The sequence below is a fragment of the Primulina eburnea genome, chromosome 15, assembly GCF_022965805.1.
Source record: "Primulina eburnea isolate SZY01 chromosome 15, ASM2296580v1, whole genome shotgun sequence".
Taxonomy (NCBI): domain Eukaryota; kingdom Viridiplantae; phylum Streptophyta; class Magnoliopsida; order Lamiales; family Gesneriaceae; genus Primulina; species Primulina eburnea.
This window is the reverse complement of record NC_133115.1, coordinates 31,367,067-31,509,622: the sequence shown is the minus strand read 5'-3', so window position 1 is coordinate 31,509,622 and position 142,556 is coordinate 31,367,067. Positions and strand designations below refer to the sequence as shown.

Below are 142,556 nucleotides of genomic sequence, written 5' to 3'. Positions count from 1 at the left end.
TGAATATGTTATATATGTAAAATAATTGTTGGTTCAAAGAAATTAATAAAAAAAATAAAATGTTATAATTAAGTATAAAATTCTAAAAAAAATCACAAAAGTCTATAAAAATCTTGCAAAAAAATCTAAATAAATCCACATAAATCTTTTTATAAATCTGTAAGATTCTGTAAAAATCAATAAAAATTTATCAAATGTGTAAAATCTATCATTTGAAAAACTCATTAAAAATCATCAAAACTCTAAATTGAATACACATCACTTTACTTTCATTTTTTCTGCAACATATATTTAGTTTTTTTGCTTTTTGAAAACAATAAAAAAGCATATTTATTTGTGTAATGATATAAATATAAATATAAATATAAACAAGAAAAATACACCTCTACGAGAATCTCAACGGCCCGTATCCTCGAAAAATTCATTAGATTTGCACTCGAAGTTATGATTAATTATTAGAAGAAATCAATAATAAATTATTTTATCTTAAGTCTTGGTGATTTGATTAAACTAATAGGATTGATCTTAAAATTATCATGAAAACTTGTAAATTAATTTTGTGAGATATATTTCCAATCAGACTTGACCTATTATAAAAATATAATTTTTATATTAAAACTATTATTTTTCTCTACAAATATAAATTAGATCGACTAAACATACTCTTCTTCAATCAGACATGTGACAGAAAAACTAAGGTTAGCTGTTATGTGAAAAATATGATATTTCACAAAAACCCAAAATTAAATCATGGGTTTTGGGTTTTGCTAATTAAAAACAACACTCTTTGGGGAATTTGGATAGCGCATATACTTTTTCAGAAATTGTGGTTAAACTTAACTTTGTCACAAAATTGGTTATTAGTAAAAATTTCTCAAATATTTGCATCTCTATTAGTTAAAGGCAAAAACTTTTTTGAGACGATCTCACTGATCGTATTTTGTGAGACGAATATCTTATTTAAATCATCCATGAAAAAGTATTACTTTTTATGTTAAGAATATTACTTTTTATTGTAAATATCGATAATGTTAATCCGTCTCACAAATAAATATTCGTGAGACGTCTTACAAAAGACCTACTCATAGCTAAATTTCCTCCTAAGTGAATATATCTAATCAACTATTTTCAAGACAGCCATAATAGAACCTCGTAAAAAAGCGCTTGAACACCATATACAGGCTCTAATTCACAAGAAAAGTAGCACCACAAAAAAAAATTTAAATCATAAAACTTAGGGTGAAACTTGCCAAAGTCTGATCGATTCTTGATTCGAGGGACGTAAAACAGGGAAATACCCGTTAACTGGATTACAAAATAAGACCATTTATATCATCTTCATCTTCATCTTCTTCCCAAAGGAAGGGATTATTCGGGCCTTGTTGAATCCCACGTAATAGATTCTCCAGTAGACCTATTCGCTCCCACAGCATCTCTTCTTCAAAGCGTCGCATATTAGGGATTTCGTCGCTTGGTGAGGCTTGCAGAACCGAGCTAAGATTTTCGGGGTAATGCTTCAATAAGAACTTCCTGTCTGGTTCAACAAGCTCTATGTCGAATGCAGGAAAAAGGGGGCGGCCCAGAACTCGTACATAACATATGCTGCAAACATGCAAATGATTTCAGAGTGAGCTGCATAAATAAGGCGTAGGTTGGATACAAAAGTATTAACTTAGGAAAGGCATCAACGCTATATTAAGAGCGACTTCTTTATAAAACAGAAACAAATTCATTTTTGGATATAATAATAGAGACAATATATGGTTACTTATATTTTAAAACGAAAAAAAAATGAAATACAAGGCCTAAAAGCGACAATTTCCAACTTCTCGATTTCCATTTTTCTAAGTAATAACTCGACCGAACATCGCTTTTTCTTAAAAATAACTTTCTAAAATTAGATTATTTTAAACAACTAATCAATCTAAACAAATTCAAAACAGATGTGCTTCAGTGCTTGTCTCGTACTATACTGATAAACTTACCATATATAGAATAATCCATCCATTTCTTGTGTTTGAACCCTACCCAATAGCTCGATCTGTAAATATCCACCAATACAAAGAACAGGTTCTGGTAGCTTAAATGTTTGCAAGCTATTTTCCTGTTCAGGTAGAAGTGAAACAGGTCATGAATCTTGATAGAACCACTTTTTACTGAAGTGAGAAGGAACTGGTCATAGATAAGACGAACAATTTGGAGGCTGGTCTTTGGATTAGCCACGAAAATCATGATTTTACCCATAAAGGACATTAAAGATGTAACCGAAGACTTAAAAAATCGAACATGTGAAAAACTTCAACCTGCATCATTGGAAACCGTGGAGAAGTGTAACTCCATAAAAACTTGTCGTCGGCAGATTTGTGGGAGGCATCCCTTTCAATCTCATTTGGGTTTTTAGAATAACCGATGCGAAATCTAACAAATTGCGCAGAGTATATAGGTTTTCCAGCCTGGAAAAAAGCTGAAGATCCAACAAAATATTATTATACATGCAATTGAATTAGAAATATCAAACAAGTTAAAATTGAACAAAGAAACAAATACGAGAAAGTTAAGCTTAATTACCTTCAAAAGGTTGGATATCAATTTCAGTAATAACCCAAATACCGTCCCGCAGTTTATATATTAATGACTCCGGGGCAGCAGGATTACTTTGTCCTTTACTTGACCAGTATGACGCTCGCCGGATAAATCTGTCCCTCGGATTCAAAGTATTAACAACACTTTCATCGGGATAATTATCAGTGCTGGACGCGCTAATAGCATTTGATATGCAATCCTTAGGAGAAACATTTGATTTTGTTAGAGCCTGGTGTAGAGAAGCATAAGCCTGGTGATCACGTAGAAGAATCTTCCATGCCATGGCATCATTCATCTCTTCCTCAACCGAATCTATTGATTCTCCACGCTCTTTAATGACACCAACAATGTTGGCGAGTTGTGGGAAATATTTCAAGCATAATTTTTTCGCAAGTCCATTTGTAACTACTGGAAAAACAAATAGTCATTGTGAAAAATGAGGACGCCACATGCTAAACAAGTTATTGAAATGGTAATAACTCAAAGGAAAAAATTAATTAACATTACTAAAAGATTTATACATAATTCCTCATTAAAAATGAGTGATTCTTTTATTTGTATTCTCACAAGATGAATCGTAGGCTGCAGAGTTCAAATATTTGTGTTGACTTCTTGTAAAACAATATGGCTTCTTCACGCTTTCAATTTCACCCAATTCATTTATTACTTGGAGACCTTAAACCGTTAATGGTTCCTTGGATCCATGGCCACTAAAACGGAAGAATGGTGTTTGTAGTCAGAGATACCACCTAGAGAAGTAGGTGGTGGTTTTATTCAAAACAAGTGACAATGACTTGGTTCTCAGACATTTTGATTATCGTATACGGAAGTATGATTCATGATCGAACCATGTAAATCATGTCCAATAATCATTTCTCTCTTCCCTATTCATACAATCCAGCATTTAACATTTGTCATGATATGAAACATTAATATCAGCTGCGAAAATGAGACAGAAAGATATCTCGTTTAAAGACATAATGCTCATTCGTAAACATGCATGCGTGTTTTGTAACCGTATGGGTGCATTCGGTACGCCAACAAAACAATCAGTGAAACATCGTGCATCATACTCATATTATAAGCAAGGACTGCAACCACAAGAAAAGAAACACATACAAAGCCAACCATTATAACAGAAATTCAGATTATTAACTTGTACTGCTCACCGAAATGGCGCCAAAAGTGTGAGGTAGCACTTGCACGAACTATATCCACAGGATCGTCCAAGAAGCTCATGATATGTAAGGACATGTCGGTCTCAAGGCATTGCAAGAAATCTATTTTAATCTCCACCTTTTCACGATCCATCACTTTACTGAAATTTTGAAAAGCTGAATCATCAACTCAGCGTATCATTTTCATATGTTAGAAAATTGACAAAACCAGAGTAATAGAGAGAGTGAGAACAGTCCATCCAAAGTATCATAAATTTTTTAAACCCATTTTTGCTTCAAATGTAAATAATACGTGAATAATCAGCGAAGCATTGCAAATTGTAGACTAATTTTCCCGCCACCTAAAAAGAAAAAAATCCCCAAGTTATATGGTTACTCTGGCTCCAATAAAAACCAATCAAGCTAGAGTCATCACGCCAGGGCTTCAATGATTGAACAAAATTTCCAAAGAAATCAAGAAATTTTCCATTTCGCCTACAAAGCTTCAATCTTTTCCCATAAAAAGAAGCCAAATCCAATGTGAACTGATCCAGAGTCAGAATAACACAATTTTAATTTTTTTAAAAAAAAATCGATCGAATTCGTCGAATCGCCCAACAAGAACAAAGACCCACCGAATCCCATGAAGCCAAAAACGAATTACAAGATTCACACATACAGCAACCCCGATACAATTATTCAAAATTCATTCCAATAATCACATAGCCGGTCGACACCCAGACAAACCCCGAAAAACGCATAAAAGATAAGCGGAAAAACACCTTCTCTAGATAACTCGTGGGCTTAAGTACAAAATCAAACGCTTATCGACGGAGAGAAAAGGGGATTGAGTAAAGATGGAACTCGAGCGTTTTGGGTCCAATAAATTATTGCATTAGGTTTACAAGTTCAGTCGGGACATTTGAAGGCAAAGATCATGATTCTCTTTCACTTGGTTGGAGGCCAGATTCCATGTTATCTAATTATTCATATCCAATTTTATAATATAATTTAAATTACAATATTTGCTAAATCAGTCCTCGAATAAATCATATTATACAAACTCAATACAACAGATTCCATCGAAAAAAATTTAATTTAGAAATTAAACTCGTTATATTTTGATTATACATTTACTTACTCGACCAACTCAGACGACGATGAGATAAATTATTTCTAATTAATAGATATATTTAAATTTCTTTCCTGTTAAAAATTTATTGAATAAACAAATATGTTTTCCAGTCCCGACTTTCCCCTTTTTGGCTTCCTATATGTTATTTATTTTCCCATGTCATCATGGAAGTTTAATCACCTTTCGACCATTTAGAATAAATAATGTACAAAAATATTACCGCATGAATTAGGGACGTCATTGAATTGGATCGAGTTGGATTTTTTTTTTTTTTGACAAAACTTGTAATTTTATTGATTCAAATCATCCATTACAAGTTTAACCAACCAAGAAGGAAAATCACCATTCAACCAAACAAAGGATGAAAGGGAATTGATATATCGGATCATTGAACCGGATTAAAATACATTGAGATCAATATTTAGATATTTTTCCGATTCTACAATAAATGGTTTACGAGATTAGCAATCTGAATATTGCAATGCTCAAAAGGGATGTTTGCAAATTAAGTCGAGGCAAGAGATATCATTTTATCGAATTTTCTCTAGACTTGATACTTATCAGATATATGACAACCGTCTCCCAAGATATAATGACTTCTAATTTGTGAGAGTAAATTTACAATAAAATGATATAAACTCTCTTTTATCTAGAAGAATAAGACTCTCAATATGAATACAAATGTTTTTAGAGAGTACTTTTCCACAAATTAAATTCAAATGATATAAGTATCTCTCTTTAATGTTATTATTCTGAAGGGAGATGTTTTTTTTCCATTCATATGAGTGTCTCTTAGTCCATAAGACACTATTAGGATGAATAGATTTATGGGAAACTCAAAACTGAACATTCATATTCGTGAACCAATGCGCCTAGCGCTGGGCAGCTTTTTTTGCCATTCCAACGTGCACCTTTTTGCTTGGAAAATTCCAAGCATACTTAGGGACGCTAGGCAACTTAAATGGCCGGCCCAACACACCCCTTACCTCTTGGAATTTTCTAGGCAGCTCTTGGGGTGCTGGGGCACCCTTTTTTGGGCCGTCCAGCGTCTCTAATGCGTGCTCGGAGCTCTACTTTTCTTTTGGTACTATCGTTTCGAGTTTTCCTTTCATTTTCTTGCTTGATTTCCATTCATTAAGACAACTAAATTCCAACAATCTCCCACATGAATAGAATTAATGTATGATGCACGTGATATAGAAAATAGAGTGTATACGAAAAATTATCGCATCGGGAGATGTAGCTTTTGACTTTGAACATTCTTTAGAAATACTATCGGATTTACTAAATCACGAAGTGAATACGATATCTTGAATTTCTTTACAGTTTTTGTAAAATCAGGTAACAGTACGTACACCATAAATTCTCTATTACTTTATTTTGGTATTCTGATTGTGTCTGTTTTGGTCATCAAACACATCTTAGTTTCATAAGTATTTCATTTAGACGTGTCATCCTCACACTTACATAGATTGTATCTTTTTAAGAGTATCCTACAAATTCTGTCTTTTATAAGCAAGGAACCATTAAAAGTACAACTTATCCTCATTACTTTTGTAAGAAGCAACATTTTCCGTCCTAGGAATGAGAATGGAGTATTTCCCAAGTGCTAGCACGAGTTCTCAAATTTAGTTGTCTCATTGAACCAATATCTTGAGATTTCTTGGTTGTTGCTATGATTTTATCATATAGATTTTAAGCTCCTTCTTCTTGACAAACTATATACTTTATCTCCATCCAAAGCTTTTTACAACGGATCCGTTAAGCTATTTTATGATTTTACTTAATAAAAAACGATAACAGGACTGAAGATCAAGTTTAACATGGTATTATATATTTGACGCACATGTCCAGACTTACTATTATCCATTCAATTTCTTGTTGTATTTTGTCACGGTATTTCTACCTTAAATTAAGTACCCCTCACTTAGAATTATTTATTCGACTTTATGACATAAATAAAATGAATTACATCATTTTTCTTACGTTTTTTCTTCTTGGAGAATGTTTTTACTCACAATATGGCTTCTCCTACAAGTTTTGGGTAACTATAACTTTACAATTCTAAGCATCACAACTTAGAAATCCAAATTCAAATTTTTTTTATATCTTGTTAAGTTTGGATTTAAGAGTTCTTGTTAAGGAATTTAAACCTTATACTTATCCTTGAATTTGACAATAATAGTGTGTAAACTCCCAACTTTTCCAAATTTTAAGCGTTATAGCTTAGAAATCTAAATTCAAGATTTTAAACGTAAAAGCCAATAAAAAATAATTCAATATTTTTTATATCTTGTTAAGTTTGGATTTAAGAGTTCTTGTTAAGGAATTTAAATCTTATACTTATCCTTGAATTTGACAATAATAGTGTGTAAACTTCCAAATTTTCCAAATTTTAAGCGTAATAGCTTAGAAATCTAAATTCAAGATTTTAAACGTAAAAGTCAATAAAAAATAATTCAATATTTTTTTATATCTTGTTAAATTTGGATTTAAGAGTTCTTGTTAAGGAATTTAAATCTTATACTTATCCTTGAATTTGACAATAATAGTGTGTAAACTTCCAAATTTTCCAAATTTTAAGCGTTATATCTTAGAAATCTAAATTCAAGATTTTAAACGTAAAAGCCAATAAAAAATAATTCAATATTTTTTTATATCTTGTTAAGTTTGGATTTAAGAGTTCTTGTTAAGGAATTTAAATCTTATAATTATCCTTGAATTTGTCAATAATAGTGTCTAAACTTCCAAATTTTCCAAATTTTAAGCGTTATAGCTTAGAAATCTAAATTCAAGATTTTAAACGTAAAAGCCAATAAAAATTAATTCAATATTTTTTTATATCTTGTTAAGTTTGGATTTAAGAGTTCTTGTTAAGGAATTTAAATCTTATAATTATCCTTGAATTTGTCAATAATAGTGTCTAAACTTCCAAATTTTCCAAATTTTAAGCGTTATAGCTTAGAAATCTAAATTCAAGATTTTAAACGTAAAAGCCAATAAAAATTAATTCAATATTTTTTTATATCTTGTTAAGTTTGGATTTAAGAGTTCTTGTTAAGGAATTTAAATCTTATACTTATCCTTGAATTTGACAATAATAGTGTCTAAACTTCCAAATTTTCCAAATTTTAAGCGTTATAGCTTAGAAATCTAAATTCAAGATTTTAAACGTAAAAGCAAATAAAAATTAATTCAACTTGGAATCTTGAATTTCTTTCACAACTTGAATTTTAAACGTAAAAGCCAATAAAAATTAATTCAATATTTTTTTAATATCAAGCAAATTTGATGTTTTATACATACACAACTTACAAATTTCAACTAGAATCAAACAGTTGATAATATTGTAACTTGTCACAACATGTACAACACATTATATATAATTTATACATCATTTTTATTTCCCTCAGAATTCATTAATGCTTCATCTTTAATTTCGCGAGATATATCTCATATCTTGTACTATCATCAAGGAATATGATAAAATATCATTTTCTCTGATTTAAGGAATCTTATAACTTTTAAATAAACATATTGAAACCAATTGTGATTCAACACATATCTCCTTTGATTTTGTAAATTTTAGACATAAGATTGATTATATTTTCCAATTCATAGTCCGAATTTAAGATATTGAGTCAAATTCCGATTTTATGTTTCTTAAGTTTCAAGAATTTTCTTAAATCAATAAAAAAAGTATTGAATTCTTGAACATCAGAACTACTTGAATGGACTTTCTTATATTCATGTGTTTAGCATAATCCTGTATTCCTAGTATTTTGGTTAAAATGGCAACAAAGTTATTTATGTCCCCCCGGTTAATGAGATCCTACCTATGTGAGCACTACTCTGACTTCATTTCAATGGGTAAGATCTTGCCACATATACAATTTAAAAAAAAAATGGGACCTATATATGCATGGGTAAATCTTAATCATCCCTCTTATCATGAGGACAATGCCCACATAGGTAGGATGAAATAAACCCTCCATCAGGGTCGGGCGTAATGACTTGGCGTGACACACACTTCTTACCATTTTTATTTCCGTTGAATTTAAAATTTTCTCTTCTTGAACTGTCCATGTTTTATCTTGGAACTCTCAGGAAAGCTTTCGAATTTTTCACACCTCATTCTCTAAAGAAAATGGATCATCTCATTTGAGACTTTCATCCCCAGTTTGGTTCCCTTGAAGAAGTTCATCAAAATACATATATTTCTTCTCATGCTTTAATTTCCTTGGTAATCTTTCTACGAAAGCGGAAATTTACCGATGATGGCGGAAACTTGAAAAGTTTCAAAAATTACCTGCACTGAGTGAGCAAAGGCACACACGGTGGCTATATCATATAATTCATTGACTTGATCTATGATAGGATGTGTATCCACCATCTTGTATTCAAAATGTAATTGTTAACAAAAAATGATTTATTACCAGCATCTTCATTGACATACCAGAAATTTCTGACAACGCGCGTTTCATTATAAAATTCTATCTGCATAGAATCACGAATTTATTACTCAGCTTTGGCTTCTTCTTTCTTCTCCTCAACTTGCTTTTCTTCGGCTTCATGAAACAAAAACAAGGACACTGGAACAAGCCTTTTATGCATGTGCGGGTCATCAAGGAGAACCGCTTTGAAAATCAAAGAAAATCCGTCTTAAGATTGTTGTTATGAATTCTCCAATAAACCATTCACGATATCTGCAAGATGACAATGCTCAAAAGAAATGTTATCAAATTTTAAGTCGAATCAAGATAGATCTTTGTTATTAAGACGAATTTATCTCGTATTTGGTGCTCACGGGAGATGAAATCGTCTTCCAAAATATAATGACTTTTAACTTGTGATATTAGCACTACAAATCACAATTTTCATAACCATGAAATGATATACGCTCTCTTATCTAGAAGAAAGAAGAAGACAATCAATATCAAATATTTTTGTAGAATTCTCTTCTAAAAATTAAATTCAAATTTTCTGATTATCTCTATTTAATGTTATTATTCTGAAAGGGTTGTTTTTCCATTTATATGAGTGTCTTTTGGTCCATAAAACACAAAGGAAGCATCATAAGACACCATTAGGATGAATGGATGCCTAAAAAACTCGAAGCTGAACATCCAAGTTCGTGAACCAGTGCGTTGTCATTGAGGCGGCCAAAAAGATTACCATTTTAGGCCGCCCCAGCGCGCACCTTTCTGCCTGGAATTTTCAGGCAAACTTAGGGGCGCTAGGGTGGCCTTGAATGGAAGCCCATCGCTCATTGCTGCTGGAATTTTCCAGGCTGCTCTTGGGGCTCCCTTTTTTGGACGCTCCAGCGTCTCTGATGCACGTTCGGTACTTGATTTTTTCTCTGATGCTGTCGCTTAGAGTTTTCCTTAAATATTTTTTGCTTATTTTTCATTCATTAAGCCAATTAATTTGCCAGTGAATTGTATTGTGGACGTAGTTTTATTTTGAAGCAATGACAAGGATTTTATAATCTCAAATACTGTACTCAGCAGATGTTTTATGTAATTCTTTTTCTATGAAACTGACTCAAATTCAATGCAAAATCTTACTGGATGATAATTGGAACTTTTCTTGATTTATTAAACTTAAAGATGCCACTTGAATTATATTGAGCTTAAGAGATGAAGTTAAGATCCTTTGTTTAATTTCATTTTTTTCTGGTTTATTTTAAACGAGAAATTAGAGGTGAGATAATTAGCAATTTGCAAACATCAAGGTAGTCAAAAATTAAATAAATCTCTCCTCATTCTCAGTGAAAAAGAAAATTGAACTTTTTTGAATACATATATATATTTATATAAAAAAGAAGTGTTTACATGAAAAAAAAGAAAAAAAAAAGAAACTAAATTTACCCTATGAAGCTGTTTGTTTTGCTTCTTTATCAGTTGCAGGAGCTGTCCAGTATTGTTTAGTAGCAATCAAAAGCTTCTCCCTAACATGAGGACCACCTTCGTGATCAGTCATTCTGCTGTCCCATTGAAGTCCATCTGCTACACTCTTAACATTCACTAGAACATCGATATCGTCCCGTATGATCAGGCTACCTTGTGGCCGTAAAATCCTATCCATTTCCAATAGAATATCTTTCATTTCGCATCTAAAAAACAAAAGGGTCGATGCGCAATCAGTTTGTGTTTATTCGTCATGTGCAACATTTTATGTACGAGGACTTGGATTTTAGTTTTACCTATCCTTGTATAGTGTGAATATCGAATCGGCATGGATGAAGTCGTATGTTCTTGGATAAGTTGACATAGCTTCACACCTGCAAATATTATCGGTTAGCTTTGTTAGGGGCGTCTCAAACGCGATGGAGTAGTCGAGCCTGATAATGAGACAAATGATAACTGTACTAATACAACTCCGTTGAAGGGTGGATGGCATGTTTAAAATTTCACTCTTGGCTATTATCCGACAACCAGTGTCGGATCCAGTGGAGAGGCTTCGGAGTAACCAGGGATTTTATTTCTTTTCCTACTTTTTAGCCCTTTGTGCCTTACAAAATGTTCGTGCACAGTGTGACAAATGGGAGAGAAGCGCACGCACCAGTTCTGATAAGTTCCAATCAATCCACGTTCGTAAATAACTCCGAGGGTATTCACATCAGCCTCGACAGGGACAACATTCATAACCCATGCGGGATCATCGACCAATGCTGCTGCAAAGCCTCCTAAATATGCATTCATATCAAGCAAGTTTCTGTACCTTCCTGGCTCTGCCAACTGTTGATCTACAGCCTTGTAATGAGACACTCTCTTCTGCCAAAGTTCAGTGTCTTTGCCAAAAATTTCTCCTGTGACACCCTTTATGCTCCCGCTTAGGATTCTTGGTGGGACAGTGGTTAATCTTTCCGGCCAATTAGCTAGTTGTCCACCAGATGTTTCCGTGATGTCGGATACGTCGGCCAAGGGAGTCAAACAGGATTCCATCTTAGTGTACCTGCACTCGTACAAATCTAAATCAAGAAAATGAACTAAAGAATCTCTAAAATGCCACCGAGTGTATTCTAGATAGGAAAACTAAGCCCGAAAATGAAAATAGTGACCGATGAATTATCGACCAATTTTCCAAGAGCTCAAGCTTTTGGGATCACAAGCATTCAAATATTTCAAGATCTGGACCTGTATAAAATAAGTATATAATATGTTTTATTGTACTTACCAAGCTTTATCTGGATCTTGATCCTGGCAAAAGGGAGGCTTCCTAAAGACTTTCCTATTCAATTTACAATGCATATGATTAGTGGCCTTCTGCCAAATAGCAAGATCATTTTTCTGCACCAATTTCTTCCAACAAAGGCTTCTTGCCACATTCTCAATCCCATTTTGCTCTTCATTCAGGCTTTCTCTAGTTCTGTTCCACCCCTTCCAATGATTCTCCCAGTTAACCGGAGGGCCGGACAGGATCCAATACCCACCCGGACGTAAAATCCGGTCTACTTCAATCAAGTATAGTCCATCTAATCCAATAGTTCGTTCATGTTAAGAACCAACAAACTTTCATAAAATGATGAATGTTAGAGAGTTTTTCTTAGTCAAGAAAAGGTTATATACCATATTGGCCCCACGGGATTAGACATCGGGAGCAATGTGCTATGTCGAAAGCTCGAGAAGGATAGGGGAGCCTCTCGGTGGCCAAAATTCCAATGAGAGCTGGAACTCCACGTTCAAGGGCGAATTGAACTTGTGCTTCATGTGTATCTTTTGGTGCAAAAGAGATGGGTAGAATGTTTCTAGAGAGCAAATAAGCACCCCAACTAGCAACCTAGAAAAATGTTAAAAGGCAAAATTTACAAAGGGATATTTGTAGGTAAAATTATTATACATGACATGAATAACCTTAATTATATTCTATTTATGCGTCCATCTAACTAGTTTCAACCTAAGAATCGTAAGATATCGATAAAGATGATTTAAAGGACTACTCATATGGTTTCAAAACATCAATATATATATTCAGCCGCGACCTAGTGACCCAATAAAAGACTATGTTTCGAGGTCGAGGTCCCAAATTAATTGTAATCTCCTGATCTTCAACATATATACAAAAAAACATTAAAAATCATCTAACAAGCCTGATTTTGTCGTCGATAACATCGATGTTTTGGTTTAGTGTCATTAGGGTATTACAACAATTGCGGTGATATTTGCCGCCCTAGTCCCTATGAGTAGATGATAATTAATTAGGTAGAACATATATTTGTCTCCACAGACCTAATCAGAATTGGACCATGCAGACAAGTGCAATCACTCAATAGACTCTACCTGTGAATTCGGCACATAACAAAAAATTTTCCAGACTACCAAAATTCAAGATCAAGTCATTCCCAACTGCCATTCAAATTTATTCAATCGGGAAAATTATTCCAATACAAATAAAACTTTAGATAGAAATTAAATGAACGATGAAGAGAAGGAAAAAAACACATTGATTGAGTAGCTTATTTGTTTTCACTCACAGTTTTTCCTTTTCTTTCCCCAATGAAATTACATTCTTGGAGTATAAATCAAGAAATGTAAACCTTTACTCGATTGATTTAACTTCTCACCAAGTGTTCAAAACTTTTAATTAACCAACCACTAAAAATAATATAGAGCAAAACCCACTTATATAATAGACAAAAAAAATAAGAACAAATGAACTCAGATAATTTTTCACTCTCTCCATCCTTCACACACCCAATACCCATTTTCTAACCAAAGCATAGCTAATTTCATGGGCTAATTTTGCGTGACACAACAATTTTTTATCTTGATCGAAATCCATTCATATATGAAATGTTATAATTAAAAAATAGACTCCAATTATTTATAAATGTGATATGAGAAAATCAGATTCAAGGATAATTGAAAAAAAATTCTTAATCTCCTTTTTCATACCATGTGAACTAAAAAACGCCTTCATTCCGAACTTCCTGAACTACCAGCCTCATCGGTCCCGACCATAAAAATGTGCATGGAGGATGTTTGAAACGTCTTCATTTGGATCGTATTAGTAGAGTCGTATTTTAGGTTTGGGTTCGATTTGATTTTATAACTCAAATATTTTAAAACGTAATACGAAGATATGGTTGCTGAATAATGAATCAACCAAACTATATTCGACAACATTTGCTTAGTTCTTATCAAGAAAGAAAATGTGGAAAAATTAAATACGCAAACAATATTATATAAATTCTAAGAAAACGAACAAGTTGGAGGATTATATATAAACGTAACGTACCCCACAGCCAGTATCAATCGCCGTCCTGATAGAGCCATCCTTTAGATTAATCAGCTTGCCGATGTCATCGATGTAAGCATCGGCGCCACGTGGAAACATAGTCCCGCCACCGGGGAATCTGAACCGATCTCCTTCGAATCGGACCCAATTCTGTCCCGCTTTCTCCACCGTCAGATGCTTATGCGGAACGTTCGCGTACCACACCGTGTCCCTGCTCTCCGGCCAACGGAACGGCGTCCTGTACCCGTGTGGCGCCGGGATTCTACACTTGAGCAGCTCTTTCTTCTCGGGGCAATGCCTTTCTCTGTAAACAAGCATCTCCCTCTCGAACTTCAATGACCTCCCAGAATCCTGGCACGGAGTGTACTCGGACAATTCACCTTTGCATGGAGGGATGTGGGTGGCACGCGCCTCCGGAGAAAGCGGGACGAGGAGCTCCGCCGTGTGGTGGGCGGTGAAGTCGAGAGTGATTATATTGGTTTCAATCGGGTTCTTGTCGAATTGGTCATTTGTGCATGAAAGGCTAGGGAGGAGGGTGGTGTAGGTGATTCCCCCGCGGCTGTTTTTCCAGATTCCGACGAGATAGGAGACGGAGCAAAGAACGACGATTAAAGCCATATAATAGAGATTAGTTTTCTTCGTTTTGGTAGAAAGGTAGTGTGTTAGGGTGCCACAGATCGCCATTTTTCTCACCAACTGGTTCCGACCCACCCGTGTCTTGGAAAATAAAATTTGAGGAGAAGATCTAGCAGAAGGTGAAGTCAAAGTGTATGTATAGGTGTGTGTGTGTATATATAATATGTAAGGTAGAGGGAAGGTTTGGGGTGGGAACACGCGCCTCGTGAAAGAACAGGCTCCTATGTACAAGGTAAGAATATTGAGGAATGCCGAATTAACAGCGCTATGCCTTAAATGTTTCCTTTGTCGGGTTTTATTCCGGGTTCAAAATTTTGAATTCTTTATTACGATCTTTGCATTAGATTTTACGGCAGGGAATATAAAAGTAAAAGATAAAAACTTATGTAAAACGATTTCATTGGTTGTATTTTGTGAGACGGATCTTTTATTTGGATTATCCATTAAAAAATATTACTTTTATGCTAAAAATATTATTTTTTATTGTGAATATCAATAAGTTAATCTCACGGATAAAGATTTAAGAGACCATATCACAAGATATCTACTCAAAATAAAAGAGGTTATATATTTATTGTATTGTATTGTATTGTATTACGTTGACCAAATTTTTTATGAGGTAAAATAGTAATAAATTATTATATTAAAATTGTAAATGGATTAAAATTGAAAAAAAAAAAATGTAAAGTCAGACACTTGCATGATTGTTTTATACATATGGTCAGATGTGATTGGCTGAAGGGTAACATCGTTTCTTTTATAGCTCTTGTTCGTTCTTTGCAATCAAATACATGGAGGGACCCAAGACTGAGTTCGTTTAAACAATGTTTGTTTTATCAAAGTATAACACGATTATGAACATCAAATAGAGCATATGATTTCGTTCTCAAGCATAATGCATGAGAGTCCACGGTGAATAAGATACACATATTTCATGAATTGACGACAGATGTGAATCAAATTTTTGACTAATGAAAAATAACTATAAAATTACGTATAACTAATCGTGTTATTGTTTAGTCTCGTTTAGACATTTATGTGGATATATAGACTGTGACATTTACCGATCTGATATACATCTGACATAAATTAAATCTTATACCTCCGTCTGGGAAGTATATTACTACGCTACTAGTCAGCTATATGTTTGGTTTGGAGAAAGTGAAGATTGACGGTAAATTGGTGTTAACATAGATAAAATATGCTGCAAGATATGTTTGAGTTGATGGAGTATGTAAGTGTTTGATCAATGATCGAGCGTTTGATTTTCCATACAAATACTTTTTCGGGCGAGCCGAGACAGTTGCACAGAGTTTGCCCAGAGCAGTTTACCTACTAACATAGTTTGCAAGTTATTACGTTAGTTCAAGAGGTTTTCTCAATGTACCTCGAAATATAACGAATGTTTTTAAAGTTGATGTAAACATGATGTCGACACACCGACAAGGTGTGTTCGCTGTAATCTGGAACATGCCGGAGCATCTAGTTAAATTTAATTTGCGCACAAAAAAGTTTTTTTCTAATTTATACTATAACTATTGATTTTGTGAAATAATTTTGAAGTGGATCCTAAAAATAAACAGTATGACACATTACAATCACATTCACCTAAAATGTGCCCATCAGAGTCGGCAACATCAAAACAAAACGTTGCTATCCCAAAACTAGCTAACAACTTAGACTGTATATAATCGCCACTTAGCTGGCTTAAAGTCGTTAATTGTTGTAATCGTAGACTGAAAGCGTTAGTGTGGGCCTATAAAACAGCGATGCGCGATTGAGTATATGCCATGACATTGTCGTTACAATGGCTAGTGGCTAAGAATGTAATTTACATTTAAATTTAACTCGATCCAACCTAATCAATCTTAAACTCTTAATCAAATATTTAATGATTATATATTTTTGATTTAAAATGAGATTATGAAATATGTATAATATATGGATGAATTTTCTTTGTTTAAATTATATAAACAACAATGTTCTAAAAATGGTAGGTGAGTGACTACCTCGCTAGGCGGTGCTTGAGCGGTTTTTTAGGGAAAGCAAACAAATCACATTTTTGTTAGGCTTTTATTATGGATCTATAAAATAATTATATTTATTTTTTATTGGATTTTTAATTTAAAATAAAATATCAAAAAACTGTTTTAAACACACACAAAAAAAAAAAAAAGCCCTAACCACTTAGGACCGCCTAAAACCGCCAAGGAGTCTTGCCGCCTAGGCTGGCTGACTAGATCTTTTTCTAGGCGGTCGGCCGCACATAGCACCTAAAACGATTTTTAGAATAGATAAATAATAAATTGAATTTGAAATCACAAATTTCATTTGACTCAATACAAATACACATGATGTTCCGGATAAATATGATTCAGTATTCCGGATAACGTCGATTTGATGAACCAAATACCCAAACTAAGAGGTTTGGATGACATGTTCACCTAAAACCAAAGAATTAGCATTAGAAAGGGGTTGAAGGTGTGCTCCGACGTGTCTTCTCCAACGCTCAAGTCAAATACTAAAAAATATATATTGAAAGATGAATACAAAACACATTAGTTCAAATCATAAACCAAACATGATATTTATACCAGAGAAAATATATTATTTTGGTAAAATATTGAGATCAACACCTTAGATCCGGGGTTACCCCTACAAATTTGAATAAGCCCACTAGCCTAAAAGATACTCCCAGCAAAACAATGATGGTTTGTTTTGTCCTCTGTTGGGACATTGCTCTTTCGGGAACTCCGCCTCGTGGCCAACCTCAATACCTTAAGATATGTCACTTCCAAGGACCATTAGCTATTTGTGGCAAAGATAGATAATTGAAGGGTCTATTCACATGTCAAAAACAAACTACATTATCAGATACATCAGTCTTACTTATCTTAGAATTGTAGCTCGCTTAGCTCCTTAATCTTCGGGTCATACCGCGACCTCCCACCTTCCAATCTATGGGTTTCCATATCTTGGCTCCTTAGGCCCAAACCTATCGGGAATTTTGGCTTGACCGACCTCTCCAGAATCAACACTCTTGTTATCTTGTCCTTCACATCAATTAACGGCATGCAATGAAACTTAGGCAATGCATAAAACATATCACGATTCAATGTCCTCCATGTGAGGACCTATGCATGTAAAGCTTTTCAAACCGATCACATGCAATCGATCCACAAGCCCATCCAAGTTTGCTCCCATTTCTTTAAACATTAACAAAATTAACACACACACACACACACACACACACACATATATATATGTATGATACCCCATGATGAACCCATTACCCCTGGCACATCCCTAGCCCAAATAGAAGACAGGCCCATCAAGGGCCCAGGTATTCTCTTATAAATACCAGGTTTGATTGTTAATTCATTCATTCAATATTGTTTTCAGCAGCACCCTTAGCTGCTCCCCCAATATATCCTCAGTCACTGACTTGAGCGTCGGAGGGGCTACGCCAGGACACCCTCCTGGCCCCCTCTTAACAGTCTTTTTCTTGATTTCAGGCTCAGGGTCATCTTAAAGCCCATGTCTGAACTAGTGACGCTCGTTGGAATCGGACCCTATATTTCACGTGAGTATCAATGTATATGCATGCAATGTTAAAGATGAGTCAATTCTTCTTTAGTGAGTAGCGTGTTTGTTTCCATTCTTGTATTTGAGTTTACTTAGCATTAGTATAAATAGGAGGTAGTTACTTTGTTGTAACTGGATTTTTCCAGAAACTTTTCCCAATTCAATGGAATGATCGGAAACTTCCCCACATTTGGTTCCTCATTTTCTCTTCTTTTCATTCACGATTTCTGGTTTCAACATGGTATCAGAGCCAATCATTTCTTCTGATCTGCAGATCTGATTCTCTAATTCAATCGCGTACATTTTCGATCACTTTCTGTAAAAATTTCTCCGCTGCGATGGCTTCTGCTTCCGGAATTTCCCCAGCCGTGTTTGATATCTCCGATCCGCTGTATATTCTTCCATCCGACACACCAGGTATCAATTTAATTTCTGAGCAATTGGTTGGCGGTGACAATTATGGAATTTGGAGTCGCGCAATGATTATAGCATTGCGAGCTAAGAACAAGTTAGCATTCATTGATGGCAGCTGTAGTAGACCTGAATTGAGCTCGAATACACTGCTGCAATGGGAAAGGTGTAATGCTATCGTTCTGACTTGGATTATGAATAGCGTTTCGAAGGAAATTTTCAGTGCAATTGTCTATTCTACAGATGCTATGGTAGTATGGGCGGATCTAAAGGAACGCTTTGACAAAATCAATGGCTCTAGAATTTTTTCTTTGCATCGAGAGATTGGGAAATTAACGCAAGGGCAAAACACTATATCTACTTATTATTCAAGCTTGCGCCGACTCTGGGATGAGTACTCCTCACTCGTGGTTCTGCCTTCATGCTCTTGTGAGTCAGCCAAGAAATACTTAGAACATGATCAACAGCATAAGCTTCTCCAATTTCTCATGGGGCTAAATGAGAGTTATATGCACATCAGGAGTCAAATACTGATGATGAATCCTTTACCATCGGTTGGGCAAGCATTTGCCCTCATCTCACAAGAAGAGTCTAATAGAGGAATTCTCAGTACAAGCCTCTATCCTTGGTGAAGCTCCTAATGCAGCCTTTTATGCATCTCAAGAGACAAAGAAGAAATATTCTTGCATTGTGATCACTGTAACATGTCTGGACATACCAAAGCGAATTGCTACAAGTTAGTAGGCTATCCAGAAGGTCCTCAATTCAATAGAATGCAGGGGAGAGGTTCTGGCTACAATAATAACAGAGACCTGTATCAGGACAAGGCCAAACCGAGAAAACATACAGCTAATATGACAATTTCGGAGAATGAAGAAGCAACTCCGAAATGTGTACCTCAGTTCAGCTTCACATCAGAGCAATATGCTGCTATCTTGAAAATTCTGGACAAGGAGTCTAGTCCTGCTGCCACTTTGCTCCCCTCCGCAAATATGGCAGGTATGTTTCATCCATCTCCTTGCTCAGATTGGATTGTTGATACAGGAGCTAATGATCACATGGTTGGAAGAAATGCTCACTTGTACAATGTTGTGTCCTGTGCTGGTTCCAATGGGATTGTCCAACTGCCTAATGGTAATACGACTAGTGTTACACAAATAGGCTCAGTGAATATTACTCCCACAATTGCACTACATAATGTGCTATATGTGCCTAGCTTCCACTTTAACCTGTTATCAGTTTCCAAATTCACAAAAGACCATCATTGTTTCATCACTTTTCATCCCACCTTCTGTATTTTTCAGGACCTATGCACTGGGAAGATAATGGGGACTGGTAAAGTGAAGAATGGCCTCTATCATTTAGATACTTCCTGTTTTGATTACAAAGATGTTAGTTCTCCTTCTTTTCCTTCAAGTTCTACTGATTCTCGTTGTAATACCTTAGTTGCAAACTCTACCCATTTAAATGAATATACTTGACACCAACGGCTTGGTCATATTTCCTTATCAAGAATGAAGTTGTTACCTTTTCTGTCACATGATTTCACATTTTCGCATTGTGATATATGTCCCCAATCGAAACAAACCAGGATTTGTTTTCCTCAATCTAAATCCACTGCCACCACACATCCATTCCAAATAGTTCACATGGATTTATGGGGTCCCTTTCATTCTGCAACTTACAATGGTGAAAGATATTTTCTCACCATTGTGGACGATTTTACACGAGCCACTTGGGTTTATTTGATGCATTCCAAATTAGATACGCTGTCCATGCTTAAAGCTTTTGTGGCTCTCATACGGACCCAATTCTCCACACCCATTCAGGTCATTAGGACTGATAATGGCACTGAATTCTTCAACACCCAATGTACTACATTTCTTACCTCCTTGGGCATCATCCACCAAAGTTCCTGTGCTTACACACCCCAACAAAATGGAGTGGTTGAACGCAAACACAGACATATCTTGGACATTGCCAGAGCACTAAAGTTTCAAGCTTCGATGCCTTCCAAATTTTGGGGTGATTGCATTCTCACCGCTGTACATTTGATCAACCGCATACCCACTCCTCTCTTATCCAACAAAACACCTTTTGAGCTATTATTCCATCGCCCCCCTTCCTACTCACACCTTCGCGTTTTTGGTTGTTTATGTTATGCCTCTATTCTTCCTCGAGGCTCATAAATTTGCACCTCGGGCTACAAAATGCGTCTTTCTTGGCTACTCAAACACTCAAAAAGGGTACAAACTTCTTGATCTCGCTAGTGATAAAATATTCACTTCTCGGGATGTTTTTTTTCATGAAGCAATTTTCCCTTTTTCTCAACCAGCATGTCCTAACCCAATCTTCCTTCCACTCTCTTCTGTTGATAATCCCATTCCTGATAGTCCAGCTTCTCCTCATCGGTCCCCTTCTCATTCTGATGCTAGTCCTTCCTCCTTCATCCCACCATCAGTCCCTCAGCCTAGACATTCTTCTCGCCTAACTCGACCACCTATTTGGACACAGGATTATGTCTGCTCTTCCATTCAGTCACCCTCTGCTTCAATGCATTCTATTGCCAATTACATATCTTACTCTCATCTTTCTTCATCCTTTCAAACCTTTTTAGCTTCCATTTCCCATATTAAAGAACCTAACACTTACCATGAAGCAGTTGGTGATCCTCGTTGGAAATCAGCTATGGATGCTGAAATTGCCGCATTAGAAGCAAATAATACTTGGGAACTTGTCTCTTTGCCTCCTGGAAAATCTGTTATTGGAAATAAATGGGATTACAAAGTTAAGTATCATCCTAACGGGAGTGTGGACAGATTTAAGGCTCGACTTGTTGCCAAAGGGTACACTCAACTCCCTGGAATTGACTATCATGACACTTTCTCTCTTGTGGCTAAAATTGGCACGGTTCGCTGTCTTTTAAGCGTTGCTGCTATGATGAATTGGCCCTTGTACCAAATGGATGTCACCAATGCCTTTTTACAAGGCGATCTTGAGGAAGAAATTTACATGGCTCTTCCACAAGGATTTGGAAATCAGGGGGAGAAATCTGTGTGTTGTCGATTACTCAAATCCTTGTATGGGCTTAAACAAGCCTCAAGACAATGGAATGTAAAATTCGCATCCATCATGAAGGGTGCTGGTTTCAGTCAATCGAAACATGACCATTCATTATTTGTCAAGAAAGATGATTCGTTCATTACCTTGCTACTGGTATATGTAGATGACATTGTAATTTCAGGAAATCATGAAGAATCAATTCAAGCGCTGAAAAGGCACCTGCATGCAGAAATTCATATCAAAGATTTAGGAGAACTGAAGTACTTTCTTGGAATAGAGGTGGCCCGTTCTAAGAGAGGAATCTGCCTAAACCAAAGAAAATATGCACTGGAATTGATCTCTGACTCGGGACTATCAGGAGCCAAGGTTGTGGATACACCCATGGAACAATACTTGAGATTAACCACAAAGGAGTATGATGACAGTGCCAAACAAAGTGAATCTGTGGACGAAGTATTGAGTAATCCAGAAGAATATAGACGATTAGTAGGAAGACTATTGTATCTCACAATTACAAGACCAGACATATGCTTTGCTGTTCAAGCGTTAAGTCAATTCATGAGTAAACCCAAGAAATCTCACATGGATGCAGCCATCAGAGTTTTAAAGTATTTGAAAGGAGCACCAGGACTAGGAATTCTTTTGTCATCAGAGAAATCATACATGCTTGATGCCTACTGCGATTCCGATTGGGCAACCTGTCCAATGAGTAGAAAATCTGTTACAGGATATTGCATAAAGTTTGGGGAATCCTTAGTGTCATGGAAAACAAAGAAACAAACTACTATATCTAGATCCTCAGCGGAAGCAGAATACAGATCCATGGCTGCAACAACATGCGAGGTTATGTGGGTCGTTGGCATATTAAAAGATATGGGAGTGCAGCTTGATCTTCCAGTAACACTTCACTGTGATAACAAGGCAGCAATGCAAATTGCCGCAAATCCACTATACCATGAAAGGACAAAACATATAGAAATAGATTGTCATTTGGTAAGAGAAAAGATTCAAGAAAAACTCATAAAGACAAGTTACGTTCCGACAAATGAGCAAGTGGCGGATGTTTTTACAAAAGCTATAGGGAGAGGCCAACACTGCTATTTATTATCCAAGCTTGGTATGTTGAATATATATCAAGCTTGAGGGAGAGTGTTAAAGATGAGTCAATTCTTCTTTAGTGAGTAGCGTGTTTGTTTCCATTCTTGTATTTGAGTTTACTTAGCATTAGTATAAATAGGAGGTAGTTACTTTGTTGTAACTGGATTTTTCCAGAAACTTTTCCCAATTCAATGGAATGATCGGAAACTTCCCCACATTTGGTTCCTCATTTTCTCTTCTTTTCATTCACGATTTCTGGTTTCAACATGCAACAATGGAATCCTATGTTTATTTTTTGCAATTTCATTTATTTTTCCGACATTGTGCCGACATACCCAACCTTCCTTTTTCTCTTCCCTTCGGTTTGCGTTGACACATCAGTACACTCGATAAAATGAACTAAGTTGCCAAAAAATGAAAAATATAGTAATATCGAAATTTGACAACACGGGTTTAGATTCAAGAACTAACTATTAATTTAAATCATTTTCACTACCCCTAAAACCATTTTTCTTATTGTTATGCATCGTTCTCGATCCAATTCATGAGTTTTCCATTCTCAGAATTTTCATTTTCACCCCAAATAAAAAATAAATAAAAATGACCCACTTTATCAATTCTTCGTGTGCCCATCGGAACTAGCAATCAGCTCTATATATACATGAGATCCAGACAATAACTTAATTAAATAATGGTATACAAATTTAATTGCGAGTCGTTTCTCACTTAAACATTCTTATGATATAAATCAAAAAAAAAAAAAAAATAGAGCAAGCAAATTAATTAAGAACCCCAACTTACTAAGTAAAGAGAATTAAATTCTTAACAATTTTTTTTTATAATTTTTGTATCACATTTTATATAATAAAATGGAAAGTGAAGTGTGCAAATTAGAAGTGACCGGCCCCTCTTAATTTCTTGTTAACGGTTGATTAATTGCGATATTGTCGTAATAAAAGTATCCAAGATAAAATAATTAAAGTGGAGGTGCATGTACCCAACCATGACTAGGCATATTTTCTCAAAGTCAAAGATATATATCTATCTATCTATTTGTGTGTGTAAAATTAGACCAATATATATAACAAGTTACAAATTAATTAAAAAAATTGAACTAAAATTTTTAAACTATTAACATGGAAAACCATTGCTTTATTTACATTAAACATTTAACACAATAACATATAAACTGCACAAGACAATTATGTATAACAAACTTGTCCAACAAAATATCGATATGAAAAATCGAATTTACGACGATTTATCAAACGTTTAGATACTTTATCAACTTAAAAACTTCATGTTACTTTGACTGCGTGGCAATTGGTTGATGAAATCAAAGTAGAATTTCGCCTAAAAGTGGAAAGGTGATTCGTAGGTCCATGACGCCTACCTGCTCGTACGGTACCCAACGCAATGTGCTTCCATTTTTAATTTAATAAAACTAAAAATTATATACAGTAATTATTTTCATAATTTCTTCAAGAGGTAGGATTAATTTAATTTTTTACGTGAATAAATATTTCTCAATAACGACGTCTTTTGCTTTTGACGAGTGTTCTCCATACTCGAATGTTTTATCAAATAGGACAATTTATTCTTAAAATATTTTAAGAACTTCAAATATTTTAAGAAGCGTATTTTTGGAGAATATTCAAATGAACCATATTTTATTTTTGGAGATATGTATGTATTTATGCTGTTAAAAAATATCAAGATTTTTTTATATTTTGAGTATAAAGCGAAACTTAGAATAATTTTCACAAAAGGAGGATTTATTTGTAACATTTGCTGACAATAAAATTAGAGAAAGAGGGAAAACATTTTGATTTTTTAGGGTATTAAAAATTTTGTGGCAAAAATGATTTATTTATTTTCTGGAAAAACAGTTTTTATGACAAAAAAAAATGTACTTAGATGAGGTGTTTTTTAAAGAATAAAAATGTTTTAAAGCTAGAAGCCAAAAAATACATTTTTGGGTTTTCGTCGCTCTGTTGAAATCAGGGGGAAAAACCTTTTCCGCTATAATCTCCCAAATTTTTTTCCCCTTTTCTCAAAGAATAGCCCTTTGAAGACTGAAGTGTCTAATTTTATGATAAGGGAAAATATATTTTTGGTTTTATATATTTACTTTTTTTGCGATTTAATCAACTGTGTTATCAAATTTCAGTTATAATCATGTATCTTTCGATTTTTGACAGTTTTCGTCATTTTTCATCGAAAATGATGATTAGTACCATACAAGTCATAGTCACATCAGCGTCGTATTTGTATCATATAAGAGTCACATTAAAAAAGACTAATATGCTCAAAAAAAATATAATAATATATCCGATTAAAATTGAAATTTATAACAGATATGACCAAAATCAGAAATAGAAAAACACATATGACAAAAATATAATTTTCTTGTGTAATAATAATAAAGTTTATCATTCTTTCGAGTAAATATCTCGTGAGAAGGTCTCACAGATCTATATTCGTAAGACGGGTCGACCTGATCTATATCTACGGTAAAAAATAATAATTTGCATAAAAATAATACTTTTTCATAGATCGGGTCAGATATTTATCTCACGAATTTAACTCGTGTAACATACATATGAGTTTTATGTGCATTTTTGAATTGAGGGATAAGTTTAAATATACAAATCCAACATGAATACACGGAATTACACGAGATAGATTAGATCTAAACGTAACAATAATAATTTTATAATAATTGAAGACGATAAATTTAATTCAAGGTCAACACTCAATACATTGTTTTATTTTTTAAAGATGTAACTGGATTCCACCTTCCTAGCTCAAATGTCCCTAGGTCATGTTTGATCTTCTTCTTTAAAATGAGTATGTACCATTGAATGTACGTACTTTCATATTATTTGAGTTTTAGGTGATTAAATGCAAAAAACAAAACAAAACAAAAAAATGGTCAACGATCTTACTTTAATGGATCCATCAATCTTGCTATACTTAAAAGATATTTATAATTAATAAATTAAACGCTTGGGTAAATTGATTTCCGATAATATTATTGTCCATTTTTTCTCTAAACAACATGCATGATATATATATATATATATATATATATATATATATATATATATATATATATATATATATATATATATATATATATTTAAAAAAAATCATACAAAAATATAAGTAAGAGCTAGGAGTGGGAAAATATACCGAACATTTTTGTATATTGTATTTATCTTACCACAAAAATCGCAAATCCCGAATTTAACGGTATGCCGTAAATTTCGGTATGGTATGATACCATACCGAACTTATCGGTATCGGTTCCGAAAAATTCATATATTTTATTGAATAATAATTGATGCACAAAAAAAAAAAGCGAGACGAGTGAGATACGAGAGAACTAAGAAAATGTTCTGCCGAATTTCGGCCGTTTTGGTTATTTTTGTTGTTGATATTTTATGATTCAATTTACAAACTTGTTAAGAATGATAGTTTTTTGTTTTTTCACTAGTATTGGATTTGTAAACTCGATTTCTTTTCTAGTGATTATTTTGTCACGAGACACCGCACAAGTGTGTTTACTTGTGCATAACTATCTCCGTATTATTTTAAATTTTAGTTATTTATTTATGTGTTATATTATTCCGATACTTGTTGTGCTACAACATTCGAGACAACACTTATATCTGATACATACAATCCTTACTATTATGTTAAACAAAATAGTTTCAAAAGACATTTATATTTTCCGTATTTTTATGTTAACAGTGAAATAGTTGGATGTCATATATGTAAACTTATTTATACCAACACTTACAAAAGCCATCTATGTTAATTTATAATGACACTAAAAAATGTCACTAATAGTAATTTATAAGAACGACTCTTGATATGGGATGTGGGCTGGTGCGGGAATGATATTTTAAAATTTTCAGTAGTCTTGATTTTTATTGCAGGTTGCTAGTTTCGGCGGATACATGATGAAAACATTTTGACTCTTCCTTTTGCTCCAAGAGATTCACACAAAGCTCAGATTCAATTTGCACTTGAAAGAGGAGTACCAGCATTTATTGCAATGTTAGGAACTTGTAGACTGCCCTTTCCTGGTTAATTTCTCATTTGATTTCGTGCATTGTTCAAGATGTCTAATTCCTTTCACTGCCTATAGTAAGTTATTGCAGTCTTGTAAAGAAACTCTCCTGCACAAAGGTTCTATAAATCCAAAAATTTCTTAGTAACACAGGAAACTTGTGATTTTTCAGATGCGGTATATTTCTTGAAGTTGATCGGTTGCTTCGTCCAGGAGGCTACCTAGTCATTTCGGCCCTCTTTAGATGGTCTAAACGGGAAAAGGAATGTGCTGATCTTCAGGCAGTAGCTAAATCTGTGTGTTATGAGCTTATTATCGTTGATGGAAACACGGCCATTCGGAAAAAGCCTCCTGACAATTAATGTCTTATGAATAAAAATAAATTTGGAATTAGTAAGCGGAGGCTGTTCGAGGACATACATAACAAATACAAATGAATTTCGAAAACCATATATCATATCATGCATAACATGATTCTCATAACATGTCATCATCATAATCATAAACATAATTTTGGCCAAGGCACTGAGATTCATCTACTTTCCGTGGTTTACTGATATCAGTCCCAAATTTTTATTCCTCTAAGAGGGCGATGTCATATAACGGTTACAATCCACTGTGTAAGGGTCATAAACATATCATGCATATTGGGATTCTCACTCATATCAGTTGAATCCTCACAGTGCCCAAAACATAAAACATACGATAATCATATCAAGAAGGGGTAGAAATAGAACAACGGTGCTCGACCGAAACTTTCAAAAAGAAATAAATCGTACTTAACATATTTTAAAATAAGCCTACTTACCCTAGAATGGATTAAAATGTGAAGAACTCGGAAACCATAGAATAATCATGCAACCGACACCTCAAAAACGCAGCAGTACATATACCGAGAAATTACCTGCCTTATAAAATTCCTTACTCCTTATTGATCCGTTTGATCGGGCTTTAACTTTTACAGTACGTTCACTAGTACGTCAAATAAATTATGAACGGTGAAGATCGAATTTGAAAATCGTTTTAACCTGCTTATGGACAAAAAACCGTAGGTATGCTGTTCCACCTAAAATCTGAGTAGTTTTCTTGCGAAGGCTACAAACAAAAAATTACCCTTGGATTTGGCTGAAGTTTCGATATGTTATTCAAAACATATGAAAGCATATTTTGAACGGTGGAGATCGGATTCTAGCACCAGAGAGAGAAACAGAATTTTGATGATTGCAACAGAATTTTTGAGAGCAAAATTTCGAAAATTATAGGGAGAGTTTAGAGAGAATTTCGAAAATTTCGAATGTAATGAATGGTGGGAAATGTTGAATGGTATTATATGATGGTATATATAGAGGTTAGATGGATCTTACCATTAATTGATTGATATCCTACATAAATTCGCCGGATATTCTTCCATAAATATGAGATTATAACTTGTTGAGAAAACTGACTTGTCATCTAAATTCATCCTTCCCAAATCGGTGGAGTATCCAGCCTTCATTATACCGTGTTTTGTACTGGTCATTTCGAATATGTCATGATTGATTTAATATTTTATAGTGTATTATTTTTACAATAAAATAAATCGAAAATATTTAATTATTTACACGTCTATATTTAAGTAATTATATTTCTAAAACATTTTGTGCTCTCACACTTGATTGTTATATATGATCGAGGGACTACTTGGAATTTATCATGATTGGGGGGTCGACATTAGCTCGCGTTTTTATTTCCGACGTCTCTCTAGTACTCATTCATTTTTATATTCATAAAATATATGATATTATGTGCTTCTTGCTAACATATATTGTTGGCTAAGTAGTAAAAGTTCTTTCTTTTAAATAATAATCTTTGTGGATTATGATATGTGTTCTAATAGCAATAGCTTCACATTGTATCACATATTTTAAACTGTTGAAGCTTGTTTATGGCTGTTGCTCTCAGGTGTGAGCCTTTTTCCACATATCCTCGAACTATGATGTAATTCATGTAACTGATATATAATCTCTTACAAAGATCTCAGTTCTGGAAAGAACAAGTATGCTGAAGCGCTGATTTACACACATTTTTTACGTAAAATTTGGTTGCACTACTTGCAACCATTGTACATTATGATTGTCAATGTTCTATAATAGTTTCAACGTGTCATTTGAGCTACTGTACTGTCACTAACATTTATAGCTTTTGGTAATAACCTAGTTTGTGAGAAGTTTGAATTAATTATTGATTGCTGACTTCATGGGTTAATATATTTTTATTGGACTTTAATGAGTTTTTTCTCTTTGAATTTTAGATTAACTTGTGTACGGAAAATAAAATAATAAGGGATATTTGTGAAATTTCAATATTGACGTCACCATCTATATAAAATATTTTTCCAGCTATAACCCATCACTTAATCTATGCTTACTATTAATTAAATTTTTTTTATAAATTAATTAAAAGTTAAATCTCCTAAAATAACTAAATTTTGTTGTGTTGGTAAAGTTTTTACATACCTCACATCATATTCGTTTTTTCATCATATTTCTCTCATAGCTTTTTAATTTAAAAATTTGATCATTTCATTTTAAAAACTATTACATTCTCAGAAAATATTTCAGGACACCACGGTTGTTGACAAGTGTCTATCGGATTACTGGTTTACACACATTTAATTATATCTCAAAAAAATAATTATATAAAGGGGAAAAAAAATAAAATACATTACAGAAAAAGAAGAAAAAAATTCAGGGAGCTCAGCAGCGCCTGATCTCATCCCAGAGCAGATGATGCGACAGACCCAACCGTCGGCAATCGGCGCAACTTTCATCATCGCAAGCCCATTTGCACCAGCCGGGAATCGAACCCGGGTCTGTACCGTGGCAGGGTACTATTCTACCACTAGACCACTGGTGCTTGTTGGATATTGAGCTACAAACATTTATATATATTTTAAAATACTTTTCTAAAAAGGTTATTTAAAGAATTGATTTCAAGATTTTTTAAGTATCTACTAGTTTTTTATTTTTTTGAAATGAAGTATCTACTAGTTATATTTTTTAAAAATATATATATATATTTTGTCAAAAAAAATATATATATATATTTTGTCAATATATATATATATATATATATATATAATATTACATTCTTTTTTTTTGTAAATATAATATTATATTTTAATTTAATATATTAAAAAAGGAATGTCATATAAAATAAATATATTCATCTCGTGGTAAATATTCTTTAATATATATTTCTAAAATACCCTTTTATATTAATAACTACTGTTTGTATTTTGAAATTTCGTCTTCCCTGTAAGTAACCTATAATTTATAGTATATATAATATTCATTATTTAAGATTAATAAATTATATAATATGACGAATTTATGTAATTGATATTTCAAAAACTCACCGTCTAGCCAATTTTGTAAGACGGTTTTATGGATCTAATATTTGGGTTACTCATAAAAATATTACTTTTTATATCAAAAGTATTAATTTTTATTACAAATATGGTCCATGGACAAGAATGACTATCTCATAGATATAGATACGTGAAATTATCTTATAACATACCTGCTCTTTTGAAAAATGTAAGTTGATTCCAAAAAAACATGTAAGTTAAGTTGATTGTTGCCATGATGAATCCTTGATGTAGCTGAAGATTATATTTTAAATTTTTCTATGTTTTTGATTCAATTGTGATATAGAATATAATCCTATATAGAGAGTGATTCCGCTGATAAAAATCCAATGAAACACAGCATGACAGATATAAGTTGAGATCCGATTATGGAAAAGCTCAAATAATTTTTAGAATATTATCTCGAATGTATATATAACTCTTTAAAATATGGCAAAAACTTGTGTGAGACGGATCTCTTATTTGGGTCACCTATGAAAAAGTATTACTTTTTAGGCTAAGAGTATTACTTTTTATTGTGAATATGGATAGGGTTGATCCGTCTCACAGATTATGATCCGTGAGACGGTCTCACATGAGATTCACTCTTAAAATATTATGCATCTGAATATATAAGCATGATTCCTAATCCAACTAAGACAAATGACTATCGGATCAGTAAGTCAGTTTATAGCATAAAATCTGCGTGAATCTAGACAAATTGTTTGAAATTTGATAAAAATTTGATGATAAAAAGTGAGACCGTATCACAAAAAACCTATTTTTTTGAAAAATAACTTTTGGTATAACTCTTAGTTGGATCGAAGTTATTTTTCTGTATTGTAACATATTACTAAGTTGCAATCTACCAATACGGAACCGGAATTCCAGTTACAATCCCGTTCGCTATCTCGTCATCTGTCGGGGCCCTTATCCAGGGCCGCGAACAACTGGCTGTGCATGCCACCATTTTCGCCTCCGGCCTTCACCTTCACCGACAGATTGATAATCCCATTCTTCTCCCCGTTGGTGTCCCTCAGCCTGTAACTCAGGAAACTCAAATAATTCTCCGGCAAGTACCCACCCGCGAAATCCGTTACCGGGATATCAGCGGATCCTATGACCTTGCTGCCCGAGTGCGCCTCCACCGTGATGAAACGGACATGCGCAGGAAGCTCCATCTCCAGCTTCTGATTCCACGAAGGGTAACTCCCGCCTTCCGAATCCACACCCGTTGATACGGACTTCAGAGGGTCGGATTTCACGACGACAAACGCGTTTTTCTTCAAGGGTTTTTGTCGATTCTCGAGCAAACCTTCGGCAGATATGACGGTAACCTCAATCGCTTTTGACGTTCGTGGTTCCATGAGGGTGTCTGTTTCCAAGTTTTTAATCGAGAATTAGCATTTTGTGTGTGATAAATTTGGTCATCAAATCTAAATAATAATCAACGTAGGATTATGGGTGTTTTTATGTAGAGATTCTGAAGGAAGGCAACAGGAAAAAAGGTGGAAGGTGGCGGCGCGTATCATCTAAAGATACGGGGAACTTCCTCCATAAAAATGAAAAAATTGATAATCTCTACAAAAATATTAAACCTAAACTACAAGTAACAGACTAAGAGTGGAGTAAGTCTTCTATCAGACAGATCGACTCGTTACGTGTATATAATGAAAAATAATATTTTTAGTATAAAAAATAATATTTTATTAATTTGGGTCGAGTTGGAGATCGATCTTATTAAAATTAATTCATAAGACGGTCTCACAAAAATTTTGTGCTAAAAATGTACATCGAAAGTTCGATTTAGTTTATAATTGTAAATGGAGTAACCTCCTTATTATCGGTTTCAAATTTATGAGACGAATATGCTATTCGACCGATAAAAAATATTATTTTTACGTCAAACTCATTAGTTTTCGCTCTAAGGGCACCCATAGTAGTGGGTATTGTGGGTGCCATGTCATCCAAGTATTTGACACCACCAAATATTCACAATTGTGGCATCTTGATTTGTGTACAAAGTGAATAACCAGTTACATATTTGTAACCGGTTATTCATATTTTTTTTTTTCATTTTTTAAATATTTTTAATTAAACTTTCTAAATCATTCAAATATTTTTTTAATATTCAGAAATTTTTTTAATATGTTTTATAAAATTGTAAGTTATTTTATTTAAATGAAAATAAACTATTAATTAAAGTGACAGTGGGACCCATAAATATTTGATTGGTGAGATATTTGATTGTGAAATATGAGATATTTGAGTAGTGAAATATTTGATTGATGATGTGGACTATGAGACCCACAAATATTTGGAGAAAATACATCTACTACTGTGGATGGCCTAAGTATGGATCAAGTCGACGCGTCTTAAGAATATAAATATATGATACCGTATTTCAGAAGACCTACTAATGAAATACATTAATTATCATTTTCTTTTAAAAATCAACTCAAATTTATCTCTAATAACATCTTATCATTTTTTCGCGACGGTTTATTAACTGCTTACATTTAATCAATATCATCCTATTTCTTGAATTTTGAAAAAAAAAAAATCAGAAATATTCCCTATTAGTTACCTGCGGTTCAGATATCGCAATAGTTGGAGACAAATGCCAAGTTGTTAAACAAATATAAGAATTCAATGTTGGCGTGTGGTTGGTGCATGCATCATTAAATTTTGCCGAGTCTTTTTGACCTAGTTTCTCTGATTTTTCCATATTCATCTAACAATGAACATTGAATGCAGAATATTTCTTTCTATGTAACCTAGATGGCTCCACGTTCTCAAAATTGATTAAATCTTTCAGATAGTCTCACGAATTTTTTCCCACAAAACAAATTAAATTAATTCATATTTAAAATGAAAAATAACAATTTTAACATAAAAAATAATAATTTTTCATTATTTGAATCAAGTTAAATATCAATATCACAAAATTGATCTGTAAGACCATCTCACGAAAGCTTTTATGCTAAAAATTAAATATCTAATTTTTTTCGGGAGGAAAAAACATCTTTATGAATTGGTATACCTAACCAAGAATCTTCCATATTCCAAATTAACTATATATACCATAACATATATTGTCCAAACCCAAATGAAAACATAATTGACTAGAAAAGCCAAAGATAAGCTAAGCTATGTTGTGAAATTGGATGGCAAAGTCTAGGGAAAAACAGAAGCGACGATGGCTTGCACAAGTCTTAAGAGTTTGAATGTGCATGTACAAGAAAATTGAGAACTTTACGTTTGTTTTTACATCTATTAAATAATATTTTATACATTTCTAACAGAACCTCGAAAAGTTGGCTCATATATTATATATAATTTATATGTATATATATCGAAATTGAGTGCAAGTAATCAATTTTTTATGGTGTGTTATATGTAATATGGATTAAAGGACAACCTGACTAAATTTATTTTAAACAAACTATAAATTTGTATGTCAAGTCAAGTTGTTTAAAGAATTATAAGTAAATAAGAAGTTTAAATATTTGGATAAATAAGTATTTTATGATATGTGTCATGAATATATATTTGTGATATTAGTCGATCTATTTATATTTATAATAAAAAATAATATTTTATAATAAAAAAGATTATATATATAACTGTAGTGACGACGTTTAAAGCTTTCTGATCATTCACTTCATTCCAGCTTTGCCCTGCCCTCACTCCACCACCTTCCTACAAAATGGCTTCTTAACCACCTTCTTATCTTCGTCAAGCGGCGGAGTCACATTATATGAAGTTCGGGTGGTCTAGTTTTTTTTTTATAAATATTTTATAAATAAATTTTGGATTAGTTTGATATTAGTTCAAATAAATCAATTTAAAGTATTAAAAATTAAAAAACTTAAAATTCTACTTTAGATAGAAACTATTTCTGGCTGCACCCGTATTTCCCCTACCCCCAAACCACCTTCATCCAGTCCGGAACCATACCCGTACTTCCGGGTTCAAGTGTGCATCTGGGCAAACTGGGTTCTTCACAAAACTTGGGCGGTTGATACAAGAGAATGCTAAGAGTGACGTGGAGAAGACGAGGGATAATTTGGCTGTCATCGACGAGCTTTTGCTTTACTGGAAGCTATCTGATACTGACCGGTTTCTGGATGAGCTGGAAGAGGTTCGATCTTTCCATTTTCTGTTGTAATTTTGTTGCCAAATAATGCGTGAAGCTTTCTTGCTCGGATTCACGTCTTTAATTTCTTGCTTTGGCATTAAAGAATTGTCTGTTTACCTGGGACTGTTGTTTACCTGGGACTGTTCGGTGCTGATAATTTCACCAACTACAATTCTTCTGTATGCGGAGTTCGGATACTCATTTTATTATGCGATTGATACTGGTTTAGAACTACTGATGATATGAATTCAAGTTTCCGGGCTTGTATATTTTTGGATCAGTTTTATATTTCTTTTTCCATTTACTGTTAGGCATTCTTAGTGGCTGATTCGGTCCAAGGATTACCATAAAGATCGTGGAGAGCTTGAGGGATGATACATACGCTGGAAATCTCAAATCTGGGAGTGAAATTAAAGTAATTATTCTGATGCTAATCTCATGTAATAGCTTTATTTAGCAAGATTCTCTTCTTATACTTCAAGTATTATCTGACAGTGCAAGTATTTAATTATATGATGCTTTAAAGAGGAGCATATTTAATTTGTTAACTGCAAAGAGACTTAAAACCGAGCTCCGGCTTGATTTCAGGTCAGAACTGGTTCAATGAAACATTGTCTGTTGGCTTGTTTTGGCGTTCCATATCGGTCTCTGACTAAACTTTTATCATTTGAAAACCGGCTGTGATCATGGTGGTTGGTGTCAATGGAGGTGGGAAGACTACATCTCTAGGTAATCCTATGAAATTGATACTGGAATATATTTTTATAGTTTTAACATCTTTGGACGTCAAGGATGATGGCTTTTTTGCTTGCTTTTAGAAAAAGTTTTATTTGTACTTTTCACGTCCATGAAGTGAAGTGATTATAAGCAGAATCTTTATTCTAGAATCTTCTTGTTAGTTGAATTGGTCTGTAACTTATGGTTCAATCTTGTTCGAAACCAAAAATATATTCATAAAACAGAGTTGATATTAGTAAAAATTGATTTATGATGTATCTTCGGTACCATTGGTATGATTATATTGTGATTTAGAGAACTTTAACTACATGAAATATTTCCTAAAATAGTTATTCTAAGATTATTTCATCGTGTTGCAATCGTATTCTAAATTAAGAGAGATTAGTAGGAGTTTTTAATATTCTCGCATTGTGTATTAGATATAGGACTCATGATCGAATCAATTAAATACTATCTATATGTGTTTTTTTTAAAAAAAATTAAACACTATATTTTGTTGCATGCTATCTTCACTATATCTTCCAATAATTTTTAAAATCCAACAAATGTTAGCGTGCCAGAATAATTTTAATAGAACATCAATGCAATTATCGTATTTGTTTTTTTAGATTTTCTGGATTTATAGATTTTTTTTTAAGTCGTAAGACTGAAAAATATATGTGGTGCACTGTGCAGGAAAGCTTCCCAACAGATTGAAGAAAGAAGGGACCAAGGTGAGGTGTCTTTCTATCCTGTCCTGTCTTGTTTTTCGGGGGGGTTAAATTAGTGTTTCAAGATTAATCTTAATGAAACAGGGTTGGACTTTCATTTAATTTAAGCTTTCAGATAATGTAGTCCAGATGCTTTTATTTCACTTTTCATCACCTTACTTGTGGGTACCGGGGAGTTGTTCCTGCTCCTGCGGAAGAACACAAATTCATTAGCACTCTTACTCCATGGAAATTAGACGTTTATTCTGTCATATGCCCAACCCTGGCCTAAAAATAAGTTGTTTCTCATTTCTATTTGGCATACTTATAAAATTTTGCTAGGTGTTTTTGGCAGCTGGAGATACGTTTAGAGCAGCTGAAACTGATCAACTGGAGATATGAGCAGAAAGAACGGGTTGTGAGATTGTTGTTGCTGAAAAAGAAAATGTAAAGGCGTCATCAGGTAGAATATGTGGCTTCCGTTGTTACACAAGTGTTAAAAATGTAGTAAACATTTCCTAACTTGTGATTTTGAAGTTTTTCCCGTGTAGTTCTCTCACAAGCCGTAAAAAAGGGGAGAGAGCAAGGTTTTGATGTTGTTCTGTGCGACACATCTGGCCGTAAGTTTGGTACAGTCATGTTTTGGCTTTATGTTTTACAATTTTGTTGCTAATTAAAGTTTGGTACCGTCATGTTTTGGCTTTATGTTTTACAATTTTGTTGCTAATTAACAATTTTTCCTTTTCGCATTCTTATCATAATACAGGTTTGCACGCTAACTATGGCCTTATGGAAGAATTGGTAGCTTGCAAGAAAGCTGTTGGGAAAGCTATCTCTGGCGCGCCCAATGTCAGTATTCTTGAATTTCTGCTGATTTTTGTTGTATGGCTTAATGGCTGGTGGTGGGATGTTGAACTTCTAGTCGATATTTATGTAAATTACTTCACAATTTGCAGGAAATTCTGCATGCTTCCGCAAGCAAGAGAATTCAATGATGTAATGTATCCTATCCATGGTTGCCAACACTGTTTCAACATTTTAATTTTAAATGAACCCCTTTACCCCAAAGAAGAGAACTTTAAATATTCATGTATATTTACTCTATAATACAAGTTTATTGAGATGCACCCCTCACCATGAGTTCCCCTACATTCTTGAGTCTGCCCCAAACATATTGAATTTTCACACCTAAAAATTTTGTAGTAATTGTTTGATGCAATTTGAAATAATAGCTCATTGATATAGAACCTTGGGGTTTTGTCATGGCGAATCTTGTCTTGGATTAAAGAGTTTGATTTGATGATCTGTTTCAGGTTGTTGGAGTGACGGGATTGATTTTGACCAAACTGGACGGTTCTGCCAGGGGCGGCTGTGTGGTGTGTTCAAATTTCCATTTCTTGTTCTTTATCTCTTTCGGAAAATTGTATCTACCTACACTCTTCTACTCACATAAACCTACAATGCAAAATCAACACATCTACCTCAACTGATATTTAAAAATGCCAAAGATTTGGTATAAAATGACTACAAGGTACCAAAATGTGCCGAAGTGTCTATATTCCTTGTGGAGAGATGTAATCATGAATTTCGAACAAGGTTTTGCATAACTTGACATTTTTTAGGATGTCACATGCAAAATTCCATTATTCGTATTATAATGACCCCTAATTCTTTGTCCTTCAAATTTACGGGACACCATATCCTATATTCTACCTGCAGGTTAGTGTAGTTGATGAGCTGGGCATTCCTGTGAAGTTTGTTGGTGTCGGCGAAAAATTAGACGATCTCCAACCCTTCGATCCAGAGGTGTTCGTGAATGCAATCTTTCCTTGAAATAGTAAGATCTACATCATATCTGTACACAACACGAGGATACGTTGATAGTAGCTTTGTTCTTTGATCCAGTCAACTTCTGTGTTATCTGCCAGAACCTCGTTGTAGTTATTTTTCATGCTGCCTAAGGATGGATTATTGCTTGATATTCATGAATGAGAGTTGGACAAGGAATTCTGAGGAGTTTTCTTCACTGGGGAAGGTGGATTTGATCTAGCAACTCTCAGTGCGACTAGCCTTGGCACACGTTTTCCGTGATGCTTGATTTCACACAAATGTCAGAAAGGATACAACTTCGAAATAAACTCGAGAGTATGTTGTGGGGCGATCGGATTACCAAGATTGTGGTCGGATGAATGTATTTCCAGTAGCCTGAAATTTGTCGTGTACTGTATTTGATAGAAATAGTAAGAATTGCTTTATGCTTCTGCCTCTGGAAAATCATTGCGTAGGAAGCACATATTAGAAAGCTAAATTTTTTTATTAGAATACATATAAAGGTGTTCGATATTTGGAAGAAGACATGTTTTATTAAAACTCAAAATGATTAAAATTGGGCCGATATCTCAACCATCTTGACATCTTAGGTTTAAGATTATATTCAAGACTTTATTATAATAAAATTCTCTGGCCAAAATAAAATAACTAAAATTGATTAATAAATAATAAGTTGTGTCACACAACTAGCTAAATGAGCCGGGGAATTAGGAATATATGAGCAATATTTAATAAAGAATTAGGTGAAAAGAATATTATTTGTCAAAATAGAGGAGAAAAATCTGGATTGTATAATAAAAAAGGCAATTCGTGTGTGATTTCTTTAACAATCGTTACCCCTTGCGTTATGATCTACGAGTAGCTTATATAAGAAACTATAAAGACTAATCATCCTGAAATTTCATGTGAAATCAATCGTTACAAATTCAGGTGCTTTGCAATTTAGCCTTCAAATTTCTTGAGGGCACGTGAGGATTCTGAAACTGAGATGTTTGTTTTTGCACATATCAATCGCACGCACATCACTTTGTTATAACCTATAAACTTGAAACGGGTGTATTATAAAATGTAGCACGAGTCATGAATGCCAGACGCCCGGATTCCTTCAGCCGAAAATTAACTACTACCACAGTCAGGTTCCTCCCACTCCTCACCACAGATCCGTCAACCGCTACTTCTGCCTGTGATGAAAATCCCGGGTCAAAAAATTCTCAAGGGACTAAGGGCTGCAACAAATGGCAGGTAAACTGAGGGATAGCATGAAGTTTAAACCGAGTGTCGTAAAAATTTCAGTATGATCAACGGGATACATCAAGTAGGAAAAATAGTCTGATGGTAAATTTTCCAAAAATTTTGAAGATCATAGCAAGCGAGTTTTTTACTGATTTCTACGACTGATAGTACGATAATGTGGAGACTACTTCCTTTTTCCTAAATGTCAGATGAATGTGAAATAATGTGCCTAAGGTAAAAGAACCATGGCATTGCAATATCAGGATGGATTTCCTATTACAAATTATAGGGTATGTTTTATGACCGAATGCATGTCAGATACAATAAATACTATAGTCGTCAGTAGTTTTGCAACTCACATTTTTCCAAATGCTTAGCAGCTTAAATTGCCACATGGGACAATGGGGGCAACATTAATTTATATACACTACAACATTTAAACAAATGTGATGCATTTGCATATTCTAATCAAGAAAACGAAGTGGTCAGGACAGTTGCAACAACATGAGGTTGTAGAATCTTAAGGTGGTGCTACGAACTGTAATTTGAGTATGATTCAACATATTCATGTTTCTTATTCTCTTACATCATTTTCCTAAAATGTACTTATTGTCAGCCACAAATTTGGCATAGGATTATTAATTAATCCGTTAGTGAATAAAATAAATTTTCAGAGAAAGAACAAAGAATCACATTGTGTGGAGCAGCATAGAGATAAGAAATACTGAGTTCTCCAAGGAATATATCTTTATCTTTTCCAACAACTGTCCTAGCACAAGCAATTGCAACTCTCTCAGCCACAGCTCCAACTGCTCCTCCATGCATTCCGCCATAAGCATTCTGTACTTCAAATAAACCAAACAATCCATCATTAGCTGCAGTAAAAAAAATGGCTGCCCCATTGTAGAATCTATGCTATATGTTAAGCAAGAACATCTTAGAAATGCCTATTTAATGAATCAGCAATTAAATGTGAACTTACTAAAATAATCCAACTTTTTCTCAAGAAACTGTTCAAATTCTGATTTATCAGATCAGGTTATCAATAGAATTAGAAATGATGGAGGCCGAATCAAACATCTGGTAGCACAAATACAATGTGTGCTATGAACCAGGTTACAAAAATAACTGAAGCAATGGAGGCTGAATCAAACATCTGGTACCACAAATACAATGTGTGCTATGAACCTGGTTACAAAAATAAATGAAGCAAGAGAAGAAACTAAGATCAAATGATCTGGAAACAGTTACTCTATGTCCAAGAGCAGTTGGTCTGTCATCCTTAGAGGCTTAGACGATAAAATATAAATGTTTCAAATTCTTGTTGTTTTTTCTAAATGAAAGTCTTGGTTTCTCAAACACAGGTAGTACTTAGTAGTCTCTGCTTCGAGTTTCTTCGCAATCAATATTTATGAACACGCGACCATAGAATTTCTGCATAACATGAAAGCCATGGATTCTGCAAAATTTCTCGGCTACAGGTTTATCATCTTGATCAGCATATAATTACAAGAAACAGAAATAACTATGTCTGGATAAATAAACTAAAATATGATCATTGATGACTCAAGAAAATGTTATTTGCGTCTGATGCACAATAATACCATAAAACATATATGTATACTATCTGTTACACCAGCATGTAGCATTCCTCCGTAATTCTCCAACTCATTCTATTGAATGTCCTAAAAACCCACAATTCCCACCACAATTTTCAGATACTTTTCCTATACTCAAGCGAAAAGCTAAGCAACCATTTCAAACCCCAGCTAAAATTTCAAGATTCCATCAAAAAAATTCAGCGAAAAAAAATCCACAATCAACAAAGAAAGCAGCAAATGGGTACCAAGATCGCAGGTTTGACAGTAAACAAACAAGATACTTTGCCGCGTTCGACGGAGACGACTTTAAGAACCCCTCCTATAAGGTTGGAGAACGAATCCTTCACGTCGTGTTCTGGTTTAATGGTCTTACCTACTCCCACTTTGCTGAGAAATTCAAGGGTCATTTCACGACGTTCTGGAGTGATTTCTTCGCAAATCGGGTCAGCACTAGGGGCGTCGGGGCTCAGGGTGGGAGCTTCTTTAGTGATTGCCATGGTTACTACTACTCTTCCCCCTCAGTCAGCTGTCAGCCACGCAGAAGGTCCAACCAAAGCAGAGAGATTTTATTTGATTTAACGGCGATAAATTTGTTTCAATCAAAATCCAGTATATAAGTCGATTGTGATTTTTTTTTTAAAAAGTAATTTCGAAAGTTACATCTCAAAAATATATACGAGTTTACATTGAAGATGCAATATGATCAAAGTATTCATGTGATTTAATAACAAGAAATAAATATGTTCCCTATTAACCATCGAATATGAATAAGAGTAAGTATCCATATTTTTTTTGAAAATACACTTGATGTTCGAGTTGTCACTATAAATGAATTCATGTTGGAGTTTCCATTGAAGATTTACTAAGATGAAGTATTCATGAGATTTAATACCAAAAAAAATTCAATACTAACCATCAAATACGATTAAGTACTTAATTTAACGTATAAGGTACCTAAATTGAGATATCAGATACTTGATTCGGCATATTTGATACTCATATTTTGTTTGAAAATACATTTGATATTCGAGTGGTCGCCATAAACGAAGTCGTGTTGGAGTTTTCATTGAAGACGCAATAGGATGAAGTATTCATGTGACTTAATTCAAAAAAACATGTTATCCATATTTTGTCAAAAATACACTTATATTATACTCGATTAATACTTATTAGTATTAATGAAAAAACAAGAGAATAATTAATATGATTTTTTATTTATTATTATTCTTTCACAATACTATTGTTAATCATCTATTATACTTGATAATATTCATTCATACTATTTATTGATAATCTTTCAATTATAGTATTCTTTCATTATACTTATTACTATTCATTAATAATACTTACAGTTAATATTCATTTATAATACTTGTTGGTATTTATGAAATACACTAGAATACTTAAATATATCTTATATTTTGAATTACTAATTAATAATACTTGTGATAACAATCCATTATACTTATTAGTAATCAATATACTTATGAGTATTCATCCATAATACTTATTATTATTTTTTTATAAAGTTACTAGAGATTTAACTTCTCAAATTCGACGATTGTTCATATTGTACTAATCAAATGATACTTGTTTTGTCATTTAAGTACTCAATTCGATTATTTAATGTTCTAAAAAAATATTCATTGAGGTGATTGATGTGATATTATTTGTCAATAACAATATGATACCTAAATTGATATAAAAAAAATATCAATTTTAATCAAATGATTCTTTTTTTCTCCTTAACTGCTTAATTTGATTATTCCATATTATAAAAAAATATATATACATTGAGTAGTTATTGAGACATTATTTGTCAATAACAAGATAATACAACAAGATAATACATAGATTTATATAAAATTTAACATTTTTTAGTCAAATTGTAGAAAATATGCATTTAGTGGTTGATGTGATATCATTTGCCAATAAAAAAAAGTACTTATTTTATTCAAATGATACTTGTTTTGCCCTTTCAATACTCAATTTTATTATTTAGTGTTAAAAATAAATATATATATATATATATATATATATATATATATATATATATATATTTTGAGTGGTTGATATGATATTATTTTTTAATAATAAGATGCCACCAAGATTGATATAAAAAAATACCCAATTTTAATCATATGGTACTTGTTTTACCTCTTAAGTATTCATTTAGATTATTTGGTTTTCTAAAACATATACATTGAGTGATGATGTGACACTATTTGCCAATAAAAAGATGATACCTTCATTGATAAAAAAAATACTTAGTTTTAGTCAAATAGTATATGTTTTACCCATTAAGTACTCAATTCAATTATTTGATTTTCTAAAAATATATATATTGAGTAGTTGGCCTGATATTATTTGTCAATAACAAAATATTCTTAAATTGATATAAAAAAAATACTTAGTTTTAGTCAAATGATACATGTTTTGCCCTTAAGTACTCAATTCAATTATTTGGTGTTCTAAAAAATATAATTGAGTGATTATATGATATTATTTGTCAATAACAAGATGATTAATATATTGATCTAAACGTGCTTCATTTTATTCAAATGATACCTATTTTTCCCTTCAGTATTTTTTGGATTATTTGGTGTTCTAGAAAATGTACATAGAGTAGTTGCTGTGACATTATTTTTTAATAACCAAGAGTCACTACAAGAAAAAATGCTTATGGTGACATTCATAAATGTCATCATATTCAATATTTAGTGGCATTTAAGTTTTAGTGACACCTCCAACAAATGTCATCTATTCCAATGTCGTCTTAAACTTATTGACATTTTTTAATGTCATTATAAGATGTTAATGACAACTTCATACGTGTTACTAATAATTCATATAATGACAATTTTAAATGTCAGGAAAACTCATATTTAAATACATTTATAGATGCCTTGTTATTATAGTAACAATGACAAATTTATATGTCAGTTAAAATCATTTATAATGACAACTAAAAGTGTCGTGTATGTTATTTATAGTGACAATAACAAATGTGGGAATATTTGAGTTGGATAAATATAGGAGGAGAGAAATTAGATAAAATAAATGTGAGAATAAAAAAACATATTAGATTAGTTATCCTGACATTTTTAATTGATGTCATTTTTTATATGGAGGGAGACAATTATTTTCCCTCCTCCAATATTTATCTAACTCAAATATTCTCATACTTAGACTGATATAAAAAATATTAATTTTAGTCAAATTGTACCTGTTTTCCCTCTTAAGTACTCAATTCAATTATTTGATGTTCTAAAAAAATAGCTAAATAAAACACGGTCCACACCATAAATCTAATGCTTAATAATATTGTTTCGATAAATTATTTCAAACATAAAATTATCAACACGCCAAAATTATGTTCCACAAGTTTTAATAACTAGACGTGAACTTAGAAAAAATAGCATAATTATCTCGCTTAATCTCTTTGTTCTTTGTGCAACCGGTGTCTAGTTGAATCTCATTGTTCTCGCTTTCTCATCTCTATCACCTTTCTGTGTTGCCGTACGTCGGGGTGGGGGAGCCGGTGGTTCTATCTGAGGCGAGCAAATGGGTTTGGTTAGAGGAGGAACCAATGGCTTTGGTCATGGGGATTATTGCGGTGAATTGCGGCCTTGTATATACTCGTTGACGATGAACGAAGGAGCATGGAGAGGATGGATCGGTAGGTATGGGAAATAACATGTATATTATTTTAACTTTTAAAATACTATGTTTATATTATTAAACAAAATAAATTTTCAATATTGAAGGAGTTTAAACTAAAATTTAGTAGTAGAATGTAGCAGTTTTTATAATAATTTGTGTATTGTTAATAGAAATTTTAAAAAAATTAATGTAACATAAAAAATTATAATTAACTACTAATGTTACAATGTTGCAAAAGATTTTTTACCCGGCTCCATAGATATTATAATTTTTATATATTTTTATAAATATTATTATTTATCATTATTTGAATAAAAAAACCTAAAACTAATAATAGTAATATCTTAACAACAAAAAAAAATGATAATGTTATCAAAATTATGGACAAACAAATTTTAGTTAAATATTAAAATAAAATAAATCAAACATGATTAATAATTTGGTCTGTATCCAAAATAACCAAAAATCTGTAATTTTTTTTAAAAAAAGATATTTTATTTACATGAAATGTATATAAAGTTTTTAAAGAAAAGGTTAACTTATATTAAAATTAAAAAGTTTTTGAGTATTTAGAGAAATGATATTAGATTGAATTCAAGAGAGTTTCTTTGAAAGTATTTTTTGTGAATTATTAATCTAAAAAAAATCTATAAATTATTAAGAAACGTTTTTTTTGTAATCTTGCACCAAAATCAGAACCACCTAAATCATAGTTTTAGGTGGTTAGAATTAATATTTTCACGAGGAGTACAAGTGAGAACCAATGAGCTACTGCCCTAGTATCACGATGTGACGTATCTTAAGTAATCATAGTCGTATCATCCGTGCAATTAAAAAAACATTTTTCCTTAAAGCACAACTCATACTCTGGTTAGAATTCTTTGAAGTATTAACTCATCAGATAACATGATATCCACACCATTAGTGAGGGTTGAATCCCCGGATACCTTGCATTAGCTCTCACATATGTCGAAACTACACTCAATCTCGTCACTTGGTGACCTGTTCAAAGGACTAATAATGTACAACCATAAACGTAAATTTATCAACTCGATAACTGATAACCACTTGGAAAGTCCGATATAGAGTTGTTTAATGATTCGTACTTATCTGTATATTTTGACATCCACATGTCTCAACTAATGAAACGTGATATATCACATAACATATGCAAGTCTCAAATTCAAGCGGCTTTTATCCTTATTTTAGACGGTTGAATCAACTAGTAACACATTGAGAATATACAATAACTTATAAATGAATTTCATGATCACCATCATATGTACGACCTCATAGTACCACAGTATATCCAAAATCTTTATCTATGCAGCTTGTATCAGTATATAGATAAAGTACAACGTAAAACAAAAGATAACAAAACAAAGATTCTCGAGTTTTTCAACATTAACTAGATATGAGAAAAATAATTTCTAGAAGAACACTAAAAAAAGAACTTTTTTATGTCAAAGAATGGTCATTATTTGCATCCGATTTGGCATATATATATATCTCGATGGTATGGACAAAAGTGTCGGTAGGTTTCACTTTATTATCATGTCATTACCACCACAAACTTTCGAATGATATATGTGAACCCCCCTTTAATTCCTCTCGGGTGGTCTTCAATGTCTTCCGTGCAATCAAACAAAGAATCAAATCGAATTTTCCTTTTCAACAGCGATCAGGTTATTGATGGAGAACATAAAATAATAAAAGCAAAGGCTTCAACTCTTTCAAATAACTGTTGTTGTACTAAAGATTCCTCCGCTGCCACCCCTAATTCCTCGAATTTTACTCACGGATGCTTATATATCATATCGGATCGATCTAAAATTAGTTCAGTTTGATCTGGAACCGATTATTTGAACCGAATCAGATATCAGTGTTTAATCGAATTGAGTTTCTCGAAAACTGATACAAAACTATTGTAAAAAGATTCAAAATAATTTATTTGTGTGTGTATTGGTTGTAAAAAAATGAAAATTTATTTTGTCTACGTTATAATATAATTCGGTTTCGAATTATATTTTATTTCAGATCAAATAAATCCAATACAGAATTCAATAGGATTCACACAGGTCCATTTATCCGAAATCTGAAAACGTTGAACCGGTCTAATCCTAATATCCGACAGGCAACATCTCCCATTTTAGATCCGACACAATCTGTTATAAACAACAATAAATAAATAATTATATTTAAAATAACCAAATCAGAAAAGGTAAAAGCATATTAAAAATCACATATGCCATTCCCAGGCTCCAGCTATTCAGTTTTATTGCAACCTTTCTTTTTCTTTCAGTGCAACCTTTCAGAAAAGTGAAAAGACTATATATATATATATATATATATATATATATATATATATATATTGATAATAAAATTTTAAAATAATAAATTTATTGATAAACATATCATAATTCATAATGTAAATGTAATATATGATCTTTTAGAATAACCGATCTCACATAATCCTAACAATATACATAAGCCTTTTTTTTAACCATGTATAAGCCTATATTCAATTATGAAAAACTTTCATGATTTTTTTAAAGAGTGGGTCTCATGTGAGACCGTCTCACGGATCTTAATATGTGAGACGGGTCAACCCTACCCATATTCACAATAAAAAGTAATACTCTGAGCTTAAAAAGTACTACTTTTTCATGGATGACCCAAATAAGAGATCCGTCTCACAAATACAACCCGTAAGACCGTCTCACACAAATTTTTGCCTTTTTTAAATAATTGTATCCAATATTTTACACAAGTCTTTACAAACATTAAAAAAAATTGATGAAAAATCTACCAAAAAAGTGAATTTACAACACAAATACATTTACAATTACAAATACCATTTATGTTGAATAATAGCAATACAAAATTACACAAACAACCTGAGAAAAGTAGACCAGATTTTAATCATACATCACATATTTATATGAGTGGGTCTCAAGTGAGACCGTATCACGAATCTTAATATATGAGACAGGTCAACCATACCCATATTCAACATAAAAAGTAATATTTTTTCAGTGGATGACCCAAATAAGAGATCTGTCTCACAAATACGACCTGTGATACCGTTTCACACAAGTTTCTACCTATTTATATTTGTTTGATATGTCGATATGGAACATATCAATGATCAAAAATAATATTTTTTATACTAAAATCGGAAATCTATCACACAAAATTTCTCCGGAAAGTTTTCTTATCAATTTTTTGTATTGATAGTAAATCTCATGCATGTAATCCAAGGCAAAAACTTGTGTGAGACGATCTTATGAGTTGTATATGTGAGACGGATTTTTTATTTGGGTCATCCATGAAAATGTATTATTTTTTATGTTAAGAATATTAATTTTTATTGTGAATATGAGTAGGATTGATCCGTCACAGATTAAGATCCGTGAGACGGTCTGACGTTATACTCACTCGTAATCCAAAGTCTTAGTCCATCAAAAATCAACGGCGTTTGACCCAAGCCCAATGGGAGATACCCATTTTGCCCTTGCTGCTATCCTACCCCATTTATTACGGGAAGCTGTAGTCGTTTTCGCGTCTTCACAGTCAGCTTAGTAGTATCGAGTTCCATTTCAACTTTCAAAGACTAAATCGTCGGATAAAAAGTTAAATTCTGTCTGCGAATTCATCGAATCTAATGTGAACTTGTCTGTATATATATATACTCGGGTTTCGTTGAGTTATAGGAGGGGAATGATGTGGAAGGCTGCGAGATCTGCGGCGTCGAGTCTCCGCCAATCGCGGCGGTGGATGTCGACTGCGATTCCTGGACCGTGTATTGTGTATAAGCGTGGTGCCGACGTTCTCCACGATCCCTGGTTTAACAAGGTTTGTCTGTTAGCTATCAGTTTAGTTGATTTTACTTGATCAATCTTTAGATTGTTGAGTGACGCTTTGTTTTTGCATTTCGAGATCTATATATGTTTTGTTCGAGTCCAAGTTCCTTCCGTTGTGTTTCTTTTCCATTTCCGTTCGTCTGAAATGCGTGAAAGAGAGGAAGCATGATATATCTCTGCGCGATTCGAATTTTCTGTCTATTGTTGAGTGAACAAAGAGGCTGTGGATATTAACTAAAATAGAAGTAACTTTTTGTGCTTATTGGTTATGTATTGGCGTGATTTATTTCCGTAGGCTAAGAAAGTATACTGATGCATAGAATAGTATCAAGCGATTGTATATTTATTTGGGGTAAGAAGCGATCTAGCATTTCTTAAGACGTGCTCTGAAATTTTCTGACTGATTCAGTTCAAAAGAGCAGGATACAGGTTTCCCTTTGACGGAAAGAGATCGTCTGGGGTTACGTGGGCTCCTTCCACCTCGCGTGATATCATTTGAACACCAGTATGCTCGTTTCAGTGAGTTAGATCATCCGTACACTCTATTTTTGAATCTTTTAGTTCTTCGCTCTTTGATACTCATTGTTCTTCTAAATTATTTATCGGATCAACATATTGATTGGTATTTTTCATGTCTCTTAAAAAATGCAATAATCAGAATCTTGTCAAACCCTGTGTTGCTCTGTTTTATTAAAGCCACTGTCTTCTGGATGACAGTTTACCTGATATCTTCTCTGTACTATAAATAACGAGTCCCTCATTTCTTTAAGTGCAGAATCCTCCTGAATTAAAATTGCTTTTATAAGACTTTATAGAGCTTGTCGTGGTCATTTGTTTAAATTCGTTTATGTACTATCAATGATGAGTCCCTCATTTCTTTAAGCACAAAATCGTCCTTGGTTCTAATTGCTTTTATAAGATTTTATAGAGCTTGTTGTGGTCATTTGTTTAAATTTGTTTGTGATCAACAAACTGGATAAAAATTATGACAAAGGAGATAGGTGTTGTATGCTCAAGAGAGAAGATGATTTGACTTATGGTTTTTCAATTTTTATCATCTGATTAAGAAATAAGAATGGATTTAATTATATATGGAATCATAGATGTATATGTTTGCCAAGCAAAGGATGTAATTTATGTATTTTTTTTTGTTGTCGTAAATTATCCAAGGGGTATTCTGTTATTTCAACACATCTTTATTTATGTCTTCAAGAGTACAGAAATCAACCTAGCAGTTCGTTTATAAATCTATCTGGTACATTATTTTATAATGTCCAGAGCTTGTAGCTTATAAAGTTAATCCTTCTTCTGTTTCAGTGGAGTCATATTTTTCATTGGAAAAAAATACTCAAGGTCAGCCCAATAATATTGTATCCCTTGCAAAATGGAGAATTTTGAATAGATTGCATGACAGGAATGAGACATTATACTACCGAGTAAGTTTTTTTGTTACATGGCTTCTATGGAGTTAAACCTTTTTAAGATCGGTGTTAGCCTAAGTGATCTTTGCTTTCTCTTGCAGGTTCTCATTGATAACATAAAGAATTTTGCTCCAATAATATATACTCCAACAGTAGGATTGGTATGCCAAAACTATTCAGGGTTATTTAGACGTCCACGTGGGATGTATTTCAGTGCCAAAGATAAGGGGGAAATGATGTCTATGATCTACAACTGGCCTGGTCGTCAGGTATTGTGCGGAACTTGGATGTCATCTTCATTGTTACCTTCTTTGCAGTTAAATAATTCTCTCTTCTAACTTGATATATTTTATTTCTGTGATATTCAATCTGGAAAATATCAAGAAGCAATTGTCAGGACCAAAGACGTGTGAGCATGAGCATAATTAGGCATCCTAATTTTCATTATTTATAATTTTATCTGTACCTTTCACTCTTCTGCACATCAGCCTGTGATTCCCTAAGAAATTCTTATATGCTGTTGTTACCTTTGGTGCTATATAATTTTCTTAGAGGTAACACAGCAATACCATTATTCTTCTGTCGTTGGTGACGATTTTCCTATGGAGCAGGGTCAAGTTTTATTTGTTGTATGAAGCTGATTGTATGTCAAGCTTCCCATCGATGCACTTAAGATGACTATAGACAATATGAGGTTTTGCATCATTTCTGTGGAAATAGTCATGTGATATTTACCTTTGTCACCTTTCCCGTTGGCTCTTTAGAAGCAGCTGTATTAATTCACTGTTTTAAGATTATATTTCATAGATGTCATGAGCTCCTTCTGTGTCCTCTTTAACTTTAATTTGACTCTTTGAAAAATTTCCACCCATTTGTCTACCTTAAATGTCAGAAAATTGATATTCTCACAATCAAGCCCATAAAATTTTTCTCTGACAAAGTCAAATTTGAAAAAATTATAGTACCTGGAGAAGTTCTAGGATCCTATGGGAAAGTGTTCCTTGCTACTGATTTCACATTAACAAATATATCATATATATTTTAACAAATTACTATTGCATAAACCTTCTCTTCTGACCATGGCTTTTCTTACTGATTGGCATTAAAAAACCATGTGATTTTTTTCCATACATTGATCATAAAAAAAAGAAAGTATATTGAGTATACCTTCTCGCACAAGTGGGGATTATGTATGTGATTTTCCTTTTTGTGAAGCTATTAAGTTTGATATGAAATTATCACCTTGATTGCAATTTTTTTAATCTTATGCAGTTTTAAAGCCCTGAAATGATATTTTACCAGCTACCGTGATTAGCATTACATGCCAAACCATTTCTTGTTGCAGGTTGATATGATTGTGCTGACAGATGGCAGCCGTATCCTTGGTCTGGGTGATCTTGGTGTTCAGGGAATAGGCATCCCAATAGGGAAACTTGACATGTATGTGGCAGCTGCTGGCATCAACCCACAAAGAGTACGTTCTACTGGTCCCTCTCTGAGAATTTGTATAGATGACAACCTAGTGAAGTGACATCTTCGCATTTTTGTGCCCTAGCCGAATATTTTGGATGTGGAATGATTTTTTATAATTTTATTGGTTAGGCATTTCAATCACACTATCAAAACACATAAGCATAAATATATGCAAGCATCTACATAATGTATTTATGCATGTTGGTAACTAGCCAACCTTTGTGGTTGACCAAATTTAGGGTGATCTCAAGATATAATGAGACAGAGATCTGGTCTTTGAAAACAAAGCTAGATAATTTTAAAAATATTGAGTGTATACCAGTCTTGCAAGTATTTTTCTTATTTATTTTTGGTTTTATGTTCCTTCTTTTTGGCGCACGGAATTAAATCGCCCATGTTTCCAGATACTGCCAGTTATGCTTGATGTTGGCACAAACAATCCAAAGCTTCTTGAAGATCCCCTTTGTGAGTGAACATGATTAAGCTTATTCATGTCTTGGTTTACTTATTATGCCTTTTACCTTCTATTCCTTCTCTGATTCTATATCAGGCTTTTTGTTTCTTGTTCTTACTTTAGACATCATTGTCTCCCCTGAAGTCATATCATGTCTTCATGTTAGTTGGGTTAAGATACTGTTTAGCTAAATGCTTTGTGTTCTGTTCAAGAAACAAAGAGTTGCGAAGCTCTTTGATTATTACTGTACATGCTCGCTTACATCTTTAACATTGGAAGCTCATAGATATGCTATTTTCTGCTCCAATTTTGTTATATATTAAGGCACCATTTGGTTCGGTTGATATAATGATGAGTGATTATTTATTGAATGATCATGTGTACCAAAATATGCCTAGAAAATTATCTCAATCTTATTTCTTGGTTAGGGCATCTGTATTTTAGATGTAGTAAAATCCTTAAGCTTTTTGCTGATAGGTGACTCCTGTAAGTTTTGTTTTTCACATGATTGTATACAGATTTAGGATTGAGACAACCAAGGCTGGAAGGAGATGAATATTTAGCAGTTGTTGATGAATTCATTGAAGCAGTTCATGCACGTTGGCCTAAGGCTGTTGTGCAGGTATATTTGTATTGAAAACAAATTTGCTAATGAGTAATGACACACTTGCTAACAATTTGGTTGTTGAGACAATGTTCCCAGTTTGAGGATTTCCAAATGAAGTGGGCTTTTGAGACACTAGATCGTTATCGTAAAAGATTTTGCATGTTCAACGACGACATACAGGTAAACTGGAATCAGGCCCTTCTATCCCTCTAATACTAGTAAAAACTGTGAAACTTAGTCAGATGTTCTGGCGGTAGTTAATGCATCTGTGCACTAGTGTTCTTATGCTTATTTTATGTCTTCTTATGTAGGGAACAGCTGGTGTTGCTTTGGCTGGCCTCCTTGGTGCAGTTAGGGCACAGGGGCGGCCTTTGACTGATTTTGCGAACCAAAAGATAGTTGTGGTTGGAGCTGGAAGGTTGTGTAGTATTGGTTTTTACATATCTTTACATGATTGAAGTGTGTCATGATAAATCCACATGGGGACACTTTGGTCTATTTTCTCACTTCAATGTGTCGATTGCAGCGCTGGACTTGGTGTTCTTAAGATGGCCTTACAAGCTGTTTCCAGAATGACAGAATCAACTGCAGATTCTCACTTTTTCCTGCTTGACAAAGATGTATTGGTTTACCTCTTTCAAGCAATATTAATTTATGTTTGCCAATGCCAAATCTATGTTATTCTCACTGCAAATTTTTTTATTTTCAAGTATCTTAATTCAATTTTTCTTCTTCATTTTTTACCTCTTCTTTGATTGCAGGGTCTAATAACAAAAGAAAGAAAAGGTATTGATCCTGCAGCTGCTCCATTTGCTAAATCCCATAGTGAAATTGAAAGACTTGGACTTGGTGAAGGATCCAGTCTCATTGAAGTGGTATGTCTTTCTTTAAAACCAGTTAAAGTGTTGTCATGAGATTAAATTGCCTGGAAAGCGTTGAATCATGTTTAATATTGAGATCATTACTCTCAAGGTTACTTGGTCTTTGGAATTACTTATGTTTTCCTTCTTTTAGTTACTAAAACTTTGCTTTGAATTTTAAACTTTTGACTCTTTGATGCAGGTGAAAAAGGTTAAGCCACATGTGCTTCTTGGTTTGTCTGGAGTTGGTGGTGTCTTTAATGAGCAGGTGTGCAACCATTTGTTGAACTTTCTTCTGGTACCTGTGTTGTGAACCTTGATTTTTATTTTTCCCAGTGATTTGAGTTTAATATTTTTTCCAACATAATGATTTCTCATTCACCTTAATTAGCGTCATGATAAGAATCTCTGCCATATTTTACATGTTTCCTGGCTTCCTTTATGGCCCTGTGACTTATTTCCACCCATCATCTGCATAATTTTCACTTCAACATAGTTTTTTATGCAAAAGTTTTTTTTTTTAGAAAAGCATGTTTTTCTCTCTCTCATCTTTGTTGGTTTTAATCTTGTAATCCAGCATTCTAAAATCAATTGACTTTTTACTTTTCGAATTCTCATTACAGTGGTCTTTGCAATGTCCAACATTGCATGCAGTATAATCAATTTGTTACTCAAGGATTTAGGTTATTTTTGTGGGAAGAGAAGATACTGACCTGTATGCTTCCTTGCATCAAATGTATTTCTTCACATGATAATTCTTTAAGTTTTAAATGTTATGTGGCCAGGTGCTTAGGGCCATGCGAGAGTCAGACTCCACTAAACCGGCTATTTTTGCGATGTCAAATCCCACAGCAAACGGTTTATTCTGCGCATTCTTTTTCTACCAAATCTTTTGTTTATTATATCGCATTTTAACTTTTTAGTGCTAACTCCCTGTCAAACAGCTGAATGTTCCGCTGCTGATGCTTTCAAATATGCTGGTGAAAATATAGTCTTTGCAAGTGGAAGTCCTTTTGAAAATGTTGATCTTGGTACTCCTTCAAATTTGTCTATGATTTTCGATGACTAATAATTATGACATAGCAGTTGCATACTCACAAGATTTTAAGTCGAATAACAATTTCATACAATTTGTGGCAGGGAATGGAAAAACAGGTCACGTGAATCAAGCAAATAACATGTACCTGTTTCCAGGGTTAGTAATGACTGTTTATAACTAAACTGGAACTTAATGCTATTAGTATTGAACAATTATTAAAAATTATGGTTCTGGTCATTAAGGATTGGCTTGGGAAGTCTCGTCTCTGGTGCTCGCATCATAACAGATAAAATGCTGCAAGCTGCTGCGGAGTGGTATGAATATCATCTTTTACATTATGACTTAATGAATAAATATGCATGAGATATAAAGGTTTTTAAATTTGAAAAGGGGTTAGATTACTGTGCTGTAATGAATGCTCTAATCTAAGATGGAGTTCAGTGTTTCTTGTGTTTGTTTTCAGATAAGTGCATTGTTGATGATAAAATAGCTACCTTTCACTAATTTGTCTTGTTCTCTTCCTTTTACTTTTTTCAGCCTTGCTTCTTATATAACAGATGAAGAAATTCAAAATGGTATCCTTTATCCTTCTATTGACAGGTAACATCTCCAATTTCTAGAGTGATGTTGCATCATTTTGTTCCCTTTTTTGGCTAATCCTATGCCTTTTTTTATTTTTTATTTTCTTTCATTGACTCCCAAGTTTGATTAATATGTGAAAGAAAGGTGACAAGACTATGCGTGAATTTGTGCCTAAGTTAAAAGCGTGAAATTTGTCTCCCAAATTTAAACGACTTTTCAAAGCAGAGGATGAGTGCTGTATTCGTCCCATCTGATATCCATTCTTAAAATTGATATGACGTGATTAAGTGCATCTCTTCTTATTCTTATTTTCCACCCCTAATGCTGAGAGAGGTTAATCCATGATGTAAACTGATAGAGCAGAACATAGTTTAAATTTTTTATGGGGAAAGACAGTGTATTTGTGGTTGCAAATCATAACTTTTTTGGGAGAAATTACTCATGATCTATGGGATATATACCTGACTGACACAAACAACTGAAGAACTTTGATGATAGTTGACTTATCACTTTGGAAGGAAAGCGTATCTTTAGAAAAAAAATGCAAATGATCAGTATTACCATACAATCAATACACAATATGGTTTGGCGACTTCTAATTTTTTTTTTATGTTTTGTTGTGATCAGTATTCGTGATATAACGGTGGAGGTCGGAGCTGCTGTTCTTAGAGAAGCCGTTGCTGAAGAAGTCGCCGAAGGGCATGGTGATGTTGGGCTCAAAGAACTGTCACACATGTCTAAGGTATATTCTGTTTATTTCCAAAAATAAAATGTAGTTTCATAGTTTGTTAAGTTGTAGTTTTTCCAACAAGAGATTTAGTGTGCGTTTAACTTACCCACATTTAGTATATTAATTTATCACTTCGGATGCAGGAAGAGACCGTTCAACATGTGAAAAACAACATGTGGTTTCCTATTTACAGCCCTCTTGTTCATGAGAAGTGAAGAAGCTTTACTCTATATTAAAGGCAATTTTTTTTCTGCAGCATGCTTAAAAATTCCGCAGCACATTGTGTGTGTTCGTTATGCCTAATTAATAAAAAAAATCGGGGATTGATTTTATGAACTTAGATATAGAAGCTGGTGGCCTAATGTTTATTTGTTCTAAATTAGGCTCTTTTTCCTAATCTGTACTTGATGTAACAAATTCTGTGCACTTTAATGATAGAATTTTATTTCTAATGACATGCTTTTTATTGATTCGTGAGCCGATTGCAGCTAATTTAGGACTAACTTTTTGTGCATGTCAATGAATTGTGTCGAATTTAAGAGAATACGGATTGATCTGGTAACTTATTGAATAAAAATATTATGAATTATTTACCGTAATAATGGTTCAAATATAGTGTTAAATCTACAAAATTAATGTTGATGACGGTTGAAATAATATATTTGAATATTGAAAAAGTAATAGTTGAATATTTGAATGTTGAAAATAAGAGTTGTAAAGTTAGAAATTTGTGTGTGATGATGTAGGTAATGATGTATTTTATTTTTGGATTATGTGTAATGAAACTCTATAAATAGATCTCTCATTTGTGAAGAAAATCACAATTGAGTAGAGAGAAAAATATTATAAAGTGTGTTGGTTGGTAAATTTTGAGAGTTTGAGATTTTTACTTTTTACCATAAATTTTTACTTTTTCACAACACGTTATCAGCACGAAGCTCTAAAAGTCCTACATACTATTCCAATCTCCAAACAGAAGAAAAAGATAACAAAAAGTAATAATATTTATTTTACTGTTATTTATTTATTGTGTATTTATTTAATATACAATATAATGTTATTACTAGAAATAATAAAAATAAATTTTTCATAAACTTGTTATAAATCCTGGGAGGATGTTAAGACAACATCCCACACTCCCGGTAAGGGATACGACAAGTATAAAAGCCTATAAGGATTTTAAACAAAAAGTAATAATATTTATTTTACTGTTATTTATTTATTGTGTATTTATTTAATATACAATATAATGTTATTATTAGAAATAATAAAAATAAATTTTTCATAAACTTGTTATAAATCTTGGGAGGATGTTAAGACGACATCCCACACTCCCGGTAAGGGATACGACAAGTATAAAATCCTATAAGGTTTTTAAACAAAATAAATTATGACACTCATTATAATATTATGATATGATATACATAATTATTTAAACATGTCTAATATTATATATAACATATTATTACCATAAAATTATACAAATACATACCTTTATTTTTTTTGTACACCAACAGTCATAAATGGTAAAAAACGGCTAGTTTTTGCCCTATAAATATGATCTCACAAACACATTCAATCACTCCAACTTTTTCTTCTTCTCTAAAAATTATTCATCATCAAATTTTTCGAAGAAAAAAGAAGATGGCTTTCTCAAGGATATTTTTAATTATTTTGGTTATCATACTCACGAGTCTTGTATTTATCGGAGAATATCCTCCTCGTGCGTTTTCTTTATTTTTACAAATACTTGTACTTGTTGTTTATCCGTTACTTTGTATTGCAATATTTATTAACTAATAAAATGCATCGTAATTTTTTTTAGTACCACCATGTCAAATTTAAAAAAGCTCGAATTTATTGCGCTCGACATCACGGGAAAGAATTATATGACATGGACTCTAGATGTAGAAATGCATCTTGAGACATTGGGTCTAAGCAAGACCATTAAAGAAAATGGCATATGCATGTCACAAGAAAAGGCAAGAGCCGTGATATTTTTGCGTCGACATCTCGACGATGGATTGAAATGTGAATATGTGACTGAAAAAAATCCCATGGCTTTGTGGAAGGGATTAAAAGAAAGATTTGAACATATAAGGGAAGTTATACTTCCGACCGCCCGGGATGAATGGAATACATTGAGATTCCAAGACTTTAAAAAAGTCAGTGATTACAATTCGGCGATGTATAGAATAATCTCGCAATTAAAATTTTGTGGACATGAGGTCACAGAATCTGAGATGCTTGAAAAAACATTTTCCACGTTTCATGCATCAAATATTACTCTACAGCAACAATATAGAGTACGTGGATTCGCGAGATATGCTTAACTCATCGTCTGTCTTCTTGTGGCGGAAAAAAACAACGAGCTATTAATGAGAAATCATCAGTCCCGACCCACTGGATCAACAGCATTTCCCGAAGTAAATGATGTGAGTAAAAATGAATTTAAACATCGGAACCAAAATCAAATTCAAAGACAAGATTTTGGTCGAGGTCGGTCGAGGTCGAGGTCGTGGACGTGGACGTGGACGTGGAATTGGCCGTGGTCGTGGTCGAGGCCGTGGTTTTGAAAATAATAAAGATAGTTATTTTTATAACTCATCTCAAAAGAGCATCCCAAACCATCCACAGAAAAGGCATCATGAGAATACAAGTATTAATGAGAATCACTCAAAAAGATATGAAAGTTCTTGTTACAGATGTGGTACTCCAGGACATTGGTCCAAAGTTTGTCGAGCCCCTGAGCATCTTTGTAAACTTTATAAAGAATCATTAAAGGGGAAAGAAAAGGAGACCAGCTTCACTGAACGCAGTGACCGTTTGAGTGATTCAACTCATTTTGATGCTGGTGATTTTATTAATGATTTCTCTGGAAATGATCAATATGTTGGTGGGATAGAAATTAACAATATTGATGCTGCAGATTTTCTCAACGATTTTTCTGAAAATGAACAATATAATGGTAGAATATAAATGTACAATAATTTATTTTTCATGTATTCATAGAATAGTGTTTTATTGTATAATTATGATATGTATTATATTTAATATATATTGCCAGTAATTTTATTTCATTGCATATTTTTTTGAAGTTCAAATATGGAAAATGCTATGAGCAAAGCTGAAGTTTGCATACCCGATAGTGGTACAACGCACACTATCCTCCGAGATGAAAGATATTTCTTGGAACTAAAACCAACAAAAACAACGGTGAATACAATATCAGGTCCTGTAGACTTGATTAAAGGATGTGGTAAAGCACAATTTTTGTTACCTAATGGTACAAAATTTTTGATCAATGATGCTTTATATTCACCACAATCGAAAAGAAATTTGTTGAGTTTTAATGATATATATTCCCATGAGTATGATACTCAAACAATGAATGAAGGGAATGAGAAATATATGTGCCTTATCACATATAAATCAGGAAAGAAATATGTGATTGAAAAACTACCAATGCTCCATACTGGATTGCATTATACACATATAAGTCCCATTGAATCAAACATGGTAGTTGATAATTCTTCGATATTAACCAATTGGCATGATCGATTGGGACATCCTGGTTCAACAATGATGCGAAGAATTATAGAAAATACACATGGTCATCCACTGAAAGACCAGAAGATCTTTCAGAATAATAAGTTTCAATGTAAAGCATGTTCTCTTGGAAAACTTATTATAAGACCATCACCAGTCAAAATCCAAACTGAATCACCAATGTTTCTTGAACGTATTCAGGGTGATATTTGTGGACCAATCTATCCACCATGTGGACCATTCAGATATTTTATGGTATTGATTGATGCCTCCAGCAGATGGTCACATGTATGTTTATTGTCAACTCGAAATGTTGCATTTGCAAGATTACTTGCTCAAATAATAAAATTGAGGAATCAATTTCTCGATTATACAATCAAGAAAATTAGACTTGATAATACTGGTGAATTTACTTCCCAGACTTTCAATGATTATTGTATGTCTATGGGAATCATTGTTGAGCATCCTGTTGCTCATGTACATACACAGAATGGATTGGCTGAATCATTGATTAAAAGTTTGCAAATGATTGCTAGACCAATGATTATGAAAACAAAGCTCCCTATTTCTATATGGGGACATGCAATTTTACATGCTGCTTCATTAATTCGCATCAGACCAAGTGCATATCATAAATACTCCCCATTACAGCTTGCATTTGGTAAAGAACCAGACATTTATCATCTGAGAATTTTTGGATGTATGGTGTATGTGTCTATTGCACCACCACAACGAAAGAAAATGGGACCTCAAAGAAAGGTTGGAATTTATATCGGTTATGATAGTCCATCAATCATTCGATATCTTGAACCTCAGACAGGCGACGTATTCACAGCACGTTTTGCTGATTGTCATTTTAATGAGGAAATCTTCCCAATGTTAGGGGGAGAACAAAAACATACCGAAAAGGAAATTACATGGTATGTATCATCATTGTTACATCTAGATCCAAGAACAAAACAATGTGAAAAAGATGTACAACAAATTGTACACTTGCAAAGAATAGCAAATCAAATACCAGATGCATTTGCAGACACAAAGGGGTAACTAAATCATATATACATGCTGCAAATGCCCCTGCTCGAATTGAAATTCCAAAGAAACAAATGGAAGATACTCATGATGTCATTAAACGCCTGAAGCGTGGAAGGTCAGTCGGTTCCAAGGATAAAAATCCTCGAAAAAGAAAATTCATAGAGAAACACGATGATCACAAAATAAAGAATGATGTTTCTGAAGAAACACATGATGATCACAAAATAGAGAATGGTGTTCCTGAAGAAACACATGATGATGCAAATGTTCTGTCAGAACCACAAACTGACGAGAATCATGAAATCTCTATCAATTACATTAATACTGGAAAAATATAGAACCGAAAAGATATAGATGAAATTGATGATATATTTTCTTATAATGTGGCAATCGACATCATAAATGATAATGAAGATCATGAACCAAAATCTTTTGGTGAATGTAAAAATCGGCAGGACTGGATAAAATGGAAAGAAGCTATCCAGGTTGAATTGGATTCGCTAAATAAACGTAATGTTTTTGGACCTATAGTCCTTACACCTGAAGGTGTAAAACCTGTTGGATACAAATGAGTTTTTATTCGAAAGCGAAATGAGAAAAATGAAATAGTAAGATATAAAGCTCGACTTGTTGCACAAGGTTTTTCTCAAAGGCCTGGAATTGATTATGAAGAAACGTATTCTCCTGTGATGGATGCAATTACGTTTCGGTATTTGATTAGCTTGGCAGTATCTGAAAATTTAGAAATGCGTCTTATGGATGTTGTTACAGCTTACTTATATAGATCACTTGATAGTAATATATATATATGAAAATCCCTGAAGGATTTAAGATGCCTGAAGCACAAAGTTCAAAACCCAGAGAATGTTATTCTGTGAAATTACAAAGATCATTATATGGGTTGAAGCAATCCGGTCGAATGTGGTACAATCGACTAAGTGATCACTTGATGAAAAAGGGAAATGTAAATAATTCAATATTCCCTTGTGTTTTCATTAAGAAAACAACATCCGGATGCGTAATTATTGCTGTATATGTTGATGATTTAAACATCATTGGAACAAATAAGAAAATTCAAGAAGTTGTGTCATACTTGAAGGAAGAATTTGAAATGAAGGATCTTGGAAAAACCAAGTATTGTCTGGGTTTACAAATTGAACAAAAAGAATGTGGAATGTTTGTTCACCAGACAAATTATACAGAAAAGATCCTTAAATGTTTTAATATGGATAAAGCAAATCCTTTAAGTACTCCAATGGTTGTTAGATCATTAAACATAGAAAAGGATCCATTCCGTCCATGTGAAGATGATGAAGATATTCTTGGTCCAGAAGTACCATATCTAAGTGCTATCGGTGCCCTTATGTATCTTACAAATTGTACAAGGCCTGATATATCTTTTGCCTTAAATTTGTTGGCAAGATTTAGCACATATCCAACAAAGAGACACTGGAACGGAATTAAACATATATTCCGTTATTTACGAGGAATAACAGACTTGGGACTTTTATATTCAAAAGATGCTAATCCAAGTATAATTGGTTATGCTGATGCTGGATACTTATCTGATCCACACAAGGCACGTTCCCAAACTGGATATGTATTTACTCGTGGAGGCACTGCAATATCTTGGCGTTCACAGAAACAAACGCTCGTAACAACTTCATCAAATCATGCCGAGATTATTGCACTACATGAAGCAAGTCGTGAATGTGTGTGGTTAAAATCAATGACCCAACATATCCAAATTTCATGCGGATTATCATTCGATGAGAAGCCTGTGATACTATATGAAGATAATGCTGCATGTGTTGCTCAAATGAAAGAAGGATACATAAAAAGCGACAGAACTAAACATATTCCTCCTAAGTTCTTCGCATTCACCAAGGAGCTTGAGAAGAATAAATGTATTGATGTTCGTCACATTCAATCAAGTGAAAACTCATCAGATCTCTTCACAAAGGCACTTCTTACGTCAATATTCAGAAAGCACATATATAATATTGGGATGCGCAATCTACGAAATTTGTGAAGAATTGTTCATGTCAACATCAGGGGGAGTTTACGTGACTGCACTCTTTTTCCCTTACTATGGTTTTTATCCCAATGGGTTTTTCCAAGTAAGGTTTTTAACGAGGCAGTACAAAACACGTAATGAAGACATCATCGTATCATGATCATCATCACAAGGGGGAGTGTTGAAATAATATATTTGAATATTGAAAAAGTAATAGTTGAATATTTGAATGTTGAAAATAAGAGTTGTAAAGTTAGAAATTTGTGAATGATGATGTAGGTAATGATGTATTTTATTTTTAGATTATGTGTAATGAAACTCTATAAATAGATCTCTCATTTGTGAAGAAAATCACAATTGAGTAGAGAGAAAAATATTATAAAGTGTGTTGGTTGGTAAATTTTGAGAGTTTGAGATTTTTACTTTTTATCATAAATTTTTACTTTTTCACAACAATGACAATATATTTGTGTAAATTCGTTTTTTTTTCCTTTTTGGATGGGTTGCATAAACTCGAGTTTTTATCTAATGCAATTCTTTTGAAATGAAATGATTCAATTATAAATTTTATAACTTATCAACAATTTATTATGACAAAAATGTAGTCTTAAACTCTTTAATATCAAAGTAATCGAATTTTTTTTTCCAATCGAACCGATAGATATTCATTATTGGAACCGAACAAACAAATCGGACAAAAATTAAAAAAAAATGATTTACAAAATCATTTATCAAAATATTTACTCACAATAAAATTTCAAATATATTAAAATTAAGCTGTCAGCTTTTCTTTTTTAAAAAAATCTTGTGGTAATTTGGGGATGGTTGTTTTCAATTCAAGGGCAATAAAGTCAATTCCTTAATAATACATCTAGTCTGTATATTTCTTTCAGCGCTCTCTTCAGACTTCATCTACCAAGATAATGAAGCTTTTTGAACTCAATCTTCTGTTTTTTGTTAATATTTTGAATGCGAAGAGATTAAAGTGAAAATTCAGACGTATAGCTTGAAATATCTCGACGAATTTAATGAAATCCACTTCTTTGGAGACAATACAGACAAGGTAGGTTATCTAGGCATCATTGTGATATATTATTTCTCTTATTTTCTACTCTGAAATTTGCAAATTACTGATATACTAACCACTTGGTCTATTTGATTTTTTTTTTGTTTATATAATTAATTTACCTAAATTACCTCTCATAAACCTGACTTGTTTAACTACAATCATTTTAGTGACATCCGACAGCTACCTCAGCATGTATATCAATGTATTTTTATATAATATTTCATATGAAAATAAAGTATATAATTAACTAAACAATTTATTTTTATCATCAAATGTTTATTCCAAACTCAATCCAGTAACTTTCTTCATTTTATTTTACCTCAAGACATGTTTACCTAAAAAAAGAAAAAGAGGACGATCATGTTAAGAATTCATTTTATCTTAAACATGATGTTGGCTCCTGGTTGTCAAATGCAAGAGTTGTATACCAAAATTTACGGAAGGAAAGAAGTCTTAGTTTTACCATTCTTTCCATCATCTTTTTTCAGTGTCTCCTGCAACCACTGATACTATGTCTGTACAAATGTTCAACTCTAGGGTAAAATGCTGTACAATTTCCATGTCTCTTTTTCTTCATTTTAGTATCAGGTTGACTATACCTTTTGGTTTTTTTTCCTCCCGTACTAAAGCATAATGCGGGGAGAATCATATTGCTAGCGTTCCTTCAATTAGTTGGTTCTCGTCCGAAGAATCAGAATGCTGAGATTTTGGTTTACTCATCGTTCCGGAAAACCCGTAACCAAGTGAGCTTCCACTTGTTTCAGAAAGCTGTGTACGAAGAAAGTAAGGTACTTTTAATGCATATATTAAATCAATGGACACACACATAAACGTATAAATGTATGGGTTGTGAAACATCAACTAAAATACTGCATCTATTAGTGCTATTTGATACCTCTGTGAGCTCGGCGAGATGGCGGGATCTGAATTCATTGATTGTAGCTGCTATCTCTGATGTTGGTAATTTGGCCTGAAAAAAAGGTTCTTTCATTAGTTTACACTCGTATAATAAGTCAACAATGTCATACGATTAAAACTAGGGTCGTCACAAGAGCAGGTCATGCCTTTCAAATGACAACAATATGCGACATGCTAACTGCCAAACACCACCTAAAATTATCGGTCTCGAACCTGGATAGACCAGTGTTGCAACATGATGACAAGCAGTGTTAAACTACAATCACTTCTACTATCAAACTGTTGATGGGGCATCTTCAACAAGTGATCGTGAAATTGTCTACATGAGTGTTGGACTGTATGCAAATCTGGAACTAGTTCTTAAGCTTGGAATCCTACCGAAATCTAGTCACGCCATGTGAAATTTTCTAGTTTTAAATTTGGGTCTATTTATCAGAGTTTTCTTTTTGAAAAAAAATAGAAAATAAATCTCATTAGTAAGCGTGGAACAAAATATGAACTCAGATCTGAGAACAGTACGTAACAAGTGATTAAAAAGTAGTGCCGTCTCTCTTCCCTGAGTGAAACCCGAAAGAAAAGAAAAAGGCCAGAAATTAGTCCAAGGTGGGAACATAATACTCAAAGAACATGCTTTGTTGAAATATTAACGAAACAATAAATGTAAGAAAAGTTCGTCTTCATTTCAAACACAGGTGAAGTTAAATGAATTAGGTGAATGTCTTACTTGTGCAAGGACAGCAGCTGCCAATTGCAAACTAGGTTCCAAAGTCTCGGGGACAACCTGTTAAAAATAGTTAGCAACTTTTAATACGCAAACTTTACTCAAAAGAGCATAACAAGAAGGAAAATGATTCCAAATCATTAACCCTAAAACTTATCTAGTAGTTAAAACAAGAAGAAAAGATGAACCACAGGAAAAGAAGTCACAGAAACATACTGCAGTTGCCCCAGCTTTTTCTAAATTTAGGCCATGATCAACATCGTGAGCACGGACAAATGTTTTCACGTTTGGAAAATACTTGCTCAAAGCCCAGACAGCTCTATAATTTGCGCCAGGACTATCTAAAGTTACTGCAGCAGCACATGCTCTTTCAGCACCAATTTTGTGGAGGACCTGACATCCAAAAATGAGAGGAAGTAACAAAATGCCTTTTCCCCCCTAAATAACCTGATCAGATTAATCTTATTTAAGTGCTGCAGAACATGCTCAGTCACCTCTCGACTACCCGCATCACCAAAGTATACAGGAAGATCAAGTGCACGTCCAACAGAAACTCGATCACTGGAATGTTGAAAGTTAAAGATAAGTATCTACAAGAGACAATAGTTAGCCTACTTATCCAACTTCGCTAGTGCTTTTTGTTAAAAGAGAAATTCAAATATTTAACCAATGAAATATCCACGCTTTGTTTGAAAAGTGTTAAAAACTGTCCATGGAAATAGAAAACTAAATGCAAATTATAAATCATAATGAGCGAACTCCAAATGCATAAAAAAAAAAATTAATGGTGAACTACGGAATTTTCCTAATCAACACATTAGCAGATAATTCCATGTAGGAAAAGGCCGGCCATACCTTCTTACATCAAGAGCAACAAAAGGAATCAGTCGCTCTGAAAGAAGCTGGGCAATAATCTGTAAGATTAAAGACAAAAAAACATCTACTTACGTGACAGAAACTTAACATTTAGATCACATTCTAGGTAGGTGATACTGTCCATAGAATGAAAGCATTTTACCATGCATGGATTTTAAGTTTATAATACCTGACCAACACGTCCAAAGCCACATATAATTATATGGTCTTGTAGATCATCTGTCTGAAAAAATCAGAAAGAAAAAAACAGAGCATTTCATACTACACACTAACATGCATCAGCTGACATAAAGAAAATAATGGCATGCAAATAATCTCATAGAACAACCAAAAGCAGGAATATTTCATTCACTTAACTGTGAAACCAAGTCACGTAGCATATTATACACAAGAGGACAAATGAAAAAGAAGTTCAATTGCCTTGTTCATGCAGTTCTTCATCTACGGAAATTACATGAGTATATTGTGGAAACCACAAGGTTTAGATTAAAAACAATGTATCTCATGCATGTTACCAATCAGCAATAAAAAATCAAACCACAGTCGGTGTAATTGTACCAGATGTTACTCAATAAAAACTTCATAAAAACTATCACTTAACTGCAGCCTCGACAATCTGCAATAACTAAATTATCAAATATACACAATTGTTCACGTATAAGGATTGAACTCACATGTTTGAGGATACCGCTTCACCACATTCAACTGAAGTAAGACAAGAAAATAGAAGGAAAATAAAAGATAGTAAATCTTGCTTTTGATCTGAATAGACTAATTGAGGGTGCATTGGCTGAGAATGAAAAAAGATCATTCCAAGGAATCTAGGCACTAAGACATACTGAATAGAGTTCCTAGGATAGTTAACAACATCATCTTCTACATGAGTGCACAAAGAAACAAAAAGGTTTCACAGTTTACCTCATTTTCATCAGGTAATAGACTTCGAACATCCTGCAGTTCAAAGCGAGAAGCTATCAATTGGCCTCCAGCAGCTAACCATGGTGTGAGAGCCATTGAAATTCCAACCACGAGAAACAGCAATGATGACAATTGGGAAGACATTATACCCTGCCAATAAGGCCAAACAAATAAACAATCAGTTTAAAATTTAGATAAAGGGTAACGATCTGCACTGATTTTCGTATCTCATCTGACTTGGCAGCAACATGTCCCTATTAATTAGACTCTGGTAACAAATTGCAAATAATATATTAAAAAAGTACTCCATCTACACTGTTTCACATCAAAAGTAAGAACAGTAACAATTCAACCAGGACAAAAAAGGAGGAGAGAAGCCCACACACACACACTGCCATCCAACAGAAACCAAAAGAGGAGCGAGAGTGACAATTTTATTTTATTATTCACTATGGCCTGCTTATGTTCTCAATGGTACTGGCTTCAAAGTCCAGTTTAAATTAAGATCCACAAAACAGTCAAGTGTTACGTAATGCAGAGTACTTCTCAATCAGTAAGCAGTAATCCACTGAAACTATTTTCTAGCAAAATAAAGATTTAATGACTGGTGTGAATATTTGATTTAGCCAAGATATCAGAGCTGAGCAACATAATAACGGCCGCAGGTGTAAATTATAAGGAAAACCTGGTTAACAGCTTCACCAAATGCTACAAACGCAAATTCTCCACCAGGTGCAAGCAGAAGGCCAACTCTTATCGCAGATACCATTGAAATACCAAATATTCTGCCAACAAGTGCGACCAAGATGGTCTTACCAGCAATTAGAAGCCCCAATGATCCGACAATAACTGGGAAGTTCGAAACTAGAAGTTTTGGATCAATGGACATTCCAACCTGTAAATACACATAACTTTCTAAAAGTGATAAAAAAAAAACAAAATTGTTCAAGCACTCACTTTACTTTAGAAATATCAAATTAATTATAAGCAATAGAATCATTTTCATGACAAAACATAACCAAATGCAATAAAAGATGCAAGTGCACAATATCATATAACAATCATTTTTTTAAGTATCTAACAAAAATCTCCAATATCTGATGGAAAATGAATTGCTAATGGACTTTACAGCAAATCAATATGAGAAGGTGAAAGCATACCGTCATAAAGAATAGACCCAATAGGAGACCACGGTATGGAGCAATATCGGATTCAACCTGTAATGAGAATTCGGTTTCCGCCAGAAGCAAGCCAGCCAAAAATGCTCCTAGAGCCATTGAAAGGCCAGCCTGTTTGCAAATAAAGAATGACATCGATAACATATTTAGGACAAACATGCAACCATGATAACTAATAAAAAAAGTATCAGCTAATAAAAATAAAAGGAGCTTCCTACCCTGGCAGTTAGGAGACTGGTTGCCAGGATGACTAGAAGTGTATTCGCAGAAAATATTTCTGCATTTTGATTCTCAGCGATTTGCTTGTAAACTGGGCGAAGCAGCTGCACAAAGGAAGAAAGATGGAATGTGTTTAATTTAGAATAGTATAAAATCAAAAGCTGCATGTTTTGTCGTGGGATAAATATTAAGGTTCCATAAAAATGTCCAACGGAAAGATTTGGTAAAATTTCCTTGAAAATAACTCTGGTTGAAAGCATATATCCCACAATCTGGAGTAACTCTTCGTCAACATCTAGAAGAATTATGATACTTACCAATCGTCCTCCAGCAATTATGGCTGAGATGGCAACCACTGCCTTCACAGCAGCCAATCCAAGAGCTTCAGCAATGGCTTGGAAACCAACCTAAAAAACCATAGGGATATTGCTTATCAAGCATCATCAACTGAAGTGCAATAATAGATGTTTCTGGTCATTACAACTGAATAAGCAACCATACAATATGTGTGATGCCAAATAAAGCGTGTCAATAACATTCTTGAACTATAGGACAACAGCATAGGGTGAAAATTAAAAATCATGTCATCGATTTCTCTTCAGCTGAGTGAAAAATAACAGTGATAGAAAATTATTACCCCTCCCTTGGATGAACTCGGTGAAATAAGTGGTATTAGTATAAGCAAAACCACCACTGCTAAATCCTGAAATAAATAAAATTGCATAAAAGGACGGCTTAACAAATATCAGAAGAACAAAAACTAGAAGGAGATCCATAAATAAAAGACAAAAAAATAAAGATAGGCATAGTAAGAAAGAGATAAGAGAGATGAGGATGTATACTCTACAAGACTGGTACACAAATACCTGGAAGAGTAACACAGAAAACGTAGCTCTCCCATGCCGTGATGTACTCTCTCCACGTTCTTGAAGTACCTATAGATATCCCACAGATACATTTGATATGACTCATGGCACTAAGAGTTGCTCTTACAGCTTATTTTAAATGAAAAAAAAATCATTAAGAGTAAAAGCATGATATCTAAAATGAATAACGAGAAGCAGCATAAACTGTCACAAATTTTCAACAAACTAAATGTTGTAATTGAGAAAAAAACGTCTACAAGACTGAAAAAGCACAAACATCTAAAATGCAAAACAAGAAAAAAAAATCAGCACATACTGCGATGTTTACCTGTAGCACAACCGCGGTTGAAGATAATGCAATGCCATTCCCTATGACAATTGCAGCAGGACCCGGCAGCCCAGACACATATCGAGCAACCAACCCAACAACCACAGCTGTGACCAAGACCTGCATTTGTTAATGTGAGCAAAGTCATGAAAAGGGGACTCATATTATGTTATAAAGACTGTCCTACAATTAAATTTACAATATTATGGAGTCTATAATCACCTGAGCAGAGCCCAATCCAAAAACATATTTCTTCATTGAACTTAGTCTTTCAACAGAGAGCTGCAAGAAATAGTAAGGTGAAGGTCATCTCCTATTTCCATATGGCTGTAACGTGTGGAAAGTGAATGCTTTAACAAAATTTGAATTTGAAAAATTCATTGGATCTACCTCGAGGCCAATATTGAATAGCAAGAAGACAACTCCAAACTCAGCTATTGCCTTAGTTGCATGTACATTGCGAATAATAGAGAGACCATAGGGACCAATTAAGATCCCAGCGGCTAGATATCCAAGGACAGGACTGCCTGAATTGCAACAGAAAAAAGATTTGCCAGCAGTAGCAACTATGGGATCTAAAATTCATGGTGGAATATGGACAGCATAAAAATGATCTACTGTTTTTAATCACATTTGAGAGCATGAAAAGAACCAAGGAAAACACAGAAACAGGCTTCTGTATGATGCACGAACCATACTATCATCATAATGCCCTTTCCATATTCGCTAGGCCCACTGGGATTCAGAAAAAAACATACTCAAATTCCACATACCTCCAGGGATTTTCTGGAATGTGGGAACAAATATAACACTCGCAAGTAGTAACCACACCACATCAAGCAACGAGGCTTCCTCCTCATTTATCTGAAAAAATAATAGATGCAGTCCATATTAAGAAACCAAATTGTGCAAAATCATATACGGACAATTTGAATGTCAGGTTTCTAATCTAAATTATACAAGTGCAAGTCAACTGAAGTCATGCCTCTTGATGAGGAAGCATGTCCATTAGTTTCTTCATTTTCTGAGGAAGATTTCTCAATTTCCTGACCAGAGGCTTTGCTGTAGTTGACACTTCATCTATGCTAGTGGTCATTATGTCTGGTTGCTGAAATAGCTGGGAGATCTTTTCACCTCGATTGATGTATAAGGTAATTCTGTAATTAAAATAGAAGCATATGTAATTTGGGCATTTTTTTCACCATATACACATAGCAGAAGCAGCACCATGTCCATCAGAGCAAACTATTACTAAATAACTGACAAATTCAAGCATGTATTTGAGCAACTAAGTTAATTTTTACAAAATAGTGAAAATCTCCAACAGATACTAAGCATACCCTGCTCCAACAATCAGTGACCCAACGACCAACTTGGACAAGTGCTTACGAGCAGACTCCACTACACCGTGAAAAACTGAAGCTGGGGTAAACTCTTCCCCATCCGCAGCAAAAGAGAAATATGATGCAGAAAAGAATCGGGATGATTTCTTCAATAATGCTTTGGGAGTGCTTAAAGGAGAACTCTCCCTAGTTGATTCCTTCTGCATTTCCTGTATCTTATTCTGAATAGTTTTTAACTTCTCCGTATCTGCTTCAATGTCCTCTGATAAGCCTGCATTTAACTCTTCACTCTCTTTGTCACGCTCATCCAATAAAATATGTTCCTCCAGCTCAATTATCTCCACTAATTCGGTTTGCCCCTCTCTATCTTTCTCAACAGCATCATCTGTAGGACTTTCTAAAGATACCAGATCAGTGACAGTTCGCTCAAAATCCACTGCGGCGACACTCAAAAGATCAAGGTTCTTCTCTGCCCTCTGTAGTGCAATATATGCTTCATCGACACGTTGTGCAGCCTCAAGTTCAAGAGCAACAGCTTGCTCTGCTAAAAGCATTATGTTTGCCACATCTTCCTCTGCTTTAGAAACTTTGATTTGAGATTGCTCTGCAACCATGTTCAACCTGTCCACTTCCTTCTGCAACTCTTCTTTCCTGCTTTGAACCCTTCTGAGTTCGGCCTCACAATTTACCAATTGTTCTCGACACTTTGTTATGTCATGCTGTGCAGCCAAGAGTGCTTCCTCTTCACTTGATTCTTCCCCTTCAGTTTCAAACTCGGAATCATTTTCTTCAGAATATTTAGGAAAACCAATTTTTTCAGTTGCAATTTTCTGCGAATTCACAAGATCTTGGAGTTTAGCCTCAGCCACAGAAAGGGCAGTTGTTGCCTTCTGGACACCTTCTTTAGCAGAAGCCTCTTCATTTAAGATTTCTTGTACATTACTAAGGGCATCATGTACATCACCCCATGCTTTTGCAGCCTCGTCCTTCAACAATATAGAAGCTTCTGATATTTGCTGGGCCTTTTCCTCAAAAATTGCGCTGTTATTGCGTGTAACTTCCAACTCTTTAACAGCTTTCTCCAACAAGTCCCTCAGTTCATCCAAATCTGCAGCCTCCACTCCTTCCCCTGATATTTCCATGGAGGCAATTGATTCGAAGCCTGCCTCAGCATTTCCAGTCTCGCCCACTTCTACCTCACTTCCATTTCCATATATATAAGCTACCGATTCATTTCCCTGACACTGTGACAAACCGACAGGCCTTGAAGTTTTAAATATATTTCCACATCTATAAAAAGAAGAGCCAACAGATCTATGACACCACGACCAAAAAGTGTCTTCATTGAGAAAACGTGGACTAGCAGCACGAGGACTATATCTAATGTTTTTCTTCAGCTTCTTTCCTGAATGTGCTTTTAACAGAAGCCTTGAATCTCCAAAAAATTTACAGCGACCGTACTTCAAATTTGTTGTCAAATTCAAGTGTTCCGATTCCCTGAAATCTACAGCTTCAACTCCGTAAATCACATTTGATCTAGATATACTACACGCGATGTCCATCACTCCTATGTTGGAAAGAGTAGATATTCATCAAGAAAATTCACATCAATAATACAATGATCTCTAGCTTGAGATCAACCTGACAAAAACAACAAAGAAACATAATATCTTCATGGAAAATGGCAAATTATAAACAATCAAACTAAGCTATATAACAATTCATCACCCCAAAGCAAACATTTCTTTCATATTTTCCTTCGTAACCAACAAAGGGAAAAAATGTCCCGGTATACCAAACTCAGCAGCAAATCATAAAGAAAGAAAAAATCTCGCCTGAAAACAAAGAGCCAGTTTAATGTACTTGCGAATAAAACTTCCATTTCTCTAAAACTATGCTAGAACTTTGTTAGCCGCACTCCTTGGGTCTGCCCGGGGGTACCCATGCCTAAATATGATTAAGTGTAATTGCTTCTCTCAGCACACGCTTCAGCAGATGAATAGTCACGTTTACCTATACTCGTTCACGCATGAAGCACAGATACTGATCACATGCAAACACATATCAAAATCATGTAAGCAAATATATCAACTGAATCACGTGTAAACTTCTAGAGATCACAAAGACAACAATCGACGATCTATTTCCAAGTCGCACTAAGCATTAACCTCTCACCGACCTCGTAACAAACACTTGGCAGCACAAATCAACTCCACTAAGTTCACAACATAAACACAGCGAATCAAATCGAACCTAAGCATTTCATAATTTCCCACAGAAGAGCTTGAAAAAACACGATGAATACGTGCGAGCGAGCTAAAATGAAGAGTAGAAATTGCAACTTACCGATGAAGAGATGGTGCCGAGGAGAAAATGGAGGCGGAACTAACCAAGGGAAAGAATTTGACACAGGAAAGAGACGGACGTTATAACGGAAGAAACTTTGAGCTTCGAAATTTGTCTTTTCTGAATCGCGAATCTAATGGCAGGTGAATGGCCGTCTGCGCCACTCCGTTTGGCGAGGCAAAAGACTAAAAACTCAGAAATTGAATTTTTTATATATAAATTAATTATTTTTTTGGAAAGGGAAAAATAAATAGAAGGCGTGACCTTTCCGTGCATTTTTAGCTTTTGAACATGTCGAACGGTACTTTGCAGGTGAGGATATAAATATTCAAATCACTAAATTAAATGGATATTTTATTTTATTTTATTTTATAATATTTTTTATTTAATTAGAATGTTGCCACATATACATCAATTTTTATATTCATCTCTGAGTTAACCAAAATATTCTGTAAAAATGAAATAATCACATATAAAAATCCAAACATTAAAGACGAAAATAACAATTTTCCCATAACAATAATGCTAATCACAAAACCCAAACTAAAAAAATTAGGTTAAAATTAATGATTATGTTAATCTACGTGAACTAAATGTATCATTTGAGATGACAATGTTGATGCCCTTAAATTTGGTATACCCGGACGGATCCGAGCACATATCAAAACAATTCATAGCCCATATTCCCCAGCTCACATCAATATGGACCCCTAGTCATATCAAGGATCCGAGCCATATCAAAATAATCCATAGCCTCTACTCTCTAACACTATTAGGAGTCCAAGCCCACATTCTTTAGCACTCTCCGGAGTCCAAGCCCATAATCCTAGCACTGTCAGGAGTCCGAGCCACCAAGGGGCAGGGAAAATCGAGCCCACCAAGAGGTCGAGAATTCTGAGCCCTGATGCGATTGAAGGATGTGAAGATATTCTCGTTAATAGATAAGGGTCCCGATAAATGCAGGATTCTGGTAAATCTAATCAAGATAAGGCACGAGTCTTAGCCGTCATTGAGGTAAAGTCCTATTGTTTGAAGTCTCCTATAACAGGTAGGACTTTATCTCAGCAGGAGTCATACTCTAACAAGATAACTAATCTCTTCCATCTATAAATATTAGGTATGCGCTACGGTTTTATTCTCTCACATTCTCTTTCCTACTTCACATAAATATATTTCTCTTCTCCTTAAGTTTGCTCCCCGGATTGACTTAAGTATCGGATGGGTTACACCGGAAAACCTTGTCGCTCTCTAACCCTATTTTTGTCTGTGCAGAGCCCAGAATTCGACAGACCCAATCAGCTGTGAAGATTAGAAGATCCACTCTCCAGAACGAACCCGAAGTAAAATTTTGATATCATCATATGTATTTCTATATATGATGTGAAATATAAAATGTTTCTAAAATCATAAATTGTGTAAAAGCATTTTTCCAGTTATAATACATAAAATTATGATTTAGTCGATCACAAATCAAAAATAGAAAAACTAAAAAACGAGAAGATAGAAAACCCTCATGATTCATAAATGACTAAAAAAATATAAAAAAAAAAAAAATCAGCTTTGTTCTTGTGCCTTCTCAGATTCGGATTCGAGATCAGATTTTGACTGACCACCTTCATTCCCCTCTGATGGCTCGTGATTGTCTGGCTCGACTTTGGTCTCCATGTACTCTACCAGTTCTACACCACTCTTCTTGTTAGTGGCAGCATCAAGAACATGTTGGTAATTTCCCTTCTCCATGAATAATTGTTGAAAATGGACCTTGCAGTACAAGATCCCATCCAAGGCAGCATAAGATGAGTGTGTAAGAGGACATCCTCCATGAGCACACTTGAAGCATGATTTGTGAAATGATTCTCCCTCCATTGTCATCTATGTTTACAACTTATAATTATTACTCAAAAGGTATATGAAATAGTTATTTGATATACAAAATCTAAAGGGTCAAAATTATATATAATCTTGTAAAATAATTTATAAATAATATGGCAAAACATGTTTCTATTTAGATACCTTTTCAAAAGGATAAACCGTCTTTTTACAAGCAGGACATTTGTCCAAAGTTCCAGAGAACATTGCTGAAACTTTACTAGGTGTTCTTGTCTGCATATATGATAACATAAAAAATATTGTAAAACTAGAAAACAAAATGTGATTTCCGTAAATCATCGTGACAAAAACTTGTGTGAGACGGTCTCACGGGTCGTATTTGTGAGACAGATCTTTTGTTTGGGTCATCCATGAAAAAGTATTATTTTTTATTGTGAATATCGGTAGGGTTGACCCGTCTCACAGATTAAGATCCGTGAGACGATCTCACATGAGACCCGCTCAATCATCATATGCATTGGTTCATTGAGACCAATATATTACATTTTACTGGTGTTTACAGGAATTAAAAACGAAAAAACAAACAATGTACCATAGAATTTTCCCTCTCGGATTTCGCAGCTGAAGCATTTACAAATATTCAAAGAATAATACACATGGTTAGTAAGACAATATGAATTTATTAAGCTTTTCTCATAATCAAAAATATTATAAAAGATGAATAAATTGTAATTGAAATAAAATAAAATAAAAATGTTACAAGTTTGAAAATTCTTGCTAAAATTCCCAGATTCCTTGAAAAGTTGTTCAAAATGAGGCTTGCAGTACAGAACTCCATCCATGGAAGAGTAGTTGCTCATCTACAAAACAACATTGCAAAATCTAATCTGTATGCGAGTCGCTTGAATCATCGAGAATTGTTGGGCTAAAACCGAAGATTACATACCACTAGAGTCCCTTTACAATGACTGCATTTGAAGCAAGACTTGTGATAATTCATCCCATCTGCAGATAACAAATCAACAAAATATACAATCTTATCACAAGCTTTGCATTTATCCAAAGTTCCCGTGAATGCCGACGCCATTTCTTTGCGTCTTCCCCTCTCGTGAAATATCTACAACTTCTACACAGTTTTTTATCTCTTTCCCACGTACACAAAGGCGAAAGACTGAGGGAATCGAAGGAAAAAGCCAAAAAAAATTGGGTTAACCGAAAATAGAAGTCAAATCTATATCAACCCAGTAATATAATTTCGTTTTCTGATCGAAGATTCCATTGGTTGTGAAGCAATTGAGCATTGATAAAGCCTTGGAAAATGGGTCGGAATCCGATTAAAGTGGAGGAAAAATAGCTGGGATTCTTCACTTTTTCCATTAAAAGAATGTGTGGGTGGAAATTATATAGAGGGGAGAGTATTTTCTTTTTGCATTATGTGGTAGTTATGTTTGTTAGATTTTGTTTCATATTGTGTTTTTTTCCTGCAAAGATTATTTGACGAAAATCGTGTCAAACGAGTTATAAGATTTGTGTTTGGATATAAAAATTTGAATCTTGAATAGATTTCAAATTAAAGAATTTGAATGGATTGGATCGTTGGTTTGAAATATAACAAAAAAAAATTGAACATAAAAAAGAATTTGAATTTGATTTTTTGAGTTGAATGAATACAATAGATTTCAAATGTTGATTTCAAATTAAATCCACTCAAATCCTTTCGTACAAATACAACCTAGAGTGTGCTTGGTTAACTACGAGATCAAATCAGGCAAAAAAAAAATTTCCATTATAAAAAAACAGAGGGATGGGAACGAGAACGAGTGGAAACAACAGGGATGGTTTGATGTATTTTGATTATCCTTTAAACTAAAATAAAATAAAAATGGTGACACTGTTGCCTTGGTAGTGCCGCCAATGGCAAGCTGTCAAAATTTACTTGCTTGTTTAATCTGATGTGCTCCACTCTGAGGTCATCTCCAACCTATAAATCTATTTTGATGTAGTTTTTACACCAAAATAGTGCAGTCATTTACTTCAAATTTTACACTAAAAAGTATATTCTTAGAATATTCTATTTGTTTACTATTTATTTATAAATTTAACAATATAATTATAATTAATGTTAATATTAGTTATTAAATGTATAATTTTTAAATTTAGTGATATAATTATAATTACATTTTATAATTATTAATGATTTAGTTTGTTTATCTTTTATTATATTTGTATTTAAATTATCTGAATTCGAATTTGTATTTTTATTTTAACTGTGTACTTAAATGTTTAAATATTATTCAATAAATTTGTGTGTTAGATGTTTAATTATAAAATTATTTAAAAATATATTTATAAATTTATATAATTAAATACTTTAATTATTATTATTAAATATCTAATTATTAAAATAATAAAAATATTATTTAAATATATCTAATTATTAAATTAATATAATAATATCATACTATTAGATAAATAATATTTATAAATCTTAAATATTTATAATTAAAAAAAACAAAGAAAAAAAGAATTTCCCTGCGCCAATTCCTCTGCGCCAAATATCTCTGCGCCAAATATTTGGCGCAGAGGGAATGGGACTCCCATTGGAGCTTCTCCCCTGCGCTTATCCCTTGTAACTTCTATATCACCTTTGACATATCAAGAAAATAAGGGGCATGTACTTTTTAAGATTTTACTTTTATAATATACGCAAATATAATCTGAAATTGACTGTACAAATCTCTTTGTGTTGGTTTAAAAAATGTTTGATCAACTATGTATTTTGGAAAATAGGCATCTCTAGTGTAAATTACATGATTGATCGGACTTAAATAACCTTATCTTTCATTTCACTCGGTTCGCTTAGACTTTGCTATGATGGATAAATTTAATTTGAATGGATGAATTTTAAACTATACATCTTCAATATAATTGAAATTCACTACAATTATAATTGAAATTAATTAATTTGATAAATGCATCTAAGCAAGTCAATAAATTTAAAATAAAATTATTTGAAATAAATAATCTCAAATCGATCTATCCGAGTGTAACATTAAACTCTATTTGAACGGAGAAATTACTCACGAATCCCTCCAAAATCAAACACATTCAAGAAGTCAAGCTCTAATTACGCCTTCAATCGGTACAATCCATTTTCATAATCTAATAATCTCTGATTCGATTCATTTTTGTGTTCAAAATGAATGCTAGACAAGCACTATTGTTAAGTATTCCAAAAGCATATTCAGGGCTTCAATGAAACAAAAAACATTACCTAGGAAATGCAACGGCATAGTGTGATAAATATTCCTGATTAAACTCAATCATGCAGAAAACACTAGAAAAGACAATCAACAGAGATGATACTCACATTGATCACGTAAACATGATCTTAATTAGCTGATTAGCTATTATTTTAGTACAATTTATGTCCCCACAACTAGGGACGTAAACGAATCAAACCGTTTGTGAGCTATTCGAAGCTCGATTCGATAAAAGCTCGTTTGAGACCGTTTAATGAGACTCGTTAAAATAAACAAATCAAACTCAAGTTTACAGTAGAGGAAAGAAACGGAGAAAGCAAAGAAGCAGTAGAGGAAAGAAACGGCACAGCTAAAGGCAGCAGAGAAGAACCTGCTACAAGGAAAGTGATAACCAACACACACGGGAAGAAACCGATTAAGAAGATAATTCTTGCAGTTTTTCAATGGGGAGAGGAGAGAATCCTGATTTTCAGAAGGTTCCAGCATAAGATAACAATACTAATTTGAAAGCTCCTGCCGCCTTTATTTCAGTTCATTAAATTTCTTCTGTATTTAAACACGCACACACGCCAAGCCTCAGGTGTAAACGTGATAACAGAGTGCTGATTCTGTTGATGGCTATGAAAGAACATGTGTACTAGTTCCCTTGCGGACCAACTCCACTGATCAATTGTTCACAAGGAAAAAAGTAAATTCGAATCAGAGAACAACGCCATTCAGATAAACACACACATCATATAGGGAACTATTTCGTATTAGGAGTCTATGGATCTCCTGATGTGAAATTTATGAAAGAGAAAGCACGATATATGAGGGGCACACACATTTTCAGAGATGTATAATGTACGAGACATCATAATTTGTGATGGTTGCACACATTCCGGAGATATAAGACATAATGATAACCACTTTTATGAACAAAACAAAACGTAGCTCTAAATCTTTTGAAACAAACATGAATCGGAATTCTTCTCTGTCCAGACCATACAAGTGGTACATCTTTACTTCTGGTGGAAAATCCAAGCAAATAATGAAACTAGAAATTAGTAACAGGGAATAAAAACCTCCAAAATTTTCCTCACTTGACAATTTTAACCTTCTTCTCACACTTTATCCAGATTGAATGCTCTAATTTCAGTTTAGGATGTTAAAACTATGAAATACTCTTAATTTTTATTAAAATTTCAACCTAAACAATAATACATTTAAAAAATCAAATATAGCAAAACCACTTAAAATGAGGGAACACACGTGAATTGCATGCATTTATCACTACTATGAATGAAGAAAGTAAGTTTTACAAGGGACACCAAGAAACTGCAACTTTGTTCCTAACTTCTGAATAATGCCAACAAAAAAATGATGATTCATGAAACTAGTATCAACTGTACAAAAGACATCATTAAATATGGTGTTTTTATCATCCAAACAAATTCTTAACATAAATTTTTACTACACAACACAACAGAGTAATTAACCAATGAAAAATCAATCTGGTCATCGGAGCTTACTTCCGAAGTACATAGATCCTATTCAGAAAAAGATTATTGACACCCCCATAGTGAAGCATCCTACAGCCACCCAAGGACTCAATCTTTCACCTGTTGCAGGGAGCATAATCTAGTTTGAATTGGTGTAGAAAAAATTGAAAGTTTATGAAAAGACAAGCACCAAATATTCATGAGAAAAGCTCACTAAACATCTCTCTTACTTTAACGTTTTACAATTCATAGAGCACATATATAATATCAAAAGGAAAATAAAAACAAACAAACAGGTGATCCTCATTTCTTTTGCTACACCTCATAGTTATCATTACTCGCTCCCACATAGAAGCAAATAATGATAAGCAACTGAGAACCATCCTGGCAAAGATGGCTGGACTACTCAAATAAGATTATTTGATGTGGTTCTAAACTCAAGGCATTAACTATAGGTCTAAAATCAGATGTTCCAGAAAATTGAAGGGCTGAGCTATTGTAAACACAATGGCCATACATGCTTATGATACATTTGAAGTTTGTTCACATAAATCAAATAATTCCGTCTCTGCAAGAAAAGCATTGCACATTATAATATTTAGCTGACGTACCTATTCTAGCAGCCTTCCAGAAGACACCTCGAAATCTGCCATACTAAAACTGTGTGAGGAAGAAGTGTTTACTTAAAAAAAAACACACCCAATAAAAATATTAAAGATCATAAACATATTGTAGTCCGCAGAAGAAATAAAGGCATAGCAAAAATATATAAACTGCAACAGGACATATATTGCCATTCAACTACAGCAAAATGATGTCAACATATAGGAGAATTCCAGAACTGATAAATTGGAGCTCCATAATCACATATAAGCCACCATTATCATAAATAATATCCAGAACTACATCAATGGGCACCAAAGGACAGAAAATAACAAATTGTTTTATCGATTTTAGATTTGAGTTTTGTGTGGGTGGACCATTTAGTGAATTCATGAATTGTGATAAACTTTGAATTGCTCATATTTATTTGCAGATAGGGTATCACTTACAAAATTTAAGTCCTTAAAGCGAAATTACTAAAATGATCTAATGGTTAGGACTCTGAGATAAAAGTGAAGAAAGGATTTTGGTAGAACCATTGCTAAGTGGCGATTGATAGGGACCAAAACAAGGCATAAGGAAGAATGTTTGTGAACAAGTACGGTAACATTACCACAAAAAATTTAAAACTATTTCCTATTGGAAGCTGTAAATGACACGACGATTAGATTAGTGAAGCAATAGCTATCATTAGCTCATTATTACACAGAAGAAGTTACTCATTGGTTAGCCATCATCCAGTCATTCTGCTCCATCACCAAGTTCAACCAATATTTAAATCATGATTGTTTGCCTAATCTTTGTTAGAGGATTTGTATCTTTTAAAATATAGAATCATTAACACAAGGGAGTATGCAGGCTCGAAAAAGGAACTTGAAATAATACATAAAAAAAACACTTCAGCAAATGCAACCGACTGGATAATGACACTCGAATCTTAGCTCAACTATGCAAGTGAATCAAGGGGCGCCTATAGCTTAAATGAGTTGAGCTTTTGCTGATTGGCATTACCTTTATTTTACAAATCGCCCAATTTTATCCACAGAAAATGTTACATGGAAGATAAGAAATCCAAATATTGTAAAGATCACAACATAGAAATGGTTTGCAAAAAATTGAACCCGCAAAATCAACAAGCAGGCTCACCCAGTTCTCTGCTCAAGAAGTGCCGGGAATTGAATCTTTACAAACGTGCAGGCACAGATGCCTAACAATACTACTGTTAGGAAAGAATGGAAATTGAAGAGCGCCGACTGGTAATACACAAGCAAACAAAATCAGTTCTTGTAAACCATGAAACGGACAAAAATCTTAAAAGCGTATAAAAAGTCGTGACATCAAAATCTACAGATTATCTTACCATTTTAGATTATCCTCGTTGAGAATCTCTTGGATCCTCGTAGTTCTACAAATACGAGAAGCGCGCGTAAGTCATCAACACGTAGATTTCACAAATGGCAACACAAGTTGTGAATTACACAGTTTAAAATTCAATAACTAGTTAGTATTACAGGAAATAATGAGAGACTGCTGTCGCGGGAGCGGAAGATCGGACCTTTCTTCCGAGCTAGGAAATGGTTTCGTTTTACAGGGGCGGAGAACGGAAAGTGGGGTCCAGTACTGGATCCAGCAAATCGTGTTTGCCACGTCACCGATTGCGTATTATATGAGATGCAGGGAATTTTAACCCGATGGACTAAGCCTCTACGGGCTTGTGTTGTAATATGTACATGGTGGATATCAGATCGAGAATGTAGGACCCAAATCTTACCCGTTTCGTCGGGATCCATTGGCCGGGCCCGATAACATATAGAAATTGACATTTTGGAACACATGATTTTTTTAAAAAAAGAAATTTCTCCTTTCGTTAGCCATGGGTCGGGTCCATCGAGTTGGGCCATCTCATCAAACTATTTAAACGAGTTGGGTTGAAATTTTATCAATTTATTTAAAAATGAGCTTAAACATCCCATCAACACAGATCGCCAGACTGTCTAGGCGGACACGTGACGGGATCAGATTGGCCCATGGGTTTAGAAAGAATAAACAAAAAATAGATATATAAGTTCTAAATATTTTGTGGAAATTGAATTGTATTAAAAAAAAATTAATAAATGAATTATATATTGTTCATTTTTTATAGGTTGACCTGTGTTATAGTCCACGTAACCCGCAACATACATTTAATTGAATATTTATTTCGAAAGTAAGTGGCGGAGTCGATCTGCGACTTCGAGGTTACTTTTCCTTGTTCGGTTGTACTCGTACGCGTTGAAACTGTGCTGTTTGGTTTTTTCAAGTGTGAATTCGGGTCTAGTATTTCTATTTGGGGAGGTTTTTGTGATGAGTTCGAGAGCGAGATATCCGCCGCCGGGAATGGGCGGCGGACGAGGAGGCGGGATGAATTTTAATGCTGGAGCAAACCCTAGTTTTCAACCCAGACACCCTACTCCACAATACGTACAGAGGAATCCGGCTCCGAATAATCAAAACCATCAATTGTCGCAGAACCCTCAGCCACAGCAGTGGCTGCGAAGAACTCAGTTTCCGCACGCTGATTTAGCCGTTGAGGAAGTTGAAAAAACTGTGCAATCCGAGGCTGTTGCTTCAAGGTTAGTATTTTCTGTTTCTATCTCGATCGTGGTTAGTTTAGCTGCTCGCCCTAGATGCGGGTTGTTTTTTTAATGATTTTTTAAGTACTGCATTTTGGGGGTAAATTGCTTTTAATGGGTAAAAACAAAGGGTTTAAGCTGATTTTATTTTTCACATCGGTGTTAACCCATTTCTCGCCGTTTGTCCCGAGTCTTGATGTACAACTACCCCAAATGCCTCTTTTTTCTTGACAAGAAATAGCATGTTGGAACTTATTATTATTCGTGTGTCTCAGTGTTTCTGTTAAGGGTGGTAATATGGACAACTCTTTGACGTGCTGGAGTTTAGGCGTTTGAATTTAGGCAAAAATATTCATGTGATTTATGATCATCGGACTTACAGGGAACTACAGCCGTACTATTGATTTAAAACAAATTGTAGATGCTTTAAAATTTTGTTAAGCTGAATAATTTATCCAAATGAGATGATTATCCAACAAACTGTAGGTACCGTGGCAGTGGATGTTCTGGTGGGTCCAAAAAGCGAATGGGATGGTTTATAATTTAATGAAATCACTTCAATTTTTGTGTTCACGTAGGGCATGAAATTTGTTCTCTGTCAGAAATGTGGTTGCATGATTCCAGTTTGTTACGGGCTAGAACTTTCTTGTTTAGTGGTATAGAGTTTGTTTTCGAGATTTTTCCCCCTTTTTGATAGTCCTATAAGATAACCTTAACTTGGGTGGGCATGAAGAGATGATTCATTTTATTCATGATATTACCTCAGTTTTTTTTTATTCAGTTATATTATCCATGAATCGTTAGAATTAAGTGTCAAATCTTACAGAGACCTACTCTATCACAACTAAATGTAGGGTACAGTAAATTTTTTACCTACTTCAGGGTATGTGAAAATGCCTCATCTGAAACTGCATTTATATCTTTGCTGCTATTTTATGGATGGGCTTTGTGAAAGTTTTAGTATCTATCCCCCTTTTCCTCCACAACTTGTACTTTTATTCAAGATTCTTAATATCCATTTAAATATTGGTCAGTTTTGCATTTCTTCTTGACCAGTTCACAAGATTGGAAGGCCCAGTTGAAGATACCACCACAGGACACACGCTTCAAAACCGAGGTTAGATTTCCATCATGCATATGGACTGGCCTGTCAAAATTACGTTAATTATTTTATTTATTAAACTTTGTTTGGTTTTTCCTAATATCTAAGGTCCTGAGTTCGCTGTGATAGTAATTCTTGTCTCGTTTGAATGTTCTAGGAAACCTGATATGTTTCAGCTGAATAATATCTAAGTTCTCAAGGCATTGGCTAGTTGGGACTAGAGGGAATATCGGAATATTAATTGCATGAGATGTTCGATTCATTCACCTCCTCGCCACTCTCTTTTTAGACGCCATGTTTTCTAAAACAATTTTACATGCCACTGTAAAGCACCTTAATGTATTCAATCAGTAAGAGGATCAAACATCATTCATTAAGGTGTAACTTGTTAAGCTATTATCGGGGTATCTATTTATTACCTTTGACAGTTGAATTGATTGTCATTTGAATTTGGATGTGGAGGTTGTAATGTCATTTGATATATCGGATTCTGGTAGCTTGCAGCACTCATAACCTTGAGCAAATGCCGCAAAAGAAATCGAAAGAAAATCCATGTTTGCAACCAACACAAGCTTGCCAGAAAACTTAGCCAGGCATATTGTTCTTAATTTCTGATATACTACCAAATAAGTTGTCCTCTGAATCTAATTTGTCATTGATGAGAATGACTGCCACCTCATCACCTTTTATTTGTTGCTTGGACTCGAACAGGATTGCCATGGTGTCTTTGCGACTATTAAAAAGGAAAATAAAAGAAAAGAATAGGAAAAAAAAGTTTGTAGGTCATAAATGGCTAGCTTGCCCCTGAAAATTACTTGAATTTACCGTATTCCTTGTTCAACCTTCCACTTCAGCTGGATAATCTGTAATCTGCAGTTCAAAGCTCTGAATCTTGGATGTTCTTACAAGTAGATACAACTCTACCACTTATGGTACCATCCTGAAATCTGTAATGTGCTGTTCAAAAGTTCTATCATTGTTTCTTATTATTTTATGCTTTGGTAGCAATATTTTGTGCAAACTCATTTGTTTCATGTTCATCTATAATTTGTCATTTTCCTACATGCATCTATATGTGGGTACATATATGTGTGTGTATAATTTGCTCCTGAATGCTTTTTTACTTTTCTTTCAGGATGTGACGGCTACGAAAGGAAATGAATTCGAAGACTACTTTTTAAAGCGTGAGCTTCTCATGGGAATATATGAGAAGGGCTTTGAGAGGCCATCTCCCATTCAGGAGGAGAGTATTCCAATTGCTCTCACTGGAAGCGATATATTGGCGAGGGCCAAAAATGGAACTGGGAAAACTGCTGCCTTCTGCATTCCTGCTTTGGAAAAAATTGATCAAGATAAAAATGCAATTCAAGGTTTTTGATAATATCCATTTAATGGACCAAGAAAATTTTCATCTTCAAACTTTCTCTATATTCTAGTTTATATGAGGAAGTTTGTTAGCTATGTAGCACGGATACTCCTAAATTTTTTTCCTGAAGTATCGGCCACGGCCACGCCGATAGGCGTGTCGGATACGGTAAAATCTGCGTCATTGACTTTTTGTAGGTTTGACCACTCGGATACATTTTGGATACGGCTAGGATACGTCATAGGCACGATGGAGATACGTTTTGAAAAAAAATAAACTGATTTTTTTGTTTTTCTTCTTAAATCACTCGTCGGAAGTTGTATATATTAATCATTGTCGTAATCTAACCACATCGTTTCCTATATTTTCAAACTTTGTCTTATCGATATCGTATTCGATACGATTACATGCAACATAGTTGTTAGGTTCATATGAGCTAAAACTGATAATTTGTGAGAACTGAATCTGGATATTTGAGGTAAAGACAAACATATAATGGTAGCAGTAATTAATTATTTTTTCCTTCTGATAACTAGTCTACTACCTTTTATCATTATTTTACTGCATTTATTAATGATTTATTAAAGGTGTTAGGAGGATTATTTTTAGTATGATAATTGTGTAATTGCTTGAGTCTTGCTCCATCATTTAAGCTTAGGGAACACATTCTCTAAATTAATTTGGTATCGTACTATTCTCGAATATCTGCTTGAGTTCTTCTCTGCGCATTACTCAAATTTTACCTTTCTTGTCTATCTTACTTTGTATTTCGATGCAGTTGTTATTCTTGTGCCTACTAGAGAACTTGCTCTCCAAACATCCCAAGTTTGCAAAGAACTTGGGAAGCACTTAAAAATTGAAGTCATGGTTACTACTGGTGGAACAAGCTTGAAAGATGACATAATGCGACTTTATCAGCCAGTTCATTTACTTGTTGGGACACCTGGAAGAGTTCTTGATCTTGCAAAAAAGGGTATTTGCGTATTGAAAGATTGCTCTATGCTTGCAATGGATGAGGTATGTGTAATCTATTGATGTTGACCACATGTTTTTTATGATGTTACCTGATAATTGAGGAACACAAAAGATGTGGAATAAGCATAATATGCTGATATCATTCTCACCCTGGATGTTGCGACAATCCCTCCTAATTTCTAAATCCTAATTGTTTGTAAAATTTATTTCTGTTGCTATGTGATATTGTATTAAAATTCACCTCGTGCACGTAGATTATAAAAATATCATGTTTGGCATGTTTTGCTTCGATAAAGTGCACATCTTGCCTTGCGCCTAAGGCTCCAGGATACTTGTACGTCTTGTACCCTAAATAATAATGATATCAACTCAGAAAATCCTTCATCAGACAATCGCATGATCGTCTTTTCTTCATCGACTTTTCTTATCGTTCCTAAAGCACTTGTGATTGGTATAGTGACTAGTGAGACCAACGGTCTACCTGATTTTTCATAACTTCTCTTCATTTATGGTGGGAGGATTTAACCCGAGTTTGTTGGCAATTCTTTCGTCATGTTATCTCGCATCATATATATATATTTTAATTTTGATATTTGTTCTTCCTTATTTGAACTCTGGAAATAAGTGTATATAACATAATGACATATTAGAAAGTGGGCTAATCTTGTCCTCTTCATGTCAATAATTCCAGGCCGATAAGCTTTTGTCACCGGAGTTTCAACCTTCAGTTCAGCAACTAATTCGCTTTTTACCAGCAAATCGTCAGATTCTTATGTTTTCTGCAACATTTCCTGTTACCATAAAAGATTTCAAAGATAGGTACCTGAAAAAGCCCTACGTCATCAACCTGATGGATGAGCTCACCCTCAAGGGTATAACTCAGTATTATGCTTTTGTGGAAGAAAGACAAAAAGTTCACTGCCTCAATACATTATTTTCAAAGGTTCGAATTCCTGTTAGCATATACTTTAGTGATAATAGATTACATTTGTATTGCCATCTGTTATGAATTTGTTCTGGCTGTTGTCTTTGTGATGCAGCTTCAAATAAACCAGTCTATCATTTTCTGCAATTCCGTGAATCGAGTAGAACTTCTTGCCAAGAAAATTACAGAACTTGGTTTTTCTTGTTTCTATATTCACGCTAAGATGCTTCAAGATCATCGCAACAGAGTATTTCATGATTTCCGCAATGGTGCCTGTAGAAACCTTGTATGCACCGGTACGTTCTGTTGTGGGATCCCTTGAACCCATTTTATATTGTAGTATGACTTAACTCCGTTCTATGGAAAACATGGCACTGTATATGACTTTGTACTAATAGTAGGGAAAAAGTGCAACTTATGCTGCAAGCTTCTGATTTTAATCTCATCGATTCTGTTTTGGTGTCTTCTGTTAGTTACTCTATCTGATGTCCTCTGTGTGTGTGTCTTTCTTATATTACTTTCTTTTCTTTTTTTCTTCTATGTATCAAATTGCAGATTTATTCACAAGAGGGATCGATATTCAAGCAGTCAATGTTGTTATCAATTTTGATTTTCCCAAAAACTCAGAGACATATTTACACAGGGTATGGTGCTTGGGTTGTTGGCCAGTTTGACTTTCATACTTGTCAAACGGTTTTGTCTTAAATTGTTTATGTTACATGTAGGTTGGTCGATCTGGAAGGTTTGGACACCTTGGGTTAGCTGTCAATCTGATTACCTTCGAGGATCGCTTCAATTTGTAAGACTTTGCGGCTAACTTTTGTTTACTGATGGTGACTTGTTTGGAATAGAGTTATTGGATTGTGAATTTCTTGAGATTTCTCTGTTATTTCTCTCTGCCTCTCATCTTTCAGGTATAGGATGGAGCAAGAACTAGGGACGGAGATTAAGCAGATCCCACCACATATAGATCAAGCTATATATTGTCAATGATCTGTGGTGGCTGCTATTTACCTATTGATCGAAAACACCGGTGGGTTATAGGTCGCATGGATATTGTATTTTTGGTATTTACATAATTTTATAATTATGCATCCCTCGTGGACCCGTCTATTTACCATCTACATCATCTTTTTGATGGCAGAAACCAGTAGCCTGTCATGATGGTTAATGATGTAATGCCAAGGTCACAAGGAAATTACATGCTTTTGGTCATGAAACACTTTCTATTCGATTTGTGAGGCAGACAGATACAAAAATTTCAAGATATCGGACATCTCACAACCATTCAACCCATAATGATTCGGAATGGTGGATATTTAAGGTTAAAATGTGGCACTCCTGTGAATCGAGGCCTTTTCTTTGTTTATACTTGGTCATGGTTAAACTCAGCCTATCAGCAGGATTACTCACCGTCCAAGTTCTGGGTTATTGCCATCAGTTGCTCATTTAATTTTAAGTGCACGTTCCCATCAATGATGAAAAACAGATTTCCCTCTCCTTTATCTGGTGTTAGTTATGGCGTAGCACAAAGTAGTCACTTGAAGATTCTATAATTGCTAAAAGAAACAATGGTGTTCTTCATATTTGGTACCGTAGAAAGATTCTTTACCTTATCATGTTGGTTAGGAGGTTGTAACTTGTGCCAGAGTCCGGATTAAAACTTTATTTTCTCATAGAAGTTAAATGGTTATTTGTGTTTGTGTTATGATACATTTTGAAGTTGTCCTCATCTAATGCAAGGTGGGTTACTAGGTGCCAAATTGATTTCTCCTTGAAATTCACTTTGGTTTTCAGGGATGTTTTAACAACCGGAAAAAAGACAACTGGAGGACAATGTGGGGGTTGAAATGGCTGGTAGGCTAGTGTGTCGATTATGCAGAGTTCTTATCAATTTAATGGTTATTCTATTGCTTGATCTAGCATAACATTTTGAACTTGTTTATGAACCCATTATAATGAATCTCAAATTCTCTCAAATCAAATAATAATTCGAAAATCATCGATCGGATCTCTACGTCAAATCCAAATCAGTTTATTCGAGCTCGAGTTCTAGTTTGTTTCATTTTTATGGATCATTATTTGAATCGACTGAAAAAAATCCGATTTTCATATAAGAAGTTTCTCAAATTTGATCTAGTTGGTTCGATTGATGATATGTATATCACTAGTAAAGATTAGGTAATCTATATTTACGTATTTCACGTGTTTGCAGTCGCTAGGAGTATCTTAAAATGAAGTCCACCTAACTGTTCATATCATATTGTTTCAAAATTAAACCCCGCAAAACAACAGGAGATCTTGCTCAGAGAATGTTTACGTATAACCTTTGTTGTAGGGTTCGATAAGATACACAAATGTGAACAAACTAGGAGATATATATTTAAAAAAATATCCTTAAAAGTTTATGTTCTCCAAGTAAATTCAATTATGTAGTTATTTTAATGGTTTGGGATCTACTCGAATGAAAACAAATTAAGGTAGAACTAGATTTGAGTTGGGTCAAATCAAACTCGAGTCGAATTTGGACCAAGTTGGCTCACTTGTAACAAAATAAACATATGCCATTCATCCAATATAAGTAATACTATAAATATATTTTTTACCCCATTTTTCATGTAATGAGGAGGAATTTTTTTACTGCATTTAATTCATTTGATTGGACATTGCCCATCTTGATGACCCCCTTAGGTGTTTGCCAGCCTTTCATATGTTATCCCCCCACTAAAGTAATTGCTCTCTTTGACTCCTTGCATTGGAGGTGAACTGATCACAAATTGCAAAAGATATTGACTCATAATTTATGTTGATTGAGAATTAGATGTAAAATTAATATATTTTTATTTGGAATAAGATAAAACGGCCGTGAGATTTGTAAAATTTGATCCTTAAAACACATACCGAATGTATACGCCATCAAGTATATGTAAATTTTTAGTTACATTTTCTTGATTTGTCATGATATATATCGTACTATTTATTGGTTTTCTTCACGCCAAAGTCTAGGAAGTGAATTAAGGAACAAGTCACATAACCGAACAGCTATGGTACCGTAAGTAGAGTGTTCAGACTCCAAAGTTTGAAAGAATGAAAGAAATTGAAGTCAAAATAAGGGAGTGCCTTTATTGCCTGTCTTTTCTCTTGCTTCATCAACCTCTGCTCCTCTATTAAATGCAAGCTTCGGATGCCATGATCGTATATACTGGTGTATAAGCTTTACATAATAGTATATAATTATTTGTTTTTTGGTTGACAAAGAAAACTTAACCAAACAAAAACTTTCAAATATGTGCCTTAAAAATTGTGGGGGAATTTTCTGATAAACAAGGGAGGTTCTGAGATGTTTGTAAAATAGACGGATCAGCACTTCGGACGTGCTGAGGCACTTGTAAAGAGGCGCCCTACCACTCCTCTTCATGCCCCGGAAAGTTCAGGGCAGAGGGGGAACGTCTATGCACCCGTTAAACGGCACAAAGAAGCGTTGTTTATCAAGAGCTGTGAGTTTTCACGGATTATTAGTGTCTTTTGATAACATTTTTGAGATTTGTGACTTATATATCAATTCATATGAATGAATTAACATGATATGAGATAATATATAATCAACTTTGAGAATATCATGGTTATGACATTTGTGATTAGTAATGCTACTATTATAAGTTAGAAGTCTTTATATCCTGGAGACGATTTCCATATCCCGTGAACATCACATGCACGACAAATTCGTCTTAAAAACAAAGAATTTTTTCTCATTTCAACTTCAAATTTGCTAACATAATTTCATGACTGATCTTCATGTTGTAGATTAAACGAAGGTGATAAGAAGAATCTCCACCAACAGACCCAAAATACCTGATTACCCGGACCATCCGACTCGTGCCCACCTCAAGAAGATCAATCCATCGTGCTTACCTTACCTACATTATAGGAGCACGTTACGAATTGGAAGCTCGAGTAATTCGATATCCATTTTCGTTTTGCTTCACAATACTATGCTCTAGTTTACTATACTTTGATAAAAGTATACAATGTAATGTAATATACATATATCATGTATTTTATGATACATCCACACAAAGCTCATGAAATTAGGCATTGATGACCCCACAAACATGTGTGCATGCAAGTGTAAAAAAAGAAAGAGAAAAATTCATTGAACGCACAGAAAACATGTGTGCATGCAAGTGTAAAAAAAGAAAGAGAAAAATTCATTGAACGCACAGAGTGTGTCCTTTCACCATTGAAGAAAGCTCCATTAAATGCCATCATCCTCACATGCATCTCTCTCTTTCACATTTGGATTTTTCTTTGCATTTACTCCTCACAATACCATGTGCGACAGTACGTACTCTTTGGTAGCACAAATTTTGAAATATTCATTTGCCATTTTGCTATCTTAATTAATATTTCCCAGAATTTCTATCACTTTATACTCTGATGTTATATTATTACCAATTTACAGTGCTTTTATTTATGTGGCATTAATTACAGCTGAAAAAAGAATGTGTTATTCAAGTCCAAGTAAATGATCATTCATGTTCTATGTATTATTATTATCACTATAAATAATATAGTCGGTCGGCCCAGTTCACAATTATATCAGATCGTGTTCGGGTGAAAGAAATTGAATTTGTAGGATAATTTCAAATTGGATTTGAAATTCAAACAAAGAATATATTTTTCTAGTTTTGAGCATAATAGATACGATGGATTTAACATGTAGATTTGATGTGTAACTCAAAAAATCATAAATTTCCATCCAAAATCAATATAAGTTCATTATCTAATGTCTTTAACTTATCTACATCAAGTTGCCAGAGGTCAGATTTTTTTTTAAAGATTAGATCTCTTGTGAGACGGTCTCACGAATCTTTATCTTAGAAAGACGTTAACATTACCGATACGTATAATAAAAAGTAATACTCTTAGCATAAAAAGTAATACTTTTTCATAGATGACCTAAATAAAGATCTGTCACACAAAATATGACATGTGAGACCGTCTCACATAAGTTTTTGTTTTTTTTTTAATACAACGAGAGTCGAGATTTCCAAACTGTTGCACAACCTAGACAACTAGAATTTGAACCCAAGATCTCATGTCTTAGTGTGGAGGTTTCATCTTTACTACTAGATCAAGAGATCGAGTCGACCCGACTTGCATGCACATAAATACCAGAAATAAATTAACGTGAAATCTGAGAGTTAAGGAAACTAATAAACGGGGACACAATAAATACAAGAATTTTTCTTCGTCCAATAAATTCAGCCATTATATCATCTTCCATGATGTTGAAAATTATTGCGCGACATATTCAGTCGATAAGAGAAATAAATGCTCCTATCTAGAATCTGAATAAACCATATTAATGCAAGTGTAAGCATTCAATGCATAGCCGGCCGATGTGTCGCCGGTATGATCTGTAAAGTTCTCTGTTATGTCTTTTCACGTTATCTTTGATCAAGATTTCATAAGGGTTTTTTCAGTTTTTACTTTTTACACTTCACTTCTATCCTGAATGTAATTTAGTTCCAAGAATCTTTGAGATTCGAGGGTTGTATTTTCTTGGTTTCTTGTACATTTTGTACTGTTGTTTGAAAGGAAAAGGTAATATTTTCGAAGAATCATTAGACTGTTTTTGTGTGTGTTTTTTGTTGATGGGGAGAGCACCATGTTGTGACAAAAAAGGGTTAAAGAAAGGACCCTGGACTTCTGAGGAAGATGAGAAATTGGTTGACTATATCAGCAAAAACGGCCATGGGAGTTGGCGATCTCTTCCCAAACTTGCAGGTTTTTTACCCTTTTTTTCTTACTTTCAAGAATATATGATTCGGCATTTCAAATCTTCGAATATATAATTGTCATGTTTCACTGACGGTAGGTATTAGTTATCATGAAATGAATGAATACATACCACGAGGCTTATATACCGATTCAAAAAGGACCTGAAGCAGAGAATATATATAGCAGCAAATTAAGTTTGTTTTGAAATGGAATTACGGGATTCTTATTAAATGCGTGTGGATATGGTTTTGAACTGAACTATGCTGAGCGAGGATCGCCTGGTGGTCGACGAGTCTTCGTGTCTCGTTCTTGAATTTGTATCTCTAGGAGTTCGATGCACTGCACCTTGGAAGATGTCAGTTTGTTTAGTTATCGTGATTCTTTCTACAGGTCTTCTTCGTTGTGGGAAGAGTTGCAGGCTACGATGGACAAATTATCTAAGGCCAGACATCAAACGAGGACCATTCACACCTGACGAAGAAAAGCTTGTCATTCAGCTGCATGCCATTCTTGGAAACAGGTTATGGTTACGATAGATTGATTGTCGGACCGATTATTTTCAGTTGTAATGTGAAATCGCCTGTGATAATTTAATCTTGCATCACTATGAATTGATGCGTGACACAGAGCTTCGAATTGAGTTGCAAGTTTGATCTTGCATCACCACTGGCAATAATAAGTTTCGAAAACTCTGGTTACAGACCGCTAATGCACCGGGATCACAAGCCCTTGATATTGTTGGGATCTGTATTTATTTTGAGAAAATGATGAACCGAGTTGTTTATTGCTCTTTTCTAAAAGATTTTCTGCATTAGACCAGGGCGAGAAATGTTTCAGTAAATGTCAAATGTTCATTATAATCTTTCTTTCACTAACATTGGATGTTTATTTTCTTCAGATGGGCCGCCATTGCTTCTCAATTACAGGGCAGAACAGACAATGAAATCAAGAACTTGTGGAACACTCATCTGAAGAAGCGTTTGCTGCAGATGGGAATCGACCCTCAGACACACGAGCATGTCTCGGTATCTGATGTATCATTATCAAATCGACTTCCCTCGTCTCCTTCAATGCGCCACATGGCCCAATGGGAGAGCGCCAGGCTCGAAGCCGAAGCCCGACTTTCCAAGGAATCCCTACTCTTGAACCCAACGACACTACAAAAATCAGACACCGATTACTTCTTACGTCTGTGGAATTCTGAGGTTGGAGAGACGTTTCGTAGACTGAAAAATGAGGAGAAAACAGAGAAAATTTATTGTCAGAGTCCCATCTCATCATCATTAACAAAGTGTGGTTCGATATCAGGAATGACAACCGAATTTGGTCTGGGTCAAGTAGGTTCCTTGGACGCAGGGAACATGAAAGACCACGATCCTGAGCTTAAGATCATCAAATCTTGCACAGACAATGTTCAACCTGGATTGGATTCAGCAAGTTCAAATGAATTGGAGGATTCATCTGAATCTGCATTGCAGCTGCTTTTTGATTTTCCAAGTAATAATGACATGAGCTTCTTGGGACATCATGATTTCTGTAGCTTATGGTAGTGATTTTATACACAAAAAGCTGAAGTTTGCATCTTTCTCCACTTCAAGCTTTTGGCTGAATTTCGCTTTTCGCTTCAGTGCTACCGAAATTCGGTTCGTTTGTTTTTCATCACCTCCAGCTTTTGGAAATATAGAAGATCCTAATGTTTCTGGTTATCACCATCTCAGGAAGAACATATTGCAAAAACTCGTTGGGGCATTCTACAAACCAATTTGCCTAGAGGTTTCCAGTCAGATCCGAGTGTGTGCGGAAAAAAAATGTAAAACATCACACCCCCTCTCACCTCTCTCTTTATATGCAATCTTGCATATAATTGAAGAAGACTTTGTTGTACTGGATAACACAAGTATTGGCTTCAGATTGTAACCTCTCGATGGGGAACTTGGCTAGTTCTGTTAAATGCCATTTTCTTACTCTACTAGAGAAGTAATTTCACCATTATGGCCTTTCATGCATCCTCCTTTTGTTTAAAATTCATTTAGATCTGTAAATATCTCATGTTTGTTATTGAAGAAGGCGGATTTGAACGTTAGATTCTAATGATTGACAAATCAATTTTAAGATGTAGAGTTGGGACATGGATCCTCCATGCTATAACCATTGGATTAAGAGGACCAATAAACTTGGGACATAGGTTCTCTATAGCGCGCAGCATTTCTTGGGACATGGATCCTCAGTAGCGCGCAGCATGGTGTTGTGCACGGTATAACCATTGGATCAAGTGGACCTCCCATAAAGTTGGTCAATAGAGTTCGAACGAAAAGGCTTCTGCCTTGGGCGAGACAAATACTTTAATTCTGCTTACCGGTCGACAATGTCACATGGAATTCAACATGCTCTGAGCAATGATTTGTAGTTTCATGTTATGAACACAAAAGCTGTTTTCATAACCGAAAAGTACTCGAACTATACATAAACAAACGAGGAAAAATAACAAGATCAACACCCATGATTTCTTGAACACAGAAAAAACCATATCAAAGCAACAAAATTTACAAGGGAATCTTGAAACTTGAGGGTCGTTCTTTGCTAAACTTAAGATACTTCACCTTAAAAGCATCCAAAAGATTTCTTAGGAATCTGCTTGGTTGCACGGTATGTATTAGCCGCCTCCACTGTATTGAATATCTCATCTTTACGTGCTGCTTCAACCATGGCTCTCTTCTCTTCTGCCTGCTTGTGGATTAGTGCCACCTTGTTTTTCACACTCTCTGCATAATATGCCTTCTTCTTCTCTAGTTTTTCCTGCGGAGATACAAGTCTAGCTCAACATTTCATATCTATTAACTTTCAAACTTTGTTCGGGATTTCATGGAAACTGAAGTGGTGATCATGAATAGCTTAATTGGATATGAGAATTTGAAGATGTAAATGAGCAATCGAAGTTGAGTGTTTTTACCTCAAGTTTTCGTAGTTGGGCGTCAAGAGATGCCTTCTTGGTGTTTTCCCATGAAGCTATATCTGCGAGCTTTTTTTGAGCCCTGTCCCATCATATAAATTGTGATAACAATCAACCAGCAGGTTCTTAAACCATAAAATAGAAACTTCCCAGAAATAAGGATAAATTTTCGTGATTGCAGACAAATTTACAAGCTATGAATAAACCAACAATGAAGTCAGATTCCGATTAAGTTCATTTTCACCTATGCTTGTTCCTCTTTATCTGAAGCAAGTTCACAATCTCAAACAGTTCCAAGTTCATACGAAAAATGTTCATAACTCTTTAAGAATCAAGAATTCGCCCCCATCGTAATCGATTATTCCCCACATTTCATAATTGCAACATGATTTCTTACAATCGTCTACAAGACTTTAGAAGCGATCACTTGGGAGAATTCAGATCCTTACTTGTTCTCCACTTTGCTTTTTTCATTTTCTTCCGACGCCTTGATGTACGACGACTTCTTGTCACCTTCAAGTTTCGCAAGAGCAATATCTGTAAAATATTTTAGACACGAGTCATTCTCATTTGCTTCCACACAAACTTTACTTGTTCCTTCAATAATTTATCCTCCCTCCATCAAACTTGAATAAATCGAATCATATACGGTAAAACACCTCTATCAAGGGATCCTTTTGAGCTTTTCTTTGCAACAGGTTCTGGAACATCTGCACGAAAATTTGGACACAATGTCTCACATCAAGTCTAAACACAATCCTTAAACTTCAGGTGTAACTTTTCAAATGATTTGGGTCAGACTCTAATAAACCAAATCCAAAATTGCCAAATCAACCCTTTTTTTTTCCTTTTCCCAGCTTAGATGAAATGTGATACGTAACAGAACAAGATTCTTAACAAGAAACGGTCCATTAACAATATCCAACATACTGTAACTCAATCTGCCATCTTACAAGATCTTCTGCGCACATCTTAGGAGCATAGCAAGTGATGTAATTTGTCGAGACGCCTGATGCTACAGAATCGTACTCCACGAATATTTAAACAAAAAAAACAGGGTTTCATTCAATCAACGTTACTTGTAACAGGTTTAGCGGCCTCGGCTGGAGGTGGCGCGACTACAGGCTTATCTTCAACAACGTGGCACGGCTTCTCAACCACCGACGCAAGCGGTGGCTCAGCCGCGTCAGGATTCTTCGTAACAACTTCTGCGGTAGGTGGCACAAATTCAGGCTTATCTTGATTATCTTGGTTCGGCTTCTCAACGACCGGCCCAACCGATGGCTCCGCCGCTTCAGGATTCTTCTTGACAACTCCCTCAGCCACTGCGGTCGTCATTCTTATGTAATAAAAATAATAATAATAACAGTAATATAGAAAACGGAGGTGGGTGTGAGACCTCTTACAATGGAGAATCAAGGTAGAAGAAATGAACTCATGTTAACAAGAAAATCTCCGATGGATTAATGGAGGAATATAACATGCAGGAGATAAAATTGCTATTAAAAGATAATTAAGAAATGATAATAAATATTAATTATTGATTTTTTTTTTTTGGAATTTTTTTAAAATATTTGCATGTTTACATTTAACTTGGCCATGTAAAAACCAAGAAAGGATAATAAAGAGTTAAAGTAAATAAAATGATTAATCTTTCTCTTTGATGATTGCAATAATATTTTCATCATTAATGCAGATTTGTTTGTTTTCAAATTCGAATTTTAATGTTCATTTCACGTTCAATTTAAATCACGTGTTTTTTAATAATCAAGTTTAAATCCGAGATCTTATTTAAAATCTTGAGTAGGTCTTTTGTGAGACAGTCTCACGTATCTTTATTTATGAGACGAGTCAACTTTACCGATATTCACAATAAAAATTAATTTTTTCATAGATGACTCAAATAAGAGATATGTCTCATAAAATATGATCCATGAGACTGTTTCACACGAATTTTTGTGAAATCTTATTGTCTTATGTGTTATAAGTCATCTTAATTAAAATCATGTGTTATGTAAGTGTTTGGAATATATTCATGCATTATTATATTTGATAAAAATGGGTGTAAATTCGAGTTTTCCCGTATATATAATATATATTATTTGAATTGACACCGCCGAAAAAATCTCAATATTGCATTACAACACATAGAGATGCTTTCAACTTGTTAAAAGTGTGAGTCACGTGGTGGATTTCCAGATAAGAATCAGAATATAAGATGGAGACTGATCTACAAGATTCTTTAGTAGTAATTTTCCAAAAATAGTCTTTTTTTTTTTTAGTGAAAATGAAATTTGGATAAAGATGTGATACGATAGATATGAATCGGGTCGACTTTTCAACGGATATTGACATGAAATTTTCCATCGCAAGAAAAAATATGTATTTGTGATCGCATTGATGTGCTTTCAGTCAGGGGCGGATTTAGTGTAGGGCGAACGGTTGACAATTTCAGTTTCAAGTTACTAAAATAAATTTTTTCACAAAAGCTCTCGTGAGATGATCTCACATATCAATTTCATGAGTCAAATATCTTATTTAGATCATCCATGAAAAAATATTACTTTTTGTGCTAAAAATATTACTTTTTATTGTGAATATAGCTAATTTGTTAACCAACGACTCAATTTCACTGATATCCAAGAGGTCCACGTGTTCGTTTCTCACCCGTGGAAGATTATTTTAAATTATTGAGTATAAATGAATGATACTGTTGTGAAAAAGTAAAAATTTATGGTAAAAAGTAAAAATCTCAAACTCTCAAAATTTATCAAACTACACACTTTATAATATTTTTCTCTCTACTCAATTGTGATTTTCTTCACAAATTAGAGATCTATTTATAGGAAATCTTTACAAATAATCCAAAAATAAAATACATCATTACATACATCATCATACACTAATTTTCAATATTTACAACTCTTATTTTCAACATTCAAATATTCAACATTCAAATATTCAATACACACATTTTAAATATTATTTTTCAACACTCTCCCTTGTGATGATGATCATAATGATTGTCTTCATTACGTGTCTTTATACTGCCTCGTTAAAAACCTTACTAGGAAAAACCCATTGGGATAAAAACCATAGTAAGGGAAAAAAAGTGCAGTCACGTAAACTCCCCCTCATGTTGACACGAACAATTCTTCACAAATTTCGTAGATTGCGCATTCCAATATTATATATGTGATTTCTGAATATTGTCGTAGGAAGTGCCTTTGTGAAGAGATCTGATGAGTTTTCACTTGATTGAATGTGACGAACATCAATACATTTATTCTTCTCTAGCTCCTTGGTGAACGCGAAGAACTTAGGAGGAATATGTTTAGTTCTGTCGCTTTTTATGTATCCCTCTTTCATTTGAGCCACACATGCATCATTATCTTCATATAGTATCACAAGCTTCTCGTCGAATGATAATCCGCATGAGATTTGAATATGTTGGGTCATTAATTTTAACCACACACATTCACGGCTTGCTTCATGTAGTGCAATAATCTCGGCATGATTTGATGAAGTTGTTACGAACGTTTGTTTCTGTGAACGCCAAGAAATTGCAGTGCCTCCACGAGTAAATACATAACCAGTTTGGGAACGTGCCTTGTGTAGATCAGATAAGTATCCAGCATCGACATAACCAATTATACTTGGATTAGCATCTTTTGAATACAAAAGTCCCAAGTTTGTCGTTCCTAGTAAATAACGGAATATATGTTTAATTCCGTTCCAGTGTCTCTTTGTTGGATATATCAGGCCTTGTACAATTTGTAAGATACATAAGAGCACCGATAGCACTTAGATATGGTACTTCTGGACCAAGAGTATCTTCATCATCTTCACATGGACGGAATGGATCCTTTTTTATGTTTAATGATCTAACAACCATTGGAGTACTTAAAGGATTTGATTTATCCATATTAAAACGTTTAAGAATCTTTTCTGTATAATTTGTCTGGTGAACAAACATTCCGCATTCTTTTTGTTCAATTTGTAAACCCAGAAAATACTTGGTTTTTCCAAGATCCTTCATTTCAAATTCTTCCTTCAAGTATGACACAACTTCTTGAATTTCCTTATTCGTTCCAATGATGTTTAAATCATCAACATATACATCAATAATTACACATCCGGATGTTGTTTTCTTAATGAAAACACAAGGGCATATTGAATTTTTGCATATCCCTTTTTCATCAAGTGATCACTTAGTCGATTATACCACATTCGACCGGATTGCTTCAACCCATATAATGATCTTTGTAATTTCACAGAATAACATTCTCTGGGTTTTGAACTTTGTGCTTCAGACATCTTAAATCCTTCAGGGATTTTCATATATATATATATATATATATATATATATATTATATATATATATATATATATATATATATATATATATATATATATATATATTACTATCAAGTAATCCATATAAGTAAGCTGTAACAACATCCATAAGACGCATTTCTAAATTTTCAGATACTGCCAAGCTAATCAAATACCGAAACATAATTGCATCCATCATGGGAGAATACGTTTCTTCATATTCAATTCCAGGTCTTTGAGAAAAACCTTGTGCAACAAGTCGAGCTTTATATCTTACTATTTCATTTTTCTCATTTCGCTTTCGAATAAAAATCCATTTGTATCCAACAGGTTTTACACCTTCAGGTGTAAGGACTATAGGTCCAAAAACATTACGTTTATTTAGCGAATCCAATTCAACCTGGATGGCTTCTTTCCATTTTATCCAATCCTGCCGATTTTTACATTCACCAAAAGATTTTGGTTCATGATCTTCATTATCATTTATGATGTCGATTACCACATTATAAGAAAATATATCATCAATTTCTTCTATATCTTTTCGGTTCCATATTTTTCCAGTATTAATGTAATTGATAGAGATTTCATGATTCTCGTTAGTTTGTGGTTCTGACAGAACATTTTCATCATCATGTGTTTCTTCAGGAACATCATTCTCTATTTTGTGATCATCATGTGTTTCTTCAGGAACATCATTCTTTATTTTGTGATCATCTTGTTTCTCTATGAATTTTCTTTTTCGAGGATTTTTGTTCTTGGAACCTACTGCCTTCCACGCTTCAGGCGTTTAATGACATCATGAGTATCTTCAATTTGTTTCTTTGAAATTTCAATTCGAGCAGGGGCATTTGCAGCATGTATATATGATTTAGTTACCCATTTTGTGTCTGCAAATGCATCTGGTATTTGATTTGCTATTCTTTGCAAGTATACAATTTGTTGTACATCTTTTTCACATTGTTGTGTTCTTGGATCCAGATGTAACAATGATGATACATAACATGTAATTTCATTTTCGGTATGTTTCTGTTCTCCCCCTAACATTGGGAAGATTTCCTCATTAAAATGACAATCAGAAAAACGTGCTGTGAACACGTCGCCTGTCTGAGGTTCAAGATATCGAATGATTGATGGACTATCATAACCAATATAAATTCCAACCTTTCTTTGAGGTCCCATTTTCTTTCGTTGCGGTGGTGCAATAGGCACATACAACATACATCCAAATATTCTCAGATGAGAAATGTCTGGTTCTTTACCAAATACCAGCTGCAATGAGGAGTATTTATGATATGCACTTGGTCTGATGCGAATTAATGAAGCAGCATGTAAAATTGCATGTCCCCATATAGAAATAGGGAGCTTTGTTTTCATAATCATTGGTCTAGCAATCATTTGCAGACGTTTAATTAATGATTCGGCCAATCCATTCTGTGTATGTACATTAGCAACATGATGCTCAACAATGATTCCCATAGACATACAATAATCATTGAAAGTCTGGGAAGTAAATTCACCCGCATTATCAAGTCTAATTTTCTTGATTGTATAATCGGGAAATTGATTTCTCAATTTTATTATTTGAGCAAGTAATCTTGCAGATGCAACATTTCGAGTTGACAATAAACATACATGTGACCATCTGCTGGAGGCATCAATCAATACCATAAAGCATCTGAATGGTCCACATGGTGGATGGAATGATCCACAAATATCACCATGAATACGTTCAAGAAACATTGGTGATTCAGTTTGGATTTTGGCTGGTGATGGTCTTATAATAAGTTTTCCAAGAGAACATGCTTTACATTGAAACTTATTATTCTGAAAGATCTTCTGGTCTTTCAACGGATGACCATGTGTATTTTCTATAATTCTTCGCATCATTGTTGAACCAGGATGTCCTAATCGATCATGCCAATTGATCAGTATTGAAGAATTATCAACTACCATGTTTGATTCAATTGGACTTATATATGTATAATGCAATCCAGTAGGGAGCAGTTGTAGTTTTTCAATCACATATTTCTTTCCTGATTTATATGTGATAAGACACATATATTTCTCATTCCCTTCATTCATTGTTTGAGTATCATAACCATGGGAATATATATCATTAAAACTCAACAAATTTCTTTTCGATTGTGGTGAATATAAAGCATCATTGATCAAAAATTTTGTACCGTTAGGTAACAAAAATTGTGTTTTACCACATCCTTTAATCAAGTCTACAGGACCTGATATTGTATTCACCGTTGTTTTTGTTGATTTTAGTTCCAATAAATATCTTTTATCTCGGAGGATAGTATGCGTTGTACCACTATCGGGTATGCAAACTTCAGCTTTGCTCATGGCATTTTCTATTTTTGAACTTCAAAAAAATATGCAGTGAAATAAAATTACTGGCAATATATATTTAAATATAACACATATCATAATTATATAATAAAACATTATTATATGAATACATGAAAAATAAATTATTGTACATTTATATTCTACCACTATATTGTTCATTTTCAAAGAAATCATTGAGAAAATCTGCAGGATCAATATTGTTCATTTCTATCCCACCAACATATTGATCATTTCCAGAGAAATCATTCATAAAATCACCAGCATCAAAATGAGTTGAATCACTCAAATGGTCACTGCGTTCAGTGAAGTTGGTCTCCTTTTCTTTCCCCTTTAATGATTCTGTATAAAGCTTACAAAGATGCTCAGGGGCTCGACAAATACGAGACCAATGTCCTGGAGTACCACATCTGAAACAAGAACTTTAATATCTTTTTGAGTGATTCTCATTAACAGTTGTATTCTCATGATGCCTTTTCAGTGGATGATTTGGGACATTCTTTTGAGATGAGTTATAAAAATAACTATCTCTATTGTTTTCAAAACCACGGCCTCGACCACGACCACGGCCAATTCCACGTCCATGTCCACGTCCACGACCTCGACCTCGACCTCGACCAAAATCTTGTCTTTGAATTTGATTTTGGTTTCGAGGTTTAAATTCATTTTTAATTACAGCATTTACTTCTGGAAATGCTGTTGATCCAGTGGGTCGGGACTGATGATTTCTCATTAATAGCTCGTTGTTCTTTTCCGCTACAAGAAGACAGGTGATGAGTTCAGAATATCTCGCAAATCCACGTACTCTATATTGTTGTTGTAGAGTAATATTTGATGCATGAAACGTGAAAAATGTTTTTTTCAAGCATTTCCGATTCTGTGACCTCATGTCCACAAAATTTTAGCTGCGAGATTATTCGATACATCGCTGAATTGTAATCACTGACTTTCTTAAAATCTTGGAATCTTAACATATTCTATTTATCACAGGCGGTCGGAAGTATAACTTCCCTTATATGTTCAAATATTTCTTTTAATCCTTTCCACAGAGCCATGAGATCTTTTTCGATGAGATATTCACATTTTAAACCTTCATCAAGACGTCGCCGCAAAAATATTATAGCTTTTTCTTTTTCTTGTGATGAAGATATACCATTTTCTTTAATGGTCTCGCTTAGACCCAATGACTCACTATGCATTTCTACATCGAGAGTCCATGACATATAATGTTTTCCCGTGATGTCGAGCGCAACAAATTCGAGCTTTGTCAAATTTGACATGGTGGTATTAAAAAAATTACGATGCATTTTATTAGTTAATGAATATTGCAATACAAGTAATGGATAAACAACAAGTACAAGCATGTGTAAAAATAAAGAAAACACACGAGGAGGATATTCTCCGATAAATAAAAGATTCGTGAGTATGATAACCAAAATAATTAAAAATAACCTTGAGAAAGTCATCTTCTTTTTTCTTCGAAAATTTTAATGAAAAAAATAATTTTTAGAGAAGAAGAGAAAGTTGGAGTGATTGAATGTGTTTATGAGATCATATTTATAGGGCAAAAACTAGCCGTTTTGTTACCGTTTGTGACCGTTGGGGTGTACAAAAAAATAAAGGTATGTATTTGTATAATTTTATGGTAATAATATGGTGTATATAATATTAGTCATATTTAAATAGTTATGTATATTATATCATATTATTATAATGATGTGTCATAAGTTATTTTTTTTTAAAAATCTTATAAGCTTTCATATTTGTCGTATCCCTTACCGGGAGTGTGGGATGTCATCTTAACATTCTCCTAGGATTTATAACAAGTTTTCGAAAAATTTATTTTTATTATTTCTAATAATAACATTATATTATATATTAAATATATACACAATAAATAAATAACAGTAAAATGAATATTATTATTTTTGTTACTTTTTTATTCTGTTTGGAGCTTGGAAAAGTATGGAGGACTTTTAGAGCTTCGTGCTGATAACGTGTTGTGAAAAAGTAAAAATTTATGATAAAAAGTAAAAATCTCAAACTCTCAAAATTTACCAAAATACACACTTTATAATATTTTTCTCTCTACTCAATTGTGATTTTCTTCACAAATGAGAGATCTATTTATATGAAATCTTTGCAAATAATCCAAAAATAAAATACATCATTACCTAAATCATCACACACTAATTTTCAATATTTACAACTCTTATTTTCAACATTCTAATATTCAACATTCAAATATTCAATACACACATTTTAAATATTATTTTTCAACACATACAAAGTTTATTCGATTAATTGAGCAATAAACCCAAGGGCCCCTCCCTCTACTTTTAGTTTCTATTATTATTGCTACTATTTTCTTTAAAAAGAGGTCATTATTTTCTGTCATTTGAAGAATGATAATTCAAGAGAGTCGCACTGGCCAGTTTTCACCAATTAATCTATGGGGTAGGGGAATTGTTCATCTTTACCTTCTATTTTGTGTTATTTATGCTATATTGATTATTGAGTACAAATAATAAAAAATAGAGTGTAAATATCAACTTTCTATTTTTAAATGCAAACGTCTAGGTATCGAATTCTCTACCTCAATCTTCTATATTTAAAATTTATGCCATTTTCTTATTCCGTATTTGCCATTTTTAGTAGTCATTCTCAACTTGCAAATGCAATCCTTATTTTAGTTAATTTACAATTTGTTCGATGCAAATTATATTAATAATAAACACATTATTGGAAAGAATACTCCTTTTAATAACTACCTTTGACGTCATGGTCTGGTTTTATGAACCAATTTTTTTTTCTCGGATTACAAAATATTTTGTTTGTTTAATAAAAATGTCATTAAATAATCATACCATAAAAAATTCTTATAAAAACATTTTAAAATTTAAAATTTTAATTTATTCTCTCGAATTTGGGAAAAAAAAATTCTAACACCTAAATCTTTTTAATATGCGTGCCAAAGGTCACTACTTAGCAAGTCCGCTAGTTAACATTGTCATCTTTCTTATCTTGTTTGTTAGCAATTAGATTGGGCCTACTTAAGCTTAAGGAAACAGTTAAATCTATTGGGCCACTGTCCATTGGACGAATAAGGTCCAATCTTTTCATGGGCCCATGATTGGACTCAAAAGCCCGGTCGTTAAATGAACAAAATTCAGTTTCCTTAACCCCCATGGATTCCCGCTCTGGAAATATTCCTCCACCGGCGCCTGAAACGACGACGTCCTCGCCTGAGGAAAAGACATGGGGGGAGAAGGTCTCAGAAGTAGTATTGTCGTTTTACAATTCTCTTCCCAAAAAGGGGAAGCCTCAAGGACGCGAAGTCACTGTTTTGGCGGCGTTTCTTCTCTCCACCGCAACTCAAGGTTTTTATCAGAATCCAAATATCTGATTCATTTTGCTGTTTTTGATCCAAGTGATTTGAATTTTGTGTTTATTTATGTAAACGTTGTTAGAATTACAAGTGGTTGCGTTGGGAACTGGGACGAAATGCGTAGGGCACAAGCGGCGGAGTTTGAATGGCGACGTTGTCAATGATTCTCATGCTGAAGTCATTGCTAGAAGATCTCTTCTCAGGTAGGATTTCAGTTTCTCAAATTGTTCTTTTACTTTAGCCAAATGTTTCTGCATGAAAATGGCGTGCTTTGTATAAAGACTATGATTTTAGATGCACGAGCTGAATAAAATTTAAATTTTAATTATTTTGACGTTAGATGGTGACTAGTTGGGTTCCCTGGTTTTGGTCCGTCACTCTGTATTGACTAATGTGGCTAGTTCAGCTATGCAGCGAAGATGATATATCTGAAGGTATCAGGTCATCTAATTGGTTGCATATATTTTACCAGGTTCTTCTATTCAGAGATTCATCGCCTCATGAAAATTTACAGTAATTATGAGCATAATAACCAAAGCACAGAGTTGCAGAATGACGATATTACCAACTCAGTTTTCCATCTTAACTCAGATGTCCTTGGTCGAGGAAAGTTTAAATTGAAACCATGCTGGAAGTTGCATTTGTACGTATCACAATTGCCATGTAGGTAGTGGATGTCTAAAATTTTGTAGTATTTTCTGGACATGACTTTTATTCTACCTCCAATAAGTTATGTTTCTCTGATACCAGTACAGGTGGGGATGCCTCACTTAATTCTCAGTTGTTCACTTGTTTAAATAATGGTTCATCAAAAGTATCAGAGGTGCAATGCATCGCTTCAGAATGTTCTGACAGCACAATGGTATTACTGATGAATCTTTCCTTGCTAGTTTCCTTTAAATGTCTTCTGGACCGAATTATCGTACTTTTTTACATGTAGCTTTCTTGTTTTCCTTTCTTTGACATGGGTTTTTATAACTATAATTTCCAATGTTTTTAATAATAATAATTTATTTTAAAGATCAGTCTTCAGGTCACTATTCTCAGGTTGCTGGTACTGTTCAGAGGAAGCCTGGCCGAGGAGATACAACTTTGTCAGTAAGTTGCTCTGACAAGATTGCACGGTGGAATGTTGTTGGAGTTCAAGGTTCCTTACTTTTAGATCATGATAAATTATTGGATGTTTTACTAATGTATTAAGCTAGGTGAATTAGTGCCACACTCATGTCTTTAGACACCTCCGGAATGTGATGGTTTGTCTCACTTTGAATATCATGCACCTCATGGAAACTTACGAGGAGAGATCACAACACCATCTGCAGTTACTTGAAGCTTGACTATTTATTTAAAAGCAAATAGCAAGCAAAAAGGTTAATAGTACCCTAAAATTTGACTAATTTGGTGGATTCGCAAATAATAATCCCATTTTGTTCCTTTGATGTTCTTAATGACATGCACCCATTTTGTATTTGAACAGTATGTATCGACAATGTGAATCTTCTACTATTTCTTGAGTGGGAGAGGCGTGAGAAGCAATAACTGAGAGATTGAGCTATTGTACGGTATAAAACCTATGAATTGCAACACCATTACTAGTTATAGTTTTGGTAAATATCAAGCATTTTATCTTGGAATTGATATCGATGTCAAGGTCAGACATTTGGTTCCATGAATTGCAAGTTGATGTAGTTATTGAGTGAGAAATTATCGGGAAAAATAATTGTCTATGTTGATAATATGGGCTAAATGTTCCCCCAGGTGTACCACGTGGATCAAAATATTTAAGTTGTATCAGTTGTGGTTTTTGGTAAAATGGCAAATATTTGATCCCACAAATAGATCAATATTTTTAATTGTCCGTGCTCAATAAGCAAATGGAAATATGCTTTGGAAAATTGTAATAAGCTATGATAAATATCTTCATGTGCAAATTGGTTATTAGTTATGCACTCTCATTGAATTTTTATTTGGATACAGGAGCCCTTCTTTCTTCTTTTCTGGAACCTATTTATATCTCCTCCATAACAGTTGGTATATCCCATTTTGATTCTGAAAATGTTCTTGTGGTCAATCACCTGAGAAGATCTCTGCATGAGCGAATTGTTCCATTGACTAACAAACTGATGAGTCCCTTTCAAGTTAATGAGGTCATAGTTCACAGTTTCCCTCCATGTTGGCTATGCAGCATGACACTGAAGATGAGCAAATGGATCTCATCAAACTCAATTTTCTTTGTAATTGACAGCCACTCCTCTGGATTGCCCCTGTGCCGCCTGAGGAGTTTCAACATTCTGAGACCTGCTCTAGAAACTTTAACTTGCGGGTGGGCTTTTGTGTTAATTATCATTGCTTCATGAGAACTATTGGTTGTGTTCAGTTACTTTATCTGATGTTGCATTCTCCTTTGTTTGCAGTTATTCAGTATGTTGGAATAAATGTGGCTTGCATGAAGTCCTTCTCGGAACCACTGGTAGAAAGCAGGGTACTTCTGCAAAAGGAGCTTTGTATCCTTCTACTGAGTCATCTTTATGCAAGTAAGTTGCTATAATTTACAATCAGTACACCAAAAGCTATTTTACTCGATTGCTCAAAGCTAAAATTCGTTTCTCATACTTGTCAGAGCCATGATTGATTTGCTTCCCTGGTTCACCGTTTTCATTTAGTGAAATTCAGTTTGAAATTCTCTTACTTTGATTGATGCATCATGAAGTGTTTTAGGGTTGGTGCTCTGTCCTCCTATCTTTTCTTGTTTTTTGTTTTCCATGAGTCAACCCCCTTAATCTATGTGTATGAAAGATGAAGACAACCCCTTTGTAACATGAACAGAGATATAACCAAAACCTTACTCCTCCCAAAATCAAATTCTTGGTCACACCAGACCCCAATGATTGGATCTGATGTAGTCTGCTGGGCTTATCTGTATCAGAGCACCTTATTTTTTGCAACATTGGTCGATCATATTATTCAACTAGGAAATCTTTACACTCTTGTCTTTATAGAAGCACTGAAAAGTCTAGTATAGCTTTTTTATTTGTACATTCCACATTGAATTTTTTATGTTCTTAGGAAGCGTTTGTTGGAGTTATTTGTATCACTTGAGCGTGAGATTATATCGGAGTGCTTCATCAGCGAGGTTACTTATCATGAACTCAAGGTGAGTGGCTTGGTTGTCCCCTTTGTTGATATCTATTTTTTAATTTACAGCCACGTGGGTAAATGACATTTTCAATACAGTGCAATGCCGTTAGCTTTTAAAAAGGTTCATATTGGAAGAACTGGCTTTATGGATTTGATCCTGTTTTGCAGGAAAGGGTTGGAGAATACCAAGCAACTTCGAAGGCTTTCAAAGCAAGCCCACATTTTAGAAACTGGATTTTGAAACCCAAAGACTCTGAGGCCTTTTCGTATGAAGGGCATTAAAATGAGGTGCACGATGACTCTACTAAATCGTAATGTCTAGTTGTAATAGGCATCTTTAGGGAAGAAAACAGAAAGTCTTTCATTGTCTATAGTAGCTGTTGCAAGCCATTACAAGAAACACTTGTTTGAAATGCGGGTTTATTAATTCGAAAAATGGTCAATTTGTTAAATCTCATTGTTGATTCGCTATTATACGATTGGAATTTGGACATGTCCCGTCCCGTTCATTTACTTCCAGTTGATTCTGCTAACACATTATTCGTGCCTTCTGGGAAAAACAATTTCTTGCCTTCGATGTGTAAGCCCACTTGATTTCTTTGCTATTCAACGATGCTGAAATGTAAAATTAAATTCATAGATTGAGTAGTTGGCACATGTAGAAACCATTTTATGGCATTGATTAATTGATTTGTGTCGGATATGTACTGTCACGCTCCGAGACCGGGGTTAGTTGACATCGACGTTATTCAACAATCACATAATTGCTAAACAACAAATCTCGTAATACAATATAAACCAAAACCAGTTTATATATCATAAATGCCATAAAAATGGAATCTTCTTTACAATAGTACCTCTGAAAACGATAAAAATATGCGGAAGCGTTTATATCTTAGATTAAAAACTCACAAGAACATATTCTTAATTAAAATTCTTCATGCGTCCACTATCAGTCCAAAAACTGGTGTTCGATTCTTCTTTCTGTTTGCTTCTTCTGATTTATCTGGGGAGGGTAGAATAAGGGGTGAGTATTTTGGGAAATACTCAGCAAGTGGGGGATCGTATCGAGCACAATATAACAACATGCATAAAATTTCGAAATCACATGACTTGCATAACATCCTTCATAACACATGCATAACATTGACTAGCACTGAGATTCATCTACTTTCTATGGTTTACTGACGTCAGCCCCTAATTTTTACTCCTCTAAGGGGGCGAGGCCGTATAGCGGTTATATCCCCCACCGCGTAAGGGTACGGTTAGGATTCCCAACCATATCCAGTCGACTCCTCACAGTGCTCAAAACCGTATGACAAACACAAGAAAGGAGTAGAAGAAGAATGTGTACTCGATCGTATTTTCAAAAAAACCCAAAGAAACATACATAACGAAATTTAATCTTTAAAACAAGCCCACTTACCTTAGACTCGAAGAAAACGTGAAGAACTCGGAAAACATAGTAGAATCATGCAACCGACACGTCGAAAACACAGCAGCATATCTACCGAAAAAAATCAGCCACATCGTAAAATTCTTTGCGCCTAAATGAACCGTTGGATCGGGCTTAAACTTTAACAGTACGTTCATAAGTACGCCAAATAAATTATGAATGGTGGAGATCGGGTTTGGATGTGGTTTTAACCTGTTTATGGACAAAAACCGTAGGTATGTTGAATTCCCACCTAAAATCTAGGCAGTTTTCTTGCGAAGGCTATAAACGAAAAACTAACCGTTGGATTTGGCTGAAATTTGGATATGTTATGCGAAACATACCGAAGCATATTCTGAACGGTGGAGATCGGATTCTGAGTACTCGAGCAAGAGAAACGAATTTCTGAATTGCGAAAGAATTTTGACGACTCGTGCAGAATTTTTTGGGAGGAATTTCGAAAATTAAAGAGCAAAATTTCGAAATTTGTTTGCTAGAATGAGGGGTGAATTTTGAATGAGAGTGTCTTTTTATTTATAGGGGGAGATGAAAATCTTACCATAATTCGATTGATATTCTTTCCAAAATTTGGAGATGCGCCTTCCATTAAATTCGAGATAATCATTCCATAAACATTGATACGCTTCTTTATTGAGAAAATATACCTTGTATGTAATATTGTCTTCCAAATTTGATTGATATACAGCCTTATTTATCGTGTATTTTACACTGGATTTTGAATTCCATGTATTATTTATATTTTCGAATTTATTATAACTCGAAAATAAATTCTTATACATGTCTATATTTAATTAATTACGTGTCCAAAAATTTCTCATATCCCTCCCTCCTTATTAAAAGTTTCGTCCTCGAAACTTGAGTCGGCCTGACTTTCGAAAAGGTAGGGATGTTGCTTGTGCATTTTATCTTCAAACTTCCAAGTAGTTTTCTCTTTCTGTTTGTTTTGACCATTGCATCTTGACGTAAGGAATGATACATTGTCTCAATACTTGGTTCTTGGTGTCCACAATATTGATAGAGACATCTTCATATTTCAGCTCTTCCCCCATGTTACATTTGATCATGAGCAGTTTAATTTTCACAACATGGCTTCAGTTCGAGATGTATTTCCTTATTTTGGACTTGTGGAATACATTATGGATTCTAGACATATCTGGTGGCAATCTTATTCTGTAAGCAAATATGTCAATCTCTCCAGAATTTTGAATAGTCCTACGTACCGAGATTTCACTTTTTCAGCTTTACTGAATCTACTGATTCTTTCATTAGTGAGACCCGTATATAAGTTTTTATTTTTCACCCAATGTGAATTCCATTAGTCTCTTTTTAAGATTAGACTAACTCTTTTGCTGGTCTTATGCAGCCTTGAGTCTGTCTCTGATGATGGACACCTTTCCATTGTCTCTTGGATTAGTTCTAGCCCAGTTATGACTATTTCTTCTATTTTGTCCTAGTACAGTGGTGATCGATAATTTCGTCCATAAAAGGCTTCTAATGGAGTCATTTCAATATTGTTGCGATAACTATTATTATAAGCGAACTCTATCAGTGGTAGATGTTTATTTCAATTACTACCGAAGTCTATAGCACGTGCCCTTATCGAATTCTCTAAATTTTGAATCATTCTCTCTGTTTGGTCATCAGTTTCAGGGTGATAAGCCGTACTAAGAGTAACTTTTTCTCACATGGCTTCTTGAAAGCTCTACCACAAACGTGACACAAATCTTGGATCTCTATCCGAAATTATGATTGTAGGCACTTTATGTAGCCGTAAATGTTATCCATGGATAGAGTAGCCAACTTGTCAATATTATAATTCCTTCAGACGAGTAGAAAGTACACAGATTTTATGAGTCTATCTACGATTATACGTACCCTGTTGTGACTCTGTATTGACTTCGACAATTTTACAACAAAATCCATGAAAATATGTTCTAATTTCCATTCTAGGATTCTAACTGGTTGCAGTAGTCCTTCCAGTCGTTGAAACTCGACTTTCACTTGTTGGCATACTTGTCACTTAAATATAAATTCGGCGACGTCTCTTTTCATTCTGCTTCGCCAAAAACTTTCTTTCAAATCTCTATACATCCTTATAATGACGGAATTTCTCATATTAGTTTTCATAAATAATTTATCATCCCGGGTCAAATATTTCATCTTAAGTCAGAATCTTAACTCAACTTATCTCCGATATGTATATTCCGAAAAATATAGACAAATATTAAGTGTCTCCATAATACAATTCCATAAAAAAAATCGACAAATAGTTCAAGAAAATACGTTGAACGAGATTTTTCAAGAAATTTTCCAAAGTGGAAAGTTTGGACATTGACCCATGGATAGAAAGAGTACGTCGAGAGGATTCCAGAACAGTTGACAGAATTAAATTCTGAGTTTCCTACGAAAAGTTATGAGTTCTACGAAACTTTCCTAAAATAGCACAAATGCGATTTCGGAGGTCTAAATGAAGGAATTTCTCGTTTTCGGACCACGCCTCTAAAAAAAGTTGTAATATTTCTCGTTGGTCGTTCCGAAGGGAGTGCATCAGCCTTTCTCCATAATCTGATAAATTTTTCTTCCCAACTGGATTATGAACCTGGTGGCTCTGATACCACTTAAATGTCACGTCTCGAGACCGGGGTTAGTTGACATCGGCGTTATTCAACAGTCACATAATTGCTAAACAACAAACCTCGTAATACAGTATAAACCAAAACCAGTTTATATATAATAAATGCCATAAAAATGGAATCTTCTTTACAATAGTACCTCTGAAAACGATAAAAATATGCGGAAGCGTTTATATCTTGGATTACAAACTCACAAGAACATATTCTTAATTAAAATTCTTCATGCGTCCACTATCAGTCCAAAAACTGGTGTTCGATTCTTCTTTCTGTATTGCTTCTTCTGATTTATCTGGGGAGGGTAGAATAAGGGGTGAGTATTTTAGGAAATACTCAGCAAATGGGGGATCGTATCGAGCACAATATAACAACATGCATAAAATTTCGAAATCACATGACTTGCATAACATCCTTCATAACACATGCATAACATTGACCAGCACTGAGATTCATCTACTTTTTATGGTTTACTGACGTCAGTCCCTAATTTTTACTCCTCTAAGGGGGCGAGGCCGTATAGCGGTTATATCCCCCACCGCGTAAGGGTACGGTTGGGATTCTCATCCATATCCAGTCGACTCCTCACAGTGCTCAAAACCGTATGACAAACACAAGAAAGGAGTAGAAGAAGAATGTGCACTCGATCGTATTTTCAAAAAAACCCAAAGAAACATACATAACGAAATTTAATCTTTAAAACAAGGCCACTTACCTTAGACTCGAAGAAAACGTGAAGAACTCGGAAAACATAGTTGAATCATGCAACCGACACATCGAAAACGCAGCAGCACATCTACCGAAAAAAATCAGCCACCTTCTTTGCGCCTAAATGAACCGTTGGATCGGGCTTAAACTTTAACAGTACGTTTATAAGTATGCCAAATAAATTACGAATGGTGGAGATCGGGTTTGGTTGTGGTTTTAACCTGTTTATGGACAAAAATCGTAGGTATGTTGAATTCCCACTTAAAATCTAGGCAGTTTTCTTGCGAAGGCTATAAACGAAAAAATAACCGTTGGATTTGGCTGAAATTTGGATATGTTATGCAAAACATACCGAAGCATATTCTGAACGGTGGAGATCGGATTCTGAGTATTCGAGCAAGAGAAACGAATTTCTGAACTTCGAAAGAATTTTGACGACTCGTGCAGAATTTTTTGGAACGAATTTCGAAAATTGAAGAGCAAAATTTCGAAATTTGTTTGCTAGAATGAGGGGTGAATTTTGAATGAGAGTGTCTTCTTATTTATAGGGGGAGATGAAAATCTTACCATAATTCGATTGATATTCTTTCCAAAATTTGGAGATGCTCTTTCCATAAATTCGAGATAATCATTCCATAAACATTGATATGCTTCCTTATTGAGAAAATCTACCTTGTATGTAATATTGCCTTCCAAATTTGATTGATATACAGCCTTATTTATCGTGTATTTTACACTGGATTTTGAATTCCATGTATTATTTATATTTTCGAATTTATTATAACTCGAAAATAAATTCTTATACATGTCTATATTTAATTAATTACGTGTCCAAAAATTTGGGTTCTCACATGTACACGTTGAAAATAATATATACGAGTAGTTTATTAAAAAGCTTACCAATTTTGTGACATAGAAGTACTACTCGAAATTAATGTACATTAATATCCAAAAGAATATTTAATTTCAAAAGATTCTTCTCATCGGAATTCGATATATTTCACCTAGGGATGTAAACAAACCAAACCGTTCGCGAGCTATTCGGAGCTCGGCTCGATTAAAAGCTTGTTTGAGTTCGTTTGTTAATCATATCAAACAAAGCTCAAGCTCGATTTTGAGCTCGACAACTTAATCAAACCAAGCTAAAGTCTAAGCGTATTCGGCTCGTGAGCTCGCAAACATGTTCGTTAATAGGCTCGCGAGCTCGAACTAGGCTCGTTTAGGTGGCTCGTAAGCTCGAGCTAGAGCTTGACTCATTTATTCAGTTGACAAATAAAAATATTAGTACTAATAAAAGTTAAACTTTTATTTCTAATATAAAATTAGTTTATAGATATATTTAATTTTAACAAGCTCGAATCAAGCTCAAATTCGAGCTCAATTGTATGTTTTACGAGCTCGAAAACGAGCCGAGCTCAAGTCAGGCTTGTTAAATATGATAAACGAGCTATTAATAAATCAAGCTCGAGCCCGGCTTGATTAGCATGATAAAAGAGCTTTTAACGAGTCGAACTCGAGCTTTTCACAAGCTTACACTACAACAATAAATGGCTATTGTGACACTTTTTTGTAGACACTTTTAATTAAATGTTGTTACAAATACTTAATAATGACACTTGTAAAAAATTAATAATTTGTAAAATAAAAAAACATATTAGATTAGTTATCATGACATTTTTAATTGATGTCATCTTTATATGGAGGGAAACAATTACTTTTCCCACATCGTAAAAAATCGTTAAAAACTAAAAAATTTCACTATAAATAAGTGTGAGAATATTTGAGTTAGATAAATATTGGAGGAGGGAAAATAATTGTCTCCCTCCATATAAAAAATGACATCAATTAAAAATGTCAGGATAACTAATCTAATATGTTTTTTTATTCTCACATTTATTTTATCTAATTTCTCTCCTCCTATATTTATCCAACCCAAATATTCCCACATTTGTTATTGTCACTATAAATAACATACACGACACTTTTAGTTGTCATTATAAATGATTTTAACTGACATATAAATTTGTCATTGTTACTATAATAACAAGGCATCTATAAATGTATTTAAATATGAGTTTTCCTGACATTTAAAATTGTCATTATATGAATTATTAGTAACACGTATGAAGTTGTCATTAACATTTTATAATGACATTAAAAAATGTCAGTAAGTTTAAGACGACATTGGAATAGATGACATTTGTTGGAGGTGTCACTAAAACTTAAATGCCACTAAATATTGAATATGATGACATTTATGAATGTCATCATAAGCATTTTTTCTTGTAGTGTTAGTAATTTCAAGACAAGTCGAATTCTAGCATGATGATAAAAGCTCGAATAAAGCTCGAGCTTGAGCTCGAGCTCTATCAATCTTAAACGAGTCAAACTCAAGCCAGATGATAAAAGCTCGAATCAAGTTCGAGCTCGAGCTTGAGCTTGAATTAATCTTAAACGAGCCAAGCTCAATTCTCAAACCTGATAATGTTCGACTTAGTTTGGATCATTTACATCCTTTCACCTATTTATTTACAAATAACAATTAACAAAAAAACTTGATTAGATCTACTTCTTGTCCTCGGAGTTGACAGATTCAGCTCTCAGAAAATCACACCACATGTTAAGTTAGTCATGATTTCTGATTGGATAACACAAAGTCAAAACCAAAATCCCTTTTTTTCTGTTTAGCGAATATGATTAGCCAGAATAGGACACGAAAGGCTCGAACAACAGCAGCCTTCTTTCTTGGAATCTTGATCTTCGTTGCCTTCATCACTCAATGGATTGATATTGTAAGTAATTTTTTGGGTCCGAGTTCTGAATTGATATTTCATGATTTTTAACAATCCCATTTCAATATTTATCTAGTCGATAATCAAAAGATCATTACAAAAGAAATTTCTCCAAGACTCATCACCACACGTATATCAGACAGAATTCGACTGTTCTCTCAAATGTTCAGAAATTTCGGTACCCGTGGCGGAGAATGTAAGCACTTCATCAACAGAATCGTGCCCTGAATACTTCAGATGGATTCATGAAGATTTAAGACCATGGAAAGCTACCGGAATTACAGAAAAAATGGTGGAAAAAGCTAAAGAAGTGGCGCATATTAGGATAATTATACTGAATGGGAGGGTTTACATGGAGAAGTATAAAGAAGTTTTTCAGACAAGAGATGTTATTACAATTTGGGGGATTTTACAGCTTCTTAGGCTGTATCCCGGAAGGCTGCCGGACTTGGATTTGATGTTCGAATGTAATGATAGGCCGGTTATTAAAAAACGCAACTACATAAAAAGACCAAATGCTTTAATCCCTCCATTGTTCCATTATTGTAGCGATGATCTGAGCTTTGATATCGTTTTTCCAGATTGGTCCTTTTGGGGTTGGTAAAAAAATTTCTTTGCACATTCTTTTAGCTTGAATTTTGCATGAGAATAGTTAAAGGGAAAAATGAATGCCTTTGTATATATACTTTTGCAGGCCAGAGGTTAATATCAGGCCTTGGGAAATATTGAAAGAGGATCTGAAAGTTGGCAACAAAATATCAAATGGATGGATAGAGAACCATATGCTTATTGGAAAGGAAACATCAGGATGGGTGCAGCAAGGCAAGATTTGTTAAAATGCAATGCTACCGATGAACAGGATTGGAAAGCTCGAATCTTCAACTTGGTATGCTCATATATATATATATTTGAATAGAGAAAATGTTTTTGGAGAAATATTGTTTATTCAAATTTTTCGAATAACGCCACACTAAAAAAAATAACTTTAAAAATGTCAATAACAAACAAGTTGAAAGAAATGCTTCTTTAGGACTTCTGATTGAAATATATAATATTTTATACATGTTTTTGTCTATTCTTGAAAGATTTGTTAGACTTTATTTCTTGAAAATGAAGTGCCACCTACTCAATAGTTGAATTTGAATGATTTTGCATGAGACTGGGACAAACTTATATTACATAGTTAATGTTGTTTAGTTTACAGGAATGGGGACAGGAGAAGAAACAAAAGTTCAGCGGTGCAGATTTAGCAAGCCAATGCACTTACAGGCATACATCAGTTTGATTTTATCAGATTGAATTATTCAAATGATTATAATTTCTTTCATGTTAATTCTATTTTCAACATGTTTTTTATATAAATTTCGATTCGGACGACGCAGATACAAGATTTACGTCGAAGGAGTTTCGTGGTCGGTCAGCGAAAAGTATATATTAGCATGTGATTCCATGAGTTTGATCATTAGTCCACAGTATTACGACTTCTTCACAAGAAGTCTGCTTCCCACAGTTCATTACTGGCCTATTAACAAAAATAACAAGTGTGGATCCATTAAATTTGCAGTAGAATGGGGCAACAAGTACACAGACAAGGTAATATATATTTTATTGCCCTAATTATGAGGATTTATATTTTTAATCATTTGTGTATGTGATTTATATTTTAGTCCTAAAGCAATTTCACAAAATAAATTAAAACTTCTTATAATTTAATATTTAGTTTATTATTTATTATGTTTTACTCAATATAACATCATATATAAGATATATACACAGACACACTCACACAGACTATAATTTTAATCTTTTTAATTAACTGCATGTATTCGATCATTAATTTCTGTGATTTCTATATATAATAATTTGTTGAATTGGGAGATATTGGTGAAAGAAATACCATTTACGTGAAAATATTAAATTGAAGAATTGAAAATCATTACTTGACTAAAATCAGTAATCGCATAAATTGAAAATTAAAATTATCTACTAAAATCACATTTTGCCATCTAGCAACAAATTTTCCAATACAAAATCTTGAGAAATCTCGAAGATTTAATTTCTGGTTTATGGAATTTTAATTCTTTTCTTTATCCATCATTTCTATATTGCTATATCAGGCACAAGAGATCGGGAAATCGGGGAGTGATTATGTTCAAGAAAATCTGAAAATGAAGTATGTTTATGACTACATTTTCCATCTCTTGAATGAATACTCAAAGCTTGTGAAATATAAGCCTTCTGTCCCCGAAGGGGCCGTCGAAGTATGCTCGGAAACATTTTTTTGTTCCGTCCGAGGATTGAGAAGGAGATTTAGGAAAGAGTCAATGGTGACAAGTGCTGCAGTCTCACGTCCATGCACATTGCCTCCTTCCTTTGATCCTGCGGGGCTTCGAGCTCTTCGTGATCGAAAAGGAAATTTGGAAAAGCAAGCTGTGCTGTGGGAACAAAACGTAAGGAGCGGATTTATTTGAAGATTTTGTTTCCTTTTGCTTGGTTGGATTGTGGTTAAATTTTTTTTATTATTACTGAATGGGATTTCTGCTGTGAAAATTCAGTGAAATTTGAACTCCCATGCTAGGTAAGCTAATAGATATTGCTTTTTTATACCATTTTTCTTCATCAAGTTTGTTTGTTTGTTTGTTTTTTTTTTTTTTTTTTTTCAGAAAGTAGTAATTTTAATCTGGAGCTATATATGTATTCTATGGTTTTAAAATTAGTGTGGAAAATTTGCTACCAATTGTAAGTTTTATATAAAAATAATCCTCCTTCCTAAGAAAATAGAAATAATGATAAGAAGACCTTTATCGGGAAGAAAATCATATAGTGCGACGATATTTGTAAAGTTAATAATAAAAAATTAAATTAAACAATAAATATATATATTTTTTGCATAAATGTGTATATTTCACTTATCATATGGTATATAAAATTAATATAGAGTTAATTACGTTGACTTCCCTTGTGGTTTATCACAATAAAAGAGATCCCTAAATAAATGAGAAAATAACAACAATCTTTTTACATTTTTTACATACATACGTGTTACCACCTACAACTAAAACTTAATAAAAAGTTTTACACAAAAAATCTTGTGAGACGTCTCACGGATCAATTTCGTGGGTCGAATATATTATTTGGGTCATCAATGAAAAAGTATTACTTTTTATGCTAAAAGTATTAATTTTTTATTGTGAATATCTGTAGGGTTTACTCGTCTCACAGATAAAAATTCGTGACCGTCTCACAAGAGACTTACTCAAAATTTTATTATTTAAAAATATCTAAAAACATTCCAAATTTACCTTTTGGTAATATTACTCATACAAATTATAGTTTATAATGTTTTCATAATTATTTTCTTGAGAAGTTTTGGTGTTTTTAATATTCCAAAATTTTTTATTTAATAAAAAATGTATTTAATCCAAAAACTCTAAACATTCAAAACATACACTTTTATTAATATTACTCTACAAATTGTAATTTTTAATATTTTCAAATTTATTTTTTCTTCAACTAATTTATTTTTATTCATCTAATATTTTATTTTAAAATATGAAAATGTAATGGTTTTTTCGTTATTTTTTGTCTAAGTTTTTTTATTTTAATTTGATTATATACATAATCATAATTATAAAATACTAAATTGAATTTTTAAATATTTTATTAATTTTATTTTAGTAATAATTTTTAATTTTAAAATATTAAATGGTTTTTTATTATTTAATTTTATTGTATATATAATTTAATCGACACTATTATCATACGGATAAAAATAATTAAGGTGCAATCAAATTTGCTAGCAATTTGAATGCCAATTTGTCGACTACTAAAATTTTTATTAAATCTTAAAAATTATGAAAATTTCTTAAGAAATTGTAGAAATTTTTAAATTTTTTTATTAATTTTTTTTTTGATGAAGGGATTAATATGTATTATATGTTGTATATGCTGGCTGTTTGTATACATTAAGCTACAAGCAGAACTCAGTACACAAGATAAAAGAATCACAGAAAAAAGCAATTAACATATGAATATCCTTCCAAAAAACCTCAAATTCAAATATTACTTAAAAATTCGTTTTTTTTCCCAAAAAAAAAAAAGAAGAGAGAAAACAAGGAAGAATGGGTGATGTATGGAAGAGGGCCGGGCTTAGTAAGCTCTTTCGTTGAAGATATCCAAGCTCATTTCACTGGGATCGGTTGCCTGTAACTCGACCTGAATACCGTCTAATTCTCTCTTGAATCTGTCTTTTGAACTTGCATACAACATCTTTGTTCTCACCCTAGCTATATCTGGAGACCTGCATTATATTATATTGTAGCCACAAAAATTTTAATTTAAAAAACCACTTTATCCACCAGATTTATTCAACACATATTTGATCATCTATATATGTGTCCATATGGTATAGAACGTGCTGTTCATCTAAAATGTGGGGTTCATATGCTTGATATTGGAGTTGAATTGTGGGAAAAAGTTGAGCAATTTAATTTATAGGTAAAAAACATTCGAAAATATCTTGATGAATAATGTATAGATCAGAAAATATCAAATGTGTGTGTGTATATGTACGAGTACTGACCATGCAACGAAAAAAATCTTGCTTTTATGAATATTTTCATCGGTAGTGAAATCGTAGTCGAAAACAGCGTATCGGCACTCATCGGCGGGCAAGCTTTCGGTGAAATCTTGGTGTGTTTCATCATGGCTACCGATCTTTTCTAGGGTGACTTGTTGGACAGTGTCATCAATCTTGAACACTAAGTATCTGTGGTTTCTTTTCGCTTTTAGCTCCAAGAATCTGAGCTTGCACTCATCATTCACAGCAATTCCAGATGCTGCATTTGCCTGCCCGGCCGGCCAGAAAATTGCATGGATTGGCTTAAAATATTAGGGGCCGGGCAAAGAATTAAAGTAATAAAAAAGAATCCCATATGTAATATCATCCAAGAAAAATAAATTGTTTTCCAAGTTAAATTTTAGGCATTTTTTCTCGAAATCTATAGATCGTACGTCGTCTAGCTCCTGCCATGCAAATTCTACGCATCAAGAATGTTAGATCAAGGAGAAGAGTATATAAATCCCATCTCATCAAAGTTTACATGTACAACACAAACAAAACTTTAGGATCTAAATAATTGTGAGGTCGCTTTCAAATATATTACACATGATATTTATTAATTAAAAATCGACATACCATTTTGTGAAGAAACTAAGCTTGATCAGAACGATGAAAATGGACAAAGGGAATGGAGAAGAAGAGAAAACAATAACAATAAAAAAAGAAGGATCCTTGATTTTTGGTATAGTTTATGGAGGAGTGGGAGAAAATTTCAAAGGGTTGAGAGATTTTTCAGGGTGCTTTTAGGAAAAATTAAAGGAAACATAATTCCCGTTTGAGGTTGATTATTAATCACATGCAATAAAGTGTTTACTCTAAAAAAATTCATTAATTTCCCTCGAAAATTCATTAATTAGACTTTTAAAAGGAAAATTAAAATATTGAGATAATGATATTTATACTCCACTATTTGGCAAAAACTTTTGTGAGACGGTCTCACGTGTCATATTTTGTAAAACGGATCTCTTATTTTGTTCATCTATGAAAAATTATTACTTTTTATGCTAAGTATTACTTTTTATTGTGAATATCGATAGGGTTGACCCGTCTCACAGATAAAGATTCGTGAGACCGTCTCACAAAAGAGACCTACTCCTACTATTTTATAAATACACTTCATTTGTTCTTTTTGTTGTATAAGTTGATAATATTAACATTACGTTGTATATATCTAGCTAATTTTGTTAATGACTCTTAGTTCCTAAATAGATTGCCAGAAACTACTCGAAAATTATCATTAAAATTGTTGATATTCATAAACATAAAATAAAAAACAAAGAAAAATTTAAACTAATTGATTACTACTTTATCTCAACTTTATATAAGCGTTATTTCTAATTTTTTTCAATCAAAATATGCTTCATGATTGTTTTAACAATAACGTCCAATAAAAAAATTGTGGATATTAATAATCTTTCAATTGATAATAATGTAAAATTAAAAAATATGAATACTAATAATCTCAGTATCTTAAAATAAAATGTTATTTATCAAATTTATCATTTAAATATTTTGTAAAATTATTCATTTTACAAGGAACTTATATTAGTTGATTTTAATGTCCAGTGTATATCAACATAAAAAATAGAGTAAAAAACTATATCTGAATTATATTAAGAAAAATACTTTAGAAATAATATAAAATAACATAAGACTTTAATTTTAAGTTCAATTTTTATTTAATTTTACATTTTATTCTCAACTTGTTCGATTAAAATTTTGACACCACAAAATATATATATATATATAAGTGGTGATTAACTTTTCCCTGAATATCGCTCTTTAAATTAAAATTTCAAAACGTGACCAATATATATTGATGTGATCCGAGTAAAATGGATGAGCAGGGTCGGGTGCTCCACCGGATCAAATCAAGAATTTATAATGTTGTTTAGGAAAATGAGCAAGGTAGATGGCTTCGATCGTGACCTGCAAACAATGAAAGGAACTCGTGAATGGGCGCCAGAAGGGTGTCCGGCGTGACCACTCCGATGCTTAAGTCAGCCGGATTGTCGAGAGGGAACTTAAAGGAATATGTATGGATGCTTGAAAGTGAAGAAATTTCAGACCTGTCTGTGATGTCAACGATACCTGCTATTTGAAGAGAAGCTAGGGCTACCTTGATGCGCGTGCTCACCTACTACCTGTACCCTCGGACGTTGACGGCCTGTCGGGTCCCTTTCTACCCGATAGCTTCGTGGGTACTCCAAGAATAAGGGACGTTGACTGCATGTCCAGTCCCTTTCTTCTCCATATTTTCGGGGATACGTTCAGGCGGAAGACGTTGACTTCCCGCCCAGTCGCTTCCTGCCTTACAATCTGTAAGATCCTCTAAGTAAGTTACTCGAGTATTGAGCCCTCGGCTTCAGCATGAAAACCCGGTCCCTAGTTGCTCGGGAGGTAAGTAAATACCCGATCATGCACGAAGCGCCCAGTCGCGTGGGTAACAATCGCCCTCCCGGTTTCTATAGGGGCTACTCAATGACATTTCTCGGGTCCTCCAGGACCCGAGCCCTTATAGGGGTATCACCACCCATCCCTAAAATAGTCGGGCTAGAGTCTCACTCGCTGTCCCGATTGGTGTGAAATAATTCACGGTGTATAATAGCATCAGATCCTTTAAATATCCCGTAGAAGAGATGTCACGCCTGGATGATTTGTCTCCCGGACCCTAATGAATTGTTATCCAGCCCCTCTGGATGTTGTATTTGTTATAATGAGATGCACCCACAATTAATTCCTACTAGAAAACGCTCCACATCTCGAGAAATGGATAAGTCTGACACCTCGACAACTGTGCACGTCTTTCCCCCTCCCGGCACAATTTCCAAAACTTATCTCAACCGTTCAGGCATCTTGAAGATCAACGGTCATTATTAATTTGTTCTTATTATAAATAGGGCCTTACTGATCCGTCATCATACCAGCAAAGTGTTGTTAGGAAGATACAATGGCAGGTGCTAGCAATCCCAGCGTCCCTGATCTGGCGGAAGAGTTCATGAATGCATCCTCAGAGAGGCATAAGACGGAAATAGAGGAGGAGGTCTTTCACAAAATTCTCGCCTTCTGGGAGGCACTGCAGGAGTTACAGCTTCTCTACTACTGCGGTGAGGCTAATACTCCTCGGCTTCTGGCGAAATTGGAGAAGTATCGGGAATATCTAAATATTTCCGAGTTGGGGGATCCTTTTGAAGAGGACCGCATGTACGAACTGATGCTTCGAAAAGAGAGGAACACTCTCAACGATATCACTGACGCCAAGGGCTATGAAGGAAGGGCTACACGAGAAGTGAGACGTTGGATGTTCCTGTGGAAAGCCTTCGTAGAGGAGGCATATTTCGATGTAATTCGAAGTAATTTCGTTAAATAAAATTATTATCCGAGTTTACTGTCTTTTACCATTTTATCTGATGCATATCCCACGGACTGTCTGACTCGACTGACAAGATTAACTACTAATAAGTAACGAACGGAGACGTGAGGATTTCGTACTAATAAAACTAAAAGGGCGCCCGAGCTCCGTATTTCTCGGGTTTACAACAATATGCTGGGACCTCGAATCTCCCGGTCTTAAGATAAAATGTCGAGGCCTTAAACCTCCCGGACTCAAGAGAAAATGCCGGGGCCTCAAACCTCCCGGACTTAGAATAATATGCCGGGGCCTCAAACCTCCCGGACTTAGAATGATATGCCGGGGCCTCAAACCTCCCGGACTTAGAATAATATGCCGGGGCCTCAAACCTCCCGGACTATTCACGTGGTATCCGGATGATATACAGCTCATCATTAAAACTCTCACCGAATGAGAACGTTCCGTATTCCCAGCTGTATCAGTCGGGCGCCTTGGTAACCGTCAATGCCCCTTCACCTTCTGAGCACAATTTTCAAGGAATATCCTGACCGCCCACGTGTTTAGATTCGATGGCTTCGATTAACTTTTTCCTTTGACTCCTAGAGGGGACGCTTCCGCTGGCTGGGACCCTTGTATTTCCTCCACATTTAAAAACGTTCACCTATAAATAAGGGGGGATAGATGTAAAGTGACTCTCAATTCAAAATGTCGAATTCAAGCGGTTCCAGTGCCTGCAGCAGTACACATGTCCTGGTGACCCCGGAGATGCGTCCTCATGTGGAGGAATTGAAGAGGGAAATCGAGGAACATATATGGGCGAAGGTCATGGCCGTGCGGGACAAGGTTCATGACTTGGATTATACCTATCGCAATCGCTTGGCCACTACTCGAGCGCAAAGAGCCAGAGCGAGGAAGTATATCCGAGAATTCGTAGTAGACCGGGTGACCGATCTAGTTGACGATGAAGTTCTGCTGCACATGATGCTGTGGAAAGAGTGGCATGCCCTGGACAAGATAATGAAGAATGAATTCTTCATTGACCTCCGCATTCACGAATTAACTAATTGGATAACGGAGTGGCAGGATTCTGTATCTAACATAATGGATCCCATAACTTTTCGCCGCTATTTTATGTAATGGAAATTTTATCGACTTCTATCGCTTTACTCTTCTGCAAATGAATCTTGTGCAAATTTATGAGGACCGAATCAATAGACTTACAGTTATTTGTAATAACATGATCCCCCCGAACTTAAAATATAATCCCGGGCCATCGAACCTTTTGACTATAACAAGATGCCGAGGTCTCGGATTATTCGGACTTAGAAATTTCCGTCCTGGGTCTCTAGGTTCCCGAGCTATGAAACGAACTTACCGAGTTCTCCTAAACCTCCCAGCCTATCCACACGTTACTACAACGACACGTGTTCATCTATCCCGACGGCTAGTAATGTTTCGTATTCCGAGGAGATAAAACATGATGACATCTCGATCTGTGTAACTGTCTTTTCGTTCTGCCCGTCGCAACTTTCGAGGCGCATCGAAACCGCACACGCGTTCACTCAATCGACGGTTCCGATCATTCCCCATCTCCTATATATAGCGACCCTAGGTTTTCCCAAAAATCACTTTCAAATCAGTATTCTCGGCGAAGCCCTTGCAAATTCTCTTCTCGCAGTTCCGGCATTCAAAGTTTCCTTGCTCCGACGATCTTCCACCGCATTTGTAAGTTTTTTTCTTTTCCTTATGTCTAATTCTACTTCTTCTACTTCCGGGGCCAATGCTCGAGGTTCGTCAGGGTATGAATCCGCCGCCCTTCGTTCTGATTCGTCTCCTTCTCCTACTTCTCGTCGCCCTTCTACCCGGACTGTCCAAAAACCTATAATCTTAAAACCCCAATCTTCCTCGAGACCTTCTAAACCTTCTTCTTCGGGCATATCCCGGATCCCAAAAAAGGATAAGGGTAAGGGTAAAGCCCGGGCTTCCGACCACCCTTTAACCGAGGCCCCCGAGATTCCATGGTTCTCTTCTCTGAAAAGCTCCCTGCGACCCGGAGCAGAAAAAGAACTTCGAACCCTAGGGGTCATTCCTTCTTCTTATCCTATTCTTATACCCGGACCTTCTGACAGGGCTGATCAACCCCCCTCGGGTTATATTACCTTTTTTCGAGACCAACTCCGCAACGGTCTTCGATTTCCCATTGCTCCGTTCTTCATCGAGGTTGCCAAATTTTTTGGTGTACCTATCAATCAATTTCATCCCAACTCTTTCCGGATCATGGCTTCGGTTTTTGTTCTCTTCCGTACGCATGATCTGGTAATAAATTCCAAAGTTCTGCATTATTTCTTTATTTGTAGATTAGGAGATAATGCTTTTTCCCTTTCTGCTCGGCTTAATGCCCGCTTTCTTGATGACATCCCTTCCTCTCAAAAGGGGTGGAAAGGAAGATATTTTTTCATTCGTCTCCCGGGTTCTCTTGATTGTTCAACCGAGTTCCTCCCTTCTCTTCCTCAACAGCCAGAACTTCCTCAGGCGTACAAGTCTGAAGAATTTTACATCCGAAGCCTCGCCCTGGTAGAGGGTAGAAAGTTTTCTTCCTCCGTCCTTATCGCCCAAGAACAACTGGTTGCTTATCGTTTAAGTGCCCGGGTTGAGGACCCGATTGAGCAAGTGATTGATGAAGTTGCTGGCTCGGGCCATCAACCTGGTAACTTTCCTTTACATGTTGTGCGATTGCTCCCTGACTTTGTATTTGCATTTGGATTTTACCCTTGCCTGCTCCTTATGCAGATTTAATGGAAGAGGCTTTTGCCAAAAGATGGGCAGCCGAGAAGGCGGCCAAGGAGAAGAAAAGGGCAGCCCGAAAGGCCGCTGCTGAAAAGAGAGCGGAGGATGTGGCTGCCCGGGCGAAGGAGACGGCCCGGGTGCAATTTGAACTTAAGAGAACGGCGCCTGAATCCAGGGAGGATGATGAGGACCTCCTCCCCCTTAGCCAAAGGCCAAGAAGAGTTACGACCATCCCGGTGGTGACTCTCAGCGAGGATGATCAAGCGGGAGGCCAGGCTTCCTTTCAAGCGATTCAGTCAGACACGCCTCCCCTTATGCGCGATGACCAGGCACCCCTCCAAGAACCTTCACAGGAACCTCTCCAAGGGTCTCTCCCAGAATCCTTCCAGGGGCCTCTCCCAGAATTTTTCCAGGGGCCCTTCCTCCCTTCGCAGCCCAGCGGGTCTGTCTTCTCCACCGAAGGAGCCTCCCGGGTTGGGGCAGACTTCCTCAAGCGAATGCTCCTTCCTATTGACCAGGCCTTCCTGAAGAGCATGCCGCCAACCCCTCGATGCCTGGGTGGCCTGAACAAACTTCTGGCTGTAAGCTTCTTTCTTCCCCTATCTTCTCTCCCCCTCTCTTTTTTTTTTTTTTTTTTTTTTTATATATGACCTTGCCAACCCTGCCTTCTCTCTGAAAAATAGGGTGCACACATGTTAATGTCAGCCTATGAGGAGGTGTCCTCCTTAGCCAACCACCAGGCTCCCCAACTCCGGGTCTTCCAAGAGACGAACGAGCTTATTCAAGCGGAGCTTGCTCAATTGAAGGGATTCCATTCGGAGACAGTGGCAACCCTTCAAGGCTCTGTGGAGTCTGCTCAGGCGGAGCTGGCCAAAGCCCGGGAGGAATTAAATGAAAGTCACATCAGGGAGGAAACTCTTCAAAGGCATCAGTCGATTCTTGATCGCAAGAACGCCTCCCTGATAGATGCCATAGAAGAACAAATGTCCCGGGCTGAAAGAGCCGAGAAGGCTCTAGCTGAGTCTGAGCGCCAAAAAGAGCAACTGCGGACTTCCTTCCTGGAATCCTCAGAATTCAAGGCGGCCGTTGAGAATCGAGCTTATCCTTTCTTTAAGACTGGCTTCAAAAGATGCCTTCGACAATTCCAGGAAGCCGAGCTTATCCCCAAGGATAGAACCAACTTTCCAGACTTCGGGCTAGCCATTGCATCTCTTGCAGGAGTCGGGGTGGGAGGCAACGAGGGTACATCCGAAGAGGAGGACGGAGAGGAACCGGTAGAGGAGGAGAAACAGGAGGAGTCCGTAGAGGGGGAGGAAGAAGAAGAACCTGGAGAGGGAGAAGCAGGGCAAATAGAGAAGCCGACAGAGGAGGCGAAAGAGCCAGAAAACAGCCCTCTGCTGATATAGAATAGGCTTGTCCTCTTTTCATTTTCAAGTTCACTCCCTGCCTTCGGGCTTTGTAGTAATGGAATATTTTCTTTCCTTATATCCTTCTTCGCAATATTTACAAAAATTTAGTACTCGTTCCTTATATGATCAGGACATTCTCGTTTTAACAAATCTAACAATTTTCCAAGTGTTGAGAACTAACTAAGATACCAAATCATGTGAACGGGTATTAGCCTTCCGCACTTTAAATGGATATCTGTGATGTGAATGCCTGGAACGAACGGACACTTAACAGGATGTAGTGCTCTGGGTTTATGAGGAGCCAAGGTGCGGAACTTTAAGCCGGGGAACATGTCCCGGGGCTTTGGAATGGTCGAGGTACGGAGCCCCGAGCCAGGGAGTAGAACCCTGGGCTTATGTAGAACTAAGGTACGGAACCTTAGGCCGGGGAACATGTCCCGGGACTTTGGAATGGTCGAGGTACGGAGCCCCGAGCCAGGGAGTAGAACCCTGGGCTTATGTAGAACTAAGGTACGGAACCTTAGGCCGGGGAACAGGTCCCGGGACTTTGGAATGGTCGAGGTACGGAGCCCCGAGCCAGGGAGTAGAACCCTGGGCTTATGTAGAACTAAGGTACGGAACCTTAGGCCGGGGAACAGGTCCCGGGACTTTGGAATGGTCGAGGTACGGAGCCCCGAGCCAGGGAGTAGAACCCTGGGCTTATGTAGAACTAAGGTACGAAACCTTAGGCCGGGGAACAGGTCCCGGGACTTTGGAATGGTCGAGGTACGGAGCCCCGAGCCAGGGAGTAGAACCCTGGGCTTATGTAGAACTAAGGTACGGAACCTTAGGCCGGGGAACAGGTCCCGGGACTTTGGAATGGTCGAGGTACGGAGCCCCGAGCCAGGGAGTAGAACCCTGGGCTTATGTAGAACTAAGGTACGGAACCTTAGGCCGGGGAACAGGTCCCGGGACTTTGGAATGGTCGAGATACGGAGCCCCGAGCCAGGGAGTAGAACCCTGGGCTTATGTAGAACTAAGGTACGGAACCTTAGGCCGGGGAACAGGTCCCGGGACTTTGGAATGGTCGAGGTACGGAGCCCCGAGCCAGGGAGTAGAACCCCGGGCTTATGTAGAACTAAGGTACGGAACCTTAGGCCGGGGAACAGGTCCCGGGACTTTGGAATGGTCGAGGTACGGAGCCCCGAGCCAGGGAGTAGAACCCTGGGCTTATGTAGAACTAAGGTACGGAACCTTAGGCCGGAGAACAGGTCCCGGGACTTTGGAATGGTCGAGGTACGGAGCCCCGAGCCAGGGAGTAGAACCCTGGGCTTATGTAGAACTAAGGTACGGAACCTTAGACCGGGGAACAGGTCCCGGGACTTTGGAATGGTCGAGGTACGGAGCCCCGAGCCAGGGAGTAGAACCCTGGGCTTATGTAGAACTAAGGTACGGAACCTTAGGCCGGGGAACAGGTCCCGGGACTTTGGAATGGTCGAGGTACGGAGCCCCGAGCCAGGGAGTAGAACCCTGGGCTTATGTAGAACTAAGGTACGGAACCTTAGGCCGGAGAACAGGTCCCGGGACTTTGGAATGGTCGAGGTACGGAGCCCCGAGCCAGGGAGTAGAACCCTGGGCTTATGTAGAACTAAGGTACGGAACCTTAGGCCGGGGAACAGGTCCCGGGACTTTGGAATGGTCGAGGTACGGAGCCCCGAGCCAGGGAGTAGAACCCTGGGCTTATGTAGAACTCAGTTTTACACAATATCACTTATAGTAGGCAAAAGATTGAGGAAAACGATCCTTTATTATTTCTTCAAAGTGAAAATTACAGCTGTACATTGGCTAAGCGTAATATTTCTTCAAATGAAGTACATTCCAAGGTCTCTTAAGAAGTTTACCCTGAGCATCTTCTAGGTAAAAGGATCCTGAACTGACTCTCTTAATGATTTTGTAAGGCCCCTCCCATCGAGCTTCGAGCTTGCCCACGTCCCCAGCTGGATTAACCTTCTTCATCACCAAGTCCCCTATCTGCAAGTCTCGAACTCGGACCTTTTTGTTGTAGGATTTCATGACCCGGTTTCGATATGCCTCCATCCGGATCATGGCTTGGTCCCTCTTTTCTTCTAATAGATCCAGTTCTAATGCACGGCTACCCTCATTGTTGCTCGGGTAAGATTCTACCCGGGCAGATGTTTGACCGATCTCAACAGGAAGGATGGCCTCAGATCCATACACCAAGCTGAATGGAGTTTCTTGGGTGGGTGCCCGAGGAGTAGTCCTGTATGCCCATAGTACACTGGGTAATTCTTCTACCCAGTCCTTCCCTTTGCTTTGCAGTCTGGTCTTTAAAGCCTGCACAATGATTCTGTTTACAACTTCTGTCTGCCCATTGGCCTGAGGGTACGCAACGGAAGTGAAGGACTGGGTGATCTTCATTTCCTGGCACCAAGACGTTATTTCTTTTCCTTGAAACTGTCTCCCATTATCCGAGATCAATCGCCGGGGTATGCCGAAGCGACATACTATATTCTTCCATAAGAATTTCAAAACCTCTTGCTCGGTGATTTTAGCCAAGGGCTCGGCTTCCACCCATTTGGAGAAGTAATCCACAGCCACCAACAGGAATTTTTTCTGGGCCCGAGCAACTGGCAATGGGCCGACTATATCCATACCCCACTGATCAAAAGGACAAGACGCCCAAATAGGCTTCATAGGAGTGGCTGGGCTGTGCTGAAAGTTGGAATGATGTTGACAGCTTTCACAAGTCCGGACCACTCGAGCTGAATCATGGTGAAGAGTCGGCCACCAGAACCCGGCTAGCATCGCTTTCCGAGCTAAAGATGTCCCCCCCAAATGCTCACCACAGCATCCTTCATGAATCTCTTGAAGAACATAAATCTCTTCCTTCCCGCTCAAACACTTCAATAATGGTCCCTGGAATGATCTCCTGTATAAGATATTATTTAAGAGAACAAACCTGGGGGCTTGTCTTTTTATTTTCTGTGCTCGAGCTCTCTCCTCGGGCAATTCATTGTCCCGGATGAATTTGATCAGAGGGGTCATCCAAGAATCCTCGGGTATTGTCAACATTTCTTCTTCTTCAATAGTTAAAACTGCTCGGGAAACAAATAAAACCTCCCGGGTGCTGTCTTCCGACAAAGAAGCAGCCATTTTTGCTAGGGCATCAGCCTCTCCATTTTCTTCTCGGGGTATCTGTTCGATGCTCCAATCCACAAACACTACTGCCTGGGCTTTGATGAGATGCAAATATTTGAGCATTTTGTCGTCCTTGACCTCATACGTGCCCTTGATCTGCTGAGTAATCAACTGTGAATCGGAATACAATATAATCCTAGCCGCTCCAATTTCTCGGGCAGCCCGGACGCCGGCTAGAACAGCCTCATATTCTGCCTCATTATTTGTTACCCTGGAACCAATTTTGACTGCCAATTTAATCTTCTCTCCCGATGGGGAGATTATCACGACTCCTACTCCACATCCAACCAGACAAGAAGCCCCGTCTACAAACACCCTCCATCTTTCTTCCTCAGCAGGTTGGATCATCTCAGATAGGAAATCGGATAAAGCCTGCGCTTTTATGGCCAACCGGGGCTTATACTCAATATCGTATTCCCCCAATTCCACATTCCATTTGATCATCCGCCCGGATACTTCAGAATGTGTCATAATTCTTCCAAGCGGGCTGTTAGTAAGAACGATAATAGGATGCGATAGAAAATAAGGCCGCAATTTCCGGGCAGTCACAACTAAAGCCAAGGCCATCTTCTCCACTTCACTATACCGCAGCTCGGGACCTCTTAGGGCGTGACTGACATAATAGACAGGCTTTTGATCCGAGCCTTCTTCCTTTATTAGGACAGAGCTGACAGCATATTCAGTAGTGGATAAATAGACAAACAATTTATCCCCGGGCTCAGGCTTTACCAGAACTGGAAGTTCAGCTAGATGCTTTTTAAGATCTTGGAAAGCCTGCTCGCACTTGTCATCCCATCCGAATTTTTGGGCTTTTCTGAGAACCTGAAAGAAAGGATAACTTCTGTGGGCTGACCGAGATATAAACCGAGATAGGGAGGCAATCCTCCCGGTCAGCTTCTGCACTTCTTTGACAGATCGGGGAGAAGGCATACATAAGACGGACTTCACTTTTTCTTGGTTGACCTCGATCCCCCGCTCTGTCACTATAAAGCCCAAGAACTTACCACTCTTGACTCCGAAAATACATTTAGCGGGATTGAGCTTGATCCCATAAGATGTCAGAGTGGTAAAGGTTTCTTCCAAATCATCGATAAAATTCATCACCTCTTTTGACTTTCCCAAAATATCGTCCACATAAACCTCCAGATTCCTTCCCAGCTGCTTCTCAAAGACTTTATCCATTAAACGCTGATATGTGGCCCCTGCATTTTTCAACCCGAAAGGCATCACAACATAACAAAATGTACCTCCCGAGGTGATGAAACTGGCATTATCTTGATCATTTTTTGCTAAGGGAATTTGATGATATCCCTGATAGGCGTCCATGAAACTGAGCAGCTCGAAGCCCGAGGTGGAATCCACCAACTGGTCAATCCGGGGCAATGGGTAATGATCCTTGGGACAAGCCTTATTGAGGTCCCGAAAATCAACACACATCCTCCATTTCCCGGCAGCTTTGGGTACCAGCACCACATTCGAGAGCCATGTAGGAAATTGTACCTCCCGGATGTGGCCGGCTTGCAGCAACTCTTTCACCTGCTCCTCAATAACTTTGTCTTTCTCGGGACCAAAGTGTCTCTTCTTCTGTTTGATCGGGTGAGCTCCTGGGAGAATGTTTAATTGATGCTCAGATATCAGGGGTGAAATCCCTGTTAGTTCCTGCTGGGACCAGGCAAACACATGAATATTAGTCTTTAAACAGTTAAGTAAACTGACCCGGGTGGATATATCGAGGTCTCGGGCCACCCGGATCTGTCGGCCTGGTCCTATCTCCACAGCTTCCTGTTCTTCCTCTGCCACAAAGTGGACTTCTCTTTTCTCCACTCCACCCTTCCAAACTTCCTCCACCCTGGGTTTCTTCCCCTCCTTTTTTGATTTGCCCTGATCTGCCCGGATACCTTCCACATAACATTTTCGGGAAGAGGGCTGATCTCCACGAACTTCTCCCACCTGGTTCCCCACTGGAAATTTGATCTTTTGATGATAAGTGGATGCTACTGCCCTCAACTCATTCAAGGCCGGCCTTCCCAGAATGATATTGTAAGATGATGGGGAATCCACCACTGTGAAGGTGGTCATGACCGTTTTCTTGATGTCCCGAGAGCCTAGAGTGAGTGGCAGAACAATTTCTCCCTCCGGATAAACTGCATGTCCCGCAAAACCAAAAAGGGCAGTCTCCACAACTTCCAACTTAAACCCTTGCAAATCCATCTGCACTAAGGCATCTTTGAAAATCACATTGACTGAACTGCCGGAATCCACGAAGACTCTCAGGATGTCGTAATTGGCCACCCGGGCTTGGATAACCAAAGCGTCATTGTGGGGCATGTTTATTCCCTTCAGGTCCTCCGGGCCAAAACTGATCACGGCCTCGTTCCTTCTAGATCCCTCCACCTCCAGACACTCCCGCCTACTTCTTGATTTCCTGGCCCGATTTGAATCTCCATCGGTGGATCCTCCCGATATCATCTTAATCACTCCAGCAACAGGGGACGAAGGGCTCCTCTTCTCAGGTTCCGGCTCCCTCCTCCTACCCATATGATTTCCCGGGTTGTTTCTGGAGTCTACTCGAGCATGAGATACTGGCGGCCGGGGGGTCCAAGGTGGACCTCTAGACCTTTTGGTGTACTGGTCATGCCCCTGGTTGGTGGGTGGGACATAACTTCTTTTCAAAGCCTTACAATTCTCGGTGTTGTGCTGACACACACCATGCCTGGTGCAAAATCCACTTTTCCCGGGTTGGGACAGCTGATGACTGGGAATCGAATCCCTACTGCATTCCTGCACTTCTCTTTCTCGGATAATTTTCAAAGGCACATGCGGAGAAAAGTGCCCTGGATTACCCCGCCGTGGTCCCCTCTCCTCGGGCTTAGGTGCCCGGTCCCCTCTTTCCTTCCTGATGGCTTCCCTCTTTTGTTTCTGGGCTTCTTCCATATTGATATACTTCTCTGCCCTAGACAGCAAATCCTCAAAATCTTCAGGCACTTTTTTCGTTAATGACTTGAAGAACTCACTCTCTTTTAGGCCTTGAGTGAAGGCAGTAGTTTTTGTCTCTGCCGCACAAGTTGGCACATCCAAGGCCACTTTGTTAAACCTCTTGATATACATCCTCAAACTTTCCTCCGGTCCCTGTCTCACTTCGAACAAACTGAAAGCAGTTTTCTTATATTTCTTACTGCTGCTGAAATGGTGTAAGAAGGCTTTCTGAAAATCCTCAAATGATTTAATACTCAATGGAGCCAATCCGTCAAACCATCTCTGAGCTGAGTCCACCAGCGTGGTTAAAAACACTTTACACTTGATCCTATCTGTGTAACAGTGCAGCATAGCCATATTCTCGAACCTGGCCAGGTGTTCTTCCGGGTCCTCGTTTCCATCATACGCCCTTACTTTAGCAGATTTAAAGTTTCCAGGAAGAGGTTCCCGGATGATAGCCTCAGCAAACGGGCGTCCTTTGACAGACGTCCGAGAAGAACCACGATTTTCCAGCTGTCCTTCCAGGACTTTCATTTTCTGTTTTAACTCCAGCATTTCCTCGACCATCGTTGGTGACTTAGAACCAGCAGAGGATTCCTCCACTTCTCCCCTCTTCTCCTCCTCCCTCAATTCTTGCTGCTGCTCCTGTTCTTTTTCTGGTTCTTTCTCGAGTGGTATATCATGGTGGGAAGCTTCCCGCCTGGCCATAGCTCTCTCTATGGCTTCGTTAATGCGTCTATCAAACTCCGCTGGAGTCATAGTGATAAGATCGGGAGGGGCGTCCTCTTGTCTTGAATGATTCGCGTCAACTCCCTGGGCCCGGGAAGTGTTCTGGTTAGTTTTCCTCGTGTGAGCCATATCAACGCCTTAGTCTCAATTTCCCACAGACGGCGCCAATGATGTGATCCGGGTAAAATGGATGAGCAGGGTCGGGTGCTCCACCGGATCAAATCAAGAATTTATAATGTTGTTTAGGAAAATGAGCAAGGTAGATGGCTTCGATCGTGACCTGCAAACAATGAAAGGAACTCGTGAATGGGCGCCAGAAGGGTGTCCGGCGTGACCACTCCGATGCTTAAGTCAGCCGGATTGTCGAGAGGGAACTTAAAGGAATATGTATGGATGCTTGAAAGTGAAGAAATTTCAGACATGTCTGTGATGTCAACGATACCTGCTATTTGAAGAGAAGCTAGGGCTACCTTGATGCGCGTGCTCACCTACTACCTGTACCCTCGGACGTTGACGGCCTGTCGGGTCCCTTTCTACCCGATAGCTTCGTGGGTACTCCAAGAATAAGGGACGTTGACTGCATGTCCAGTCCCTTTCTTCTCCATATTTTCGGGGATACGTTCAGGCGGAAGACGTTGACTTCCCGCCCAGTCGCTTTCTGCCTTACAATCTGTAAGATCCTCTAAGTAAGTTACTCGAGTATTGAGCCCTCGGCTTCAGCATGAAAACCCGGTCCCTAGTTGCTCGGGAGGTAAGTAAATACCCGATCATGCACGAAGCGCCCAGTCGCGTGGGTAACAATCGCCCTCCCGGTTTCTATAGGGGCTACTCAATGACATTTCCCGGGTCCTCCAGGACCCGAGCCCTTATAGGGGTATCATATATCTTGGTTGTACGTAGTTACACAAAATTATTCATCTATTATAAACTATTGTTCATCGATTATTTTTCTCAGAAGATCGCCCGGATCATAACCAATTTGGCTGGAAAATATTATTAAATGACACCATTAATTTTTCCTTTAGGTTTGATTCTTCGTTCTTTGTTAACTCGAAATCTTAACCAAAAATCAAGTTATTTTAGGAATTTTCTATCCTTAAACCATGATATAAATTTTAAGAAACACTTTTTCCAAAAACAAAAAAATTACCTAACACACGCATCACGCGTGTCGATCCATAATATAATATTATATTATAAAGTTCGAGAGCTTTAGATTAACCACTGTCATATCAATTTTTCCCGACCTCGTATTTGATATTTAGAATTGATTCCGTGTAATTATTAGTATTTTCAAAATGTTCTAATTTTTTCCTATGCATACTCACGCTATTTATATATCATCCTTGAATCCACTGAAATAATTATCAGAAAATCCTATCAACTTGAAGTATTAACACTTCTTGAATTTTACACCAAAGTCAACAGTCCCTTTGATATATCTAATGACTCTTTTTGCTGCTTGAAGGTGCATTTCAGTAGCACAATGCATAAAACGAGAGAGAATGCTAACAACAAAAAGAATAAACGTTCTAGTAGCAGTTAGGTACATCAAACATCCAACCATGCTTTTTAAATAGCCTTTTTCCACTTTGTCTAACCATAATCCTTGTTTACGCTTTTTTGGTTATTCATTGGTGTAGTCATTTCTTTGCATTCCTCTATATGAAACTTTTTAAGTATTTCCTTGGCATATATTTTTTTGATATATGAATACTTCTCCATCAGCTTGCTTGATTTTCATGCCAAGAAAATATGTCATCAGCCCAAGATCTGTCATGTCAAATATCGGCATCATATCTTTCTTGAATCCATCAATAAGCTTGGCATTGCTACTTGTCACCAACAAATCATTCATATACAAAGACACAATAAGAAAATCATTATTTTCAAAACTCAAACTCAATAAATTGTCATCTATATGACTATACCAATCTCGTAGATCTTGTTTTAAGCCGTAGATTGCCTTTTTTAGTAGGCACATTTTGTCTTCATGCCTTCTTCAATGAATGCTTCTAGTTGCTCAACAAAGATCTCCTTCTACTGTAGACCATTTAGGAAGGCTGATTTTACATCTAACTGAAATATTTTCCACCCATTTTGAGCTGTTATAGCTAGGACCAACTGTATAGTGTCTAGTCATGCAATCAGGGCAAATGGAGTAATCGACTCCAAATATTCGAGCATAGCCTTGTGCAACACCCGATTTAATTATCAATTTAGGTAGTCATTTATTAGTTTGTAGCAGAAGGGTTTGATGTGCTCAAGCTTATGGCAGTAGTGACAGATAAAATATCACTTTTCTTTGCTTTGATTTAGAAGTTGACATTGGCTGCTTCGTTTGTGACATCTTCACTGGCGGGTCAACTTTCAAAGGAGAGGACGGAGCTATGTTTTGTTTCAGCCTTTGTTCCAAGGCTAGGTTTGATATTGGCAGAGTCTTCATAGGAGGGTTCACTTTTAAGGAGACATAATTGTCTTCATTTCCCTTTACAAACACAGTTGCTTTTGATCCGGAGTTGAAAAATTCACCATGTTCATATACCCTTTCAACATATCCATGACATGTCCTTCCCCATCGTTAGCATTGAGTCAAGCTTTGATTAACTTGAGTTAAATTTAGCAAGAGTGTTTGAGGCCTTCTTAAGATCATCATTGACTTTGCACAGTTCAAGATCATTTCTACTCAGTAGAATTTCAAGTCAAGACAAGCTTCTTTTTAGCTCAATATTTTCTTTTGAAAGCATCGAGTTTGTCTCATTTATTTTGACCAGTCATCATACAGCTCTTCATACATCATCTGGAAAGTACTTACAGCAAGCTCTTCTTGATCAGATTCTTGGATTTCGTCAAAGTCTGAATTCTCAAGAGATTTAGCATTGAGGCATAGTGATTTGGAGATGGTGTCGTGGCTTGGTGTTGCAAACTAGTGGCAACACCAAATGGATTAACTTGCAGTTTGCGAGTATTCTTCAGATGGCAGACAGAGAGGTGAAATCATCTCCTTTACTGGATTCAAATTTTTCATTAGAATCTTCATCAATCAAGAAAACTACCATGCTTTTATTTTTGCGAAGTCGATTAACACACTCATTTGCATAATTTCCATATACAGAATACTCTCTACATTGTACATAATTCAATCTTTTAGTTTTTGGTCGAGCCATCACTTCATTTCTCAATCTATAATTCCCTTGAGTAGGTGTAGACATTTTATTTCTCTCAAAAGGGATAAAATAAGGCTTTGGTGTTGACATGTTTTTCTTCTGGTCTTTCATCCACTTCAAGTAATCACCGAACTTCTTAGTAAGCAAGAAGATTGACTTCTCACCGAGATCTGATTCATTTGCTTTTTGAACTAAATTATTGACGGGGTCATCAGTAGATTGCAATGCAATTTCCTTCCCTTTATATTTTTTCTTTATATCCAGATTTATCTCAAAAGTCCTAAGAGAGCTTATCAATCTTCCAGATTCAGAGTAGACGTGCCCTTTGATTCATCAATGGTACAAATCTTGATGTTACTGACGAGCCTTTCATTAGACATAGGATCACCGAGACTAAAGGTTTCATTTGCAATATCTCGAAGTATTCGATTATAATAATCAATTGTCTCATTGTCTTCCATTCTTAGGCTCTCAAATTTGGAGGTCAGCATCCTCTGTTTGGTTCTACAGACACATTCAGATCCTTCGCAGTGTTTTTGGAGAATGTCTCATGCTTCTTTAGAAGATATGCAATTTGTAATAAGGCTGAATTAATTAACATCGACCGAGGTAAAGATGACATTGAGTGACTTAGAGTTGAAATTTGAGGTCTGAACCTCATCATTAGTCTATGCATTCTCAGGATTGACTCGGATGCCACAATCTGCATGAACGATTCTAGGTGATGACCAACCATTTAGAACTCGTTTCCAAGCTCTTTCCTCGATGGATTTTATGTACATCCTCATATTGACTTTCCAAAACGCATAAATCGATCCATCTAAGACCTATGGTCTAAAGGCAGCATTTAGAGCCAATGCATCCATTGAGCTATTGTTATATTTTCTGTAAAAACAACAGTAAAACATGATCAATCACTTAATGTATCAAGCGTTGTCTCTGACACCACTTGAAAGGGTTGTTGATCATAAACGTACAAGAAATTAATATATTGTGTGTGTATCAGAAGTCAGTGTTGTGCACTGGTGTTGTTAACACAAGCACACAATCATGTAGCGGAAATTAATTATTTAACACACAAGTATAACTTGAATAAATAGGGACCAGATTTAAATTATGGACAAGTATAAAAGCTTGTGCAATGTCTCATGGCAAAAATTCATTAGAAAAATATGTAAACTGTTTTACACCAAAAAATACTAGTGGATACAACAAAACCAAATTTCTTGACACTCCAAGGAATTAAAATGCAGCAAAATCAACCAAACTCAAAAGATACATAAACCGAAGTTGCTTAAAAACAATAGAAGAACACTCTTTGATCAACGCTCTGTGTCAGTGTTGTTCTGCACGTGTCTTCAACACCAATCAACAACACGGCAATTTTGTGAATCAATCACACAAAGTTTTCACACGAAAATCTCCAATACTGAACTTTTGCAAGTTCAGAAAACTCTAGAAGCTGCGTAAAAGTCCCTCCAAAGTCGTCTATGTTCTTCTCTCAAAATTCCATATATATAGATCTCCATATTTTGACATAATTATCTTTCCATATGATTCTAACCTTTTTTGTATAAAAAATAATTTTTATCACATTTTATGTATAGATTTCGAAATCTAATATGTACAAATTATTTTTTGTTTTTATTTTTTTAGTCAAGTTGTGGTATTTTAATATTATTTCTTTGATCATTTTATAGTGTCATATTGCAAAACTATTATATTTTAATTGTATAAATATTAGTTGTATGATTTTAATAACAATTTTCGTACGTTCAAAAACATAACATGTGAATTACACATTGTTAGAAATATTAAAAACACGTATATATAAAATTATGAAATTGATGTTAATTGAGGTTCTTTTTAAATAACACAAGAGTTCAGCGTCTTTTTATTTTTTGACAGAGGATAACCAAAAATGAGGTAAAATGTAATTTTTAAAAAGTAGAAGTCAAGACTAAAATGCCAAAAATAAGTACGACGACGAAGGGCCCAACCGGGTTCGAACCGGTGACCTATTGATCTGCAGTCAATTGCTCTACCACTGAGCTATGGACCCTTTGGCTTCTATTTTTTAAATGTTTTTGTAATAAAGTAATAATATTTTAATTTCAAATCCTTCCACTCTTGGCCCGAACACGATGCGGCAACAGGACGATGAGGAAATGTTAATATCTTTATAGATTTCTATTAAGTTATTTATATGTTGAATAAATCGATTTAATTATATATTTTCTAACAAAAGAAAAACGGATAAAGTACTAAAATAATATCCCAAGTGACTTAAATTTAGGAGGGAAAAAATCAGAATTAGAAACAATTACCTAAATTGAAAATCATTTGACTGAATGTCTAACAAATTAAACTTAAAAAACAAATTCTTCAAACTAAAAAAATTTGGGTTGTTTTTGGTTTGATCTCTGTCTCAATGAGAATATTTTGTTATAATTGATATTGAATTCTACTAGCTCAATCGGTACCAGGACTCTTGATATCAATGTACTTATCATATAGGTCATGAGATCGAGTCCTGGGGAGGCGAAAGAAACCCCTTGGTAGGGAGGGGGAGATCCTATGAGTAACTTGTACGACACTTATGGAAAGTCGGTGAGAGAAAAGGTCCCGAGCCCAAGATCGAGATAGCCTTAGGTCGATCGAGGCAGTGGGCTGTATGGGCGGTCCACTGAACCTGTAATGGGTCGTTACAATAAAAACTCGTCTTAAACTTGAAACAGTGATGAGTTAACTATGGTTGGATCGGAAATGTGAGATCTATAGACCATGTAATGTGACCCACTGTCGCTATCTGAAACAAGCCCAACAAACCTGGTTCACACGCCCAATTGCCCCAACAACAACCTATCCAAATGTCTTCCTCAGCTTAAAACCTCTAATCTTTCACGCACCAAAAACACGCACTACATGCAATGTCAAATTCCACTGAATTCTCCAAAAGCTAATCGATGGCAACTCCAATCCCTCCATCTCCATGTTCTTCCCAACTTACCCTCAACACCCTCATCAAATTCCACCTCAATCCCCTCCAATTCCCCTCAAAGAATCACCACAAACTGGCCAAACTACTCTGCAATTCATGCCAGCCCACGAAAAACACAAGTTCACATCCAAATGATCAAGAACCAACACTCTTCTCCATTCTACGAGTGATCCCCGATTGGGCAGACGCCGTAAAAGAGCGAGGCATGAAGCAGAAAAGAAACTTATACGACCACGAAAACTGGGTTCAGCACAGAAGCTCTTTCAGGCATGTGAGGCATTTCTTGTCAAGCTTAAGTTCACGCGTTATTCTGTCGTTGATACCGCCGGTGATCGTGTTCACGTCTGTTGCAGCGATTGTTGCAGGCTATAATACGGCGGTTTCAATGCACTGGCTTCCGGAGTTTTTGCCTGTTCTGAGTGCCTCATCTTTGCCTTATCAGTTGACTGCTCCTGCTTTGGCTTTGCTTCTCGTGTTTAGGACCGAGGCTTCGTATTCGAGGTTTGAGGAAGGGAAGAAAGCTTGGACTAAGGTGATTGCGGGGATTAATGACTTTGCAACGCTGGTGATTGCTAGTGTGAAGAGCCCAAGTGATGCTGCGCTTAAAGATGCTATCTTGCGGTATATAATTGCATTCCCAGTTGCTCTCAAGGTTTGGATTACTAGAAATTTGAATTTGCCTAGAGTAAATTGGTTATTAACACTGTCCAGTTTGAATATTATGTCACAAAATCAGGTTGAATATAATATTGTGAATTGTGATATCCGGATTCTATGTCGACTCTGATTGTTGGAGAACTAAACCAACAAAAAGTGAGACTTGAGGACAGTAACGAAATTGTTTAATTTCTTGGAAATTTATTACATACCAGTGGGGCTTTTTTCCTGTAACTACTGTGTTTGTTTTGGTGTCTATTGTGCGTTAATATCTGTGAGGATTCTATT

The 142,556-nt window shown here is 35.3% G+C and overlaps 16 protein-coding genes, 2 non-coding genes and 1 pseudogene across 27 annotated transcripts in view; 8 read left to right on the top strand and 11 right to left on the bottom strand.

Annotated features, from left to right (window-relative positions):
• Positions 1–1,143: 1,143 nt before the first annotated feature.
• Positions 1,144–4,730, bottom strand: LOC140814517 (F-box protein At4g00755-like). 4 transcript variants are annotated; one of them, XM_073173531.1, is made up of 6 exons: positions 4,523–4,730; positions 3,753–3,901; positions 2,569–2,991; positions 2,304–2,464; positions 1,986–2,104; positions 1,144–1,602 (listed from the first exon to the last, which is right to left on the bottom strand). In XM_073173531.1, the coding sequence occupies exons 2-6, from the start codon at positions 3,892–3,894 to the stop codon at positions 1,311–1,313; spliced, it is 1,137 nt and encodes a 378-aa protein (XP_073029632.1). In that variant the 5' UTR covers positions 3,895–3,901; positions 4,523–4,730; the 3' UTR covers positions 1,144–1,310. The 4 variants fall into 4 exon arrangements, with proteins under 4 accessions (XP_073029632.1, XP_073029633.1, XP_073029635.1 ...); XM_073173532.1 differs by having other exon boundaries at positions 3,753–3,917; positions 4,523–4,718; XM_073173534.1 differs by having other exon boundaries at positions 4,563–4,717.
• Positions 4,731–9,410: 4,680 nt separating this feature from the next.
• Positions 9,411–14,975, bottom strand: LOC140814835 (probable methyltransferase PMT15). 2 transcript variants are annotated; one of them, XM_073173928.1, is made up of 7 exons: positions 14,116–14,975; positions 12,447–12,657; positions 12,055–12,352; positions 11,440–11,832; positions 11,081–11,158; positions 10,746–10,990; positions 9,411–9,581 (listed from the first exon to the last, which is right to left on the bottom strand). In XM_073173928.1, the coding sequence occupies exons 1-6, from the start codon at positions 14,797–14,799 to the stop codon at positions 10,747–10,749; spliced, it is 1,908 nt and encodes a 635-aa protein (XP_073030029.1). In that variant the 5' UTR covers positions 14,800–14,975; the 3' UTR covers positions 9,411–9,581; position 10,746. The 2 variants fall into 2 exon arrangements, with proteins under 2 accessions (XP_073030029.1, XP_073030028.1); XM_073173927.1 differs by lacking the exon at positions 9,411–9,581 and having other exon boundaries at positions 10,649–10,990.
• A 3,699-nt stretch (positions 14,976–18,674) lies between these two features.
• LOC140815649 (uncharacterized) lies at positions 18,675–19,379 on the top strand. Its single transcript, XM_073174724.1, has one exon. The coding sequence runs from the start codon at positions 18,675–18,677 to the stop codon at positions 19,377–19,379; it is 705 nt and encodes a 234-aa protein (XP_073030825.1).
• A 10,431-nt stretch (positions 19,380–29,810) lies between these two features.
• On the bottom strand, positions 29,811–29,881 carry TRNAG-GCC (transfer RNA glycine (anticodon GCC)). Its single transcript has one exon. It is a non-coding gene; the product is annotated as a tRNA-Gly (tRNA).
• Positions 29,882–31,169: 1,288 nt separating this feature from the next.
• Positions 31,170–31,873, bottom strand: LOC140813819 (BON1-associated protein 2-like). Its single transcript, XM_073172569.1, has one exon. It carries the CDS (start codon positions 31,739–31,741, stop codon positions 31,289–31,291), a length of 453 nt encoding a protein of 150 aa, XP_073028670.1. The 5' UTR covers positions 31,742–31,873; the 3' UTR covers positions 31,170–31,288.
• Positions 31,874–34,277: 2,404 nt separating this feature from the next.
• Positions 34,278–38,356, top strand: LOC140813817 (cell division protein FtsY homolog, chloroplastic-like; annotated as a pseudogene).
• A 261-nt stretch (positions 38,357–38,617) lies between these two features.
• On the bottom strand, positions 38,618–41,212 carry LOC140813818 (uncharacterized). The gene is made up of 3 exons (XM_073172568.1): positions 40,852–41,212; positions 39,699–39,845; positions 38,618–38,953 (listed from the first exon to the last, which is right to left on the bottom strand). The coding sequence occupies exons 1-3, from the start codon at positions 41,101–41,103 to the stop codon at positions 38,810–38,812; spliced, it is 543 nt and encodes a 180-aa protein (XP_073028669.1). The 5' UTR covers positions 41,104–41,212; the 3' UTR covers positions 38,618–38,809.
• Positions 41,213–47,838: 6,626 nt separating this feature from the next.
• Positions 47,839–55,775, top strand: LOC140813863 (NAD-dependent malic enzyme 59 kDa isoform, mitochondrial). The gene is made up of 19 exons (XM_073172644.1): positions 47,839–48,124; positions 48,555–48,651; positions 49,450–49,568; positions 49,655–49,822; positions 50,899–51,027; positions 51,431–51,491; positions 51,999–52,102; positions 52,184–52,267; positions 52,399–52,505; positions 52,614–52,707; positions 52,849–52,962; positions 53,150–53,215; positions 53,733–53,805; positions 53,892–53,978; positions 54,088–54,142; positions 54,229–54,300; positions 54,524–54,586; positions 55,196–55,310; positions 55,442–55,775. Exons 1-19 carry the CDS (start codon positions 47,990–47,992, stop codon positions 55,511–55,513), a joined length of 1,815 nt encoding a protein of 604 aa, XP_073028745.1. The 5' UTR covers positions 47,839–47,989; the 3' UTR covers positions 55,514–55,775.
• A 7,492-nt stretch (positions 55,776–63,267) lies between these two features.
• On the bottom strand, positions 63,268–72,898 carry LOC140815344 (K(+) efflux antiporter 2, chloroplastic-like). Of its 5 annotated transcripts, none has more exons than XM_073174466.1 (21): positions 72,515–72,632; positions 70,333–71,902; positions 69,978–70,149; positions 69,766–69,856; positions 69,383–69,519; positions 69,215–69,274; positions 68,993–69,112; positions 68,665–68,733; positions 68,436–68,501; positions 68,116–68,205; positions 67,798–67,902; positions 67,562–67,690; positions 67,087–67,296; positions 66,402–66,551; positions 65,653–65,706; positions 65,463–65,521; positions 65,102–65,168; positions 64,824–65,000; positions 64,611–64,667; positions 63,864–63,938; positions 63,268–63,736 (listed from the first exon to the last, which is right to left on the bottom strand). In XM_073174466.1, exons 1-21 carry the CDS (start codon positions 72,594–72,596, stop codon positions 63,614–63,616), a joined length of 3,663 nt encoding a protein of 1,220 aa, XP_073030567.1. In that variant the 5' UTR covers positions 72,597–72,632; the 3' UTR covers positions 63,268–63,613. The 5 variants fall into 5 exon arrangements, with proteins under 5 accessions (XP_073030567.1, XP_073030568.1, XP_073030569.1 ...); XM_073174467.1 differs by having other exon boundaries at positions 72,589–72,616; XM_073174468.1 differs by lacking the exon at positions 72,515–72,632 and adding an exon at positions 72,682–72,898 and having other exon boundaries at positions 63,269–63,736; positions 70,333–71,976.
• Positions 72,899–74,082: 1,184 nt separating this feature from the next.
• On the bottom strand, positions 74,083–75,942 carry LOC140814320 (LIM domain-containing protein PLIM2c-like). The gene is made up of 5 exons (XM_073173265.1): positions 75,458–75,942; positions 75,272–75,371; positions 75,104–75,132; positions 74,695–74,784; positions 74,083–74,553 (listed from the first exon to the last, which is right to left on the bottom strand). Exons 1-5 carry the CDS (start codon positions 75,596–75,598, stop codon positions 74,236–74,238), a joined length of 678 nt encoding a protein of 225 aa, XP_073029366.1. The 5' UTR covers positions 75,599–75,942; the 3' UTR covers positions 74,083–74,235.
• A 3,198-nt stretch (positions 75,943–79,140) lies between these two features.
• On the bottom strand, positions 79,141–81,562 carry LOC140815161 (uncharacterized). Of its 2 annotated transcripts, XM_073174276.1 has the most exons (6): positions 81,489–81,546; positions 81,414–81,449; positions 81,219–81,263; positions 81,005–81,111; positions 79,867–79,901; positions 79,141–79,375 (listed from the first exon to the last, which is right to left on the bottom strand). In XM_073174276.1, the coding sequence occupies exons 3-6, from the start codon at positions 81,219–81,221 to the stop codon at positions 79,308–79,310; spliced, it is 213 nt and encodes a 70-aa protein (XP_073030377.1). In that variant the 5' UTR covers positions 81,222–81,263; positions 81,414–81,449; positions 81,489–81,546; the 3' UTR covers positions 79,141–79,307. The 2 variants fall into 2 exon arrangements, with proteins under 2 accessions (XP_073030377.1, XP_073030376.1); XM_073174275.1 differs by having other exon boundaries at positions 81,370–81,562.
• Positions 81,563–82,041: 479 nt separating this feature from the next.
• On the top strand, positions 82,042–88,553 carry LOC140814062 (DEAD-box ATP-dependent RNA helicase 8-like). Its single transcript, XM_073172921.1, has 10 exons — positions 82,042–82,470; positions 83,527–83,587; positions 84,708–84,942; positions 85,717–85,955; positions 86,605–86,856; positions 86,954–87,134; positions 87,394–87,482; positions 87,564–87,637; positions 87,753–87,871; positions 87,983–88,553. The coding sequence occupies exons 1-9, from the start codon at positions 82,202–82,204 to the stop codon at positions 87,829–87,831; spliced, it is 1,479 nt and encodes a 492-aa protein (XP_073029022.1). The 5' UTR covers positions 82,042–82,201; the 3' UTR covers positions 87,832–87,871; positions 87,983–88,553.
• Positions 88,554–92,024: 3,471 nt separating this feature from the next.
• LOC140814064 (transcription factor MYB17-like) lies at positions 92,025–94,611 on the top strand. The gene is made up of 3 exons (XM_073172922.1): positions 92,025–92,628; positions 93,013–93,142; positions 93,521–94,611. Exons 1-3 carry the CDS (start codon positions 92,496–92,498, stop codon positions 94,170–94,172), a joined length of 915 nt encoding a protein of 304 aa, XP_073029023.1. The 5' UTR covers positions 92,025–92,495; the 3' UTR covers positions 94,173–94,611.
• Positions 94,612–95,022: 411 nt separating this feature from the next.
• Positions 95,023–97,015, bottom strand: LOC140814065 (remorin-like). Its single transcript, XM_073172923.1, has 5 exons — positions 96,652–97,015; positions 96,232–96,282; positions 96,022–96,109; positions 95,573–95,654; positions 95,023–95,418 (listed from the first exon to the last, which is right to left on the bottom strand). Exons 1-5 carry the CDS (start codon positions 96,908–96,910, stop codon positions 95,224–95,226), a joined length of 675 nt encoding a protein of 224 aa, XP_073029024.1. The 5' UTR covers positions 96,911–97,015; the 3' UTR covers positions 95,023–95,223.
• An 8,416-nt stretch (positions 97,016–105,431) lies between these two features.
• LOC140814821 (tRNA-specific adenosine deaminase TAD1) lies at positions 105,432–109,457 on the top strand. Its single transcript, XM_073173912.1, is given in 11 exon segments — positions 105,432–105,642; positions 105,733–105,853; positions 106,123–106,313; positions 106,406–106,512; positions 106,698–106,797; positions 107,628–107,797; positions 107,896–107,949; positions 107,951–107,973; positions 108,065–108,184; positions 108,717–108,804; positions 108,957–109,457. Coding segments are annotated over 11 exon segments (1,281 nt in total). The 5' UTR covers positions 105,432–105,449; the 3' UTR covers positions 109,071–109,457.
• Positions 109,458–116,129: 6,672 nt separating this feature from the next.
• Positions 116,130–118,999, top strand: LOC140814143 (uncharacterized). Its single transcript, XM_073173025.1, is given in 7 exon segments — positions 116,130–116,371; positions 116,448–116,971; positions 117,066–117,124; positions 117,127–117,257; positions 117,576–117,640; positions 117,754–117,964; positions 118,489–118,999. Coding segments are annotated over 7 exon segments (1,443 nt in total). The 5' UTR covers positions 116,130–116,272; the 3' UTR covers positions 118,843–118,999.
• Positions 119,000–120,369: 1,370 nt separating this feature from the next.
• LOC140814491 (actin-depolymerizing factor 7-like) lies at positions 120,370–121,712 on the bottom strand. Its single transcript, XM_073173500.1, has 3 exons — positions 121,569–121,712; positions 120,954–121,219; positions 120,370–120,671 (listed from the first exon to the last, which is right to left on the bottom strand). Exons 1-3 carry the CDS (start codon positions 121,569–121,571, stop codon positions 120,521–120,523), a joined length of 420 nt encoding a protein of 139 aa, XP_073029601.1. The 5' UTR covers positions 121,572–121,712; the 3' UTR covers positions 120,370–120,520.
• An 18,888-nt stretch (positions 121,713–140,600) lies between these two features.
• Positions 140,601–140,672, bottom strand: TRNAC-GCA (transfer RNA cysteine (anticodon GCA)). The gene has a single exon. It is a non-coding gene; the product is annotated as a tRNA-Cys (tRNA).
• Positions 140,673–141,481: 809 nt separating this feature from the next.
• LOC140814970 (voltage-dependent chloride channel 1, chloroplastic-like) overlaps positions 141,482–142,556 on the top strand; it is a 2,711-nt gene continuing 1,636 nt past the window's right edge. Inside the window, exon 1 of the mRNA XM_073174064.1 lies at positions 141,482–142,263. Within this exon, the coding sequence (XP_073030165.1) occupies positions 141,577–142,263 (687 nt within the window). The 5' untranslated portion in view covers positions 141,482–141,576. The remainder of the gene's footprint in view (positions 142,264–142,556) is intronic.

Coding starts and splice junctions, on each gene's coding strand:
- LOC140814517 (XM_073173531.1), bottom strand. CDS start 3,894: ATGGATCGTGAAAAGGTGGAGATTAAAATAGATTTCTTGCAATGCCTT. Junction 2,992..3,752: donor ACACTTTTGGCGCCATTTCG/GTGAGCAGTACA, acceptor TTGTTTTTCCAG/TAGTTACAAATGGACTTGCG. Junction 1,603..1,985: donor GATGGATTATTCTATATATG/GTAAGTTTATCA, acceptor GCATGTTTGCAG/CATATGTTATGTACGAGTTC.
- LOC140814835 (XM_073173928.1), bottom strand. CDS start 14,799: ATGGCGATCTGTGGCACCCTAACACACTACCTTTCTACCAAAACGAAG. Junction 12,353..12,446: donor AATCCCGTGGGGCCAATATG/GTATATAACCTT, acceptor CTATTGGATTAG/ATGGACTATACTTGATTGAA. Junction 11,833..12,054: donor CAAGATCCAGATAAAGCTTG/GTAAGTACAATA, acceptor GTACGAGTGCAG/GTACACTAAGATGGAATCCT.
- LOC140815649 (XM_073174724.1), top strand. CDS start 18,675: ATGGCTTCTGCTTCCGGAATTTCCCCAGCCGTGTTTGATATCTCCGAT.
- LOC140813819 (XM_073172569.1), bottom strand. CDS start 31,741: ATGGAACCACGAACGTCAAAAGCGATTGAGGTTACCGTCATATCTGCC.
- LOC140813818 (XM_073172568.1), bottom strand. CDS start 41,103: ATGGCAATCACTAAAGAAGCTCCCACCCTGAGCCCCGACGCCCCTAGT. Junction 39,846..40,851: donor CTGTCAAACCTGCGATCTTG/GTACCCATTTGC, acceptor TTTGAAGTACAG/AATGCTTATGGCGGAATGCA. Junction 38,954..39,698: donor TCTATGCTGCTCCACACAAT/GTGATTCTTTGT, acceptor TTTTCATCACAG/GCAGAAGTAGCGGTTGACGG.
- LOC140813863 (XM_073172644.1), top strand. CDS start 47,990: ATGATGTGGAAGGCTGCGAGATCTGCGGCGTCGAGTCTCCGCCAATCG. Junction 51,492..51,998: donor GCTTCTTGAAGATCCCCTTT/GTGAGTGAACAT, acceptor GATTGTATACAG/ATTTAGGATTGAGACAACCA. Junction 52,506..52,613: donor GTTGTGGTTGGAGCTGGAAG/GTTGTGTAGTAT, acceptor TGTCGATTGCAG/CGCTGGACTTGGTGTTCTTA.
- LOC140815344 (XM_073174466.1), bottom strand. CDS start 72,596: ATGCTTAGGTTCGATTTGATTCGCTGTGTTTATGTTGTGAACTTAGTG. Junction 69,275..69,382: donor TATTCAATATTGGCCTCGAG/GTAGATCCAATG, acceptor TATTTCTTGCAG/CTCTCTGTTGAAAGACTAAG. Junction 67,691..67,797: donor CCAGTCTCCTAACTGCCAGG/GTAGGAAGCTCC, acceptor ATTTGCAAACAG/GCTGGCCTTTCAATGGCTCT.
- LOC140814320 (XM_073173265.1), bottom strand. CDS start 75,598: ATGGCGTCGGCATTCACGGGAACTTTGGATAAATGCAAAGCTTGTGAT. Junction 75,372..75,457: donor ATTGTAAAGGGACTCTAGTG/GTATGTAATCTT, acceptor GTTGTTTTGTAG/ATGAGCAACTACTCTTCCAT. Junction 75,133..75,271: donor TAGCAAGAATTTTCAAACTT/GTAACATTTTTA, acceptor TAAATGCTTCAG/CTGCGAAATCCGAGAGGGAA.
- LOC140815161 (XM_073174275.1), bottom strand. Junction 79,902..81,004: donor CTTCTTGAGCAGAGAACTGG/GTGAGCCTGCTT, acceptor TTAGTATGGCAG/ATTTCGAGGTGTCTTCTGGA. Junction 79,376..79,866: donor CTGGAAGGCTGCTAGAATAG/GTACGTCAGCTA, acceptor TCCCTGCAACAG/GTGAAAGATTGAGTCCTTGG.
- LOC140814062 (XM_073172921.1), top strand. CDS start 82,202: ATGAGTTCGAGAGCGAGATATCCGCCGCCGGGAATGGGCGGCGGACGA. Junction 87,483..87,563: donor CAGAGACATATTTACACAGG/GTATGGTGCTTG, acceptor TGTTACATGTAG/GTTGGTCGATCTGGAAGGTT. Junction 87,638..87,752: donor TTCGAGGATCGCTTCAATTT/GTAAGACTTTGC, acceptor CTCATCTTTCAG/GTATAGGATGGAGCAAGAAC.
- LOC140814064 (XM_073172922.1), top strand. CDS start 92,496: ATGGGGAGAGCACCATGTTGTGACAAAAAAGGGTTAAAGAAAGGACCC. Junction 92,629..93,012: donor ATCTCTTCCCAAACTTGCAG/GTTTTTTACCCT, acceptor TTCTTTCTACAG/GTCTTCTTCGTTGTGGGAAG. Junction 93,143..93,520: donor CATGCCATTCTTGGAAACAG/GTTATGGTTACG, acceptor TATTTTCTTCAG/ATGGGCCGCCATTGCTTCTC.
- LOC140814065 (XM_073172923.1), bottom strand. CDS start 96,910: ATGACGACCGCAGTGGCTGAGGGAGTTGTCAAGAAGAATCCTGAAGCG. Junction 95,655..96,021: donor AAAAGCAAAGTGGAGAACAA/GTAAGGATCTGA, acceptor ATGATGGGACAG/GGCTCAAAAAAAGCTCGCAG. Junction 95,419..95,572: donor CCCAACTACGAAAACTTGAG/GTAAAAACACTC, acceptor GTATCTCCGCAG/GAAAAACTAGAGAAGAAGAA.
- LOC140814491 (XM_073173500.1), bottom strand. Junction 120,672..120,953: donor AAGATTTTTTTCGTTGCATG/GTCAGTACTCGT, acceptor AATATAATGCAG/GTCTCCAGATATAGCTAGGG.